The sequence below is a fragment of the Dama dama genome, chromosome X, assembly GCF_033118175.1.
Source record: "Dama dama isolate Ldn47 chromosome X, ASM3311817v1, whole genome shotgun sequence".
NCBI classification, from domain to species: domain Eukaryota; kingdom Metazoa; phylum Chordata; class Mammalia; order Artiodactyla; family Cervidae; genus Dama; species Dama dama.
The window spans coordinates 16,652,156-16,796,334 of record NC_083714.1 but is presented as its reverse complement, the minus strand read 5'-3'; the positions used below and the strand labels follow the sequence as shown (position 1 = coordinate 16,796,334).

General features: G+C 40.7%; 1 protein-coding gene and 1 pseudogene across 5 annotated transcripts; one reads left to right on the top strand and one right to left on the bottom strand.

Annotated features, from left to right (window-relative positions):
• Positions 1 to 7,029: 7,029 nt before the first annotated feature.
• LOC133053305 (U6 spliceosomal RNA) lies at positions 7,030 to 7,128 on the bottom strand (annotated as a pseudogene).
• A 64,031-nt stretch (positions 7,129 to 71,159) lies between these two features.
• On the top strand, positions 71,160 to 132,545 carry AMOT (angiomotin). Of its 5 annotated transcripts, none has more exons than XM_061136235.1 (14): positions 71,160 to 71,456; positions 79,294 to 79,368; positions 86,512 to 86,660; positions 88,284 to 89,217; positions 95,884 to 96,382; positions 101,416 to 101,560; positions 102,482 to 102,574; positions 105,222 to 105,367; positions 118,822 to 118,971; positions 119,728 to 119,918; positions 127,375 to 127,497; positions 128,413 to 128,645; positions 129,769 to 130,455; positions 131,048 to 132,545. In XM_061136235.1, exons 4-14 carry the CDS (start codon positions 88,346 to 88,348, stop codon positions 131,143 to 131,145), a joined length of 3,237 nt encoding a protein of 1,078 aa, XP_060992218.1. In that variant the 5' UTR covers positions 71,160 to 71,456; positions 79,294 to 79,368; positions 86,512 to 86,660; positions 88,284 to 88,345; the 3' UTR covers positions 131,146 to 132,545. The 5 variants fall into 5 exon arrangements, with proteins under 5 accessions (XP_060992218.1, XP_060992216.1, XP_060992219.1 ...); XM_061136233.1 differs by having other exon boundaries at positions 71,160 to 71,574; XM_061136236.1 differs by lacking the exon at positions 131,048 to 132,545 and adding an exon at positions 130,874 to 130,966 and having other exon boundaries at positions 71,160 to 71,574.
• Positions 132,546 to 144,179: the final 11,634 nt, after the last annotated feature.

The window sequence follows — 144,179 nt, the reverse complement described above, 5'->3', positions numbered from 1 at the left end:
AACCACTGCAGTCATCATTGTGACATCCTTAAGGGATTCCAGGACTCTTCACCCTACCCTTGGATAATGACATCTCCAAACCTAAGATCTCCTATAGTGAGTTAGCATTAATCCAGATTTTTCCCAAGTATCCTGACTTCCAAGCCTATGCAAAATTCCCAGCAGTACATCACCTGCCTAGTGTGGGCCTGTCAGTTTCCTTGAATGAGTACTTGGCATTGCCATTTCTATTCACTGAGGAGCTTTAGTGAATCAGAAACATTTTACTATAATGAAATATTTAAGAATATAGATTATACAGAAATGTGAGTGATGTTTATTTCTTTTTTAACTGTAGTATAGTTAATTTACAATGATGTGTGCTAGTACAGCGGAGTGATTCAGATATATATATATACACACACACACACACACACACACACGCATACATATATGTATGTATAGGTTTCCCTGGTGGCTCAGATGGTAAAGAATTCACCTGCAATGTGGGAGACCTGGGTTGGATCCTTGCATTGGGAAGATCCCCTGGAGGAGGGCATGGCAGTCCACTCCAGTATTTTTGCCTGGAGCATCCCCATGGACAGAGGAGCCTGGGGGGCTACAGCCCATGGAGTCACAAAGAGTCGGACTGGACTAAGCGACTAAGTATAGCGCAGCACAACATGTATATATATCGGGGCTTCCCTGGTAGCTCAACTGGTAAAGAATCCACCTGCAATGCAGGAGACCCCTGTTCAATTCCTGGGTCAAGTAGATCCCCTGGAGAAGGGATAGGCTACCCACTCCAGTATTCTTGGGCTTCCCTGGTGGCTCAGATAGTAGAAGAATCCGCCTGTAATGCGGGAGACCTGGGTTCCATTTGGGAGAAGGAAATGGCAACCCACTCCAGTATTCTTGCTTGGAGAATCCTGTGGACAGAGGAGCCTGGAGGGCTGCTGTCTATAGGGTTGCACAGAGTCGGGCGCAACTGAAGCGACTTAGCATGTATGCATACATGGGTTCCATCCATGGGTTGGGAAGATCCGCTGGAGGAAGGCATGGCAACCCACTCCAGTATTCTTGCCTGGAGAATCCCCATGGGCAGAGGAGCCTGGCAGGCTGCAGTCCATGGGGCTGCAAAGAGTCAGACACAACTGAGCGACTAAACACAACCCAAATATATTGCAGAAGGAAATGGCAACCCACTCCAGTATTCTTGCCTGGGAAATCCCATGGACAGAAGAGCCTGGAGGGCTACTGTTCATGGGGTCACAAAGAGTCAGAAATGACTGAATGACTGAGCACAGCACATATGTGTGTGTGTATATATGTGTGTGTGTGTTCTTTTTAGGACATTTTTTCATTATAGATTATTACAAGATATCAAGCATAGTGATATTTATTCAAAAAATGTGTTCACAGTGATAGAAGCCAACTATAGTGAGTGTTAAGTATAAGGCATTTGCTATAGTATTTGTTTTTAAATCCTGGCTAAATTGGCTACCTGATCCAATGCAAGTTCTCAAAAAAAAAAAAAATGTTTTTGCTTTTTCTGATTAGCATGTAAGTTGACATTCTGTGGCATTTTTAGAAATTATCCATGATGTGCAAACTGAAACATTGCTTTCTGGGGATGTGTATGAAATAAATGTTTTTTAGGAATTTAATTGTCTTCATAGGAAAAATTTTACCAAAATATTTGTTGCATATTTGGTCATACTAAGCTCTGAACCATGTAAAAATATAAGTGTGACTGTGAAATTTATAGGTTTTATTTACAGCAAACCCCAGAGTCTTGCATTTAAGTACCTTTGTTTCAAGAGAAAAAAGAATTAAATAGGGTTGCCTTAGGGCATCTTAATGACCAAAACAATCTCATTGTTTTATTTCAGACTCTGTTCATAAAAGGTGGCAATAGATCAAATCCAGAGAGATTTTTTTTCCCTTGCCATGACCATATAATAACAGTCTCTTAAGTCACAGAATCAATTTGACTGATTTTACCTTTGCCTCTACTCTCATGTGTTCTTTCTGAATGACACTTGTTTGGCCTGTGGACTGAAGTTTCACAGCCATAGGAATTCCTTTTTTCTGGAAGCTGACCTATCTTTTCTTGAGATCTGTTTTTTAAGCAGCCCAAGGGAAGTTTGTGTCCCTTCTGCTTTAGGTTCTTTTCTTTCATTTTTTGAAGCAGCCTTGATTTTCTGCTTTAGGTCTGTTTGCTTTTGAACCAAGATGACAAAATGATCCCAGAGTTGTCAGAGAGTTTTTGTTAGTTCTATGATCTCCATCTATGCCAGCTCCACTACTTCATTCTGGGTGGCTACTGCTACTTGTAAGGGCCATGGTGGGTGCTGAGTTCTCTTCCCATCTACCCTCCTGATGTCTGGAAAATCCTTTCACTTTGATTCAGTCAAGATAAGGTTGACTCATTGTAACCAGAGCCTTTATAGGGAAAACTAAAGGAAAATAGAGTAAGAAATTATATCTCAGAGCAAACTTGTTATTGTGACTTAAGTCCACTTCAGCTTAGTTTGGCTAGTACAATGACAAAAAAATAAAATCTCACTTTCTTTCACTCACACTGGGAAGAAAAGAGTCTGTTGGAATAACCTATTCAGACTTTTAATCTGGAGTAGAGTTGACACCACTGTCAGATGAGTAGGAGTCTTGGTTTCTCTTATAACTTATACCCCATTCCTTTCTGTACAGTGATTCTTCAAATCCACTCTGACCCTTGCTCATGCTAGACTTCCACTTGGCAGATGTCTGAACTCTCTTGAGACCTACCTCACTCAGGCCTTACTTAGTTCTTGGTGCTTTTCAAAGGAAAGTAAATTCACATTAGGTCTCAAAGATTTCTTCTTCAGCTGCACATTATCAATCACTGATCTTTCAGTGACCTCTTTCACAGATCTCCTTAGAGATCTCTCTGACTATAGTTTTCTGACTCATTTCTCTCATTGTTCACTTCATTTAAGACGGAGTCATCAACCACTTGACTTCCTCTCTTAATGATGTAGTTGTGGTACCTCCTTCAAATTATTGGAGACTATTTGCCCTCTTTGTTCTTTTTTTGGTGAAGCTCTGTGCTCTTTTCAGGAATACCCACCAAGTTCCATTTGTCTTCAACTCATTTGCAGAGTAGGGATCACTGGGATGCCCTTGGCACAGTGGATGGTCAGGACATGTCAGGTTACCTGGTTTCTCCATGTCACCAGGGGACAATTTTCCAGAAACTGTGACCACAATTTTATGACGCCAAAAATTCTTTACATACTCATTAAGTATCACAATTTCTAACAAAACTAATGTTTCTCCATGACCACTTTTTTCATTCTGCTGAAATTGTAAGAAGTTACCTAACCATTTGTTCATTCAAACTGTTTTGTTAACACATAAATGGCTGGGTTGCAAAAAGAAGCTGGTGGAGAAAATCCACCAAGAGAGAGTTGATTAGCATGATTGGGGATCACAGAAATTTCTTCTAAACTCTGATTCATCCTTTCCTTGAATAAGCTCTACAGAACTGAATCCAGAATCAACTGGTTAATAAAGAAAAAAAAGAAATTATTTGCAAATATGTAAAACGAAAATATTAATAATATGTGAATTTAGCCTTCAGAAGAGAAGTTATATAGTTAAGAAATACAACTTTCAGTAGAATATTATGTTTAACATATTTCATCAGCAAAAATAAGAAGCATGTTGTCACAGTTTATTAGCTTGGATAATACTATAAAAAACATATACACAAATCCTTTAAAGAGAACAACTGTGGCTATAGTGCAGATACAACAAAACAGGGTTTTTGAGTTTTTTGTTTTTTTGCCTTTCAAGGATTAATTTGGTTACTTGGGCACACCTCTCAGCGAGAAATTATCAGCCAACTTTTCTCAACTTCCATTTTTCCCTAAATCCATCCATTGTTCACACTAAAGTCAAAATGATCATTTAAAAATGTAAATCTAGGGGCTTCCCTGGTGGCTCAGTGGTAAAGTATCCACCTGCTAATGCAGGAGACACTGGTTTGACCCCTGGTCCAAGAAGATGCCATATGCTGTGGAGCAACTAAGCCTGTGCACCACAGCTATTGCACCACAGGAGCCTGTGTGGCTCTTGAGCCACGGGAACCACAACTACTGAGCTCATGTGCTGCAACTACTGAAATTCACTCGCCCTAGAAACCATGCTCTGCAACAGGAAAAGCCACTGCAGTAAGAAGCTTGCACACCACAACTAGAGAGTAGCCCCTGCTTGCTTCAACTAGAGAAAAGCCCGCACAGCAATGAAGACTCAGTACAGTCAAAAATAAATAAATAAAATTATTTAAAAAATTAAAATGTAAATCTGATCATATTACTTCTCTGAAAGCTTTCAATGGCTTTCCTTTGCATTTTCAATAAAATGCAAGCTTTTTGCTATAGCCCTACACAATCTGGTCCCTGCCTACCATTCCCACCTCATCTTGTGCTACTGTCCTGTTATCTCTCCAAGCTTCAGCCACAATGACCTTTCAGTTACTTCAGCATGCTTTACACTTTCAAAGAGATGTTCTTTCCTCATAGAGCACTTCCACCCACCTATTCCATGTCTGGGTCCTTCTCATTCTTCAGACATCAGCTTAAATATTGCCCTCCCCTTATGCTCAAACTAAATAACAGAATTAAAGTATGTAACTTCAACTATTTTCTCTCTTTGTATACTCTGTTTCTGTCATAGAAGTTATTAACATTTGTAATCATATATCTATATGGCCATTTAAATGTCTACTATCTGTCTTCCATAGACTTAAAACTTCATGGGGGCAGAGAATGGGTCTATTTTGTTGCAAAAATGTAATACCTTGTATAAAACCTGGCAAATGGTAGCAACCAGTAAATATTTTTCCATTAAATAATTGATAACAAGATAATTTGTTGCCAAGTTTACAGTTTTCTTTACATAGGGTAAACCAGACAAAATTATCCAGCATAAATTAAGGAACTGACCCATCCATAGTTATAAACTTGAATGTAGCTGTAGAATGTTTTTGAAAAAAACAAATATAATTTTAGATAGCATCAACTTCAAATATTTCTTGACACCTTAGATTTACAAGAGGAAATATAACGCAAGGCTTTTTAAAATGCTTTCTCTTCAATTTAATGCTTGTTGGTTGGGAATAATTGCCTTTTCTTATACAGACATAATTTCATGTAGTCTTAATTTTTTCAATGGCACATATTTGGTTCTATACACATTGCAGATTAAAGCAAGGTATTTGGAATTGTGATCCATTTGTGTACTTTACTTTTTAATTGAAGTGTAGCTGATTTACAGTGTTGTGAGTACTTTACCTTTAAAATGACGCCTACCAAAAGATGACTATGGTACTACATTGTGCTAATTGGTGTAACTAACCCAAGGAAATGGAATCTTAAAGTTACATTTTAAAAGATTACTTAGATCAGAGGATAGGAATGTGAATACTTTTTTTTAACCTGTAACATACAAAAAAGTCAAGAGGTAGTGCTAACCTTCTAAATATTTAAGGCTGTCTGCCAAAATAAGCAATTCAACCCTGGTTGCATATATATTCACTAAAGAAGGAGAAGGAAGCATTAGAAGAAATCCTTGACCATGAAAATTATGCCCACTAACTTTCCCTAAGAGTTTACAGGCTGTCAAGGACTCTGACTTTCTGGCAGTGTTCATTTCAAAATGAACCCATCATTTCAAAAGGAGCCCAGCATGAAAGCAACCACTGCCACAACACAAATCCTTTTATCACTGTGCTAACACAGGTCCAGAATGGCACATACCTGAACTTGTGGTGAAACATACTAAACTTTATTTCACTCTTTTGGGGGTCTATAGTCTGTTACATTTTTTGTTGTTTTTGTTTTGTTTTATTTTGAATCCATGTCCCAGGACCATACTGTTTTAGTTATTGTAGTTTTTGAACCAGTTTCTATTCTTTCTTAGAGCAAGTCCTCCTCATTAGACTTCTTTTTCAGACTATACAACTGACCCTTGAACAAGAGCGCATTGGGGACACCCATTCTCTCCACAGTCAAAACTCATGGATAATTTATAGTCACCCCTCTATATCCTGGGTTCCTCTGTATTCACTGTTTGGTCTCCTCATATTCAACCAACCATGGATCATGTAGTACTGAAGTATGTACTATTGAAAAATATTCACTTATGAGTTAATTTTTGTGGTTCAAACCTGTGTTGTTCAAGGGTCAAACTGTACATGATATTCTTGACTATATATATTCTTTAGGATGGAATTTAGAGGTCACTTCATCAAGACATGAAAATAATCTCTGGGATTTTTATCATAAATTTATCAAACCTATGCATTAATTTGAAGAACTTAACTTGAAAATTTCTGTATTCTCATCCATTTTCAAGTGGGTTTTTTTGGCTAAATTTTGTAATTTTTTCCATATAGTTGCTGTACAGTTATTGTTGAGATTCTACCTAGGTGTTTTCTGGTTCTGGTGTTATAGCAAAAGGACTCTCCACTGTTTTATAACTGGTTAATGAAATGTCTGGGCTTCCCTGGTAGCTCAGCTGGTAAAGAATCTGCCTGTAATTCAGGAGACCCCAGTTCAATTCCTGGGTCAGGAAGATCCCCTGGAGAAGGGAACGGCTACCCACTCCAGTATTCTGGCTTGGAGAATTCCATGGACTATTCCATGGGGTCACAAAGAGTTGGACATGAATGAAATGTTTAGGAAAACCAGTAAAAAAAAAAAACAGTTAAAACCAGTTAACTGTTAAACTATCATTCTAAACATATTTTATTTAGATTCTCTTTGGCTAGGGAGTCGTCTCATTCACAGATATGAATTATATCTCCTATTTCCATTATTGACATCTCTTATTTCTGTCTCCTGTTTTATTGAAATGGCCAGGAAATTAAAATTTTAAATCATAATGGTGATAGCAATTATTTTTATCCTATCTCTGATTTTAATAGAAGTATATTTATGGTTTTACTCTTGTATATGATACTAGCTGTCGATTTAGGATAGATATTTACTAACCCAGTAGGGAAAATATATGATATCCTTTGTGAATTGACATGTCATCCTTCCTCTTCTAATCTTCTCCATATTTTTCCAAATTTAGCACATGTGCTGCGGAAGAGAGAACTGTTTTACTCTTTAAATAAATCTGGCCTGTCATATTTAAATGTCTTTAAAAACATTTTGAGGGGAAAGGTCAAAGCATGATTTAAAAGCAGTCTGCATTAAATGTAAAGCTAGTGAAGGCCTATAGCAGATTGGGAAATATTAAACCTGAAGTATTATGATAACGAACGCTCTTTTTTATGGACATAAGTCATTCATCTAGAAGAAGGGGAAGTCAATTGAATGACTTAGTAACTTGGTTTCCACAAGGAGCTTTTCCCTGATTGGCAAAACATTTAGGAGGAAAATAAACACAAATGGGAGAGAACCAGAAAACCTTTGTTGCCGAGAATATTAAAGAAAAGAAGGCAAAGAACTGCCATTGCACTCCAAATCTAATTAGCAGCACTAAAAAAGTGAATTGTTTCCAGAAAGGATAAAAAAGAGAGTTGTTAGCTTTTGACACCTGTAAGAGAGTGAGGCAGAGCTTGGAGATTTGCCCATTGTTAGTTTGAAGATTGTTAGAATACTAGCCTCAGAAAACTGCCAGTCCATGTCAGGATGCTGTGAAAATACAGAGTGCTGGACCTTTTCAATGCCTGGAAGCACTGTAGCTGAGGATTGTGACTGTTTCCTTGAACGTGGACAGAAACACCAAGTTTTATTTAATAGCAGTCGAGCTTGGTGAAAAAAGAAGCCAGCCTAAGTAGTAGGAAAAAGATTTCTTTTTATTTCCTACTTATTATATTTTAAGTTTATACCTACTTGATATGAGTGTTGAATGTTTGCCCTGCTTTTTCTCCCCCTTCTTGTGTACATGATCTTTATTCATTCTAACTTAAGATACAATGTTTCCATAAAATATTGTGGTGTTTAGAAGCATTCTCTCACTCTATGTATAAACTGTTGTCACTTGTAAAAGAAATAGGCATTCAAAGGTATTTAACTTTAAAAGTTTAAGAACATTTATTAAACTTGCCTACACTTTTGTACTATTTGAATGATCAAGTGGATATTATTTTTCAATTAAAAATGGGCTTATTTTAAAATATATTTTAAATAATATATATTTATTGTGACAAATTCAAAAGTAGAAGTGTATAAAGTGAAATTTAAAAGCGGCTACCACTCCACCTAACTACCCCCAGGTAGCCGCTGTTAAGGGTTTGCTGTGAATTCTTTTTCCTATGCGTATGCAAACATACAAACGGAAGAATTTTTTATTTTTAATGTAACCATACTATACAGATTTTCTGCAATTTGCTTCCCCCCCACATAATTGGTATCTTTCCATATCTACACAATAATTTTAGAAATGTCCATGGTTTTATAGAAAAAGCAAAGGAACCTAAATTCCTTTCTTCCCCGCCCCCCCCCCCCCCCCGTTTTAATTCTTTCTGTATAAACTTCTGAACTGTACCAAACCTGTAAACCTAATCTACCATCATCACAGCTACTGGAATAATTAGCTAAAATCCTAAAGTAATGATTCTCAAATTTTAGCATGCATCAGGGGTGTACTACATAATTGTCTTCCCACTCAGTCCTGGGAGGAAAATTTATAAGTTTCTTTAGAGCAGGGCTGTGAAACTGAGAGAACAGACTCTTTCTCTGCTGAGGTTTGCTGTATCTCCGAATTACACACTATAAATTGTCTATTTGTTCACTAAAACAATATAGTTGTTCTCATAAGCAGACTAGGGAGAGAACACATAAACCCTGTCCCAAGGACATCTCACATCAGTGGTTCTTAAGCAGTAGTGAGCATCAAAAGTCACCTGGAGGGCTTATTAAAAGACTGTTGGACTCCACACCCAGAGTCTTTGATTCTCAGACTGAAGCCCAAGAATTTGCATACATACAAATTCCCAGATGATGCTGCCCTTCTTCATTCCAGGATCACATTTTGAGATCCACTGTCTCAAAGGAAATAATCAACTTCTGTAATGAGCATCCATTTCCCAGCATATTTAACTTAAGACAAACAGATTTCACAGGACAGAATTCATCCAAAATCAGAAAAGTAGACTCAAACTAGAATTTCCTTATAAAGTGCTCACAGTCTCCAGTTGTTAAAACCTAACTGCAAAAAAAAAAAAAAAAAAAAAAAACCTAACTGCAGTAAGAGATGATGAAGCCCTCATCTCTATTCACTGGGGTAGAAATACAGCCTTTTTTTTCTCCCCAGATCTTCTTACTTCCAACTTAGCTAGGTTCTGCAGTTAAGAATGAACATATTCCATCTGAGAGCCATCACTTTTTTGAAATCTATTGCAATCCTAGAGTGAACAATTTGAGCCTAAGAATGGTTGTGGGAAAAAAGTGAAAGTGTTAGTTGCTCAGTCGTGTCTGACTCTGCGACCCTATGGACTGTAGCCCGCCAGGCTCCTTTATCCACGGAATTCTCCAGGCAAGAATACTAGAGTGGGTAGTCATTCCCTTCTCCAGGGGATCTTCCTGACCCAGAGATCAAATCTGAGTTTCCTGTATTGCAGGTGGATGGTTATTAGCATATTTCTGTTCAAAGTAGAAGATCCTGGTAAGAAATTTGAGTCTTTCAAAGGAAGCCCTGCTTCACTGCCAACATTAACCCAGTTCTTCTTCTATCTAATTGCTGAACATTCACCTGAGGAAGTGTAATGAGTGAGGGGTAAAGAGTACTGGGCCCCAGTTTCAGCTTCATATGTCTTCCCTGTGTCATGTGACCTCTCTATCTTCAGTTTTCTCATCTATAAAATGGACATAATAACACCTACTTAAAAGATTGTAAGGATTCAATGAGACAATATATGTAAATCACTTAGCCTAGTACCCAGCACATAACAACTGTTCAATAAATAGATGTTACTATTAATACTGCTATTTCATAGTAAACAATTGGAATAGAGAATTGGGTTCCTGACTATATCTCTTTCTTTTAACACAAACATAGCTAACAATGTCCCATTAAAATTCCTCAGTTTCACAGCACTATTTATAATAGCCAAGACACCGAAACAACCTAAAAGCCCATCAACAGGTGAATGGATAAAGAAGATGTGGTGTATACACACACACACACACACACACACACACACACACACAATGGAATATTACTCAGCCATTAAAAAGAATGAAATAATGCCATTTGCAGCAACATGGATGAACCTAGGCATTATCATATTAAGCAGAGTAAATTAGAAGAGAAAAAGACAAATACCATTAGATATCACCCATATGTGGAATCTAAAACACGACACAAATGATCATATCTACTAAACAGAAACAGACTCACAGACATAGAGAACAGACTTGCCAAGGAGAAGTGGCTGAGAGGGACAGAAGTATTGGGAGTTTGGGATTAGCAGATGCAAGCTATTTTATATATAGGATGGATAAACAACAAGGTCCTACTATATAGCACAGAAAACTATATTCAATATCCTGTGATAAACCATAATGGAAAAGAATATGAAAAAGAATATATAGAAGTGAATCATTTTGCTATACAGTAAAAATTAATACAACATTGTAAATCAACTATACTTCAATAAAGTTTTTTTAAAAAGAAAATATTCTTTCAGCTTCAGTGTTACATGATCAAATATACTTGTTGAATGATCTAATACCATTGTATTCAGAACTAAGTTTCAACATTTGAATTTTGGGTGATAAAGTATTCAGTCTTTAGCCCCAGACATTCTGAATTTTTTTATCTTACTTGTAAATAGGCCTTAAAATAAATGATATTCCAATTTCTAGAGCACGCTATTCTTTATTCACACTACTACTGATAGAACAATAGTTTGGCCAAGGATGTGTCCACACAAGACATCAATATTCACAAGAAAACAGTGTCATCACCAATTTCAGCATTCAAGAAAGACAAAATGAAACATCACTTAAAAGTAAATATCCTAAACTTCCCTGTGGTCCAGCAGTTAAGATTCTGTGCTTCTACTGCAGGGGGCACAGGTTCAGTCCTTGGTCAGGGAATTAAGATCCCACATACCACACAACATAGCCAAAAAATAAAATAAGAAATAAGCAAAATAAATAATTATTGAAAAAAAAGTAAATATCCTACAATACCATGAAAAACTCAACATTCATCATGTGTAGTTTCCCCAACACTTGCTGAAGTAGAAGTACTTTTTGTTCATTTTTTGCTTTGCTTTGTTATTTTAATAGGTATCCAGTGGGTTGCCATTTCCTTTTCCAGGGGATCTTCCCAACCCAGGGATTGAACCCAGGTCTCCCACACTGCAGGCAGAATCTTTACTGACTGAGCCACCAGGGAAGACCTAATAGGTAACCTGCTAAAGTTTTTCACTGTTGGGCAGGTCATGTATGAAAAGTTTCAAACCCAGATTTCAGGTGCCTCGAAATAATGGGGACTATTGAGCAGGATCCCTTTGTAAACTGAAAATGACTACTTCTGAATGGCCCATTTGGACTGGTAGAAGACCCAACGACTTTTACATCTGAGTGCTTATAGAAACTTTCACTTTTGATTCTTTCAGGTGCTTAGTTTCCATTAAACCGGCGATGCCAAGTGAGGTGACTGCTTTAGAGGCAGTTCCAGAAAATAAGTAACCCTCCATGTCATTCTACCTTCATCCCCAGAACTGCTTCAGATGTATCGCAGCAGACATGTTTTTTCCCCCCAGCTAACTGATGGGAGCACTTCCTTTTGAGCCAGATGCTGTATTATTAATTTGTTGGAAGTAATAATAGTCTTACTATTATTAGCAAGACTGGCCTTACATACACAGAGATGGGGTAGGCAGACTCCTAATGTTATTTCAGGGACAACAGGAAGGTGTCCTTTGCCAAAAATATCTCTCCAGTCTGTTCTCTGAGGCTTAAAATCATTTAATGAGAACTTTGCATTCTCTTTCAGAATTAGAGATAAAGATGATAAATCAGATACTCTTGGGAAAGAGAACTGGGCTCCCACAGCATTTGGCTCATATCTTGGTAATAGCACTTAACTATGTTACTTTATAACTCATCTGTTTGTGTGTCTGTCTACGCCCACAGGCATTGTGAATTCCTTGAAGGCAGTGAATATGCCTCCCTCATCTCTGACCCCTCAGGGTTTTTACAGGGTCTGACAGAAAGCAAACACTCAGGAAGCAAAATGGCAAAGGAGTGAATTAATGAATGAGCAACTTTACATTTACCATTAAGTCTAAAGGATTGAAAAGAAATTGTTTCCTGAGAATAGGGATGGAGGAGAAAACAAAAACACAATCAGGGCCCCAAAAGAGGTGGAGGGAGAGAATAATGAGTCATGACTATAGAATGCCCATTGTTAAAAGAGACTCTTATCTTTTCCTAATTCAGGGTTGCTTCATCCATTTATTTTTCAAGGCTCCGCATCTGTGCTGTGCAAAAAAAAAAAAAATTTAAGTTAAACCATTGTCTGTTTCATTTCTGAAGAAGCCAGAAAGACCTAGCTGAGTTTGCCCCCAAGGACTGAGTTTTGCTGCTCCTACAGAAAATTAGCTCTCACTGCAGGAAGTGATTTGTGAGCAGTTTGAGAGAAGACTAATATTAACGTCAAACCCTGTATGAAATGAAAGCTTGTCCAAAGTACAGGCCTGTATCGGGAAAATTAAAAAAACCCAGCCTTGCTGGTTCATTTTTACATTCTGTCTTTAGAACAAGATGTATGCAGCTCAAATGATCCAAATGTAAAAATCAGGTAGGTTCGTGATATTTTTATAAACTAAAAATTAAAAAAGAATCCTAACCACTAAATATTCACCTCTCAAAAATTACCAAATTCATTCACTTTGCACGTATTTATTGAGGACCTACCACCTGATAGGTTTTGTTCTAAGAGTTGGATGGACATATACTAGTGAACAAGACTGATAAGCTGGGTCTGGCACCAGACCATCTTGGCACACTTCTGACTCCCAGTCCATGTGTAAGTTTGATCCCTCCTGAGCCTGGGTGAGAAATATGAGGTGGTGGATGGAATAAGTGCCAGGTGTGTCTGTGTCATCATTGCTTGCTAATAAAAAAACAAAACAGTGTTTTTAACCCTATTCCTTTGTCAAAATAGCTGCCACAAATTAGCTGTGTCATTAGGAATCAGCCTTGGTCAGGAAGAGCATATTGGTCTTTGAGAGACTCTTTAATCCAAGCAGAAGAACCTCTGGCTCTGTGCTGGAGGCCTAGGTTCCAGCCCTGGCTCTACCATGACCTTCCTGGCAGGCTTAAGGCCAACCAATTAAACTCAATGTACTCATTTCTTCAAGGCAGGGTAGGAATCATCTTCACTGCTATTTCTACACCATAAATAATTTTGATGATAATATTTACATTAATAAATGACAATAACAATAGTGAATGTTTGGGCCAACTTAGCATGTGCTAGATAAGTGCTAAATGCTTTGGTACAGTCTCATTTAATGCTTTAGATTCTATGAGATTTCTTGGTACTATTGGGTTGACCAAAAAGTTCGTTCAGGTATTTCACACTATCTGATGGAAAAATCTGAATGAACTTTTTGGCAAACCCAATATTTTCAATTAGTTTACAGGTGGATAACTGGCCCAAAGAGACTACAGAAGTTGGTAACAATCACACACTAAGTGAGAGATGGGATTCAAGTTCAAATCTGTCTGATTTCAGAGTCTGTCTAGATGGGAAAGTCTATATACATGACTATGCTATTTAACACAGTAAATTGGAGTTAGATATTAACATCTTAGTATGAACTAATTTATTATATCCTGAGCTCTGGAACCTGAAGGAAGAAACTGAGTTAATTATATTCTCTTTGGTGTTCTAGACCTATATCTCATCCTCCAGCTCACTCTAAGTTATCATGGGAAAAGATCTGATCACATAAATCACACTGAGATATGGCTATCTAATAGTTTCTAAGGATCACCTAATTATAACAGGAGAAATGAGCCACACAAATTGTGAAGAAGGTATTTTTAGTCTTGCGAGCTCCTTTCCAAACTCCATGTATTACAATCCTAAGTGATCATTTAGCCTATATATATAAACAACATTGCAAAGCTTCACTATAATTATGTCTATAAGCTGTGACAAAAACTACAGATCAGAATGTAGGAGCATGGTCATAGTCCTGCTCTTCTAGCCATGCCCGATCTGTTTATATAGGAAACATTTCTTAAGCATCTACTATGTGTGAGGCATTTTTTCCATCAGCATTTCATTTAATGCCCATAGTTATCCTGTGAGATAGGTATTACTATGCCCAATTTTGCAGATGCATTAACTGAGAATTAGAAAGGCTAGCTAATTTTTCCAAGGTTGTATAGCTAATAAATATACAAATCAAAATCATAAAAACTCTGCTATATGAAGTTGGTTGCCTAGCCAAGAGTAATTTCTCATTCTTTCTCTCCTAATAGATCCCCAGTATTGTTCTGGCAGCAATATGTCCAAATCTAGGGGCTGAGTTCTAAATGATCTAAGCCAATAATGGAAATTGCATTGCCCCTTGCCAGTGACAAAAAAATTATCTGGGGCTTCTGAAAAAGGCACAGAAGGAGGGGCCTCTTTTGGTGTCACTGTTCCCCTCTTGCATCCTGCTTTACACACTGTAATATAATGATGTAATGCTTGGAGCTACAGCTGCCATTTTTAAACCATGAGAGAAAACAGCACTGACTCCCTGAGGAAAGCAGAATAGAAGGATCAAAGCAGCTTGGCTCCTGAATAACAACATTGCTAAGATGCCAGATCAGCTCTAGGGCCACCTTCTTCCTGACTGCTTGTGGTTCAACTTCTAATAACTAGGCAATATTTGCAGCCCAAAGCATTTTTAACCATTACTACAGGGTATGTGATAAGAGTCAAATGAATGATGTATCAATTAAATGCTAATTGAGAGCAAGAAGAGGTCATGTGACTGAGTTTATCAGAGAGAGGTACATATAATAAGAGGACTTGGAGCTGGGTCTTGATGAATGGTGGATATTTTTAAAGATAAATAGGGGAAAAAAAGTATTTCAAGCCGGGATCATATTTGTCTTATTCACCACCAATTCCAATAATTGCAATTCCAATTCACCAATAATTCCAATTCCTAGTACAGTTCACAGCACATAGCAGGTGTTCAATAAATGTTTGTGAAATGACTTAATTAATGAGCAAAGACACAGGGGTAAGAAAACATGGAACGTTTACATAGATATGGGACAAAGAAGAGAATATGAGATGGAAATGATAAAAGTTAATGTGTTAATGTAGGTTCCAGGCAGAGGATGGAGGGTTGAGGCTGTGTCTTCAGAGATTTGGCTCTTCCCTTATCCATCCCTTATCTTCTCAATCCTACAATCATAACAAAATCAAGTAGGAAATTTGACATGGTGACCTACAGTATATCAAGTGTACACTTAGGTGACAAAACAAACAAATGTCATGGGTCAGAAGCATTGCTGGGTGGCCTGAGAAACCCAAATATCACAGACATCATTAAAATAATGTATCCAGCACCTGGAAAGGTGACAAATTCTGCCTCTCAGCCTAGATACCATGTCCTAAGGCTCCACCCCAACAACTTTTCCTGGAGACAAAATATGCCAGCCTTGAGAAAGTCTCTCTTTCTGTTGAGTGATTGCTTCTCTTCTGATAGCAATTTCTTGGAAAATGGAGCTCTGACACCCTTAAGAGTATCCTTTGGCAGTTGCCATATCAAGCGCTCTGTTCTAGGAGACAAAATAATTTTACTAGGAGCTGTTACTTACATAAATATTATAATTAGGATATTAAGAATATTTTCTTCTGCAGTTCAGTCAAGAACATTTTATAATGCAAAATGACATACAGATGTAGTATAATAAACATTGTTTGGAATGAGTTTGTCCAAACTATGGAAAAGGAAAAGTTAAGATTGAATTGGAATGCCATGAGACAGATCTAATCCTCAGAAAGTAAAATTTTGTCGCTCATCATTTTATTTTTTTTTTATTTTTTAAATTATGAAAGTATGATGACACATTTACAGGGGACTTGGTAAATACAGAACAAGGTTACATGTAGTTCCACTATATATTACAATTATTTTTGAAGTAAATAAATCAAGATTTTTCAGTTGGAGTTTCAGTATCAAACTCTCAAAAATTAATAGAATGAACTGACAGAAAATTAGAGGGATATAGTAGACCTGAAAAACACTATGAACCAATTCAACATAATTATGATTTATACAATTTTCACACAACAGCAGGGTACAAATTCTATTCAAGATCCCATAAACTATAATCCAGGAGACACTGGAACATGTCCCTCATCATTTTCTAAGCCCCAACTCTACTTCCCACCCTGCACTGTCCTACTCAATCCCTAGAATCCTACCTAAGGAAAGAGTGTGAAACCTGCCCATGGCAAGAAATCAATGACTGATAAAAATAACATTTATGAGTGATGTTCATGGGCTAGGAACTATTTTAAGTGCTTTGTACACATTATCTTATTTAATAGTCTATGAGATAGGTATAATTATAATCTCACATTCTACAGTTGAGAAAGATAGGCTGAGAGAGACAAAGCAATTTAACCAGTGCCAGTAAGTGGCAGGGATTATATTTGAACATAGGCATTCCCATTGGAGACCTATTAGCTCACCTACCATCCTATGCTACCTCACTTCTACGTTTGTTTTGTTTTATGTTTTAACCTCAGAAATAAAACTTTAGAATAAAGAAATAAAATCCTTTAGGTTGAATTTCCAGTATCAGGTGTTGGGGAGGGTATAATTGACTTGGTGTTCTAGCACCTTTTATCTCCTGCTGAGTATGCATTAACTTTAAATCAACCACATTAATTTGGTTGGTATTGCTGTGATCCATCTTCTCACACAAAATATCAAATCACACTTGTGTTGACTGGGTTTGAGGGTATACTGATTTAACGGGTGGTCTTCATTATCTGAGTCTCCTTTATCCATGTCTCCAAAGTTAAGAGGATACAAATGAAGGCAAAATGCAAATTATTCACTAATGAACTGACTTCCTATAAAAATAGTCTGTACTCAAGCATCTCTTCTTGTTTAGTATGAGCCTATGTTGATCTTTATGCGGCAGATTATCTGATATTGTCAGACAATACAATGGAAACCGATTTTAAAGTGAAATTGCAAATCTTGCAAAACGTTCAGGATTGCAAGCAGTTGACGAAAATGATGCTGAAGAACTACTCTGATCACATGCAGCACCACAACTGAACATCTGATAGAGTAAGACCAGTGAACAAATAAAACTGATGAGGATAATGCCAAGGTTTTAGCAAAAGAAAATGATTTGGATATTAAAGGTTTAAGAGAAGTCCTTGGAAAATTTGTCCTGGAAAATTTGCCTTTTAAGATTTTTGCTCTAAAAACAGTGCAAAATTACAAGATTTGCCCATATCAGTACATTTTGGTGAAAATAAACTACTTGCATATTTTTGTTTCCATTTCATGAAAATTGGAATATGCTGTCACTATTAAGGTTTGACTTGCATAGCCCTCATTACTAGTCAAACGGAATAGTCCTTTATTCTGCTTGGAAAACTAGCCAAACACATTGCATCTTCTGAGTCATTTCGGGAAAGAATGGTTGCACTTTGGAGGCTTCTCTGTATACTTCAGTTTGCAAATATTCTGGCCATTTGCAGGTGCCAAATAGCTGGACTCTAAATAAGCCGGGTTGCATTGTATTTCACTTATCTCCCTTTCCAGATGCAGTACCTGGCATAACACTGAACATTTAGTCAGCATTCAAAAAAAAAAAAAACCCAAAAAACAAAAAGATTAACTTAATTTGAGCACTTTCCCTGAAGATTCACAATCAAGAAAGTTTAGCCATTTTGATTTCCCAAGCTTGAAAAACAAGTCCCAAAGCACTTACAATTGGACACTTGTTCAATAAAGAATAGCTCTTCAATGTATGGCAAAAAACACTACAATATTGTAAAGTAATTAGCCTCCAACTAATAAAAATAAATGGAAAAAAAAAAAGAATAGCTAGGCTCTCTCTCAAGATGCAGTCTTTCTGAGTTTTGGTGGATGCTATAATCCGTAAAGATGAAATGAGTGATTCCTGAACAATATTAATGTTTGAGTATGTAAATAGGGTACCCTTTAATTTCCTCAGATAGATTCATCAAGGACAAAAGCATTTAATAAGATTGTTGTTGTTCAATCATTCAGTTGTGTCCATCTCTTTGCGACCCTATGGACTGCAGCATGCCAGGCTTCCCTGTCTTTCACCATCTTCTGGAGTTTGCTCAAACTCATGTCCATTGAGTCGATGATGCCATCCAACCATCTCATCCTCTGCCGCCCTCTACTCCTCCTGCCCTCAATCTTTCCCAGCATCAGGGCCTTTTTCCAATGAGTTGGCTCTTCAAAACAGGTGGCCAAACTATTGGAGCTTCATCTTCAGCATCAGTCCTTCTAATAGTCACGGTTAATTTCCTTTAGGATTGACTGGTTTGATCTCCTTGCTGTCGAAGGAACTCTCAAGAGTCTTCTCCAACACACCAGTTCAAAAGCATCAGTTCTTCAGTGCTTTCCGCTTTCTTTATCGTCCGACTCTCACATCCATACATGACTACTGGAAAAACCAAAGCTTGGACTATACGGACCTTTGTCAGCAAAGTGATGTCTCTGCTTTTTATGTCTAGGTTTGTCATAGCTTTTTTCCAAGGAGCAAGCATCTTTTAATTTCATAGCTGCAGTCACCATCTGTAGTGATTTTGGAGCCCCCCAAAAAAAGATTAATTAAGATTAACACTTTGCAAACATGATCTGAATTGAAAAGAACCAAAGGAAAGAACTTCCTTTCTATCTTTCCAGAACAGTCACCTTTTTACAGATACATGGTATTTAGATGTACCATTACTAAATTATTTCATTTCATTGGTTAAATACAAAAAAGCATTAATGTGGTTTTACAAATGAAACATGTCTAACAAATTTATTTTACTACTCTGGATGAAATATCTGAAAGGATTTTTTTTATCAGCAAATTTAGTACAAAGTTTTGTGATTATCATATTTACTTAAAAAATTCCCACTTTGAGGATACATCTTATACATGGTAGAGAAGACCATGAAGGAGATTGTGAAACCACTGCTACTCCTAGAAATATAATTTGCTCCATAGGTAAGTTTTTAGAAGCGTGATCAAGGCAATTAAAGAGGCTTAAACAATTATTATCTTGATTTTACATTCAGCGAAGTTGTTTATACCTTCTCAGCTGCTCTGACCAAACCTTCAATGGTACCTCCCCAGGAGGGAAACCAGACAAAATAATTCATATATTTTTACTCATCACTGAGGAAGAGAATTTATGAGGGAAGGGAATTTTATAAGAAAAGGAAATAGGATCAAAATTGCTTCTACCTTCAATAAACAATTGATGACCCCCTTAATTAAAGGTAAGGAGTATTCAGGGATGTCAACATGTATGACAGAAAGTTCTGTTAAATATTTTTGTTGTTGTTTGGTCTCTACATCATGTCCAACTCTTTTGTGACCCCATGGACTATAGCCCGCCAGGCTCCTCTGTCCATAGCATTTCCCAGGCAAGAATATTGGACTGGGTTGCCATTTCCTTCTCCAGGGGACCTTCCTGACCCAGGGATCAAACCTGCATCTCCTGCATTGGCAGGCAGATTCTTTACCACTGAGCCACCAGGGAAGCCTCAGTCAAATTTAGCAGTTCTCAAATTTTCTCATTTTCAAGAAAAAACAAGCAAAACAAAGCAAAACAATTCCTCAAGTGAAAACAAAGTCGCAGTATCCATACCCACACCATGTGCTTTTTGAATCTCCTTCAATACATCTACATATCCACTCATGCAGCCAGCACCATTTCACGAGCTGCTTACTATTAACCTGCCACTTTAAACTTGGATGTCAAGATAGCATAAAGTTAAGTCAATGTCCAAAATCTTTCATGTGGTCTAAGATATTCAAAGCTCTTCTGATATCCAGAAAGTTCTTAGAGGTATTTCTTTCACAGGAGTTTCCTGATGCCTGATACTTTAGTTCATGTTTTACTTACTCAGAAGCTTCCAAAGTAAATGATAATTGGGAAAAAAAAAAAAAAAAACATTAGACTCATATCTCTTTTTGGCTTTGCTGTAAAAATATAATCCTGAGAGGAATATGTACTCAGTGCACCACATGTTGAAGAAAAGGAAAATTCATCAAGTTGATTTCCTGCAGAGCAAATCCTCCCACACCATTCAGTCCAGCCACAACATCTGGATAATTGGCCCCAGGCTAGTGGGAGCCCCCAACACAGGATTTCTGGATAATTCTTAATCATTAGGCATGCAAACTCTTCTCAGTGCTTACCTTGAATGTCTTTTCTCCCTTCTGTCTCATCTACTGTCTGTAGTTTCAGCTGCTCACCAACTATCAAATCATCTGAAAAAATTTAGGATAGTGCTGCTTGACATAAGTTCTCTTTAAGAAAAATACAAAATCCAGAAGTGATATGAAAGTGTCTTTTCCTTATGGTGATGCAAATGATATTCTCTCTTCTTTCTAGGCATTACTCTTAAGGGTTTAGTTAAGTCTTTTTTGTATAGCTCTTTGGGACTCTAGAAAGGAGAAAAAAATCCTAAATTCTTCTCCTACTGATCTTGTTAAAAGGAAAATTTGATGCTTATTACTTTTATATTGTGCAAATCAGTAGGATTGGAATTCCCTATCAGCCCAGAGTATTTAACTCTCTAGATTTAAGAAGAAATTTAAGGTAGTTTCCAGCCCTGATATAATTACAGAACTAGCTTGTAAATGCCTTAGCTCACAGGTCTTATTATAACCAGTACTTTACACTGTGTGGCAATAGTAGGCTAGGAAAAAATATGTATTGAATGAATGACTTTAAGTTTGAAAAATTCTTTAGGATTCTTCTGATAGAAATGTTACATACAGCCAAAGCTGATATTTAGCTGATGTGCACAGTTACAACTTTAAAAGTTTTCAGGTCTTGCAGGGTCACCTTTGACTGTTGGTGCTCATTGTGTTCTGGTTGCTAAATATTTTGATTATCTTGCTTAGCAACAGAATGCCATAGCACAAAGAATTATATATATTTTTTTACCTCAAACATATTTTCATAGAGTGTTTAGGACCCAGGCCCTTACTTCTGAGTTACAGTGACTGGGTTTATTGGAGTTTGGAAATAGTCATGGATCTAGTGAAGAGATGAAACCAGGAAGGAAAAAAAATGGGCAGGCAGTGGGGGTGAAATTATTGTATCATGCCTGGGTGTTAAAAATGGAGATTAGAAGACAGAGTTATAGTTTTCCAGAGATGTAAGTATCAGGGACACAGGAACTCAGATTACTATTTATAGGTCATGAACAAGGGAGGGCAGGTATCTCTTTGAAATCTTGTTTTCATTTCCTTTGGGTATATACCCAGAAGCGGAATTGCTGGATCACATGGTCGATCTATTTTTAATTATTTGAGAAAACTCCATATTGTTTTCTATGGTGGTTGGGCCAAGTTACATTCCCACCAACAGTGTATAAGGGTCCCCTCTTCTCCACAGCCTCACCTGCACCTGTTATCTCCTGTCCTCTTGATGATAGCCATTCTGACAGGTGTGAGGTGATATCTCACGGTAGTTTTGAGTTTCATTTCCTGATAATTAGTGGTATTAGGCATCTTTTCAAGAACCTATTGGACATTTTGATGTCCTTTTTGGAAAAATATCTAATTTCTTCCCATTTAAAAAAAAAAAATCAAAAGAAACAAAGGACCTATACATAGAAAACTATAAAACACTGATGAAAGAAATCAAAGAGGACACAAACAGATGGAGAAACATACCGTGTTCATGGATTGGAAGAATTAATATTGTCAAAATGGCTATTCTACCCAAAGCAGTCTATAGATTCAATGCACTCCCTATCAAGCTACCAACGGTATTTTTCACAGAACTAGACCAAAGAATTTCACAATTTGTATGGAAATACAAAAAACCTCGAATAGCCAAAGTAATCTTGAGAAAGAAGAATGGAACTGGAGGAATCAACCTGCCTGACTTCAGACTCTACTACAAAGCCACAGTCATCAAGACAGTATGGTACTGGCACAAAGACAGAAATATAGACCAATGGAACAGAATAGAAAGCCCAGAGATAAATCCACGAACCTATGGACACCTTATCTTTGACAAAGGAGGCAAGGATATACAATGGAAAAAAGACAACCTCTTTAACAAGTGGTGCTGGGAAAACTGGTCAACCACCTGTAAAAGAATGAAACTAGAACACTTTCTAACACCATACACAAAAATAAACTCAAAATGGATTAAAGATCTAAATGTAAGACCAGAAACTATAAAACTCCTAGAGGAGAACATAGGCAAAACACTCTCCGACATAAATCACAGCAAGATCCTCTATGACCCACCTCCCAGAATATTGGAAATAAAAGCAAAACTAAACAAATGGGACCTAATGAAACTTAAAAGCTTTTGCACTACAAAGGAAACTATAAGTAAGGTGAAAAGACAGCCCTCAGATTGGGAGAAAATAATAGCAAATGAAGAAACAGACAAAGGATTAATCTCAAAAATATACAAGCAACTCCTGAAGCTCAATTCCAGAAAAATAAATGACCCAATCAAAAAATGGGCCAAAGAACTAAACAGACATTTCTCCAAAGAAGACATACAGATGGCTAACAAACACATGAAAAGATGCTCAACATCACTCATTATTAGAGAAATGCAAATCAAAACCACAATGAGGTACCATTACACGCCAGTCAGGATGGCTGCTATCCAAAAGTCTACAAGCAATAAATGCTGGAGAGGGTGTGGAGAAAAGGGAACCCTCTTACACTGTTGGTGGGAATGCAAACTAGTACAGCCGCTATGGAAAACAGTGTGGAGATTTCTTAAAAAACTGGACATAGAACTGCCATATGACCCAGCAATCCCACTTCTGGGCATACACACTGAGGAAACCAGAATCGAAAGAGACACGTGTACCCCAATGTTCATCGCAGCACTGTTTATAATAGCCAGGACATGGAAGCAACCTAGATGCCCATCAGCAGATGAATGGATAAGGAAGCTGTGGTACATATACACCATGGAATATTACTCAGCCATTAAAAAGAATTCATTTGAACCAGTCCTAATGAGATGGATGAAGCTGGAGCCCCTTATACAGAGTGAAGTAAGCCAGAAAGATAAAGAACATTACACCATACTGACACATGTATATGGAATTTAGAAAGGTGATAACGATAACCCTATATGCAGAACAGAAAAAGAGACACAGAAATACAGAACAGACTTTTAAACTTTGTGGGAGAATGTGAGGGTGGGATATTTCAAAAGAACAGCATGTATACTATCTATGGTGAAACAGATCACCAGCCCAGGTGGGATGCACGAGACAAGTGCTCCGGCCTGGTGCACTGGGAAGACCCAGAGGAATCGGGTGGAGAGGGAGGTGGGAGGGGGGATCGGGATTGGGAATACATGTAAATCCATGGCTGATTCATATCAATGTATGACAAAACCCACTGGAAAAAAAAAATAATAATAATAAAAAAAATAAAAAAAAAAAAAATCAAGTTATTGTATGTCCATCAACTGATGAGTGGATGAAAAAGATGTGAATATACACAGTGGCATATTATTAAGCCATAATAAAGGAGGATATCCTGCCATTTGTGACAACTGGATGAATCTTGAGCCCATTATACTAAGTGAGATGTCAGACACAGAAAGACAAGTGCTATATAATATCACTTACATGTGAAATCTAAAATTTAAACCTGTAAGAAACAGAATATAATGGTGGTTGCCAGGGAATGGAGAGTGGTTGGTGATAAGGTGATGTTGTTTAAGGGTAGACACTTGCAATGAGTAGTAAATAAGCCATAGACATCTAATGTGCAGCATAATGAATACAGACAATATTGAACTATAATTATGTAATGTAATATCACAATTGCAATCATATTATAATATATAAATGTATCAAAGTAACCTGTTTTACACTTTCGGTTTACACAGTTATATGTCAAACTTAACCAATAAAAAACTAGACAGGTCAGAAGTACAGGCTAAAACTGTCCCCAGTAGAAAGCTCAACTATGCCAATATCCAGGACCCACTCTTCATGAGCCTAAGTCAATTTAACTACTTGTTGGCCCATCAACCTAATTCTCCACTTGGGCCTTAATAGCATCTCAAATCTAGACTGCCAGATAAATAGAAAGTTTCAGCTTGTACCCTTCAAGGGCTACTAAATTTTCCTCTTTCAGGAAGCAAGTTGATGTCTCATAATGTGTATGTTGCAGGGAAGAGATGGCACTCTGGTTGGTATTGTTTCTTTTTACACTCAGTGAGGTCAAGTGTGTCAAGATATTCTATTTTACCATGAAGCAGAGTTTTGAAATGCCTGGTAGACTCATGCAGTGTCCTTGACCATTATTAGACTGCAAACATATGGCATTTTAATATCTTTCACCTTACTAACTTCACCTGAGATCAGTATATTGTGTAAAATTCTCAAAGTAATAAGAAAGCATATTTCCACCCTGAGTTCAGAAGTGTACAAATCAAAATCCTAATCAACAGCTCTCAGTATTTACAATTCCAAGTTGCACCATCAGATTCAATATTGCTTGGTGATTTCTTAAATGATATTCTGTGGAACCACCTTGTATATGGAGGACATGGTGAAACTTTTGACTGGATTCAATTTTACATTTGTAATGGCCCAGAAAAAGGATCAAGACAATGAAACAGCATTGCTAAGTGTCTTCTAAATCAAAAAGGCAGTTACCAATATTAATCCTGCTCAAAATATGCAGAGAGTTCTGACCAACTGAGTCAACAGAACACAAGTGGCAGCTGCTCCCAAAATCTACAAGTCATTTCAAATATACCAACCTTTGTTCTGTCTCTGGAGAATAATATTAATACTGTGTTCACTGACTCAAGGTTGTAGAGTGTAGATTCTCAAAGAGGATGTACCATTTTTGGAGTTTGCTATTCAAAATTCATTTTTAAAATGTCCTAGCAGGGACTTCCCTGGTGTTCCAGTGGTTAAGACTCCGTTCTCCCAATGCAGAGGGCATGGGTTTGATCCCTGGGTCAGGGAACTAAGATCGCATATGCCGCACGGTGTGGCTCATCCCTCCCTCAAAATAAAGATTTAAACTGTCCTGGCAGTATGGTAAGCATTTATGGTTCAAGGTGACAAAAGACAGAAGTTGAAGCAAATTCAGAGTTGACTGCAAGACACCTCTGAATACTATGATACTTGCAGCAGCCTTGAATGTAGGATGGTGTAGCCTTACCTTGTTAAGACACTTTCTACAACTTGGTTTCAAATGACCAGTCTTAAAGACTATTGTTGCTCAGGGGCAAAATAATAATAGAGTCAAAGTTCCTGGAAGTTCCTCCAGATATATGTAGTGTGGCTACTCCAGAGAGATGCTTGCACCTATAACAGTCAGGGAGTGAACTTCTTCATTTCAGTTCAGTTCAGTTCAGTCACTCAGTTATGTCCGACTCTTTGCGACCCCATGAACCGCAGCACACCAGGCCTCCCTGTCCATCGCCAACTCCCAGAGTTTACCCAAACTCATGTCCATTGAGTTGATGATGCCATCCAACCATCTCATCCTTTGTCATCCGCTTCTCCTCCTTTGTCATCCGCTTCTCCTCCTGCCTTCAATCTTTCCCAGCATCAGGATCTTTTCCAATGAGTCAGATCTCCGCATCAGGTGGCCAAAATATTGGAGTTTCAGCCTCCACATCAGTCCTTCCAATGAATACCCAGGACTGATCTCCTTTAGGATGGACTGGTTGGATCTCCTTGCAGTCTAAGGGACTCTCAAGAGTCTTCAACATCACATTTCAAAAGCATCAATTCTTCAGCATTCAGGTTTCTTTATAATCCAACTCTCACATCCATACATGATTACTGGAAAAACCATACCTTGACTAGATGGACCCTTGTTGGCACAGTAATGTCTCTGTTTTTTAATATGCTGTCTAGGTTGGTCATAACTTTCCTGCCAAGGAGTATGCGTCTTTTAATTTCATGGCTGCAGTCACCATCTGCAGTGATTTTGGAGCCCAGAAAAATTAAGTCTCTCACTGTTTCCACTATTTCCCCATCTATTTGCCATGAAGTGATTGGACCTGATGCCATGATCTTAGTTTTCTGAATGTTGAGCTTTAAGCCAACTTTTTCACTCTCCTCTTTCACTTTCATCAAGAGGCTCTTTAGATCTTCTTCACTTTCTTCCATAAGGGTGGTGTCATCTGCATATCTGAGGTTATTGATATTTCTCCCAGCAATCTTGATTCCAGCTTGTGCTTCATCCAGCTCAGCATTTTTCATGATGTACTCCGCATATAAGTTAAATAAGCAGGGTGACAATATACAGCCTTGATGTACTCCTTTTCCTATTTGGAACCAGTCTGTTGTTCCATATCCAGTTCTAACTGTTGCTTCCTGACCTGCTGCATACAGGTTTCTCAAGAGGCCGGTCAGGTGATCTGATATTCCCATCTCTTTCAGCATTTTCCACAGTTTATTGTAATCCACACAGTCAAAGGCTTTGGCTTAGTCAATAAAGCAGAAATAGATGTTTTTCTGGAACTCTTGCTTTTTCAAATCCAGCAGATGTTGGCAATTTGATCTCTGGTCCCTCTGCCCTTTCTAAAACCAGCTTGAACATCTGGAATTTAATGGTTCACATATTGCTGAAGCCTGGCTTGGAGAATTTTGAACACTACTTTACTAGTGTGTGAGATGAGTGCAATTGTGTGGTAGTTTGAGCCTTCTTTGGCATTGCCTTTCTTAGGGACTGGAATGAAAACTGACCTTTTCCAGTCCTGCGGCCACTACTGAGTTTTCCAAATTTGCTGGCATATTGAGTACAGCACTTTCACAGCATCATCTTTTAGGATTTGAAATAGCTCAACTGGAATGCCATCACCTCCACTAGCTTTGTTTGTAGTGATTCTTCTCAAGGCCCACTTGACTTCACATTCCAGGATGTCTGGCTCTAGGTGAGTGATCACACCATCGTGATTATCTGGTTCGTGAAGATCTTTTTTTGTACAGTTCTTCTGTGTATTTTTGCCACCTCTTTTTAATATCTTCTGCTTCTGTTAGGTCCATACAATTTCTGTCCTTTATTGAGCCCATCTTTGCATGAAATGTTCCCTTGGTATCTCTAATTTTCTTGAAGAGATCTCTAGTCTTTCCCATTCTATTGTTTTCCTCTATTTCCTTGCACTGATCACTGAGAAAGCTTTCTTCTCTCTCCTTGCTATTCTTTGGAACTCTGCATTCAAATGGGTATATCTTTCCTTTTCTCCTTTGCTTTTCGTTTCTCTTTTCTCAACTATTTGTAAGGCCTCCTCTGACAGCCATTTTGCTTTTTTGCACTTCTTTTTCTTGGGGATGGTCTTGATCCCTGTCTCCTTTACAGTATCATGAACCTCTGTCCATAGTTCAGAAACCTCTTAGGAAGTAAGAAAACATTCATACCCTTAGAAGTGTTGGTTATAGGAGATGATAACAAATTTCCTAAAGTGCCCTCCAGAAAACTGGAAGGTTACAGGAAATCTACGCTATAGAGACCATTTATATGTATTTACTTATCACTCACCTCCTTCTGCCAAGGATATGAAGTCATAAGCATGTATACAAGAAGGAGAAAAAAAACACAGAAAGTTTAAAGAAACAAGGAAAATTGAAGGGCCACCAGAAACATAGACCTATGGCCGTATGAAGTTACTGAAAATGAGTTTCAGGTTTGGTTTTAAGCTACCTACTGGCTAAAGTAAAGAAGGAAACTTGGTCAGTTATAAAACTCATAGGATATAACTATCAGATTGCAGTCTTTGCATCTATGTGACTGAAAGTTAAAATTGTATCTTTACACAAATAAAATGTGGTAGCATCCAAGCCTCAGAAATTCATACCCAAAGGGTTACAAAATAATGTCCATCCTACATGTACTAAAAACAAAGGACAAGTATGTTAAAAACTTAAAATCCATGAAAAATGAGCTTGATAGCTGATGAATGAATATTCAAAAATCGAAACATCTTGCCTTAAAAAAACAAAAAAGCAAATACCTTGAAAATTTCAGCAGTCGAAGTTCAGATTTTAAACCACACATTGAAGTTTTAAAGATTGCTACTGCTGCCAAAGAACAGAATGTAAGGGGAAAGTCACAAGGAACTCCATGGAAAATAATTAGCTTTTGTTATAAACTGACCAATACAAAAGCTACACACTAACCCAGAATGGAAAGAAGAACCAACTATTAAATTTGATCCACCTCCCTCTCTACCCGATCCTTCTGGGAGGAGGGATCAGGATGGGGAATACATTAAAAAAAAAAAAAAGTCAGTTAAATAAAATGAAGGCAGAAATTCATAATAAAAAAATAATAAAAATAAATAAATAAATAAATAAATTTGATCCAGACCTAAATGGCAGAACTGACAAAAATCTCTCCAATGGAAAGAGAAGCAAAAGGAAAGAGATCCTAAGGATGAAATCTAAATGTTAAAAGTCACTGACCTCTCTAGAACACTTCCTGAAAATCCTCTGAAGTCAAAAAGAAAACAAAGTCATATTTCTCATATCACTATACAGCTGCAGAAGTAAAAGCACATAGAGATTCTAAGCAACTCTGTAACAAACATCTCCATCCGTCCTTATACTCCTCCTCACCCCGCCCACACACACTCTTGCTGCTTATAATAGTGTTGTTGGGGTGGAATGAGTGTTGGATATTTTAGAAGCCTAAGTATAATTTCTTTGTGTGCTAGAGGAGATGGGGACTAGGTGATTGAAAGGTCCGTATCTGTAGTAGAGTTCAATTACTGAAATCAGCTCAGCTTCCTCCTATTATAAAAATCCCAAAACTCTAAGGAAAATGGACCAAATCAAGTTGAAATTTTTGGCTCAGATTCAATCCTGTTGCTCCCATGCAGGCATATAGTAAATCATCCTCTTCTGAAAAACAAATGGTGAGACAAAAAAGTGAAAGCACAAAAACAAAACAAAAACTTACCAAAAAAACTCTTTAACAAAGGCTGATTACATTTATCTCTGGACTACAGATGTGATAGTGACATTTGCAAGGTGTGTGACTGTAAAACAGTAATTTACATATTTGAATTACTGTCATGAAAACACTAAACCATCTCTTTGCTAGATTTAAAATTGTCTTATTGTCTTAGCACTGAGAGAGTACATAAAATAAAATTAATTACCCTCTGCCAAGTGGCTATTGATAATAACGGAATTTTTAGAACCTGACATGATGATATACCATTTTTTTAAAAAAAGTGTTACTTGGTTCTTAAAAGACTTATCTATATTTCCTCCAGCTTTAGCATTATTGACAAACTAAATTCTTAGAAGTATACAAAATTTCTTAGGAAATAGTGTTGGAACCCAAGGAATACATGAGACCAAAGGCTAAGTCAAATGGCCTATTCCTCCACCCCATAGATGAGCGATGGAATGTTCTGTAGAGTTGTTCTCAATCTTTCTTGTTCAAATCCCTAGCCCCACCCATCTTCTGGCACCAAGGATACTTAAACCACCTAAAGTGATCTCTCTCATGTCCCCTCTTTTCTGTCTTTAAACTTCATCTTTGCCACACTTCCCTTTCCTAAATAATAATATTTGTATATGGCCACTCATCCTCTCTCCCTCCCACTCAGAGGATAAGGTGTCTCACTCTCTTCTTTCATCTTATTTCTCCATCTATCTTTGTTCCATCATTCACCCGTTCTCCTCAGGCTGATTCAATCTCTTTCTCATTTCTCTGCCTAAAAACATTCCCTGTTCCCCCATCACCTCCACATTAAAAAAAACACAACAAACCCTTTTGTTTACCCTGTGACTTCTTTCAGTGACCATCCTAATCTCCCACCTGTGTTTTAACCATTTTCTCAATCGGCGCCTCTCATTTCCTCATCATTCAATTTACTCTCTACCTTTTGCAATCTGATTTCTGTCATGAAAACTCCATGGCAATTCCTTTTTTGGATGTCCCTTTTACTCACTCATTTAACAAGTATACACTGACCACCTACCATGAGCCAGGCAGTTTGCTGGGGAAATGGATAAATATTGACAAAATTCAATCCTTGCTATCAAAAAGCAATCTAACGAAAGTAAATAGAAGTCTCGACCTAATCATCCTTGATTTCTCTGCAAGGTATTTGAAACCCTTGACTATCCCTTCTAAACGGTATCTTTTCCCTTGAGTTTTGTGGAGGTATTCTAGCTCTGCTTTTATTGGCTTTGCTGTCTCCTTCTCTGACTCCATAAATGTGAATTTTCTCCAAAGCTAGGCCTGAGGAGGTCCTTTTCTCTCTCTGCACTTTCTCCCAAGGTATTCTCTCTCCTCTTTTAGCTTCAGTTCTTATGTCCGTACAGCTTTCTCCTTCGTCTGTTTCTCAACAATTCAATTACTATCCTAAGACACCACCGTCTGTCTAACAAATTACTAGATGGCATTACAGAGTATTTTAGCAGCACATTAAACTCAATCTGCCAAAAACAGACCCACATCTTTCCTGACAAATTGGCAGCTCTTCTTTGAGACATCCATCTATCTGCTGACAAAAATCTTTAAAATAATAATAACGGAAAAACAATAACAGAAAACATGTACTGAGCATTTTCTGTGTGCCAAGAACTGTTATAAAATCTTTTTACATTTAACATCAGAATACCTCATAATAACCCTACAGAATAGATACTGTTATCAGAATTTTACAGAGAGGGAAACTAAGAGATTAGAAATTAAATGACTTGTATAAAGTTAATAGAAAGCAATAGGGGAAGGCTGACTACCAGCTCAAACACAGGCTAAACGATTAAGGACCAGTAATCCAAGCGGCAGGAATTTGGATTTTTTTTTTTTAATTAATGCTCTGAAATGATTCATTTTTCAAACAGTCCATTTTACTGAATGCCAAGGACATCATGACCCAGCAGCTGGGGTTATAAGAAGTTGACTAGAGAAAGTAAGGTTATGATACTGTTTTCTTTCTTTAATGTGTACCAGTGAGACATTCAAACATCTCCTTTATTGTACAATATAATTGCCTCTGAGTTCATTTGTTCATTCATTTATTTACTACACATTCATTAAGTAGCTCAGGTGAGCCTAAAATAAGCTAGAATTTAAAGTTAATTTGCAATTTGCTGTGAAAACATGGAGAAACCAACAATTGAGGGGGTGGAAGACTTTTTATGAAGAGGGTGCTTTTGAATTTTCATGACCAATAAATACTTTGGCATGGTAACTCAGTGACTCTGCTTCTACCCTTTGATCATAAGAGCATTAAAGACTCCCTTTTTATGTCAATACAAGTAGTGACATATGAGCCTAAGAAGAAATGTCTTCATTTTAGCCCTTTTCATACAGGGAGGAGAAGAAATACGTTGAGATTTATTTATCCCACACCCATTCTGTACTCACAAAAGCCCCAAGGGAATGGATCAGAAAGAACAAACATATCTTGACTCAACTAAGGTGCACAATGATGATAATAATTCATATTTACATTGACACTCCAAACTTCAAAGTATGCTAACAAAGGGACATCATCTCATTTTATATAAAATAAAATACAAAGTTTGCCTTCAGCAAAATAACAAGCTCTACTCAGTCTATCTTTCAGGCATCTGTCCAGGCCTCCCAAGTTACACCCTCAAACTCTACCCCCATACCCTTCTGCCATGTTCTTCACATTCTACATATACTTTGGATTTGCTTTCTGTCCCGATGGAAATCATCCAATCCAGAAGAATAGGTTTTTAAGAGAGAGTACATTTCAATAATTCATTCCTTCAACAAACATTTATCAAATTCCTACTTTGTGCTGGGCACTATGCTAGACGTTAGAAATAAAACTGTTTGCAGAAACATACAGTGCCTTCCTTACTTGGGGCTTGCTCTGCCACCAACACAGAACACTATAAATTGGCAAGGCTCCACTTTATTGGTTCTTATCAGATTTGTCCCTTTCAACTCCAGGTCCTGTTTGCTTTTGTTCAGGCTTGGAAACCCAGTTTCTTGACATGGGTTATCAGAGTTTGGCTCATCAATAACTCTACTTTTGCACTACAGCCAGTCTTTGGTATCCTGTTGATAATATTCATGGACTCTGCCAGTCTGGCTTTGCTCTTTCTACCTGGCAGTAACAGTTCAACTGGTCTGCAAGTCAATTATTGAAACTAAGATACAGTCCATCCCGCCTTTCTTTGAATTCCTCCTCTTACATTTCTCTTTTATTTTTTATCCTGTCATCCATACTGGTTTTGTTTTCCCCTTCCATCCCTCTTGCCTCACCTTCTTTGTCCTTTAAAACCCTGGTAATCTCTCAAGTCACTCTATGAAAAGGCCTGGAAACCCATAACACATTTCTTAATGGGCTGTGTATATTTTTCAGACCTCCTGGATCCCAAGGCTAAGATAACTCTGATGGAGTCCAGCTTGCCCAACCAAAGAAACCTCCTTTAGAAAAGTTGTCAGAGTCTCTCAAAGCCAAGTGATCTTCTCTGGAATGTGGGGATCGTCTTCTGTAACCAGATTTTCTACAAACATCATCATTTGGGTCATTTGCTCTTCATGGTCACCACTATCATTGGGCAAATATCCAAGCATCCTGAATTGGTAGAAGTAAGGCTTTGGAATTTGGTCCTCTCCAAAAAGTTGTGAACAACCGCCTCTCAAACTTCATGGCATAAGAAGATGCCTTTATTGCCTCCATGAACATTTAGGGTCTCTAATACTTAAACATCCCCTGGGAACAATGTAATGTAGTGAAATGAATACAGATTGGATGGCAGGAAATCTGGGTTCTCCTCCCAGCTACACCACTGGTTTGCTTAGAGGCTTTGGACAAGTCCTTCGCTGCAGGCTTCTGGTAATTCACACACAGAATGTAGAGGCCATTTGAGGTCATATTATAGTTGTTTTCAGCTCATCATGTCCACAAATCTATTTCTGTAGTCTCTGTAAACAATAAGAAGAATTTCTATAGCCATTTTATTCTGTTCGAAAAGCCACACAATGGTTATGGGTTCCTAGACCATTGTGACTGTGCTGGGTAGAGATACATTAAAAACAAACAAATAAATAAAAACACAGGATAAAACACGGGCTGCAGGTGCTTCTGTTTTACTTTCAGACACAACTTAATTCCAGAATAGCAGAGTTCACAATGGTCAGTGTCATGGAAACCTCCACTTAGGAGTGTCAAAAAAAGCATCAGTAAACTGAAAGCATCTTTGCTGGTTGAGGAGCTAGAAGTGAAGAGGCCTCTGTGCAGATGACTTTCTTCTTTTAATTGACTCACCCCCACAGCTGTAGCAGGAACCAAAATGCAACTCCCTTAAACATTTAAATGACGTTCATATTTTAGCCCTTGAACATCAGCTCTGTGAATACCTAAAATGGGGCTAAATGAAAATTGGATAACCATTTGCCTGACATTGTCCTTGGCCTTTCTTTAATGTCAAAGATGGATTTGCATAATTATGCTGAAAGCTAGGAAACTGCACACAGCGGGAGGCTTCCTGGCTGGTGTTAGGTTTTAGTCATGCTCCAGCTGTGACTCTAAAGATGAAGAAAAGTCTCCTTTCAGAAATGAACAGACAGAGCGCACACTTTTAAGACAGTATAGTAACAGCTTAACGACAACTTAACTTGCATACTGATTTCTAAGGTATAGTTAAGATAGGCCTGATAAGCAACTGATCAACTGAACAAACTTTTCCTAATTAGCCTCCAATTAAAGTAAATAAATTTAAAAAAGTGGGGGGGGGTGCTTCAGAGAGGAGAGTCCACGCGATGTTACCTTGTAAACCTCGTCTTGATTGAAATTCTTTCAAGTTGGCCAGATGTCTGATAGAAGCAAACTTCTAAAGACTGTGCCATTGTAACAGGTGTGTGTAACTGTGCAATCCTGTCTTTCCAAGGTCACAGCAACCATAAAATGTCTCTTTTGAATATGTCTACAAGGGGAAAATATTGATGCTGAAATAGGTGAGGCTTCCCAAATTTCACCCCTTCCATGAGTGAACTTGCCTCAGGCTCTCTTTCCCCAAATGCTTTTTCATGATCCAACCTTGCTCTCATGAAAGGGCTTACAGCCCCTTAGACTAGAGGATCACTTCTCTTCATTTAAATTGTCAGGAGATCATCTTTTTTACTTTCAGTTGTAAATAACAGTTCCATTTTCTATAATATTGAATAAGACACAAGTACCTGGAATACATTAATAAGAAAAATTTATTGTGTGTATGTGTACTCAGTCGCTCAGTTGTGTTCAAGTCTTTGAGACCCCCATTGACTATAGCCCACCAGGCTCTTCTGTCTATGGAATTTCCCAGGCAAGAATACTGGAGTGGGTTGCCATTTCCTTCTTCAGGGGATCTTCCCGACCCAGAGATTGAAGAGTATTAATAAAATTCTTAAGATTCTAGAATGAAGCTTCAACTAAAAGGGAACATCCAGACTTTCTGCCAACTAGGGGACAGAAACATTTCTGAGGGCAGCAGGCTCACTTGGCAACCTGGGAAATCATAACATCTGTCTAAACAATAAGATCAGCTTGCCAAAGGAATAGTTTCATGCAGACCTAACAATATGTTGCAAGTTGAGATTTCATGGGTTGCAGAGTCTTAAGTGCTTTTTTGGGCTTCCTTTGTGGTTCAACTGGTAAAGAATCCGCCTGCAATGCGGGAGTCCTGGGTTCAATCCCTGGGTTGGGAAGATCCCCTGGAGAAGGTTTATAACACAATCTATATTTGTCATTATCCCATTGACTAACAGGATTTCTGTGATGTGGTTTTCATTATGGAACTGATAAATATCTAGGATTATTTCATGAGGAAAAGCAAAGGTGACAAGTAACCCTTTTTCATTCACTGGCACTACTTATTAGGCTCAAAACATGATTTGCTTCTTTGGTTATTCTGCTTATGTGGCACATTGAGTAGAATCTACATATGAAGTTCTGCTCTAACCACATTATCCTATCTTGTACAGAAAGAAATTTTACCAGACTTCAAATGCCACAGAGCACACCTTCCAGCTTATTTCTGGTTTGAACTGGTGGTTGCAGCTTATGCAATTTGCTAAATGGCAATTCACCTTGGAACAACCTCATAAACACAGAGTAGGCAGATAGATTGCTTCAGAATTTCTGATTTTTCAAAGGGCAAGAGGGCAAATGTCTAGCTTCTCTGAGGCAAAAAGGCCACAGCAGAAACAAAAGCCAGCACTATTTTTTAACAGATTATTATTATTAAAACATTGCACTTTTCCAACACTGTACAATTTGCAAAGCTTTTTTATGACCATTATCTCATTTGATAGGCACACCAACCCTGTGGAACAGGTGTTCATTAATACCGGCATTTGACAGAGGAAGAAATTCAGGCACACAGAGGTTAAGCGACTTACCCAACTAAGGTTGCACTGTGAGTTGGTATGCATAAGAATCAGTTGCCTTTTGTGCCAGGTAAATGAGGAATGGAGGTATGTGAAGAACTCACAGTTCTACCCCCTATGAGACTTGATTGTGAAGAAAATCTCACCGCAATGTGTGGCATGCTCATCTTTATTTCATCTAGGATTTTCAGTATGTTAAATGCTGTGCAGAAGCAGCAGACAGGCAGGTGGCTCAGTGAAATTGGCATGATGCAGGTGTGAGAGCTAATGCTCAGTAATGAACTGGGGCTCCACATTACGTGCCAAATAATCAATGTGCAGTGTGACCTAAACAGCACAAAATACCCTGATTAAGGTGGGACTTTGTTTGGATTTCACGATTGTTTAGTTCCTGATACTTGGTAAAGTAAAATCTACCCCTCAAGCAAGTCAGGGAGTAATTTTCTTTATGGCTTTAGTTTTATTAATTATCAGCCAACCCACCTAACAAATGTCAAACATTAGCCTGTTGTTGAATATTCAATGTGAGAGACTCATGTCACAACAGAGATAGTCTGTGAGCCCTTTGGCGATTAATGTCCAGCATCTAAAATAGTCACGTTCCCCAATCTCTCCGGAGTCTCACACCAAATGCCAATTAATGAAAATGTGAGGCTACTTCCTGCTCCTCATCCAGCTCAAGTTTTTTTCCAAAAAGAAAAAGAAAGGGAGATTCTAGCATATTCTATGAAGGCAGACTTTCAAAAAAATGGGAAGTTTGCCGTATTTGTAGCAAACCACTTTCCTTAGAGATGTTTCTAAGGTAACTCAATATTCTGTATTTTAAAGGCTATTTCTACAAAAGACAATCAGGTTTATTTACCAAATTTTAGTTTTGAAAAATAACTACTAAACCTGCCAGATGAAATGTGTTTATGTGAAAAGCTGCACTTGGAAGAAGGTAATTACTACTTTAATGTTTCCATTGCCACTGCTCAATTCTCATTTTCATAGATTATAAAGAAAACAGGTTTAAATAATGCAATGCTTATTAGCGTATGAATATGGGCCTAATTGTCCCTATTTGACTCTCAGAAGTAATTGGCAATGTCTTCTATGTAAGTGGGTTAAGGAATGTGCTACATACACAATTATAACTAAAAACTTTCATTTGGAAAATTGCAACCTTATCTTTATTGTCTTTTATTAATAGTAGCACAATAGCTGCCTGTCACTCTGCACCTTCCTTAGAAGATCTGTTATAAGAATATGTGCAGAACTGTAAAAATGAGTAGACCCAGTGTATTGAATTATAGCAGAATCAATCAGTGCCTGTGGCATGCTGTAATACCTCACATACTCAGGTTGCATCAAACAAAGCCAAAAGGATAGTTGAAAAATAAAAGCAAAATGGTTATTTGGCATGAAGTAGACCCTGAGATAACCCCCAGTTTTGTTTTGTTTCATTTCTTTTGGATTCAGTTTCCTTTTCAATTGGACATACCGATTCAGGAAGTGGCATAGCCTGAATGTTCTAGAAGTTTCTCAGAAATCTTTTCAGTAACCTTTTCTGAGACTCAACGAAAAACATTTCCGCCTAACCCTGCAAGTTTCTTTCCTACCAGGTTAGAAAATGCCTGTCATGTTTCAACACATGTGCTAGAGATTGATGAGATTTCAGTTAAATTTGCTTGAGGATTATAAACACACATTTTAAAAACATCAAGCTCATTTTCTATATATGATTGCTCAACGTGTAAAAGTGGGAAAGTCTCTCAACTAACTTTTTTTGGTTACATATTGCCAAATATTAGTTCAGCTAATTGAGTTTGGTTGGTTGGTTGGATTTTTATCCAGAATGACTAATCACAAGTGCAATTTTATAGACCCCATATACATGAATTTAAAAATATCTTTGCTATGCACACTTTATACTTCATGAACCACTTTTCAGTATATTTGTTTTATGTTATACTGACATCTATGGACTTCATAAAAGAAATTCAGCTTTTTAGAAAAATTCTGTTGGCTGCTTACAAGCAACTTAAAATGTGACTCAATTATGTAGAATAAGTGTCTTCACATCCACTGATAGTAAGCCATGGGTTGATCATTGTAACTCATCATTTAGATCAAAATCATTACAAGTTTCTACCTTTCTACAGTCAAAACTTAAGGGAGAAGCACTGAGTCTCTATTGGTCAAGAATTAGCAACTCCTCTTTCATTAAGAGTGCTTCTTATTAGTGAAACAATAAGGAGGAATGCTGTCAGTACATATACACTTGTTTATTACACTCTTATATTCTTACAATATACCCATTATTGTAATTATTAACCCGGAACTAAATACCGGGGATACAATAATGAATAAATAGACACCAGCCCTGACCTCAAGGAACTTATAGTCTTAATGGAGGAGAAAGAGAAATAAAACAGGCAATTTATAATAGTATATGATAAGTACAATGATAGGATGAATTTGTCAAGATAGGCTAAAAACTGTAACAAACCTCAAGATATCGATGGCTTAACTCAGTAAAGTTTTTTTTTCATTCAAGTCAAAATCCAATGTGACCAGGAGGAGGCAGATGAGCCTCTATTCTAACCAACCATTCAGTGACCCACACTCTTTCAATCTTACACCACCACCATCTTTAACACATGGTCTCTAAGATCATCATGGAGAAGAAAGAAAGAGTGTGGAGAAAACACATCCACTAGCTATCTGCTTCTTCTCAGAAGAAACACATCACTTCTGCTCACATTGCCTAGGGAATAACCAGTCAGGTGGCTCCACTTATACAAAAGAAGACTGGAAAAGATAGTTCTTGTCCTAAGAAAAGTAAACAAGCTTGGTGAGCAAATATTGATAAGTAGATACAGCCAGTGACAACTTGGTAGAGATAGAGGTGACTAGAGATAATCTCTAGTCAACTAGAGGTGACTAGAGATAATTAGATGAAGCCAACAAACTAAGGAGAAAAACCGTCTCAAATCTAATTTCTTATTTCTTGTTAGAATAAGTGAGAACTATTTAAAACTAGAAAAAAAGAGGAGAAAGTTAGCCGGTAACTAACTAGGTAACTAGAATAACTGGGAGTAATATAAGAGGCTCAGAATGATACTTTATTCTCTCAACTCTAAATTCTCATTCTCGCTGGAATAACTGTTGGTAACTAAATGTAACTAGTGTTCATTAGAAATAACTAGAGTAAACCAAGAAGCCAAAAAAAACTCATTCCTCTTCATTCTTTGTGTTTATTAGAACGAGTGAAAACTTTCAAAAACTAGAGACAGAAGCATTATATAATTAGTCAACGAGTAACAAGCTAACTAATAGCTATATACTACAGAAAACTAGAATAACTAGAGTGAGCCAGAGGATCAGAAATACACATTCCACTCAATTCTAATGTCACAGTTCTCATTTGAATAACTATGGGCTACTAGGTACAACTAGAGTAAGTAGGTAAATAGTTAAAGCTAGGATAACTAGAGGACATTAAAAAACCTGAAAATTATGTTTCTCTCAACATCAACTTCTTGTCTTTGTGTTTTGAGTATTGCCCATCTCTGAATTTCCTCATTCTTGTAATATGTTCCCTGTTAGGATGACCCATTGTTTCATCATAAACACTATTTGCTTCCATTTCACACTACCCTGATGTTAAAAAGCAATTTATTGACTAGATGGCTACTTCCAAAATGTCTGCTCAGTTACCAGTGGAGTCTAATACTGCTGGATTGGTACCCAGTGGCAGAGCCAGATGCAGTTTGGAATCCTGTTTACACAAAAGGAGAAGGAGTTGCTGGAACACAGAATATATCTGAAGTGTGGAGAGAGCCAGGCAATCAGATAGACAATGGAAGTTACCCGACATCAAAGTCACTTGAAGAGAAAAAGAAAATTATTGGCTCATATACTGGGAAATCTTAGGTAGATCTAGAATATCTGGACCATACACTCAAATGACAAATCAGGGCTATCTCTATCTTTTGCTTCTCTTTATTTGTTGGCCTCATTCTCTTCTAATGAGGAAGGTTTTTAACCTCATGACAAGGATGATAATGGCTTATAGCTTCCTTTCTTCTTCTAGATATATGACCTAAAAAGCAAAACCATTTTTTCTCTAGCTCAAAACTGAAAACCTCAAGGAAAGACTTAAATTGGCTAAGCTTGGTCACATGCTCAACTCAAAACAGTTGGTGTGGTGAGAGGAATGGAGCTTTTTTGGAAGGGCCTGGATCAGAAGCCAAACTTGGGGCCAGTGAGATAGGGCACTAGCCTACCTAGCAACTCCTTCACAAGAAGCACATAATCACATAATTGAAGAGCAAGAGGAGCAATTTCTCAAAGGAAGTGTGAGTGCCAGATATAAAAACCAAGATGTAACCATTACTGTGTCCAATCACGTATAATCTAATTTTCTGAGTCCAAATTCAGACCTCTGTTTACATGCTCTTCAGGAATTTGACACAAATTGGAACTGTTTATTCTAGAATGTTGCTTGCTGAAGAATATTTGTGTTGTTACAATATTTGTCTGGTAGTCATGTCTAATGAAGACAGCAGTGGGCATAGTTGGAATTGAAAGATACAAAGGTGAAAACCAATCTGGTGCAGAATGTAATATTCTTGATAGAGATGTAACTGTGAAATATATATATCTCATGAGAAGTCCAATGAAGATAGTAAGGCAACCTTATTACCTAGTATATTTTGCTACAATAGGATTTGAAATGGAATCATTTCTCAAAGATCTGGTGATAATGAACAGAAGTGTGATGTCATGAGTAAGGTGTCAAAGATGAGCCCTTCAGATCCAGGAGATGAACTTGGGTTGCAACTGGAGATTTAATAGTCAAGGAAAGATAGGGAGTAGGAAATTTGCCTAAGGGTACATATATATGTGTATATTTTTGAGAGAATCCAGTTTCAAGACAATAAATGGCATCACAACTCCAAAGTTGTGATACATCCATGTTCACACCCAGAATTATGACAGATCATGAACAAAATGGTATTAGATATATTAATTTATATAATGCATGTAAAGTACTTAGTACAATAAGCCCATATGAAGTGTTCAGTTAATGGTTCTAGTATTATTATTATTACTATGCACATGGTATTATGTCAGGTATTTTTATATACATTATGTGACAATAACCCTATTGAGATAGGTATTGCTACTCTATTTACAATAATTGGCTAAGATATCAGAAGCATTCATTTTCAGAGTTGGAATTTAAATCTAGTTTATCCAGCTCCAAGGTTTGTGTTCTTACCATTATGCCACAGACTTCCCAAGGAATGCTGGTGATATACCATGAAACCTGAAAAGAACAGGCAATTTGTGGTATATTTTTGATGCTTAGAGTATAATATAGACCTTGGTAATTAATATCTTCATTCATTATAGGATGATAAACCTGACGTTAGAAGGTTGAATTGACATTTTCAGAGTTTTTTTTTTTTTTAATAGAACTGATGCTGTCATTAAGTCTATCCAGAATGAGGTGTTCCAGTCACTCAAGCAAGAGTATTGGGGTACATCACATTTTTGCTAAAGGAGACTGATAATCCCATGCTATTCCAGTCCCTGATTAAATACAATATTCACAGATCTCTGGGAAACCTCAGGGCTATTTCAAGGAGAAAAGTGAAATTGTATTCACATTGACTGTATTCAGTTCAAAGGTGGTTTTCTCATCTTCCTTCAAAATTCGTATCAATTTGTATGCTTTTCAAAGATCTAAGTAAAAGAAAATGTAGCCTAGGAAGCTGTGGTTTATTGAAGCTTCAACAATAGTTATGGAACTGGAGTGGGAAGTAGGAAGTGGTAAGCTGGCTCTATGTAAGCAGTTTAAAGAACTTATGGATTTGCAATCAATGTGATACACCACATTAACAAATTGAAAGATAAAAACCATATGATTATCTCAATAGATGCAGAGAAAGCCTTTGACAAAATTCAACATCCATTTATGACAAAAGCCCTCCAGAAAGCAGGCATAGAAGGAACATACTTCAACATAATAAAAGCCATATATGATAAACCAACAGCCTACAGTATCCTCAATGGTGAAAAATTGAAAGCATTTCCCCTAAAGTCAGGAACAAGACAAGGGTGCCTACTCTCACCACTACTATTCAACATAGTTTTGGAAATTTTAGCCACAGAAATCAGAGAAGAAAAATAAATAAAAGGAATCCAGATTGGAAAAGAAGAAGTAAAACTCTCACTGTTTGCAGATGACATGATCCTCTACATAGAAAACCCTAAAGACTCCACCAGAAAATTACTAGAGCTAATCAATGAATATAGCAAAGTTGCAGGATATAAAATTAACACACAGAAATCCCTTGCATTCCTATACACTAACAATGAGAAAACAGAAAGAGAAATTAAGGAAACAATTTCACTCATCATTGCAACAAAAAGAATAAAATACTTAGGAATAAATCTACCTAAAGAAACAAAAGACCTATATATAGAAAACTATAAAACACTGATGAAAGAAATCAAAGATGACACAAACAGATGGAGAAATATACCATGTTCATGGATTGGAAGAATCAATATAGTGAAAATGAGTATACGACCCCCAAAGCAATCTATAGATTCAATGCAATCCCTATCAAGCTATCAACAGTATTTTTCAGGGAACTAGAACAAATAATTTCACAGTTTGTATGGAAATACAAAAAACCCTCAAATAGCCAAAGCAATTTTGAGAAAGAAGAATGGAACTGTAGGAATCAACCTGCCTGAATTCAGACTATACTACAAAGTTACAGTCATCAAGACAGTATGGTACAGGCACAAAGACAGGAATATAGATCAGTGGAACAAAATAGAAAGACCCAGAGACAAATCCACACACCTATGGACACCTTATCTTTAACAAAGGAGGCAAGAATATACAGTGGAGAAAAGACAATCTCTTTAACAAGTGGTGCTGGGAAAACTGGTCAACCACTTCTTAAAGAATGAAACTAGAACACTTTCTAACACCATACACAAAAATAAACTGAAAATGGATTAACGATCTAAATGTAAGACCAGAAACTATAAAAACTCCTAGAGGATAACATAGGCAAAACACTCTCTGACATAAATCATAGCAGGATCCTCTATGACTCACCTCCCAGAATATTGAAAATAAAAGCAAAAATAAACAAATGGGACCTAATGAAACTTAAAAGCTTTTGCACAACAAAGGAAAATATAAGCAAGATGAAAAGACAGCCTTCAGAATGGGAGAAAATGATAGCAAATGAAGCAACTGACAAAGAGTTAATCTGAAAAATATACAAGCACCTCATGCAACTCAATACCAGAAAAATAAAAAACCCAATCAAAAAATGGGCCAAAGAACTTAACAGGCACTTCTCCAAAGAAGACATACAGATGGCTAACAAACACATGAAAAGATGCTCAACATCACTCATTATCAGAGAAATGCAAATCAAAACCACAATGAGGTACCATCTCATGCCATTCAGAATGGCTGCTATCCAAAAGTCTACAAACAATAAATGTTGGAGAAGGTGTGGAGAAAAGGGAATCCTCTTACACTATTGGTAGGAATGCAAACTAGTATAGCCACTATGGAGAACAGTGTGGAGATTCCTTAAAAAACTGGAAATAGAACTGCCATACCATCTAGCAATCCCACTGCTCAGCATACATGTTGAGGAAACCAGAATTGAAAGAGATACGTGTACCCCACTGTTCATCACAGCACTGTTTACAATAGCTGGGACCTTGAAGGAACCTAGATGTCCATCAGCAGATGAATGGATAAGAAAGTTGTGGTACATATACACAATGGAATATTACTCAGCCATTAAAAAGAAAGCATCTGAATCAGTTCTAATGAGGTGGATGAAACTGGAGCCTATTATACAGAGTGAAGTAAGTCAGAAAGAAAAACACCAATACAGTATATTGACACATATATATGGAATTTAGAAAGATGATAACGATGACCTATATGTGAGACAGCAAAAGAGATACAGATATAAAGAACAGACTTTTGGGCTCTGTGGGAGAAGGCGAGGGTAGGATGATTTGAGAGAATAGCATTGAAACATGTATATTACCATATGTGAAATAGATCACCAGTCCAAGTTTGATGCATGAAACAGGGCACTCAAGGCCGGTGCACTGGGGCAACCCTGAGGGATGGGATGGGGAGGGAGGTGGGAGGAGGGTTCAGGACAGGGAGACACATGTACACCTATGGCTGATTCATGTCAATGTATGGCAAAAACCACTACAATATTGTAATTAGCCTCCAATTAAAATAAATAAATTAATTTTTAAAAAAGAACTTATGGATTTGATATTTAGTTAAACCTTTTAGAAGAAGCCATCGCTCCATCATTTTGGAGACAGTCTAATCACACTTGAAGTTGAGGACATCTCCTTTACATTTTGCTTACTGAGCCTAATTCAGAATCCTGTATATCTGAGTGCTGCCTCAGGGCAGCCTTTGTCAATTCCTGGATGGTTGATATAGCCTGCCCAAGATGCTGCCTAATTACTGTGCTTCTGGGTTCCATAGAATACTAGGGTCACACCCACATATATATTCATGTTGCTAAAGAGAAAAGAAAACAAAGTATGGTGATCAAAATGTTTGGGAAATTGTGGTTTAAAAGTTTAACAGGTTTATTATTTGTTACAGGACTTCCCAGAGGTCTTAATAAGCTGACATAACCTATGACTCTTTAGAAGAAGCAACTAGTGAACTGTTTTCCAAGTGTATTTGACTAGGGTTTTTTGTTTGTTTTGTTTTTGATAACTACATATTAACATCCCAGAGAAAACCAGTATGTTTCCATGAATTACAGTTAAGAATGCCAGTTTAGGCTAGTGTTAAGTAACAGGTATGACATATATTAATTGATGTCTATACTGGAGGACCAAGACACTGTCAGAAGTTTCTGGCAGCCAACATAAAAGTTCTTAAATCAACCCAGAGAAAGCTCGAATAAGAACATCAATCCCGGACTTCACTGGTGGTCCAGTAATAAAGACTGTGCTTATATAGTGTGTGTGTGTGTGGGGGGGGGGGGGGGGGCTCAGTTTCCATCCCTGGAAGTTCCACATTGCCTCACCGCAGTACAAACAAATAAAAACAAATGAAAAACCATCAACCTCACCATGGATCATGTCTGACCTGATAAGTCTTTAAAACTCAAGAATCATTGTGTCTGAGAAGGATCCTGTGAACTCCAGGCCCACCTAGGCAAACAATTCTCCCCCTGCCTTGCTCTGCCATATTCAGTGTTGAAGGCTGGGCTTCCTTGGTTCCCAGAGTGTATTCCAGTGCTCTCACCAGCATAGAAGTTCTTCTCTACATGCTAGTCCCTATGGCACTCACCCTGACTGCTTGCCTAGTTCTTGTCAGACCCCTCTCCCTAGGGACTGAAGATGTTGAAATGATAAAGTATGATTAGTAAATGAAATCACATATGTTTTAAGAAGCAACTTACATTACACATGTAAATCATTCAACACAGTGTCATATGGCATACACTTAGCGAATGTTAGTTCCCAAATGGGCATTGAAAATCTCCTTAACAAAATCTACCAGCCATTTTGTCCTTTTACTTTGCATTTTGCAGATTTTTATATTATTTGGAATTTTTTTAAAACCGCAGACAAGCATTTCCTTTACTTTAAAATGAAAATAACTAAATAAGCCAGTCACGAAAGGACCAGTATTCTATTATTCCACTTAGGTGAGGTCCCTAAAGTAGTCAAATTCATGGACAGAAAGTAGAATGGTGATTGTCAGGGGATAGGGAAAGAAGGTGAATGAGGAGTTGTTATTTAATGGGCAAGGAGTTTCAGTTTGGGAAGATAAAAATTTCTAGAAATCAATGGTGTTGACAGTTGCACGACCATGTAAATGTACTTAATGTCATTGAATTGTACACTTAAAAATGGTTAAGAGAGTCGATTTTATATTAGATGTATTTTACCACAGTTCAAAAAATTTTTAATTAAAATGTGAAAGATTAGAAATAAGTAAATGAGGGACTTTCCTGTTGGTCTAGTGATGAAGACTCCATGCTTCCAATACAGGGGGAGTGGGTTCGATCCCTGGTTGGGGAACTAACATCCCGCAAGCCCCAAGGAGCAGCCACAAATTTTTAAAATAAAAAATAACTAAACTAAAATGTTTCTCCCCCTTCTTCTTGTCCTTCTTAAAAGGCCTCTGCCTCCCTTTATCTCCCATTCAATCTGTTTTTCACATTGTCACTCGAATGGTGCATCTGATCACAACACCCCCCATTAACCACTATAGGATAAAATGCAGTTTTCAGTCTGACATGCAAGGCTCTTCACCTAAAGCTCTTGTCTAGTCCCATCTCCAAACACTGCCCTATGTTGTATCTCTGGCCAAATCATACCAAGTTGCTCTTACTTTTTCAAACATGGGGTATTTCATGACTTGTCTCTGCCTAAAATGCCTTCTCAGAGTCTCTTATCTCCCTGACCAACACCTCATCCTTCAAGACTAGCCTCAGTGTCTGCCCTGTGGAGTCTTCTTTGACAACCTCTCCTGCCCTCAAACCAAGCAGAACACTGCCCCTTTTGTCCCACCACTTTACCTCGTCTAGCCCTCTATTGCTGCAGGTAGCACGCTGCATGGCAATAGTTTGTTTGTGTCTCTGTATTCCTCGTTAGACTGGGGTGGGGGCTCAAGGGCTCATTCATGTTTGTATCCCAGGGTTTAGACTGAACTGGAATGCTACTTAGGAACTGATTAATGCATTGTTGAGTGAGTGAATGAATGTAGAGAAAGAGAAGAACAGATTTGTTCATTTGTATCCCTGTTGCCACCACTACTATCAGTAAAAGTCCTAAAAGAAAAAATTCTTAAAGAGACTGTGTTGTCAGGGCAGTAGGCAATCCAATACCTGATGATAGAGAAGAAAAGGGGCAGTGAGCCTCTGTTGCCTGCTCATTCCTTCTTTCCTGCCCCTAAGGAAATCATATCAGTCTTGGAGCCAACTGCCCTGACTGATTAGGGATTCGGAATTGGGATGGGTGTAGCACTAGAGGGAGGGTCACTGAAGAAATGGGAAATATGCTCTGGTCTTCTCATGTTGGAACTGGACTTTTTTTTCATTGACATGTGATACACATACTACTTTACTACAAGCACATTATGGGTTAAATAGCCTTGGGTAGACTAGTTTGGGAATATGCCCATAATTTATAAGATTGTTTATATGGAAAAATTGTCTCTGAGTCTAAAAAAACAAACTTTTGGAACTTAACTTGGGGACTTCCTGAATTCTTTTTGGAAGTACAGTGAGTGTATCAATGGGAAATTAGAGATGTATGAAAATGAAGAGTTTTAATCAGGGAGAGAGGAGTGATCATGGCTATATTTAACTGTAACATTATAGGTATTATATTATACCAATCCTGTACTGTAGTTCTCAAATGACCCATTACTGCAACTAGTATTATATTCTATAACAAAGCAATTGAAATAAAGCTGAAAAATGCAAGTTCCCATTTTAACCCGGTCTCATAAAGGTCCTCCATCCTATATAAACTATGTGTGTCATACACAATGCCTGAAACTTTGCTTCAGGACACAAGCAAGCCTATAAAAGTAATGTACCCTCTCTCAAGCACTTTTACAGCAAAATGTCAGACCATGAAAATGACTCACTGACTTACAGTTTGTCATCCGGGTAAAATATCCCCTGAAATAAAACAGTCTTCTGTAGGGACCCTCTGTGCATAAACAGATGCATTTGAAAGCCCATATGACCTAAATGGTTATTTCTGGTCATTCCCCTGCCCACATCCAAATGTTTGTGATATATTACCAAGCAGTTGAAGGCTGCAAGGCAATATGCATGATTTGAGAGGAAACAGTTCATTTACTGACACTACACAGAAAAGTTGAAGAAAGAGGCTTTCTTCTTAAAAAAAAAAAAAAAGAAGAAGAAGAAGGAATCTAAAACTGCTTTTAAAAATCACCATTTTCCTGTTAGAAAAAACAATCATGGATATCTGTCAAATATTAATGACAGTCTGTCAATCACACCCCAAGCCCACCCCTCCCTGTTTTCAAGAACTTGTCTTCTTATTGTAAAACTAGCTTTTAACTCTTTCCAAAGCAACAGAATTATATTGCTGTTATGTGTGACTGAAATGTGTGACAGGTTGTTTGGATTGCAATTCCAAGGCCCCAGTTATGACCCTACCAGTGAACACACTTTCCTCATTCAATAGAGCCTTGTGTCTACATAATGTCAAACAAATGGTAGGGCACTAAACAAATAATGAGCTGATTCAGTAACCTGGGGAGCGTCTCAGGTCGTGCCTACACTGTAGGCAACTTGAAATTATTCTGAGAGGCACAGTCAAGCCTGCCCCACGGCAACACTGTGAAGTAGAGGAATTGTCTGGGCCACCCTCCCACGTCTTGTCTTGATACACCATCCTGAACACGTAGAACACATTCATGCACTAAATACTTAACGAATGAACCTTAAGGAAAAATTCAGGTCGTTCTGAAATGGACTAAAGTTGCCCCTGCAGTATTTTAAGTATTTCCCCCAAGGACATCTTAAGCTAAGGCAAATTAAGCAGACTGCTCTGGTTGTCTACTGACTCAGGACACAGTGGAATTGAGAGGAAGCGATATATTAAGGGTGGGGCCTATGGAGGATAGAAGATGTAGGCAATGGGCTGAAGTGTTCAGGTAAGGTGACAGAGAAGATATTGAGCCTTGGACCCTGCTTTTTAAGAGGTAAACTTCTCCTGTCTACCTTTACTTTTATGAATTCACCTTTTCATCCTTCCTGCCAATCTCAAAAATCCCACTACTGGGCATATACCCCAAGAAAACCATAATTCAAAAAGACATACACACCCCAGTGTACACTGCAGCACTATTTACAATAGCCACCACATGGAAGCAACCTGCCAAAATGTCCATCCTCAGATGAATAGATAAAGAAGATGTGGTACATACATACAATGGAATATTAGCCATAAAAAGGAACATAATTGGGTCATTTATGGAGATGTGGGTGGACCGAGTCTGTCACACAGAGTGAAGTAAGTCAGAAAGAGAAAAACAAATATTGTACATTAATGCATATATGTGGAATCTAGAAAAATGATATAGATGATCTTATTTGTTGGGCAGGAACAGAGATGCAGATGTAGAGAATGAATGTGTGGACATGAGGAGGGAAGAGGAGGGTGGGACGAATTGGGAGACTGAGATTGACATATATACACTACGTTTGTAAAATAGGTAGCTAGTGGGAAGACTGTATAGCACAGGGAGCTCAGTTCAGTGCTCTGTGATGAGTTAGATGGGTGGAATGGGGGGTAGGGTGGGAGGAAGGTCCAAGAGGGAGGGCATATATGTATACATATAGCTGATTCACTTCGTTGTACAACAGAAACAAACACATCATTGTAAAGCAAATATACCTCTCCCCCCAGAAAAAGATGTGCACCCAGTCATTGTTCAAGCTCCATCTTCCTGCCTTTCGTGTGATCATTTCAATCACATTTGGTAAAGGCAGCTCTACTGACTATACAACCAGTACTATGGCTTGTCTGTACAATTAGATTATTACCTACCTGAAGACAGGGACCTTGACTTCTACTTCTCAGGATAGCTATAGAATGCTGGGCATCTCTTCTCTCCCTACTTCAGTTAGATGTTTTAACTTGCTCTTCTCCACTTACATGCACAGGACCTTCTAACTGGTAAAAGCAATAATAAAAACTTGATTCTGCCTTCCCTAAGCTTTTATAACCAAACTGTTTCTCTTCTTACTTGATTTTTTCCCCTAGGTGATATCATCTCTCAGGATTTCAACTATCAGTTATGAAGCTGGCTTCTAAGTGGTGGTCTCCAGCTCTGATTTTGCCTCAGAATCCTAGACCCACCTCTCAAAAGTGACTGATGACTCATTGCCATCTCATACTTGGCTAAGGAACAAAATCCCCTCCATCCTTCCAAACTGACTTTTTCCTCCCTGATTTCTGATAAGGGAGCACAACTCTCCAAATTCTTCTATTAAGTTCAGTTTATTTCAACAAATAGTAATGGGATGGTGACCAGGAAGAAGATATTGAGCCAAGAAATCATGCTGGCATCTTTAAATCTTCTCTCTCATTCTGTCTTCAGTCTATCCCAAAGCTCAGTAAGTTCTTCCTTTGAAATGTCAGCCATATCCAAACCTCCCTCTCTAGTCTCTTTTTCAAGGATTCCCAGAATTCCCAGCAGTCCCAGAACTCATGGTCTTAAGCTTGCATTTTGGGCTTCTCTTGTGGCTCAGCTGGTAAAGAATCCCTGGGTTAGGAAGATCCCCTGGAGAAGGGAACAGCTACCCACTCCAGTATTCTGGCCTGGAGAGTAGGACATGACCAAGCAACTTTCACATAATAGCCTTCTAACTGATGTCCATGCCTGTATCTCTTCTTCCTCCATTACTGTGCTCTCAAACTTTGTTGCCTATTAGGAATACTTGGAGATCTTTTTAAAATCCTAAGGCCCAGGCTACATCATACACCATTAAATCAGAATCTTGGGGTTAGCAACAAGGACGTGCTATATAGCACATGGAACTCTGCTCAATGTTAACAGGCAGCCTGGATGGGAGGGGGGCTTGGGGGAGATACATCTATATGTATGGTTGAGTCCATTTGCTGTTCACCTGAAACTATCACAACATTGTTTGTTAACTGACTATACCCCTACACAAAATAGAAAGTTTAAAAAAAAAGGTTAGTTTAAAAAAAAAAAAAACAGAATCTTGGGGTTAGGATCGAGGCATCCAACACTGCGAACCAATGCTTATTCCATTCTACTCACTACTGCCAGGACTTCTACAAGGACTGCTCTCATTAGGTAACTTTCTGGCTCAAAACCTTTAATAAGCCTCCATTGGGCAACTTCAAGGCTCCTTAAAATCTGATTCAATTCTATCTCATGTAACCTAGGCCCTCATACCCTCATGACTACATGCTGGAATGCCTTTATTCTGTCTATCCAAATCTTTCTCATTCTTCAAAGTCCAGTTCATCTAAGAAGCATCTCCTAAGGAATTCAGACCATAGTGATTATTTACCTTCGGGGCACCTGTAGAACTTTTGGCCTATGTAGTCATAACCCAAGCATTGGCTTGTATTATAGTAATATTTTCTGTTTCCATGTCTCATTTTCCTATTTAGTTTAAGCCCTGGGGACCTAGTCTATGTCTACCATACATCCCCACTGTACTGAGTTCAGTGCTATAAATATTGTAGGCATTCAATAAATATGTTGATTGGTTTATGTCCCTCCCATCATCAAGTATCCTTGTCTGGAAAATCTCATGGACAGAGGAGCCTGATGGGTTGCAGTCCATGGGGTCTCAGAGAGTCAGGAATGATTGAGCAACTAACACTTACTTACTTACATCATCAAGGATGTTTCAATCAACCTGTAACTGACTTTGTATGTTTGTGCTGTGTGTAATATTGAAAATTAAGCAGTATGTTTAATCTCTACTCTTGTCAGTACACAGACTTACAGAAAAGAGGACAGCATTACTTTCAGGTGGGAGTACTTGTCTTGACTACCTCCTGGGTATGCTAAGGCATGTAGATATTATATATATACATATACACATACATACATACATATATATATATAATAAACCCAAGGGAGGCTATTAACAATTCAACATTTCCTGTTCTTGTGGGAATGCTAATTCCATTTATCAAACCAGGACAGAAACATTGTTCCTTTAGACTGATCCTCCCTTTTTGGCTCCTGGGGCTCAAGACTATAATCACTAGCAGTCAGAGAAGGGAGAAAACCCTCCCACTGACCTTCTGACCACTGGATCTGAAAGTCAGGCTGATAACAGTTAAAGATGCCTATGTTCGGAAAAGTTGAAATGGGCCATATGTAATTGGAGGTAGCTGTAGCATAGTGTAAAAAGACAGTCTTGGGGTCAGAGAAGCCGAATTCACATCCCAGCTCTGTCACACAATTGTCCTGAACTTTAAGCAAATCACCAGGCCTCTATTGATATTAGTTTCTTCATCAGTAAAATAGGATTAGAAATAAATAGCATAGTGTTTGGGGGAATTATTAAATAATTTTTGTAACTCTTTGTAGTACATAATAGGCACTCAATAAATGTTAGCATCTTTGAATAATGTTAGTCGATCAGTCATGTCTGACTCTTTGCGAGGCTCCTTTGTCCATGGGATTCTCCAGCCAAGAATGTTGTAGTGAGTACCATTCCCTTCTCCAGGAGATCTTCCTGACCAAGGGATCAAACCTGTGTCTCCTGCATTGCAGGCAGATTCTCTACTGTTTGAGCCACCAGGGAATATGTTACTTGCTTATTTAGCATAAAATGCAAATATTTTAACAAAGGGGAGTCATCCAGTTCCCCTGCAAATGTTCTATACATTAAAAAAAATGTATTTGGAGATAATTTCAAGCTTAGAAAAGTTGCCAGAATAAAATGGCACAGAGAATTCCCTGGTGGTCCAGTGGTTAGGACTCAGCACTTTCTCTGCCATGACCAAGGTCTGATCCTTGGCTAGGAAACTAAGATCCTACAAACTGTGCAGCGCAGCCAAAAAAAAAAAAAAAAGAGAGAGAGAGAGAGAAAAGGCAAGAAGAATACCCACATACCCTTTATCCAGATGCACTTTTTGTTAGCATTTTACCCTATCTACTTATCTCTTTAATCTAAGTACATTCCTGAATCATTTGAGAGTAAGCTGCATGCGTCATGACCCTCTGGCCCCAAATGCTTTGGTGTATGTTTCCTAGGTATAAGAATATTCTCTTACACACCACAGTACAGGTAATAACTTCAGTGATATTAACATTGATACAACATTTTATCCAATCTACCATCTGTTTTCTAGTTTTGTCAAGTGGCCCAATAATGTCCTCTCTAGCATACTGTCCCAATCCCAAATACAGGACCTAGTCTAAGATGGGGTATTTAAACTAGAAGTAATTTTTTTTAGCCTCATTTAACCTGGAATATTTCCACAGCTGTTCTTTATCTTTTATGATGTTGGATGCTCCACTTAGAATAGCACTGAGTACATGGTAAGTGCTCAATAATGTTAGATATATCAGTATTTCTAAAATTCCAATGTCAAATCAAATGTACAAAATTTTACTGAGTACTTCTTACAAGCAAGGTATTTTACTAAGGCCAAGTAACATTTTACCTTACCAGTTACAGAACCACAGAATGCTGGACTTCAAAAAGTTTTAAGCATCATTGGTTCTTAAGCTTTCTCTATATCACAGATATTTGAGAATCTGGTAAGCTAAAAAAAAAAAAGAAAGAGAGAGGAAGAATCTGATAAACTCTTTGGAACTGTCCCAAGAAACAAAAACAACACTTTAGTGGGTTGATGGCGGCTCCCTAAAAGATATGATCATGTTCTAATCTCTAGAACCTGTGAAGGTGACCTTATTTTGAAAAAGTGTCTTTGTAGATACAATTAAGGATTTTGAGATGAAGAAACTGTCCTGGATTAAACACGTGAGCCCTAAACCCAGTGACAAGTGTTCTTATAAGAAAGGCACAGAGGGGACTGCCCTGGTGGTCCAGTGGTTAAGAATCTGCCTGTCAGTGAAGGGGACACGGGTTTGATATCTGTCCCAGGAAGATCCTATGTGCCACAGAGCGACTAAGACCACAAGCCACAGCTACCCAAGCCCATGCACTCAAGAGCCTGCACTCCTCAACAAGAGAAGCCACAGCAATGAGAAGCTCGAAACTAGAGAAAGCCCTCGTGCAGCAGTAAAGACCCAGAACAGACACAAACAAATAAATAAAATAATCTTTAAAAAACAGAAACCCACACAAGAGACAGAAGATGGGAAGTGATGTGAAGATGGAGGCAGAAATGTGGCCAAAAGTCAGGGAAAGCTGGAAGTCAGCAGAAACTGAAAGAGGCAAGTCACAGAATCTCACCCAGAGCCTTTGGAGGAAGCAATGCAGGAGCATAAGAGATGCTGGTTCAATACCTGGGGAGGGGGGGAAGATCCCCAGGTGGAGGGCATGGCAACCCACTCCAGCGTTCTTGCCTGGAAAATCCCATGGACAGAGAAGCCTGGAGGGCTATAGTCTCTAGGGTTGCAAAGAGTCAGACACAACTGAGCATGCACACGCACATGCATGCATGCACACAAGTGTGGTTTTCCAGACACAGTTATTTTGGATTTCTGACCTCCAGAACTGCAAGAGAATGAACTTCTGTTGTTTTTAAGTAACCAAGTTTGTGGAAATTTGTTACATTAGCCACAGGAAACTAATAGAAACATACATCTTTGCTCACAATGTTGCAGATTTCAGTTAGTCTGTGAAACTTGAATTGAGAAACCCTGCTCTTATCCTATTTTCTCATTTACTGATCAGGAATCAGGGACTCAGGCAGGCCCCAAAGCTAAATATTCAAGTAGGAGGAGGGAGGACTGATTACAGAAACCCAAGGGTCGTGATATAGGATACAGAATATGGGCTTCCCTGGTGGCTCAGTGGTAAAGAATCCGCCTGCCAATGCAGGAGATGCGGGTTCCATCCCTGCATCTGGATGATCCCCTGGAGGAGGGAATAGCAACCCCCTCCAGTATTCTTGCCTGGAGAATTCCATGAAGAGAGGAGCCTGGCGGGCTACAGTCCATGAGGTCACAAAAGAGTCTGACACGGCTTAGTGACTAAACAACATTCTTGCTTTAAGGCAAACTTGTTTTCTGTGATGGATTAGGACATTTCCAGGGCCACACAGATGCCTTTCCCTACCCTGTGACCTGACAAACACATTTTTGGTCTTATTTGCTCATATACAGAGAGTATATAGGTGCTCTAAAGATTAGATTTCTCCTAGCATTTCTGACTATTACATTTATCCAATGACACAGTCACATAGCTCTCCGTCCCTCTGAGGAGGCCATGGAAGGAGAGTGGGGAAGGGGAAAAGGGAAGGTTCCAGGACAGCTTTACATTTGGTTTCCTGCCCATATCTTTCCCAGTGAATCCATATTCCCAATGATATATCTCCTACTCAAAAAAGAGGAGTTCCTCACACATTTTATGAAACACTATGCAAGGACCACATCATGGCACTGTTTCATTCCCCAAATTTAATAAAATACACAGTTCATTTCATGTCATACTATAAACCTTCACCCCATGTTTTATGGTGTGGTGGAAGGAAGGGTGCAAATCTAAGGCCAACTAGATGTCACCCTCAGTAACAGAGCCCAGGCCAGACCCTGCTGCCACCATGGCAAGGCTTTGTCAAATTGAAGTCGGCAGTGTTTGTGTTTATTTCAGTCCCATATTCAAAGACCCTCATTAAAAAATATTTATTTTATTCTTCATTGCTGTGCAGGCTTTTCTCTAGTTGTGATGAGCAGGGGTTACTCTTTAGTTGTGGTGCATGGGCTTCTCATTGTGGTGGCTTCTCTTGTTGTGGAGCACGGCCTCTAGAATGTTCAGACTTCACTAGTTGTGGCATGCAGGTTCAGTAATCTCATCTTGAGGGCTCTGGAGTGCAGGCTCAGTAGCTGAGGCTCACAGGCTTGGTTGCCCCACGGCATGTGGAATCTTTCTGAACCAGGTGTCTTCTGCATTGGCAGGTGTGTTCTTTACCACTGAGCTACCAGGGAAGCCCCCCATTTTTTGTCATGTTCCACCCTCTCCCTTCTGCCTACCCCTAGGAAGGTGGCCTTACTTGTGTCCTTATCACAATCTGGCTTATCACTGCTTTTTCTGGCTGTGGTAATTTTGCCCATGAAGGTACTAACTGATAACAAGGTGTAAGGTTGAAGTATGATCCCTTCAGAGAAATATTTTATGTTTAAATAGGTCTGTCTTGGAGACCAAAGAGCACTCAGAACCAAAAAGAATAAAGCTCTAATGATGGACTGACATGTGGTGGATGAATCCTTTGGGATAAGAGGTCTGTAACCTCTCATGTTCATGTATTCAGTTCCAGCTGGCATGTATCGAACATGTGTTCTTTCTCTGATCAGACCAGGCATTTTATTTCACTCAGCTCATTGTCTTCTTCACAACAACCTTATGAAGTAGATATTTTGTTGTTGTTGTTTAGTCACAAAGTCATGTCCGACTCTTTTGTGACCACATAGACTGTAGCCCACCAGGCTCCTTTATCCATGGGATTTCCCAGGCAAGAATACTGGAGTGAGTTGTCAGTAGATAACAACATCTCAATTTTAAAGAAAAAGAAACTGAGGGACAGAGGGTTGAAGTGACTTTCGTGGTCAGATAGCAAGAATGTGTAAAAGTTAATACTTCCCAATATCTGTCTGACTCCCAGTCCAATGCTCTTTCTTCTATACCCCCACTGTCTCATTAAACAAAATTTGAAAGAATACCTCCTTAGGTTCAAGACTCTGTCTTGAGCCTTATAGGATGACACAGAAATGAGCATGCCCATGTCCTCTAAGAACTTAAAATCTATTTCCTTCAAAGCATGTTATGGAGTTAGTACCTCAAGTACAGTCCCACATCCCTTGAATATCTTTTCTGGATTGTCTTACACAGGTCTAAGGAACTCTCATTTCAGAGAGTCACTCAGGGATTGGGGGAAAGCGGGAGGTAGCTGATGATGCATTCATTCAGATGCTTTCTTATAACTAAAAATCTGAAAGTCTTCTTCTTTCTATAAGCACTGTCTATTTCTGCCTCAGTCAGTAGTAGTCTCCTGTTTATCTCCAGCATCCTGCTGACCTCCTACCTCCCAGGAAGTTAGCTGGCTCTGCTAACTAGGCTGCACTCTTTTTCTGTTGTCACAGAAATTCCTAGATTGCCAAGGCTTGTCCTCTCCAATGATGGGCAGTTTCTATGGAACATTCAGTATGATTTTTTCCCTCTGCTCATAGCATCCCCTAATACTCCATATATCAACATTCCTCTTATATTTTCAATCATCATGATTTCCCTGCTCTGTACCTCTCAAACCTGTTCTCCAGAGGGATCAGGTATTGAACCTTTACATATCACCATGAATACATTCAAATTCATTTGTTCATCCATTCCAGTAACAAATACTTTGAAGGGTGTACTATTCAAAGACATTACCAATAGAAAAAAAAATTCATGGACACTTTCCTTCAAGAAACTCATTTTCTGGTGGGAAAGTCAGACTACTACAATAGAGTCAAATGTCATTATTTTATATTCAAAGTAAAACCATAGTACTGCAGAGGAACATTTAACCTACACTAAGAGAATTGAGGGAGGCCTTCTCAAGGAGGTAAGAATTTCTGGAGAGAGAGATTTTTGAGGTCTTTGGTGATTCTGGCTTGGGTAATTAGGCAATAAGGTAGATGGTGGTGTATTCATGGAGATGGTAATATAGGAAGAGGCAAATGAGAATTATGGGTTAGGATGGAAGCAGATGATATGTTTGGCTTTATACATGTTAACTTTGAGATACCTATGAAACATTCAGGGGATTCCAGCACACAGTTTGATACCTAGATCTTATAAGAAATATGACAGGTGTATTGATTTTGGAATCACTCATCATGTCCCCTTGTTGTTCTGTGAGATCATGAAGTCTTTGGCTTCTGACTCGTCAATAGCAGGTGAAAGAGACATTGTTAAGGCAGGAGAAACTTCCAGGTATCTTCGAAATATCTTCACCACTGGTTGGCCTTGTGTACTCCCCAACCCCCAACTCAATCTAGCTGCTCTTGACCCAGAATAGAAGGACAGGTTTGTGGACTTTAGCTGTGAAATGTGATTAGCACAGTAGTTAATGTACTCTGCAAGGGGTGGAAAATGACCCAAGAAAATCAAACATGGTATCTGCTGGTCTTGGTCCTTCACTAAATAGCATTTAAGCATCAAAGAGAATTGGACAGAATAAACAAGAGGTTGTATGCTCCTGAATTGGGGCTTTTTTGTTCTTAATGCTTTGCAAAGTCTTCTTCACCCCAGTTTATAGACCTTCTAAACCATTCTGTACCACCACCAAGTTACTCTTCATAAAACACCACTTTCATCAGTCTCCCAAATCTCCGAAAGAGCAAGGCCCAGTTGTCATTCAAGTTCCTGAAAAATCTAAACCAATCTTACATATCTGAAGTTTTCTTAGCCTCTACCAAACTATCACTCACATGTACTGAAAACAAACCAGAGTTTTTCAGATTGTTAACTCTTGCTAATGCAAGAGTTGAAGAGTTGTTCCATGAGCTTGAAATGTCGGGTACTAACTCCTTTACCTACAGTCATTCAAGGAATCTTTATTGAACAGATACCTGAGCATGCACACACATTCAAGGAATCTTTATTGAACACATACTATGTACTTTCTTTGCCAATCAAAGTTCATACAGCCCTCACCCTTCTCTTCCATATTATATCGCAATCATGGTTACAGTAACCATATATTCAGGATTAAATGAGAATTTGATAAATATATATGTGTTATGGGACAATCAGGAGAGATTATTTTAAACTGAGGCTATTCATACTCATCTGGATTATATCAGAGAACTCCTTAAAGACTTATTTAGCATTTTGTCTTTATAGTTACACTGGAGATTTTGGAGGCTCAGTCCAAGTTTAGACTTCTTTGTACCCCACATGGCACCAACTACATGCTAGGTATCTAGTAGTTATTCAGTAAGAATTTGTGTTTGGACTAACTACTAATGTTCTTTGTTTGAGTCTGGCAACATTCTTTAGGTGTGACCCACCCTCAGTAACTAGGAAGGTAGTGCACAAGGAAAACCAATGAGAAGAAGATTAACTTTGGCAGAAAATACAGTTTAACAGAGATTAGCCCTTCTGCTGAGTAAGCTGAGCCTTAGTAAACTGAGCCTGTCTTCTTCCTAAGAGCAATGAAAATAAATCACCTTGTGGGTGAAACAGAGTTAGTATCCATTTGCAGGGGGATTTTAAGTGTCTCCATGGTTTAGTCCCCCTCAAAAATCTCCCCATATTTAACATCTGCTCTGTCTTCAAATTACCTTGGGCATTTTTCTGAGACCCTGTGAAAATGAGCAAGGAGCTCTCACTTTCCAAAATGTCCACCAAAGCCAAAGGAATATTAATTAGAGGTAGGAGGGGAGGGAAGAGGGAGCTAGTCTCACCAAAGGAAGTTCATTTATTCCCTGCGGAAAAAAATGAAATGTGAGTTCAGGAGGTAGAGGAGAAACCTTTTAAACTTTGCAGGACCAGACTAGAAATTGAATGACAGAGAGAGATGAGATGGTAAAATGTGGCAAAAAAATAAGACAGAAATTTCCTGTAGCCTTGGAAGACAAGGTGATGGGGTCAAAACTGCTTCAAACTCTGTTTTTGGATATTGAGGAAAACTCTAACAGTCAGCAAGCTTTTTTGTAAAGAGTCAGCTAGTAAACATTTTAGGCTCTTCAATCTACAGAGCTCTAGTCTTGATTGTACATTCTTCTTTGTTTCTTTTAACAACTCTTTAAAGACTTTTTAAAAGAATTGTTAGTAGCAGTTTGTCTGCCCTTGCTCTGGAAGCTGGTGTGTGTGTGTAAATTTCATGTCCCTTTCAACTTGAAAAACACTTAATGATGAAGAGGATTTTCAAGGAGGAAAAGACTAAACTCCAGGCTAAATAACCAGTGATTCTCAGCCTGAAAACAGGACAACACTCCCAGCACCAAGAATTAACTGGAGGAGAGAGCCAGATTTGAGTGAATCTAACAGTCTGTGCAAAAGCTACTCAAAGTGGAAAAAATTTGTGAGTGTGATTTGAGCAGGACACTGAGCATCTGGCCAAATTAAAGCTGGGGAACTCTCCCAGGAGCTTTCAGAGCAGACCCAAAGGCAGTCTGGAAGCTGGGGTCAAGGAGAGGCAAACACTCAGGGTGTTTTTTTGATCACAAAGGCAGGGGAAGTCCTGGGCTTTGTAATTACCAAGCAGCTGGGACTGCACTTTGGGAATAAGTAAAATCTCTGCAAAATGTAACTTACCTGCCTGGGATCAGTCTAAAATACCTTATAGGGTAGATCCTGATGAATGTAAAGAAATTAGGCCTGAGAAATTGGAGTCTGGGGACCCTGGGAGTTCAGGTGCAGGAGAGGGGGAGGTTAGAAATATTCCCTCCCCCTTCCCCTACTGGAACCACTTTTCACTAGGGAGGACAAAGCGGGCCTGAAGGTAGAAAGTACCCAGTATCTAAAGAACACCTGACAAACAGCTTTTTAGAAACCAAGGGAGGGGCTACCCCCCAGATGTTGACTGAAAAGACCTGAGGGCAACAAGTCTTAAGCTGAGATCAACTTGTCAAGAAGATAGGAAGAACAATGCTTCCCCCACCCAAATGTAGCCTGGGGCTGGAGCATTTAAGACTAAATAAAAGCCTGGTGCCTAATTGGGAGGAGGAAGGGTTAGTGTGGGTTAGTGTGGGTGGTAACCACACTAACCACAGGTGTCCTGAAAATAACCATATATTTCAGCCTCCAAGGTGTTTTCACCACCCTTGTTTGATCTGAAGCTTACAACAAGCCAGTGTGGTCCTAAAACATGACAGAGATTATTCTCCCAATTTTTATAGATGAGGAAATTGAAGCTCAAAAAGGTTGAGCTACTTGCCCAAGTTCTCACAGCTTGTAAATAGCAGTTACACACTCAAATCTCTCAAGAGTTCATACCTAATGCTACTTTTACACTACTGCTGGTGTTCTTAGTGACAAAACACCAAGGTGGGAAATGGCTGGCAAAGAAGTACATCCATGGGGAGGGGTGACCCACTGGGGAGCTGGAGAGGTGAAAATAGAAATGAAAAATGAGAAGTGAGGATGGTAAAGCTGTGGGAAAAAGTTCAGGCTTTCAGAAGGCTAGGAATCAAAAAGACTTTTACATTAAAATAGTTGGGAATCCAGAGTCTCTGTTCCAAGAAAATGGGGAGATGAGTTTTGAAGCATGAGTATTGAGAGCGTCCTGGGAAAGCCACCAAGATGGGGTTGGAATGGCTTCGGGGGTTTTTTACCTGGGGCAGAGGGGTACACCGGAGCAATGACTTTGCCTGCTCAGTTGTCACAGGTGCTGAGAAAAATAGTTTTTATTTTGGTTTTAAACACAAAGTAAGATGGGGAATTGTTATGAAATATGTTTCCTTCACCCAACGAATATTTCCTAGATACCCACTATGGGCCAGATACAGTGTGTGCTAGGTTTGGGGGATATAGCACTGAATAAGAGACTGTCCGTGACGACGGGTGAACCTGAAGTCTAGCTGGGCATCCAGAGTATAAGTAGCTACAAGACAATGTGAAAAGTAATCTAATAAAGAGAGGAACTAGAAAGAGACCTGGAGAAGGCAATGGCAACCCACTCTAGTACTCTTGCCTGGAAAATCCCATGGACGGAGGAGCCTGGTAGGCTGTAGTCCATGGGGTCGCTAAGAGTTGGACACAACTGAGCGACTTCACTTTCATTTTTCACTTTCATGCATTGGAGAATGAAATGGCAACCCACTCCAGTGTTCTTGCCTGGAGAATCCCAGGGACAGAGGAGCCTAGTGGGCTGTCATCTGTGGGGTCGCACAGAGTCAGACATGACTGAAGCGACTTAGCAGCAGCAGCAGGAAGAGACCTGGAGCCTAGAGAAAGAGGGAGGGATCTAGGGAGGAGGTGCTGCTTGCCCACAGCATACCCTGACTGGATGCCTGCCCCACTCCCAAGGAGAGTGTTATTGAAATGCTGGAAATGGGATAATACATGAAACATGACACCCTGTGAAATGAACTACATACATTGTAAACATAAGTTGCAGTTCTGTTGCTCTGTAATGAGGCAAAAAATGCAATTTCTTCTTTTCAAGCTAGAAACCATGAACCATGAAAAACTATGAACAGCCTTCCCTTCTTTCCCCTCTCTGACACTATGCTTCTAGAAAGGGGGCTATGGGACTAGAGGGATGGGACATCAGACCTCTGCTAAAAAGTTCGGTTGGTTAATGTCACCTGAGGAGGAGCATGACCAGAGTGGTTGGAGGGGAATGTCATCATCCCAGATTTATGCTCTTTGATCGCCTGGAGATAATGAATGAGGAAAGTTTATCCAAATGGAGGTTAAACCTATGGCTTAGGGCCACCCTGGGTGAAATTTTGCCACAGAGGGAACTGCTACTAAATAGTTGTTTAGTCACTAAGTTGTATCCAACTCTTTGCAACACCATGGACTGCAGCATGCCAGGCTTCCCAGTCTTTCACCATCTCCTAGAGTTTGCTCAAACTCATGTAGGAAACTCAAATAGGAAGAAAATATTGCCACTTAGCATAAACTCAGGCAATGGCACCCCACTCCAGTACTCTTGCCTGGAGAATCCCAGGGACGGCAGAGCCTGGTGGGCTGCCATCTATTGGGTCGCACAGAGATGGACACGACTGAAGCGACTTAGCAGCAGCAGCATAAACTCATACAAGTCTCCTGTTACTACAAATTGCATGGATCTTAAGCACTTTGTTCAAGCCATCTATAATCTCTTATGTAGAAATTACCTGACTTCATCTGAGTTTTCTTTCATTTTAACAATCCTTTGTACAGACATTTTAATTTGTATAGAAACTACCTGCCTTCACAGATGTTGATTGCTTTGCTAAAAATATAATAATAATAATATAATAACTACTATTTAGTATTATTATTTACTGATACTATCATGTTTCAGGACTATTCGGACAACATCATGAATCTTCACAGATCTTTAAATATCTACTTACCATTCCCACATCCCTCCAAAATGTAAGCTCCATAAGGGCAAGGATATTGCCTGTTTTTTTCACCAAATCATCCCAAGTGGTTAGAACAGTGCTGAACACATAGTCGATACTCAATACATATCTGTCCAACCAACAAATTATAATTCAGACTTGTGAGGTTAAGTGATTTTTCCAAGGTCACATAACTACTTGAATGTGGGGATCTTAACCTAGTTGGGTCTGGATGAAAAACTGCTTTGTTTCTTCCACTATACTAGGCTGCCTTTGGGTGAAACTTTTCCTGGTTTGCAGTTCTCATGGGAATACAGGAAGCGACACCATTCATAAACCCATCAGGAACCATCTTCTTGCCATCAAAAGCCTTCAGCCAGTCAGTCACACTCTAATGAATCGACTTCCTATCTTTCATGCCTGTACTGTCTTCCCTCTGATCTCATAGCACTCATTTACTAGCCACCAAATAAATAAACCACCTTATGTTTAATCAGTTCACACCCACATTTCCTTACCATACTTCAGAACTCCCCGTTATACACCAAGATCAAGAAATTGGGAGGCAGGAGGATATGGATGACACTTCTGACATAGCTTCCCATGCCAGCATTAGGTAAACTTGTCAGCATCTGACAACCGTCAGCAGTCAAGAGTTGCAAGGAACCCTGAAGATCATCTAGTTCAATGCACCTGCCTAACACAGGAAGCACTCTAAAACAATGACTAACTCAGGTCAGTCCATGGGTATTCCTAAGGAAGTAAGCAAAAGGGTGTCAGGCCGTACACAAAGCTATCTGATAAGCCTGAAGCTTCTTCCTGAACCAATGATTTTCTAGATTGGAAGACAAAATTAAATAATTTACCTATGAAATAATTTAAATATTATTTGTATACTAAAACCACTTGTGATATAGTTTATCACATAGAATATGCAATTCTCATGAATGTTTAAAGAAAAACAGGAGACTAGGGTAGATGTGTTCTTGCCTGGAGAATCCCAGGGACGACGGAGCCTGGTAGGCTGCTGTCTATGTGGTTGCACAGAGTTGGATATGACTGACGTGACTTAGCAGCAGCAGCAGCAGTGGCAGGGTAGAGGTTACTGTTTAGGGAATTTTTCCATGAAGAAGTGACATTTAAGTTGAGGCCTGAGAAATAAGATTGAGTCCATGAGGTGAAGAGTGGAGCGAAGGGAGGTGTGTGTTTGTGTCCTTGGCAGAAAGAGTAGTATGGGCAAGAAATCTAAGGCAGGGACATATGGGATTCAAAGAGCTGGAGGCCTTAATGACCTCAGCCCACACTCCACAACAAGAATAGTCTATTATCTCAGGATCTCCTGAAACACCTCCTAGGAATTCTTCCTCTTTTGCTCATACCCTGTGAAAACACTGTGAAAATCTTTGTGGGGGTGTGGGGGTGGGGAGAAGTTCCAATTGCCTGGAACTGAGATATCTGCAGCTACTCCAAAAGCACCCCAAATTCCTTAGCCAAAACTCAGAAGCCAGGAACACATCACTGTCATTGCTTAAGGGTTTTCAACACTCTTGCTAAAACCATTCACTAGTTTAGATTAGAACTGCTTGGTATAAAAGTAAACTCTAGTCAGCCCATGGCACAGAATATTGTAAATAACCATCTCAGCTGTTAGTAATATCTGCATATGGCTGTCATTTCATCCTTATCATCCCTCCCCTCTCCCAATGAAATAAGTGCTATTATTATTATTATTATTAGTGAAGGACAGGGAAGCCTGGTGTGCTGCAGTTCATGATGTCACAAGGAGTCAGACATGACTTAACAACTGAACAACAGCAATTGCTCTTTCTACAAATGAGGAAAACAGGCTCCAAATGGGCCCAAAGTCACATAGCTAGTGAGTGACAGAACAAAGACTCTGATACTCGGTCTTTGGTGCTGAAGCCCATATGTACCACACTGGGCCACACTGCCCAGTGTGTATGTGTGTATGTACCACCCAGTAAGTGTGGTATTAAGTATGTACCACACTTAGTACCACACTGCCTGGCTGAGCAGAGTTAGGAGGAAAGAGTGATAACTAGAGTCTTAATCCCAGCAGGCCCCTGAGCAAACCCATTGTCCTAACCTCTGGAATTCCCTAAGAACACTGAACAGAGGGGCATAAAGAAAGAAACGGTGTTAAGTGACTACTAAAAGCCAGGCATGGTGACAAGGCCTCTCAATGAGTTATTTCATGGAATACCAACAGCAACCCCCTCATGGTGGAGAAATTATTACCGTCCCCCCGACTTCACAGATGAGGGAGCTGTGGCCCAGCATGGTTAAATAATTACCTCATTGGTAAGTATTTGAGCTGGGACCGAAATCCAGGCTTGAGTGACTCCAAAAGTCTACACCCTTTCCATCACAGTACACCAAAGATGGCTTAATGTTTAACCCTTCACAGGTTACATATTTGCACTTTAACAAGGGTCTTTCCTGTGTGAATCTCACAGGACCATGGCGAACGTGAAGAGAAGGCTAATTGGGGGCTGCAAGGTGAGCATGCCTTAAATCACACTGGAATGGCATTGACCTGCCCTCTCCCTGTAGTTCCTGAAGTAGGGCAGCGTGCCAACAAAGATAAATCTCTATTCCAGTCGCAGCCTTCTCCAACTGGGATAACAACTCTCAGAAACTCTAGCAACTACAGGAACAGAGAAAGCTCCGAATCAACCAAGAGTTTATTTGCAAAGTGTAATGTCAGAGGATGAGCTTCCTTTAAATCCTGCTAACTTCATACAGTTCAACAGCTCACTGGCTTAGGAATGTGATTTCTCTCTGACTTGCTTTCAGCAATTTGTTCTTTATCATTGACTAAATCGTCTTCTTCCTGTCATCCCACCACCTTTCAGAAGTGCAGACTTTGATGTGTGCCTCTTGGTCTCCCTACATTCCTCTTGCACCATCTAACACAGGACTTTGCAAACAAACCCTACTGAGAAGTATGGACAGTCTGGGCCTTTCCAGAAACTCAAGCTGCTGAGGGAGCTATGATATTTAGTTAAGCTGAAGTGAAGCCCTGCATAAATCATAAAGAGGTGAACCCAGGTTACTCAAACAGGACCCTAGGAGGTGCTTGGGGAATAGACTTGCAGGCAGCTTTATTTTTCTACAGTTGTTTGACTTCCAAAATGCTGGGGCCCACAAGTACCCCAGGAGTAACTTGGCTCCCAAATGCTGGAGCAGGTCTTGGCCTTGGAGCACAGTTCTTGTGTTGTTTCCTGAATTCCCACATTGCTGACTTCCACGCATGGATCAGGCTTCAAACTTCCTGTGTCTGGACTGTGTGTGTGTGTGTGTGTGTGTGTGTGTGTGTGTGTGTGTGTGCACGCGCACATGCGTTTGTGTATGTGTGTGTGTGTTTATATGCTTGGGCAGGGCGGATGGGGGGAAGGAGGGGAACCTAAAAGGAAGAGAATTTAGCTCAATGCTTGTACTGCACATATATTCCTTTGATCCTTTCCTGTTCAGATAAAGCAGCTATTATCTATTCAGCTGGCTTCTGTATGTGCAAGGGATAGTATCCTTGGGAATAAATGAGTGACTTTAAGAGGTGTCCTGGAGAAGGCTGTTTCTCAGTGTTTGTCAAATATATCTGAAGAGCGTTTTTTTTTTTTCTGGAGTTGGGGGAAGAGCGAGAGTCATGTGGAGCCATAAATCCTTAGGATTTACTTTCCCTGGTGTATGTGCTTGCCCCTACTTTTGTTTCTAAATACATTTAAATGATTGAGTTGTTCACCAGGCAATTAGAGGAAGACATGCTCATTTCACACTCCCAGTTGACTTGATGGGTGGGGAGAATGTCATTCAATACAAGGCACTATGGTTTTGTGGTCTTTCCTTCTAGAAGAACCTAGCCAGGGATCTAGGAATACACTATAAACCACATTCTCCTTCCGACTTTTCCCATACATTGGGGAAAGGCCAGACTTTTTTTTTTTTTCCATTTATTTTTATTAGTTGGAGGCTAATTACTTTACAATATTGTAGTGGTTTTTGCCATACATTGACATGAATCAGCCATGGATTTACATGTATTCCCATCCCGATCCCCCCTCCCACCTCCCTCTCCACCCGATCCCTCTGGGTCTTCCCATTTTTTTTTTTTTTAATTAAAATATTTGGTAGTTGCCAAAATTAAAAACCAGGAGGTTTTACACTGAAACTTTTGACTTTTGCTTTCTCTTGAAAAATCAGAAGTCCTGGCCAAATTGGGCCTGCTTTCCCCCTGGTGATGACCAAGCTGCCCCCTTTAGAGGGGTCCTGCCTTCTTCTTGGCAACCTCCATCATTGGCTTTGTCTCCTGACACTGAGCCTGAGGGTTGGTATCTTAATTGTTTTTATCTTGGTAAAATATATATAACATAAAATTTACCATATTAACTATTTTTTAAGTAAGTAGCATTAAATACATCCACAATGTTGTACAACCATCACCACTATCTTGTTCCAGAAATTTTTTTATCATTCCAAAGAGAAACTGTGCTCATTAAGCAATAACTCTCCATTTCTCCCTCCCCTCGGTCCCTGATAGCCACTCTGCTATTTTCTGTGAGCAGTGCCTATCCTAGGTACCTCAGATGAGCAGAATCACACAATATTTGTCCTTTTGTATCTGGCCTCTTTGGCTTAGCATAATATTTTAAAGGGAGACCTTGATTTTTTAATTGCTTTTTTCTTGTACATGTGGCTGTTGCTCAGTTGCCAAGTCATGTCTCACTCTTTGCAACCCCATGGACTGCAGCATGCCAGGCTTCCCTATCCTTCACTATCTCCCGGAGTTTGCTCAAAACTCATGTCCATTGAGTCAGTGATGCTATCTAACCATCTCATCCTCTGCCGCCCCCTTCTCCTTTTGCCTTCAATCTTTCCCAGGATCAGGGTCTTTTCTAATGTGTTGTCTCTTCACATCAGGTGGCCAAAGTAGCACATTGACATTGATTTTTACTGTGTTTGGGGGGGGCGCTGCACCCCATGGCTTGCAGGATCTTAGTTCTGTGACCAGGGACTGAACCCAGGCCATGGCGAGTCCTAATCACTAGACCACCAGGAAACTCCTGATTTTTATTGCATTTTAAAGTAAGAGTTGCATTTTATTGGGAAAAAAAAGTGTCAAATAGGACAGGTAGTTTGGATGGAGATTCTTAACTTCTAAGCTTAAAATGTTCGTTACATCTATTATCAATACGTGGAGATTGTTCATGTACTCAGGCAAGCCTGTGTCTTTACACAGGTGTTCTACAGTTAGTGGTTAATTCTTGTGGTATCCCCCAGAGGCTTCTCTATATAGTCAGGATATGAAGACACAGGGATGCTCCAGGGATTAGTTAAATGTGTGTGGCAAACTTGGCTGTATAAACTCGCTCTCTAGAACTAGTTTTCACTCCCTGCTCTCAACTCTACAGCTTTTACTGTCAATCCCACTCATTTAGCACTTAGCATATGCTTGTTAGTTGTCTTTTTCTGTATATACCCTTGAAGACAAGAGCCAAGTCTCATCCCTCTTTGTTTTTTCAGTCTTGTCCATAATAGCGGCTCCATCAGTGTTTGTTGATGTTTGCCCCCCTCCCCTCTTCCTTTTAAGTAGAGCAGGCAAAGCATAGCTTTATACTGAAGCTCAGTTTAAACAAACTGAAGGGTTTTCAGGGTAAAAACAGAAGGAAGTCTTGCGTGGCAGGACAGAAGGAACACCTAAGACGCTTAGAAGACTTGGGTGAAGACGAGGTAGTGAAAAACCTGTCACTAGCCACAGGCTAAGAAAGTGACTCACACAGGGCCTGATCCACCATGAGATTCAGAGCTGTGCTCTATTCTACCCCATCAAAATTCAAAATTGGAGATCAGTAATGCCCAAGGTAGGATTTGAGAGGGGGGAGTGTTAAAGGAATTAAGTGTTTGAGGAGTTTCCACTGTACGAAGGCCCCAGTAGCTGTGAGGAAGGCAGGTTTGGAAAAGTCTTTGAAGGACAACTTCAAGCTTGGGGTCAGGCACTCTGCAGTCACCAGGTCTTTGCTACCAGGATTTGTTTTCCAGTATTTTCCATAATGGCCTAAACCACCTCTCAAGAGGGCCATGAGTAAAAGAATTTTGGCACATCTATGCAATGGAACACTGAACAGTCATGAAAAAGAATGAGGTAAAGGAAGTTACCCTGATACGGAAGAATATTTAAGAGACGTTACTGAGTAAAGAAATGCAAAATGTGTGTGTGTGCAAATAACATATTTTGAAGATTATACCTAGGTATGGAGAAAAAGGGACTAAGGAGAACAGAGCTAGAGAGGAACCCTTTATGATCCTGCTTTCAGCATCGTTTTCATTTTACCATGTGCATATTTTACTTTTCCCACTTTAACAGCATTGTTAATTTTAGCAAGTATCCCATTACCGTTATGATCAGTAGTCGTCTGCAGCATATACCCACCCTATCCAGTTCTGTTGTCCACCCCTCCAAACAAGGCTGGGATAATCTTCCTTTGCTTCACAAATCAGGTGTCTCCACGTCCTTGAACACTCAAAATCTCACCTTTCCCAGGAAAAAATCAGCTAAATAACTTCACCACACACATAAACTGAATCATATCAAGAAACCATTGTTGCCCCTGTGCTTGCTTCTGAATCTTTCAGCAGCTCTAGCAGAGCCCTCTGCACATTGAGGGTACCCCACTACTTTTTCTGCACCTGGTTACAGCCTGGGACCCTGTTCATGGTGAGATGGTATTTCCTTGGAGCACACTTTCTCTTGCATGTTGGTCCATGGCACCTCAGAAGGTTCCCATTAGGCAGGCTTGAATTGGGTGTCATTTTCTCATTGGCATGAGTTCTTTGTAATAACTCTGCATTGTCAAGGCCTTACATTTAGACTAACTTCCTCCTTGTAGTATTTTCTAGGAAATATAGATCTGTAGAGAATGGTGGTTTCCATGGTAAATGTTCCCTCACATTTGTTTTCTTAAGTTCTCTTCAGAGATACACAGTATGATTTCCTCTTTTGCTACCAGCATCACAATAGACTTTAGGTGGTGGCGCCACTGCAGAACTGTTTAAAAAAAAAAGCTCACCTACCTTGGTTAGACTAAGTAGCGATTTATTATGCTAACTGCAGGGAGCCACTTTCATATCCACCCTGAAAACTGTAGGAAAAGAGCTGACTTTCAAAAAATAAAGCCACAGGGAGGTGATATATGTATACTTATGGCTGAGCTGCATTGTTGTATGGCAGAAACCAACAAAACATTGTAAAGCAATTTTCCCATTAAAAATAAATTTAAAAGAAGAAAAAAAATAAAGCCACAAAAACCTACACACCTTGGCTATAAATGCTTAGAACATACGAGCTGAATATTTGATTCCCAAACACATGTGGAGAATTTCCACGTGTGACAGAAACAAGTAGGAACATATACACGTGTGGAGTGCCTTGTAATTTACAGAGTTTTCACACACAATTCGTTTTATTTTTCATATACCAGTGCCATTAGGTTAACAGGACATGTCTCATAGCCTTTATTTACAGATAGGAAAATAAAGGCTCAGAGAAATTAAGGAACTTAACCGAAGTCGTCGCACAACTAGCTAATGAGTGTTTGAGTCTGAAGGAGTTCTTCCTTTAGTTCCGAATTCCATCTTTCCTGCTATTTCTTTGTGCTTTCGTTTCCCGGCTGTAAAATGGTTGATTTTCAGTGTCCCAGGAGGCTGTTCTCAACCAGGCTGTGTTTTTCAAGCAATACCAATTTTTTCGCAGCCAGAAAATGTGACGACCACATTGACACTTCTCATACTTTTTTTCCCCCTCTGGGCCTAATGAATTAAGGGGGAAGAAAAGTTACCTATTCCCGGAGGGCCGGGAAGGTGTACCGGACCCAGACGACACACTGTCGTACTCTCTTAGGAGACGGAAAAACCAAGCGTCTCATCTTTCTTTTCTCGGCAGTAGCTGCGAGAGAACCGAGAGCAAGACAATAGCCTCTTGTTTAGTTTTATTAATTTTGAGGGCGGGTGGGACCAAAGAATCCGAGCGACGACGCCAGTGACCAATCATAAGAGAACCTTGGGCCAGGATTCGCCAACCGGTAGCCGTCAAAGACTGGTGGGCGGGATTTATTCCTCTAGGCCGGCCCCGCCCAGACCGGCCCTTTCAGCCCGCCCAAGAGGCGGAGACTCGGCAGAGCCCCGCCCACGCAACCCCCGTTGCCAGCGCGGCCCGCCGCCGCGAGGGGGGGCGGGAACGCAGGGTGGTGCGGGGGAGGAAAGGGGTGGCTAGGGGGAGTGGAGGAAGAAAGGAGGGTGTCTCGCGGAGTTGTGACCTGGGTGGGGGCCTCCTGGTCATAGGAAGCAAGAGGGGAAGGAAAATGAAGGATCGCTGCTTCTTCCTGAATTATTTTAAGCAAGCTTCTCGAGAAGCTGCTTTTCAGCATTTCTGTTATTTGTTTTTCTTCCTCCCGCTATGGGGCGGGGAGCGGCACTAGCTCTCCCACGCGACTCCGCTCCGCTGTTGCCGCACACTATTTTTGGAGTGTTTGCACAAGCCTTTCCTTCCTCCCAGCCAATCCTTGCGTAGACTCGGGGCTAGTATAACCGAATCGTGCCACGTTCGTGGGCTACCAGAGTGAGCGTCCCCGCTTTCGTAGGAGCTATCGGACCCCGGCGTTCAATTGTTTGAACTTCCCCGCCCCCTAGCCCCGCCTCTCTTCCGCCCCCCCACCCCGCCCGGGGTCCAGGCCGACTCCCTCCCTTCTTTCCCCGCCCTCTTCTCCGCCCCACTGCCTAGTCCACCCCCCCACCCCAGCTCCTGGGCGGTCCTAGCCGCTCACCGCAAGAAGAAAAGCCACCCGTTCGTCCCCCTCCCCTATCTCCAAGCCTTTGCCCAGGAGCTGCCTTCATCGCAGTCACGCCCCTTCCTTCCGAGGAGCTTTCTAGCTGCCTAAGCTGGTAGACCCTCTGATTTATTCCTCCATCTCCGCTCCCTTTCGCCTCATCTTCTCTTAGTTCTCACCGCCCCCTCCACCCCCACCTCCAGTGTGTCTCGCCTCCGACCATCCGCTGCTCCACCCTCCGGCCCGGTATCCTGCCTGTCCACTGCCACCAAGGAGAGTCCGGACGGAGCGGTGAGGAGGGGAGCAGCCGGGAGCTGGGGCTTCCCTCCTGCCTACCCCTGGCCTCTGGCCCGGGACCGAAGCCACTTGCGCGAGCAGAGTCGTCACCTTGTCTTCGTTGCCTTCTGGGGTAGGATACGCGTGGTTACTTTTCGCGGGGAATTGGGGCAGGAATCCATGGTGGCATGAACTTGATCATAACCTCAGCGTGAGTGAGTCGATCTAGATTTGCGTGGGGATGCCTGTGTTCTACTTTCTTTGCAGCTGGCCACAAGTTTTCCGGGATGTGCAGTAAGTTAAATAGGTTAAAGAGTGTGCGCTCATTTCCCCGTCCTACGGAGATGCGAATGGGTACCACTGCTTGATGGTACTTTTACTTTCTTGCGTCCTGGGGTCCTTGTAGGTCTCTAGGTAATTAAGCACAAAAGGAACTAAAGAGCAGAGGGAACTTGAAGTCTACGTTTAGCTCATCTGGAATGTCTGGGTTTATCTCAGATTGTTAGATGCATTTTTCCTAAATGCTTGGGGTTGGGGTGGGAGCTCACACTCCTCTTCCCCGGGGCTGTGAATTCTTGAAATCTTAGCCTGGAGGAGTAATCTACAGTGCTATACTCTTTTAGGTATAGGTTCTTTTAGGTATAGGTGTGTGTGTGGTCATGAGGAAAGGGTTGCCCCTTATTTGCGTTATGGATGTTAGTAACTAGTTTTGCCTGATCATGCAGGTGTCTTGAGGGTCCCAAGGCTGGGTCGCTGTACGCAGATGCTTCAGCAGCAGGACGGCTTTATCAGGGTAAGCCAGTGAAGAGAAGAAAAGTGAGAGACAAAATGACAGTCTTTGTAGACTCAGCAATCCCTGGTTAATTGCTGCTAGTAATAATATAATAGTAATTTGCAGCAAAGGACTAAATAGGATTAAATGAGAGAGGAAAGAACAGTTTGTGAGAAATGGCATTTCCAATCTCTAACATGTCAGGAAGTATCTGATTTAGTTTTCCTTCCTCCTCCCTGTCCTCCCCTACCCCTATGAAGAGTGGAAGTTGGAGGCAGTTTAAAGCTTTAAAAAATATAACCCTCTTCTCCCATTCAGAGAGGAAGATAATTAGTCACCATAATCTTCCATAATGTGGGGCTAAGGGTATTTAAGTCTCCTTGAACTAGGCTTTGTGAAAAGTCTTTTTTCAGGACAGCCTTTGTGAAGCTTTTTGAGTTAGACCTTTCGGCACCCTCATTTAGTAGCTAAGAATAGTTTGAAATACCATTTTGGATGCTAGATAAACCTTCACCCATCTCCCACCTAACCTCCAATCTAGCAAGCCTGGCAAACTTACAAGAATGGTGGTGTTCAAAGACCAACTACCAAGATGTCTGCAACACATTGCTTATTGGGGAGCAAATTATTTACTTATATTTTTACCTGATTTCATTAGTTGATTTTAATGGGGGGAAGAAAGCAGGAAGGAGAGAAGGAATGCTACAGGGTGACAATTTTAAAGGCTATCATATTTCAGATCAACTGGGAAGGAAAAGTTGGCCTGACGAAACTACATTTTATAACTGGCCTGGGACATTTTAATAGCCAGGTGGTTGTAGAGTAGTTGCATCTATTTACAGATGATAACTCAGGTTCCAGCTATTCTGTATGGGTTTATCCAGTGTCATTTACAGACAGTTTCTGGCACTACATCATACTTCATTTTAAGATACTACTTTCTTTGGAAAAGTCTGTGGCTCCGTAAAATTGAAAGCGCTTTTTCTTACTTCATAGTCTAGATAGGAAGTAAATCTCTAACCATGCTTATATGTAAAGTAACTTTTATGTGAAAGTTGCAGATCTGTTTACCTATGTAAAAGATTTTAGAAGGGAATTTTAAAATTCACATTCAATACTGTTTTGGATTTGGAAATTGAAATCTCATTTCTGGTTTATGAAGTTGGATTTATTAGACTAATGTATTACCAAGGCGTTTTGTGGAGTTGCTTTTTATGAAGTTTTGTAAAGACCAAATCAGTCTCTTTCTAGAATGCCTTAGGAACAGTCTATTCAGAAAGCAGAGGGATGGATGCTATGACCTTGAGGTTCCATTGAGTGCCAGAATTCTAAGTGGGTACATCTGCTTCTGTGCTTCTCCTAAGAGCCCTCTCCCAGGGCCTGCGCCTTCTTTAAAAGGGTGTCTTTGTAATTAAGCAGCCCTTCTCCCCCATCCCCCTTTTCTTCCTTTGATCCAGCTTTTTTAAGGCCTTTTTTCCATTTTGAAGACAAGAGTTGTTTCTCACACTCTCCTACACCCCTCTTAAGATTTCTTTTCCTTTCTCCCCACCAAAGTGCCCCAAAGTTCTCAGGATGGCTAGAAATTGTTTTGTTTTGTTGGGGTGGGGGTGTCACCAATAAGGAGGAGTTGACGATATAGTCCCTCTTGAGAAATGTTTGTGACCAGGTAGCCTCTTCCATGGAGACTGAGCATTTGGAATGCATGAGAACAGTTTATTCTTAGGGGCTGTCTGGAAGAAATTGTCCTTTGCACCCGTTAAGCCCAGCTTAAACCCACTGAAAGGAGTGGAGAGAGGTGTGTGTGGTCATAGCTGAGCCTTTTAGGATGGTAAATGGGTAAATGTTCCCAAATCTCCTATTACATCACCTCTTTCCCCCATGGATTCAGGGGGTTTGGAGATCTGCTTGACAAGTTAATTAGCTTGGGACTAAACCAATTTGTTTAGAATTGTGCTCCATTGATTTCCTGTCCCCAGGAATTTTTGTTGCTGGTTTACGTGTTGTCTTTAGTCTTGCTTACTTCTTCGTTCTTTGCTTCCTTTTGTGGACTTTGGTCCAAAATCTAGGGTCCCACCCCTAAGTCAAAGGTTAGAATTTGGTCCCAGGAACTAAGGGGGGCATTAAACAAGCTGCCCATATGGCATTACTCCTCTCCATGGTGGGCTTCTGACCCCTTTTAAAACAAAGAAAGGAGGACCATCTCCCCTTCCATACACGAAATCTGAACTAGGAAAGAAAAAAGGAAAAAGAAGGAAAATAGGAGGTCATTTGTTTTATAAAAGAATCCACTACAGCTTTCTTTGAAAGAACTAGCTTTCCTAGTTAGTGCCTTTGAACTATGACTTGATATATAAAAATTCACTCTAACCGAGACTGCTCAGAAGCATATTTATTGCATAAAGGTTTTAGAATTTTGTTGTAATGATTATTGCTTGAATAAGCAAGGCCATTATTTGGTCTTGGAAATCTTTTTGTTACATGGCATGGAGTTAATTGTCTAAATTATTCTGGCTTGTAATAATGCTGGCCACGTTTAGCCTCAGCATACATCCGCTCATAAAAGAAAGCTAGTATGATTTTCTGAAACAATATCAGACTTTGTGGATTTTGAGAAGTCCAAGGATGGGCCTCTATCCCATGTAGGTAGAAGATTTAAATTCCAGTTGTTGTATTTTAATAACCCAAGGATTTGGAAATTTTTTTTCTGGTAGTCTGTTCATGTATCTAGTAAGGCTGTCAAAAATAATAGCAACTGATGCCATTTTAAATTAAAAAAAATGCACAATAAGCTTTCCTTGTGAGCCTGTTGGTGAGTGGGACTTGGTTCTGAGCAGAACTCTATGTTTGCCACCCTTAGCAAGTTTCCTCCTCTGTAAATTGTGGGGGATCAGACAGGGTGATTTTGATAACCAGTTATCAAAAGTTTAGGGTTCTCTACTTAGGCCTCGATTTCTGATGTGAATGTGAATGATTCCTACTATATGAGGTGCAGCAGTTGTTAGAAATACAATCATGTAGTCACCTGGATATATTAAGAAAAACCCTCTAAGGATATATCAATAATCAATATATCGATACAAATGCATTGTGTTTTGTATTTTAGCAACATACCAAATTAAAAAGCTAAGACCCAGCCCAAAACTTCATCAAGAATCCTATCATCCTAACAGATCACCTGCTTTCACTTTTTGTAGTTCCTTTCAAGTCCTTGTTTCTGTACTAATACGAATTTTACAGAGTGAGAGTCCTAGAAATGTACACTGTTGCTTTTAAATTTTGAAAAAGAGCCCACCTAAGACTTAGCTTTGTAAACCCATGCGGAGGAATGAAGTCAGAATCTGAGTATATGTGAGGAATCACATATGTTTGTTCCTCCAGTGCTAGGAGAAACTAACAGATTTAATAAGTAATCCCTAATCCATTTCTGTAATTTAGGGTGTTCATGTATCTAGAAAGGCTTTTAAGTGTACTCCCTCGACCTCCTGTTACCCTTCTCCCATTCTTTTTAAGCAAAAGGAAAACTAGCGTTCACTGTTTACTTTGTCTAAATCATTAGCAATGATTCTTAAATCACTGTATCATGATATCCCTTCAGGAGAGTACAAATATGGGTACACTATGAAGTCTCCCAAACAAGAAAGGAAAAGCAAGAGAAGACAAATTTTTTAATAGCTTTGAAAACAATATTAAACTAGGATAAATAATAGTAAGGAAACTAAGGGCTTTAGATAATTAAATAAAAGATATAGGTAGTAAGCAGGATGACCCACACATAAGAGGTTCTTCGTTTGAGGCTTTACCATACAGTGACAGTTCAGTTACACGGTCCTTTAATTTTCCTTCAATAGGTTCTTCATAAATTAGATTAAATTTCATCTAACCAGAATAGGAAAGTGAAGTATGGGTTTTTAGTACTCAGAAATTACCAAGTCAAATATAGGAACTTTTTTAATGATATGTGTTCATGGGGAAAATGCAGATAGATATATCTGCTAACATCTCCTAAGGTGATTTTTGAAAATCTACTTAAACAAAAAACTCTGTAGGCTGCCCTTGACATTTGTTAAGTCACTTTCACTATTGCCCCAACTCATGAAATATCATTAGACGGCGTGACTAGAAGCCAGGCTCTGGGTTTCTCTGCCCAACCCTTTGACTTGCCATGTGACCAAGGGTAAATGAATTAGCTGCTCTGAGCTTCATTTACCCTTCTGGGAAGCAAGGATATTAATATTTCACAGAGGTGTTTAGGCATGCTTCATATTGGGCATTTGCTTTGAGGCCATTGGATGAAAGGTGTCTGCATGATGGCCGAGCAGGCTTATTATAGGGTCCTGAGCAGGTGTTCACTTTTAATGAGCTTTTTGTCTTTTATAACATCCAGAGCCCTTTGGTGCCTCAATTGCTGTACTGACCATAATTGATTGTCCCAACATTTGTATTATTGGTCCTCTTGACTTCTATAAAATTAAAACATTGTCTTTTATATGATAAGTTGAGGTTCTAATCAGAGGACTCCAGCATTTGCTGGGGTGGTGAAAAATAGCTTCAAAAAGAGACATTAGTTGGAATGTGCTATGGAGATCATTGAGTTCTTCAAAGTTCTTACAAAAAGTTAAAAAGAGTAAAGAAAATTTCTGCATGTATCTCTGTCTGTGTATGGATGTGTGTGTGTGTTTTAAGGGAGAAAGTTTTGAGTAATATTTGCTTGTGACACATACTGATGATAGCCAGTAACTGAAACCGAGCCATTGTAGTGTTTTATACACAGCTGGTTTTTATTAATGATGGAATATTTATGCTTGCTGTACAATTCGTGGCTCATTTCCATGTGTATGTCAGAACTTAAATACCCCTCAAAGCAACATTAAGATAACATTAAATATAAATGTGGCCAAGCTAGAAAGAATGGATTGGGGGAGTCCTCTTTATCCTTAGTGATGTTGCTTCAGATCACAATAACTGCCTCCCAACTTTAGGCATTGATGCTGATCTTTATTTTTTCCCTTTATATATCCTGTAGCATGCTTCAAATTTTGATCCTTTTGATATGGACAAATGATTGCCCCCCCTCCCCCCCCCCCCCCCCCCGCTTCATAATGCAGATGAAACTGATGTATGTGTTTTTTAAGAGCATATTTTCCCTGCACATGCTTCTCATTATCCTAGAGGCCTGGACTCAATCAGTAAAGGAGCAGAGAAACCACATAATTGAAAGGAGAATGACGGTGGTGCATACTTGGAATATTTGTGGGAAGGAGATTGCTGACATCAGAAAATGTAGTGGCCTGAGTGTTAACAGCATTGAAGAGAAATAAGCTTTCTGTGTTTCTGTGCATTGAGAATTTATTTTTAAGGGGATAAAAATATGGGCCAGGTTTGACATCCTTTTATGAAGTTGCCCTGGAAACTTTGATGAAGGTTGTTATAGAATGGTTCAATTAAAACCTTCCCCATTAGGAAGCTAATTAGTACATCACTTACTCATTTCGGTTGTTTTCAAGGGGCATGGATTTGCATTGAATTAATGACATTCTTTTCCATGTGATAGCAAAGTAAGATAAAAATCACAGATGGGGAAAATTATTTAGATTGCCTATTTTGAAGAAATCTAATTTCCTTTTTATTACATTTAGGTTTTCAGTTCAGATTTTTCTTTCACTCTGTTTATATACAGTGATCACATTTTAGTTTAGTAGCCAGTTTTACTTTCTGGATCATGGGCTGTAAACCAAAGCTTATTAATTTGAGTTTCCCATATGAATTGGGGAAATACGACAAATGACAGTGAACCATTTTATTAAGGTAACAATTGTGTTCTTTTCTCCTACAATTAGTTTCTCTTTGCTGTGTGTGTGTGTGTGTGTGTGTGTGTGTGTGTGTGTGTGTGTGTGTGTGTGTGTGTTTGGTGGAGGTAAATTGCTTTCTTAGAAAAAAAAAATTGGAGCTAAGAAAAATTTGATGACTGCCCCCCTTACTCCCTAGAACATTTTGTCTGCCTCAGGCTCTCAGCTTGGCTTCCATTAGGACACTGTGATGACTTTTCCGACCTGGTACTTTTTGTGAGTATGCTAAGTGGTTCTCCTATGGCAGCCTGAAGGAGAGCGGTTATGATGGGAATTGGAGTGCAGAATTTCTAGCATGTTCTTTCTACTGTACTCCATCTTATTTAGAGAAATGAATCCTTGCTTCTGAGGGTTGAAGGCCATTTGCAATAGAATAAGTGTCCTGTAGTTAAATAAATATGTAATATGGGTCTGCTGTGGTCCTCCTTTCCCTCGTAACTAGTAGGCGACAGTCATTCTGTACATATACTCCCTGATGCTATATGCCTGTGACCTGTGCCTGCACCAGTTTCGGAGAGTAAGTGGGGATATTGGCTGGGTTATCTGATTTGTAATTTAATTGATTCCACCCTAGCCCTTCCTGAGAAATCAGGGTCTAGATTTTGTTTTTCAGTAGCAACTCAGTGAAGACAGGTTCCTGGGGCTTGCAAGTCAGAGGGAGGAGAAGCGACTGCCTTTGGGGAGTGACTCAGGCCCTTTGGTATGAAGATACGAAATGCTGGCTTCTGTCCATGCACCTGCTGGATGCCACACCTGTAGTCAGCACCTGAGCCCCACTCAGACAGAAAAACCAGACTGAAGGCAAATGGAGCTCCCTTCAAAAGGGGTTCAACAAAACGGAGAGCTCCTGATTATGTTAGCAGAGCACCACTGTGAATGATTACATTGAGCCATTCCAGTGTTGGTATGGGGAAACGTCTTAGATATTTTCTTATAGGTGCAGTGCACTGGCTTGCTCAAGAGACTGTTGAAGTCCCAGAGGAATTTGCTTTCCTGATGAATTTCTCCTGGGAACTGTCATCTTAATAATCGGAAAGTCAGTTCTGTAGAAGTTTGTGTCTAGTCACACAGCACAGGGCAGGAAGTCACAAGACCTGGGTTCTGATCCTGGCCCCACGAGTAAGTCAGAATGAAACCTTGGGTCAAATTAATTATCAAAAACTATCTGTCCTGGACTTAAGCTTCTCCTGTTAATAAAATGGAATTAATTACATCAGGCTTTATTTTCTCACAGAGCTGTGGAGAAGGACAAATAAGATAACAGAAGTGAAAGCTTCTGTCTCCTTAGAAGAAAGGCTGAGAACTTAAGGTAAGAGTATTATTGTTATTGCTATTCTGTGTCTTTCATTCATTTTCTTCTCTTTCTGTTGCCTCTAGCAGAGTCTTTGGAAAGTTATTTACTCAATAGGCAGTTATTAAGCACCTAATGTTTTAGGTGTTGGGAAGTGTACAGAGGAAATCATGCACTCAACCCATGCCCTCTAAGATCACAATTTCCATTTCTGGCTCAGCCTATTATCATGATTTCTACTGGGGCTTCCCTGATGGCTCAGGCGATAAAGAATCTGTCTGCGATGCAGGTGACCCGGGTTCCATCCCTGGGTTGGGAAGATCCTTGGAGAAGGGAGTGGCTACTCACTCTAGTATTCTTGCCTGGAGAATTCCATGGACAGAGGAGCCTGGTGGGATACAGTCCATGGGGTCACAAAGAGTCAGACATGACTAAGAGTAACATTTTCACTTCACTTCAACCTGGATACTTAGAAGCATAAAAGAATAAGAATGAACTTACTTCTCTCTGCATTGCAAATGGGGACTTCTGACCCTGGAGCAGTGTACTACAAAGTCTTGATTAAAGGTATATGGGGGAAAAGCCATTCAGTAGATAAGGGAATTTCTCTCTCACTCCCACATTTGCAAAGCACCTGACTCTATAATGATCACTTTTTTGAGGAGTCTATCCTTAGCTTCATCCTTGTTCTGTTCTGTTCCTTTTCTATATGATCTAGCCCACTCTTTGACCTTAGCTTTTACCATATGCTAATGACTCTGGAAGATATATATCAACCTTTGACTCCTCCCTTTTCAATTTCCCCAACATTGGTTACCAGATTCCACGTCTCCTGCTCAGCTCATGGGATTTTTCCCTGTAGGAAGTTTTGCTTAGGTGGCCCAGAGTTTTGTTTTGTTTTTTTGTTTGTTTGGTTTTTTTTTGCAGCATCTTCTGCTTTCCTGAGCTATCTGCTCATACCTCTGGTTTCCCATTGAATTGTACCCTCTCTGCTTGACTGGGAACTCCTTGAGGACTAGACTCTGTATTACTTTCATTTTTTTTTTTTAAATCCATTCTAAGGCCTATTCAGTGTCTGGCTATAGTACAGTGAAAGAAAGTGAAAGTTGCTTAGTCATATCCGACTCTTTGCGACTCCATGGACTATACAGTCCATGGAATTCCCCAGGCCATAATACTGGAGTGGGTAACCCTTCCCTTCTCCAAGGGATGTTCCCAACCCAGGGATCGAACCCAGGTCTCTTTACCAGCTGAGCCAAGAGGGAAGCTGGCTATAGTAAGTGCTCAATAAATGTTTGTGGAAAATATGGTGCAATAAGTGTTGTAATAGAGATGTGTCCAAAGTCCAGCGGGGAGACTGAGAAGAGAGAATTAATTTTCCACATTGAGCAGAGTTGGATGGAGATGGATTGGGAAAATTTTTCAAGCAGAAGATGGAGAGAGGAACTGCCATCTTCTGAAAGCTCTGACTGAGCAGCCCAGAAAGAAATGCTTGTTGTGTCTGCTTTTGCTAAGCCAGGGGCATCTCTGCCCTGTTGCCTCCTCTGCCTTAAGACTGGATGACTTTTATGGTTGGATCTGCAAATAAACCTCTGTCTATAACACATTGACCATGTAAGACAGGTGCCACTTAGTCATATAGTATTAAACAAGGCTGACCTTAAATGTGCCTCCTTAACTGTGGTTGAAAATAGAGGTACACACACAGGCTCATTGGTCATGTACGCTTATTTCTATATAGCAAAATAGCCTTTAAAATACATTGAAGATTGGTTCTGAAAATTAACAGATTTATTTCCCAGAATGTACCATGTTGGGTCACTGAAACTGAATGTTTTTGAGCTGACTGTCAGATCTTTCCAAGGGCAAAAATGAAACATGATATAAGCCATTACAGGCCATGAACCTGTTCTCACCCACCTGATGCTTTTACTAATTAGCTTCTTGGCTGAGTGGCAATTTGGGGCAAGTGCATGCAAGCTGGATTCACAGGGGAGCCCACATTCCACTCTGCCATTTCGCAAGCCACTAGGATACTACACTGGCTTCTTTCCCTCCCAGGAGTCCTGCTCTGCCCTGGTGGAAAAATGGGAGCAGAAGAACTTTTCATTAAATGAAGGCGAGATTTCATGGGGCTTTGGTGTTTTGTTAGTTTTATTTATTTTTTTAGTGAGTTGTCTGAAAACATTCATGTTCCTTGACCCATTAATTTCACTTCTGGGACTCTATTAGGAAACAACCCAAAATATTGAAAAAAGGCTAAATCACAAAGATGATTTTGTCGCATTATTTAGATTAGCAGAAAGTAAAAAAGCAATTTAAATCTCTTAATAATTGGAGAATGGATTAGGGAATCTTGATGCACTCATTTAATGGACATTGCATTGTTTGTTAAGAAGTTTATGCCACAACATAGAGAAAGTGCTTATGATTAAGTGAAATGGAGGAGCCAAAATGATATGTGTGTTAAAATTTCATTGCTTTGTGAAAAATACAAAAACACATAGAAAAAAACTACAGATACTATTTTATAATGCTAACAATGCTTGGGCTGAGGTGCTGGGATTATGAGTGGTTTTTTTTCTCTTTGTTATCAGTATTTTCATATTGTGCTTATATTATTATACTAGTAAAATAAAAGTGGGTAGTATGCCACTGAAAACAGGATATTGGTAAAGCTGGCAAGTTTCAGGTATATTCTTAAACTTTTCTCAGTTTATGCTCCATCTGATTCCATGGACTGCTTATACTTTTTCTGAGGCAAGAAGAAATGGGATGTGATGGTGTGATCTATTCCTCCCTTGGGATGGGTGTATGTGGAGGGAAGTGGAGGGTGGTAGCATCAGGATTCTCCTTGTTAGTGTTTCACTGCTCATGTACTCTTTAGGGTTAATCACCTTTGTTGACTATTACCTTGTTCAAGTCGATTGTTTTAGAATCCGGAAGGGTAAAACTGCTACCAAATTGACCATGCCTTGAGTTACCATTTGAGAAACAGATAACTGACACTGATCCTAAGATTTGGAAATGCCAAGGACTTACTGTGATTCTTAAAATAATTTTCCAACCTAATCTAGATAGAAGTAGAGATAGGAGCAAAGAGGTGGGGGCCAACTCATAACCTGTTCTTAAACTAGTGCTAGACTTAAACCACAGTAAGTGCCAAGTTGGTACAATGTTGACAAGACCTGGAACAGAGGCCTGGAAATATTGATCAATGGAGGTTCTATTACTCTCCAACCTACCTGCATATCATGGCCTAAAGAGGAGAGATTTTGCAGGGTCCTTCTGCCATACCTCTGGCTAAAAACATATCCCTCTTATATCTTTGAATTTTCCCTCCTCCCATTAACATTTTACTTCCAGTGGACTTGGAAAATTGATGGTAGCATTAAGCCAGATTTATAATCTCTTAAAACCAGAGTCAATTCAATTTAATGAATATTTATTAAGCATCTTCAATGTACAAGCTAATATACTACATAATATATTGTAGTGCGAATGTGCATGCTAAGTTGCTTCAGTCATATCTAACTCTTTGCAACCCTGTGGACTGTAGCCTGCCAGGCTCCTCTGTCCATGGGATTCTCTGGGCAAGAATCCTGGAGTGGGTTGCCATTTCCTTCTCCCTGGGATCTTCCTGACCCAGGGATCAACCCTCTCTTATGTCTCCTGCATTGGCAGGCGGGTTCTTTACCACTAGCGCCACTTGGGAAGCCCATATATTGTAGTGGAAGTGCTATTACCCTAGGAATAATAAAACCTGCATTCTGGCCCTGGCTCTGATCACTTTTAAACTCTGACATATTCATCTTTAGAAAGAGAGGGTTAGACTACCAGATGGTCTCCCAAGAGTCTTTCTAGTTCTGGCCTTCACTTATTTAAGGATGTGGGCATAGAAGATTTGAGTTGCAGATAAAAGGTTTAAAAAAAAAACTTACTTCATAAAATAACTGTACTCTTCTAGAAAAAGACCACTTTGAAATAGTAATAGTAATAGCTAACTTTTATTGAGCCTTTACTATGTACTGGCCTCCAAGGTTAGCACTTTACATAGACTACTTCCCTTAATCTTCGTAACAACCATATGAGGTATGAGCACCGTTAGCCCTATTTTGCAGATGATGAAATTGAGACTTGGGGAGATTGAGAGACATGGGCGAGGTCAGTTAGTAAACCATAGATCCAGGATTTGGATTTGGGCAGTGTGGTTCTGGACCCAGGCTCTTAATCATGATATTTATACTGCCTGCCCATTACCCATGGAAAGTTTTAGGGATAACCTGCAAAGGGACCATTGTTTCTTACCTCCCAAAGGAAGTAAATTAGTAGCTTGCATTTCAAGACTCTTGGGAAAGGTGTTCTCTAGAACACTTCAGGCCACAATATGGACCAATGTGAGAGGACATGAGAGAATTCAATGGCCTGTTTGGCATCTTTGTGTGGGAGGTTGTGTGTTTGTGTGTGTGTCTTATGCACAAATACATGCACACAGATATAGGGGAAACTTTGAACTGGCTTCTTTCCATTTAGCTGGAAGTAAAATGGTATGAAACAAGTTGACCAAGATTTAGCAGAGAAACAGGTTCCCTAGACTCAGATTCTTCATCCTGGTTGGTAGAGTGAGGGGTGAGGGCAGAATCGGTGGAGGAGGTAGAAGGGATAGAAAGAAGATCTTATAGGCAGATTTCAAAATTTATGTGAAGGGTGGGAATTTGGTGTGTCCTGGCCATGTTGTAAGGCTGCTTTTCTGGGACTTAGCTTGGGAAACACCTTGGTTGTCACAAACGTGTTTCATTTCGGCTCACCCTCTCAGGTACACTGGGAGTGGCCGATGACTGCAAATGCAGTGAGAACTTATCTTGGCCCTGCTACCCTGTTATTGTTACAAGAGAGTTGAATATATAGATTCAAATTGCATTTTTAAAGAGAGAACCACGGAAATCCTTTCTTCTCTTATCAAATATCCTCAGGGAAAGTCTGTTTGTATAGGAGAAACAAAGTTATTTTATTGATTGAAGATGATGTCAGACCCCTGGCAGTGGCATGATTAAAGCTGTGGGCAGATGAAAGGTTGCAGAGTTCATACTATTTTAGTTCTTGCGCATGAGACAAGGAATCTTCCTATCTTTTCTCTAATAAAAAAATGGAGTAGTGTTTCCTTCTTATGTGACTCTGAACATGTAGATGAACATAAGTTTTGTAGGGGAAAAAAATCGGTAAACTGGAAAGGAATCAGCAAAGCTTTTCTCTTAAACAAAAAGGCCAGGGGGCGGGGTGCTGGGAAGGGACAGTCTGTCTGGTTGACACAAACTGATTTGGGTTTTGAAAAGGATATGGAGGAGAGGGGACAAAATTGAAGGAAGAGAGCAAGATGTTGGATAAGTTTTCTTGGTGAGGAACTGGGTGTCAGGAGCAAGCCAGTCAAAATCAGTATGAAGAATCTAAATAGTCCTGGAAAAGAGTCGTGGTGGTTTCTTACCAGGAGCTCAAGTTTAAAAGCCTGTTTTCTGTGTGTTTCGTTTGGAAAAAAAAAAAAGACAACTGTTTTGTTCAAAATTGGACAATAGAAACACAGCAGTTATTTACCATAGCTCTGTTAACAGCCCAGCTTTGATTCCAATTAGAAGTTGTTTCTCTGCTTTTGAAATTAGGGGAGACACCCTAAAACAATTACCTTGCATACTGGAGATGACTTTGCTTTTTGATTGTCATTATATATTGGACCGAGACAAGATGGAAAGACAAATATCCGTGTTTGTTCATTCTATATCTGTTCACTTTATTTTTGGCAACATTGCAAGGAAATAATGTTAAATTAATCATCGTGCGGTTTTGTAGATTTTTTTTTCAACTTGGATGTTTTGGATATGCTCCCAAAGCATGGGGACGCGGGTGTGCTTCCTTTGCATTGCTTTGCTCCTCAAATGGCGTCCCTGGTGCAGATTAAAGGCTTTCCTTTAAGTGATATGAGTGAGTCATGGCTAGTCCAGGGCAGAAAATAGGAATGTAGATCATGTGCCTCTCACCTCAACCCCTCAGTTTCATAACCATTTTGGTTGGACCTGCAGGGCTTATTGCTGAGGGTCAGAGGAGTCATTCGAAGTGAGGACTATCTCAAATCCATATCTGGTGGGCATTTGCATCTAGTCTCTATAATGTGAGTCTAGTAGTTTCCTTTCGTGGAGATACTGGGGCAGTGGAAGCACTGAGAAAGCAAGTGGAGCCATCTTCTCAGAGAAGAGTTGCTGCTGAAGAAGGGCTGTCACTTGCTACGCCAGTAAGAATGGGTGGACTGTTGAACAGATTGTAAGCTCTATGAGGGCAGGAACTATATATTGTGTGTCCTTTCTATCCCTCATTGTGTCTAGCGCGAGGCTGGCAAATATCTGGAATAGCCGGGATGCAACAAATACTCAATGACTTGGTTGACAAGAAGTTGGGATTTTCTTCTGGCCCTCTGAGACTGTAGCCATTAATCGGGAGCTTCACCGGGTGTTCTTTTTTGACTAAAATCTACCTTTTGATGACTGTTTTCCCTTCTGGGATGTGGGCCAGTGAGCCCAACTCATCTCCCCTGCTATTGATAGCAGTTTAAAGGTCGCATTCTCAAGGTGATGATAGGTACAGCTTTTGTCATCACCTACCATTCCAACTCCATGGTAGCTCAATCGGTAAAGAATCTGCCTGCAGTGCAGGAGACCTGGCTTCGATCCCTGGGTTGGGAAGATCCCCTGGAGAAGGAAATGGCAACCCACTCCAGTATTCTTGCCTGGAAAATCCTATGGACAGAGAAGCCTGGTGGGCTACAGTCCATGGTGTCACAAGAGTCAGACACGACTTAGTGACTAAACCACCATTCCAACTCAGAATGGAAGCAGCAGCTCCTGACGGCTGTGAGGCTATGACAGAGCCATCTTACACATTTCCATCTCCAGGAGACTGGCTGACCTCCTGAATACAGCCACCAGAGTGAGATTGCCTTTTGTCCTTGTGGAAATGGACTCTGCCACTCACATAAAAGGCAAAACAACAACAACAAAACAAAACGGGAGGAGAAGTCATCCCCTTGGAAGAACTGGTTTGGTTAACTGTTGGCCATTGGTGGCAAAATAGAAACGACATTTTTGTTTCTCCCCCTCCCCCTCCTGACCATTTCAGAGTGACCAGTGGTTGGACTCTTGGCGACGCTTACCCTGAACCTGAGTGTTAGGGCAGAGGGAATCTACTGTTGCGGTTTCTGGAGCTGCTCATAAGCAAGAATTCCCTATCCTGAGCAAGGCTTTAAGCCTAAAAGAAAGCAGAAATAGGTATGGACCATCAGTGTGTGTGGGTGCTGGTGTGTGTGTGTGAGCCTGTGTGTGTGTGGGGTGGGGTGGGTGTGGGGTGGGAGGGGGTGGTGTGCTCTTTAGAGTCTGGGGCAGCTCACTGTCTGGATCTCCCTGCCTTGCAGGAGGGGTTTCTGAGTGGTGTTGTTTTAACCATACACACTCCCATTTCTATTTTTCTTTTGACAGAGGAGAAGTAATTTGGTAATCATCTTTCCAGTTTAAGGCACCAAGAGAGATTTGTGTTATACTTGTCAGCCTAATAGAAAATCTCGGTCTGACAGTTGAAACACAGGAGTCCCTGAGGGTCATTGGCAGGGAGGGAAAGGGGACTTAAGGGCAGGTTGCTCAGCCCCTTGGTATATGCTTCCCCCAAGAATCTGATAAATGGGATTTAAAGGGGGCCTCTGGAAGGTTAACTGTGGAGTCAAACTGCTCAATAGAACAATTAGAAACCAGGTAGCAGTAATCAGAAAAGTAGAAAAGGAAGGGGGATGACCTTTCTCCAGCTACCACACACATCTTCTGGGTCAGTCCCTGTAAGACTGAAGGCAAAGGGGATCATGTTTCCAGAGACACTGGAAACTATTTCATATCATAGAAATCAGGACCTGGAAGCCAGGAGTCCAAAGTTCTCCTCTAGGAACCTGAGGCTGATTAGGTTGACCTAATTGTGACTTGGTGTGACATCATGTCCATTCTCCAACACTACTTAAGATCCTTGGGGTGAAAGTTTTCACTACTGAAGCTTAGTATCAAATTGCAGGACTTAACATGACAGACAGATTCTGTCCAAAGATTTAATGAGCTTCTAATGAATTTGTGGATACTATACTACTGTCAGAGGCACACTTCAAATGAAAGAGGGCTTCCCCTTTTAACTCCTGGTACACAACAACAACAACAACAACAAATGCTCAATGACTATTCCTGGATGGCTGAAAGAGAAACTTTGTCAATAACAATTATCCCAAGCTCTTCTCTTATTAAGCCAAGGAGCATCCAAAATGGACAATACAAAAAGGATTTTTTTAAAAAAGATATGTTTCAGAGTTTTATGAGATCAGAGAAAAAGATTTGCATCAAGCAGAGATCATTTTTATCTGGTACAACCAAGCTCTCTCATCACTTTTTATTTATCTTAGTTATCATTTGACATTTTGTAGCTCCCTCCACATGCTGAACTGTTTTACAGATCCTGCCTATGGGGTAATTTCCTGCCCCCACTACCACAACCTTAAGAGTTGAATTTTTCATTTCAATAGAATACAGAGAGATGAACTTGATAAGGGCCTAGGAAAATTGCACTCTCTGACCACCTCACTTGACTGCTTCAGGTTTCCCCAGTCCTTTTAGGAGTTAAGAGTGAATACTTAACCCAGGCTAAAAGTAAAAGAGGAAACAGAGGACTCGTATGCCTCCAAGTTCCTCCTCATGTCAATGCTAGAGCCAGAAGTGGCCAACAATTAACTGATTAATTCTAGATTCAGTTCTCTACTTGATCTCTGCAGAAAAATCCTCACCCCCAAATACTCATTTTCTCCCCCTTTAGAGGACTGATTTATCCATCAACTGGGTGTTAAGCTTCCTGTTTCCCCTTCCCAGGTCAAGGGCAGCCCAGGTGCCCAATTTCTCTCTCTCTTCACAAGGCACCACCAGCAATAGAGATGAGAAATTCTGATGAACAGCCAAGTGGAGGAACTACGGTGTTGCAGCGTCTGCTACAAGAGCAGCTTCGCTATGGCAATCCCAGTGAGAATCGCAACCTGCTTGCCATACACCAGCAAGCCACAGGGAACGGCCCTCCTTTCCCCAGTGGCAGTGGGAACCCAGGCCCTCAGAATGATGTGTTGAGTCCCCAAGATCACCACCAACAGCTTGTGGCTCATGCTGCCCGGCAGGAACCTCAGGGGCAGGAAATCCAGTCAGAAAACATCATCATGGAGAAACAGCTGTCTCCTCGGATGCAGAATAATGAAGAACTCCCGACCTATGAGGAAGCCAAGGTCCAGTCCCAGTATTTTCGGGGCCAACAGCATGCCAGTGTCGGAGCTGCCTTCTATGTCACTGGAGTGACCAACCAGAAGATGAGGACTGAGGGACGCCCATCAGTTCAGCGGCTCAATCCTGGAAAGATGCACCAGGATGAAGGACTCAGAGATCTTAAGCAAGGACACGTTCGCTCCCTGAGTGAACGACTCATGCAGATGTCACTGGCTACCAGCGGAGTTAAGGCCCATCCGCCTGTTACCAGCGCTCCCCTCTCCCCACCACAACCCAATGACATGTACAAGAATCCCACAAGTTCCAGTGATTTCTACAAGGCCCAAGGGCCACCTCCCAGCCAGCATAGCCTGAAGGGCATGGAACACCGAGGCCCCCCACCAGAGTATCCCTTCAAGGGCATGCCACCCCAATCTGTAGTGTGCAAGCCCCAAGAGCCAGGGCACTACTATAGTGAGCATCGTCTGAACCAGCCAGGGAGAACAGAGGGGCAACTGATGAGGTATCAGCATCCCCCTGAGTATGGAGCAGCCAGGTAAGACAGTTCCCTTTCTGTCATTCCCTGACCTCATCCCCAACCAGCTTCTGCTGTGTGTTGGGAACCTTAAGGGAAGTAATGGGCAGGCATTTGGTGTAACAAACTCTGCAATGCATGGCCGGTCCTTGGCTTAGTAAATGTCCTGCCAGCCTGAAAGTGTAGCCTTCTTCAGCCATCGTTAGTCGTGTAATTAACATACCCTTGACTTTATAGGTTGAGCATGGCCTCAACTGCCTAGTGGCTGAACGGGAGCATAAGTCTTGATTTCAGTAGCATTTCACTGTCCGGTCTCCTGGGAGATTGAAGGAAGAGTCAGTGTTCTTCTTCTTGTGCGTTATTAAGCCCTCCTTTGAGGGGAGGTAAATTATCTTGCACTTGAGTCTGGAATATCCTATCACTTTCATTTATTCTCTTCCACAATATTCTTTTCACTAATTTCTGCAAACAAATCTTTCTGCAGAATTACCATGATTCGCTCAGACACTATAAACAAACATCTGGATATTATTGTTGGGAAAACTGTATATGTGCAGGTTCAGCATGTGACTAGCCACGTACTTCCTTGCAGTTCCTGAAGTCTGGGCTGCTTAAGCTTTCTTCTGTAGTGAGTTTAGTAGTTGCCGGTGACTTAACATCTAAGTTAAATTCACCTCATATTGTACAGAAGTTTTGGTCAAATGCTAAAATGCAGAAGAAAAAAATATTCCCATGGCTTCTGTACAACTTGCCATTAGTTCAGGAGGACTGTTTTGAGTAGTCACTAATCCCTAAATATAGTTCTGAATTATTCAGGGGCCTGTTGACTTATTGCTGTATCAACTAGACCTTATGATTCCTTGATTCTGTTCATTGTTCCTATTGGGGCCATGTCTCCAGTCAGGAGTATTTCAGCGTATGGGACAGAGGGAAGGTTTCAGTGTTGGGCAAAAATGATGACAGTTATATGTGGTATTCCTGCCTGATTACCATGGGTAATTATGGGTGGCTTTCTTCTATAGGCAGCCCCCAGACGAGGCCTGTGATCTCTTTGATGTCTAACTTTTTGTCTCCTGTCCCCTCTTACTCATTTGGGAAAGAGTCTCTTGGCTTGAAGTATAGTGGGTGACTCAGGAGAGAAAGAAGGCAGTCAAGGGGTGGAGTAGGGTGTAGGTAAGAGAATGCACCTGGCATTTCCTGGTATTTTACTTTTTTCACCTTCAGGTCCTGTTTTTTAGCCAGAGGCAATTCACTTTGTGCTCCACCCCTAACTTTGCTAGTTTAGGATTTTTTTTCCCTTAACTCAGGTTGATTTCCTAACCCTTTTCAACCTCTGCTGTGCAGCTTTCAAAGGGCAGGAGCCTAACTTCTGATAAGTGGCTTGGAACAGGAAATGGGGCAAGGGACAGGGCCCTTCCGGTTTAAATGAGCAAGAATCCGATTCCCATCTGCCCAGTGAAAGACCCGGGGAGGGGTTGGTCCATTGGGCTGCTTAGCTTAGTGGAGACCCATGCAAGCCAGCAACATGTCAGTGAAGCTGGAGGGTTTTGTTTTCTTCTTCTCATCAGCATGGAAGAGTCTGGGGGGACTCCCTCCTGTATGTGGATGGGATGTGTGTGTATTGCCTTGTGGGAGGGGAACGTGTTGGCTGGGGTGTGGAGCAGAATCCAAGCCCCGCTCAGCACATGGCCTGCCTTCCCAGGAAAGCTATTTTCAGAACTCATTCAGGAGTATTGTTTGCAATCTGAAATGACTCCCACAGTGTTTGAAGCTAGATGGAAAAGCCCTTTGATCTGCCTAAATAAATACTAAGGAGCCCAAAGAGGGTTTTTTTTTTTTCCCTTTCCATACTGATTAAACCACCAGAGAAACTTAGCTGCATATATTTAACTGGAAGAGATTTGTATTTTCTCCTCCCTCCTATGTTATCTATGGATCTCTTGCTCTGCTCCCCAAAGCAGTAGAGCCCACGCTGATTATCTTCTCTTGAGCAGTATTTTAACACACAGGTTTGCGGAAATAGTTTGTGTGTTTTTTTTTTTCTCTATGGGAGAGAAATGGTGTTTTTTTTTTTTCCCCCTCTATGGGAGAGAAATAGGGTGCTTGATATGCTCAATGAATGTGCCTGCATGCTCAGTTGTGTCTCTTTGCAATCCCATGGACTGTAGCCTGCCAGGCTCCTCTGTCCATGGAATTCTCCAGGCAAGAATACTGGGGGGTTGCCATTCCCTTCTCCAGAGGATCTCCCTTACCCAGGGATCAAACCTGTACCTCCTGAATTGCAGGCAGATTCCTTACCACTGAGGTACCTGGAAAGTCCACGCTCAATGAAAAGTCAAGCCTAAAACAATCATAATCAGAAGATGCTCTTTGTGAGTTTTGGGTCTGCAGCAGACAAACTGGCAATAAAATTTTTTTGCAGAGCTTGGGGTGAGGGTGTGGCATGTGTTGACGAATGCCTGCCAAGGGGAGGACCTTGAATGGCATTCCATAAGTGTACCATTTTAGGTGGAGGCACGTTTTTCCTTCTTTATTTCCTTTAAACCAACTAGCTAGACAGTTTGTGAATACCTTTCCAAGTAACTGCTGCTAGTACCAAACAATTAGAAGACAAAATACTTAGTTCTTAATCCACAAATTACAGATCAAGATTCAGAGCAAGCTCTTTGAGCAAATTGTCATCCAAAAAAACCTTTGTTGACCTTCAGAAGTGAAGTGAAGACGCTCAGTTGTGTCCACCTCTTTGCGACCCCATGAACTGTAGCCCACCAGGCTCCTCCATCCATGGGATTTTCCAGGCAAGAGTACTGGAGTGGGTTGCCATTTTCTTCTTCAGAGGTGCTGTGAAATTCTAGATATTTGCTGTTAAGATGAACACAATATTATAAACAGTCTTTTTTATTACTTCATTTTCCCTATGCCCTCCTCCCCACTTAAAAAATAAATATCCTGAATGCCCTGAACTCCAGATGGGAAACAAGGCCAAGCCATCTGAAGAATTAAAACTTTGTTGAATCTTTGTCTAAGTGCTGAGCCTTTTCTGCAGCCGGGGTTTATACATTTATCAACTGCTTTTAAAAATCAAATCCTTTCTGTTTGTAAAGCAGCCACCTCCTTTCAGTTGTTGACATCGTGCCCAGATCTGAGGTTTCTTGAAATCCTTGTTTAGTGGAATCTAAGGGTGACCTAACTCTGTAGCTCAGAGCAGAGTTGGTTGTGCAAGAGAAACAATCAGGAATTTGCAGCTCTCTCCAGGCTTCAGAGAGTGACCATCATAGAGCCTGGGAAAGGCAGTTTCTGTGGGGAGAATAAATTGGGTTCCAGGCTGTTGGCACCTGATCTGGTGAGAGGGTGTATAGGGGAGCTTGCATACGTGTAGGTCAGGACTGTCTTGCGTGCATTGGGGGTTGGGGTGGGGGGTTGGGGTGACATGTGTCTGGGAAGAGTGGGGGCTCCGGTCAGCGAGGGGGCAGGATAGAAGTTGCAGTGTCAGCTCGATTGCTTTCCATTTGTGTCCTCACAAGCTGTCTCTGGGTGGGGATCTTCCCCAGCTTTGGGGAGACGCTGATTTTGGTCCCTGGCCTCTGTCCCGCGTGTCTGTCAGGTCTCCTATTCCACAGAACCCCGGAGGCCCAGGTTGTCTTAGGAAGGAGAAGGACAAAGGGAGGGAAGGGGCAGGGAGGCAGGTCAGGGCGTCCATGGGATCATGTGATTCTGTTGTCTGCACGCGCCTTGTTCCTGGTTAATATGTCAGTGGAAGGAGCTGGGGATAGTGTCTCTCACCCAGCTGACACCCTTATTACCATTATTATAGTTACTCTGTCTTGAGTGTAGGTTTGCTTCCTCTGACATTCCCCCAGCTCTATCCTATACCCGTCGTTCTTCAGTCCCCTACTCTCGGGGAAATTCACACAAGCATTAATACTGTCCTGCTTTTTCATGGTGGGCGGATGCTGAGATCCAGATGGAGTTCGTTGGCTGGAGGGCTTTCTCTTCTTTTACGACTGCCCAAGCCTTGCTTTGTGTTTGCAAACCTGCCAGGGTCGGACTGCCTTGGTTTTACCAACATCACGGTGCACGGAAATCTGCTTCCTTTTCCAGCCTGGGGAATGTGAAGGGCAGCTGCCTCTTCTCCATTTATCTCTAGGCGGAGCCCACAGTCGTGGCCATGGCCACTGCCATCCTGGGCTTATCCAACTCTGGAGCCTTCTTCCAGGCACCTCGTGGTCACCCCTTCTGCGAGCCCCCTGGGAGGCCATGTTCTGTCCAGGGCATGGGGAGGCCTTTCAGTCTACAGGTGGAAGAGAGGTCAGTGGCTGGTTTGTTTGAGAGAGAGGTCTAGGTTGCTGGTGGGACCCAGGGGAGCTGGGGGGAGGAAGCCCAGTTCACAGCTGGGCATTCAGTCTTTAAAAGAGAGCACCTCCCAGGCCTTGGGTTTACACGTCCTGGCAATGAGGATGAACATTAATATGGTCATTTTCCCCTTAAAATTTGAGGACTGGATTAGACAACATGAAATTTCAGCTCCTCTTTTCTGCCTGAGACATCAGCCCTAACAGATCCCAGGATGCCATATTTTAACTCCTAATGATATATATATATATAAGATTGGTCAAAAAGTTCGTTCAGGCTTTTCTGTAAGATGTTTTGAAAAACTCAAATGAATTTATTGGCCAACCCAATTTATAATAGCTCTTATTCAAAGTAGAAGGAGAGTACATAGTCCATTTAACCTCTGAGGAAATTAAAGATCCACAGTATGAAAAATGGAGAAAGACTGCCCCCTCATAAGTTTATAAACAGCTCCCATGCTTCGGATTGCATGAGTGCCTTGAACTCTCAGACATAAGGGTTATGTAGGGTAGCAACTTTCCAGTTGTCATCATGAAAACCATGTAAATTCTTCTGTCCACAAGTAGTTTGCCCACTTCAGTATTTAGCAATTATTTATAGTGACAGATATGTGAAATTGGAAGAATGTGGGTACACCAGAGGCACTGATGGGATTGAGTGACAACCTTCGACTTGAATAGGTTTGAGGGCTCTGCTGAACATCTGGGTTATTGGGTATGTGTGAGCAAGTGTTTGGAATGGTTTTATAGCTGTAAAAATCTGTCATAGTGAGGATCTCTTGTAGTGATAGACAAATGAACAGTAATGATAACTGGAGTATGTGTGAGAGGGAATGTGCTTTAGCATCAGGAATGCCAGTTAAAAGTTAATTGCTCCTGGTGATTTGTCCCAGTTTCACCACAACTTTTATGCAATTTAGTGCAAAGATTAAGTGGATATCCCATAAGTAAAATCACTAACAGGGTCAACCATTCTCTTTGGGAGGTAGATATGAGACTGTTTGTAATTCCTATGGAGCTCAACACTGAGAAGAGCCCAGTATTTTAGTAATTCATTTGTGACCTCGGGAACAAAATAGGCTCATGCAGATGAAGTAACTTGAGCAAGGTTACACAGCTAGTAAGCAGTAGGAAAAGTCTCCAAACTCTGTTGGGATCCAAATCCTGTGCTCTTAGCCATCTGTCTTCCCTGGATTGAGAAATACCAACTGTAGGACAGGCATCCACTGGATGTGGGAGTATATTAGGTTAACTGGGCAGGGGCAGGGAGGTGAACAATTATTTGTGTGTTTTCGGTGTATACTGACAGATATTCTTCCTAGTTGTGGCAATGGTGGAAATGATCCATTTGCATACGCTGTTTCCATTAATGGCTCATAGTCCAGTATTAGGTACCAAAATGGAAAAGTCATATTAAACCATGTGCTAAAGTTATCTTTCGGGAACTTTCTATAAGTAATAGGTTGGGAATCTGAACATCACTACAAATCAGTGCATTATATTTAATAGTAGTGGAAAGAACCTGAAAATGGCACTTAGATTCTACCCTGGCACTGCTTTTAACTCACTCTGTAATATTTGGCAGAATACTTCTCCTCTCTGGACCTCAGCTTCCCCCTCTGTTCACTGACAGAGTTGGACTAAATAATTTATTTAAGGTCTTTCCAGCCCTTACATTTTGTGATTCAGTACATCACAAATTGTATGATAGTGTTACTTGTAATCCCTTCCAACTCTTGGAATTATTGCTGCTAAAAAGCATCATTCAGTTATTAACAACTATCATCAGCAATAATTATTTGGTATCTGTAATGTAGTAAGTACCTGTATATCCTCAGGTAGCTTTTTCTGACTGTATGAATTATCCAAGAGAGTTGCAGATAACAAGATGAGGGGTGAATTTGATGACGGTTTGCTCTTTCCTTCTGGGCAAGTGGAATGAACTTTCTGTGACTATTTCTGTGTGCTGGGCTACATACAGTATGCCAGAAAAAGCTTAGTTTAAAATCATGAGGTGACAATTACATTGTCAAAGTTGCATTTGAAATGCTTAGACTTGAGAAACAAGTGTATAAGGATGCATTACTTTGATTTTCACAAAGCAACCTTTGAGATCATCTGATCTATCCTCCATAGGATCACACCTCTGTGGGTCAGGTATTGAGAGGAGGCCAGGCGTGGAAGGGACTGGAGAGGTCTAAGCAGAGACCTTGTAGTCCAACCCTGCCTGCTCCTCATTTTGCACCTGTTCTGGGGAGCCTGGGAGCCTCCACATCTCCCATTCTTGTGCCTTTAAGTGGGAGCTTAACCTGAGTACACCCTCCATGTTTTCCAGGCCAACACAGGACATCTCATTGCCTTTGTCAGCCCGGAACTCTCAGCCTCACAGCCCTACTTCTTCCCTCACGTCTGGGGGTTCCTTGCCCTTGCTGCAGTCTCCACCATCCACTAGATTGTCTCCTGCCCAACACCCCTTGGTCCCCAACCAAGGAGACCACTCGGCCCACCTGCCTAGGCCACAGCAGCATTTCCTTCCTAACCAGGCTCACCAGGGGGATCATTACCGTCTCCCCCAGCCTGGCCTGAGTCCACAGCAGCCACAGCAGCCGCAGCCACACCATCACCACCATCACCAGCAGCAGCAGCAGCCAGGAGAAGGCTATTCCGCTATGCCACGAGCTCAGCAGTCGTCTGCTTCATATCAGCCAATGCCAGCCGACCCTTTTGCCATTGTTTCCAGAGCCCAGCAGATGGTTGAGATTCTCTCAGATGAGAACCGGAACTTGCGGCAGGAGTTGGAAGGATGCTATGAGAAGGTGGCGAGACTACAGAAGGTGAGACCTCTGCATAGGGCTATTTGAGTCTTTTTTTAATCTTATTTGTTTAATATTGATATAAAAGTGTCCACTTGTGGGTCCCTGTATGACTTATGGGTGGGTCTTCAGGATTCCTTTTTTTTTTTTTTTCAGGATTCTTATATCTGAAGGCTAGATGGAGCAAACGTTAGAAAAACTTTCTTCCTCTCTTTCTAGAAGTAACATTTCACAGAAACCACAGCCCCCAAGAAAGCTTAACTGAGTGTTTGAGAATTATGAAAGGCAGGGAAACTGCTTCAGAAGGTCAAGAATACTGGAGAGGTCTGTGTAGAAGTACCTGCCAGCATAAAGACTTTTCCTTTTGATTATATTTTCCCAAATACAAAATACTGAATTTGAATCTTAACTATAAATCCATAGTTCCCAGAAAAATCTCATCATTGAAGTTAGATCCTGCCCTACCTTGTTCTGGAAAGGGCCTAGAGTACTTTTCCAAGTGGTAGGTCTCAATGTAACTCATTTTCAATGCCCTTTCCTTTCCCCGCTTCTTGCTTTGGTCCTTCCCTGCAGCTCAGATGAAACATCTGCTCTCCTCTGGTGTGTGTGTGGGGGCAGGAGGGGTTTAGCACACCACAGATGGGTGACAGGTGACAGCCCGAGGCTAAGGAAGTGGCAAACGGAGTGTCTGTCCCAAGTTCACATTCTTCCCTGGGCCCCTCCTGAGTCTCTTGCAGCTGGGACTTTAGGTCTTGAGTTCCCTAAGCTAGGAACCTTAGTTCTTGGCTTCCTGTGGCTGGTGGTGAATAGGGTTCGCCTTTGGCAGCCTCTTTACGACTTCTGTCATTGTGGAGCTCCTTTGGTTTGATCTCCCAGACAATTACCAAAGGAGCTCCACAATGACAGGAGAAGGCAATGGCAACCCACTCCAGTACTCTTGCCTGGGAAATCCCATGGACAGAGGAGCCTGGTGGGCTGCAGTCCATGGTGTCGCGAAGAGTCAGACACGACTGAGTGACTTCACTTTTACTTTTCACTTTCATGCACTAGAGAAGGAAATGGCAACCCACTCCAATATTCTTGTCTGGAGAATCCCAGGGATGGGAGCCTGGTGGGCTGCCGTCTATGGGGTCACACAGAGTCAGACACAAGTGACGTGACTTAGCAGCAGCAGCAGGGATGTGAGGATGAAGGTAGAGGAGGGAAGAGAGGTTGCCTGGTATTGTTGAGTAACTCCGTCCTCAGGAGACACCCAGCAGTGGAAATTTCAGGGGCCTGAATGAAGCTAACACTATGTAAACACCAGATCTGAGTCCTAAAGGAGAGGACGGCTTATTATCAGCTAAGTATTTTTACGGAACAAAAAAATGCCTTTACCGCACCTAATGTTCCCAAGTCTGGATGGATGGGGGTTGTTGAGTGAGAAATGTTTCTTCCTGGCTTTGCCCCCAATTTGAAATTTTCCCTCTTCTCTCACACCTGCCCCTGTCCACTCACATTGGTACTCACACACTATAAGCAGACTGGTCCAGTTTGGCTGATTAGGTTTAACAGTTGACACTGCTCCCTAAACTCTCTATTCATGGTGGCCCTGGCCTCATCTTTGATGTAGTAAATGAAGGGTGAACCCAGATCTTCTACAGACTCTCTTTTCTAGAGGATAGTGATTTTTTTTTTTTGAGGGGGAAGATGGGTGGCAGGGAAGTGGAGCAGAACAGAGTCTGGGTGGTTGTTTTGTTCTCTGATATGGGGAAAGATGCCTCAACCAAGTGCAATTGGGACAGCTTGAGTGCTGGGAGAAGTGAAAGCTGACTCAGTGCTGCAGTGGGTTAGAGGCACAGGTGTGTTAAGAAGAGGACAAATGAGGGGAATAAGGTAGATGTCAGCTGGTGCTGGAAAAAAATAAGAAGGCCTGAGGCTCATGAGGGGGATAAGTAGATAGAATCAACCTGGAAACCCACACCATCCTCTCTCTCCCCTCACCTCCCACCACAGACCAAACCAATGGATATGCCCTTCTGTGACTTCTTTTCCTGTTGACAGATATACAACTTGCACTTTTGGTGGGGGCAGTATCTACAAACGGTGTAGGGAAAGGATTGGTACAATGTCTTGAAATAGTACTCTGAACAACTTGAGTAAAGGGACTGCCTTCCATGAGGATGCGGAATAAAAGGAACCCTATACACTGCCAGTAGGAAGGTAAATTGATGTAGCCACTATGGAAAACAGTATGGAGGTTTCCCAAAAAACTAAAAATAGAACTATCATATGACTCAGCAGTTCCACTCCTGGGTGTATATCTGGGAAAAAAAAAAAAAAACAAAACAAACACTAATTCAAGAAGATGCATGCACCCCAGTGTTCATAGCAGCATTGTGTATGATAGCCAAGATATGGAAGCAACCTAAGTGTCCATCAACAGATGAATGAAGAAGATGTGGTGTGTATATATATATACACACACACACAACGGAATACTGCTCAGGCAGAAAAAGAATGAAATTCTGCCATTTGCAACAACATGGATGGACCTGGAGGGTATTATGATAAGTGAAATAAGTCAGAAAAAAAATACTGTATGATATCACTTATATGAGAAATCTAAAAAATACATCAAACTAGTGAATATAACAAAAAAGAAGCAGACTCAGAGATACAGAGAACAAACTAGTGATAACCAGTGGGAAGAGGGAAAGAGGGAGGAGCAACATAGGGGGAGGGGAGTAAGAGGCACAAACTATTGGGTATCAAATAAGCTACAAGGATATATTACACAACACCAATTTCCCTGGTAGCTCAGCTGGTAAAGAATCCACCTGCAATGCAGGAGACCCTGTTTGATTCCTGGGTTGGGAAGATCCACTGGAGAAGGGTTAGGCTACCCACTCTAGTATTCTTGGGCTTCCCTGATGGCTCAGATGGTTAATAATCTGCCTGCAATGTGGGAGATCTGGGTTTGATCCCTGGGTTGGGAAGATTCCCTGGAGGAGGGAACTGCTACCCACTCCAGTATTCTGGCCTAAGAATTCCATGGACTGTATAGTCCAGGGGGGTCACAAAGAATCAGACACAACTGAGTGACTTTCACTTCATGAGGAATATAGCCCATATTTTATATAACTATAAATGGAGTATAACCTTTAAAAATAGGGAATCACTATATTGTACACCTATAACGTCTACAATATTGTACGTCAAATATACTTCCATAAAAACATAAACAAAGGGGACTGCCTTCCAGGTGTGGCATTCTGTGAGGCACTAGAAAACCTTGTACTCTGAAGACGGCCCAAAGCAGACCAGCACCAAGCCTGCTCTTTCAAATAGAAATGTTTATTTTCTCTTCCAAGCACTTGAATTTCATGCAGAAGCTTTATTGGGCTCAGGCCTTGCAGATCTTGTCTCTAAATGCCATTCACCAGTTTTCACCTTCTGTGCTGCTATCTTGGTACCATCTGCAAGGAAAAAAACACTCTCAAGTCTGCTCTTTTCTGTGGTGTAAACTTCATTTGTTTGCAGGCAGTCCTGCCTCAGGCATCACGCTGGAGCTAGGGCAGGTGCAATCAGAGTTGTTTGGTAACCCCACCTTTCCCTGAGTCTCCCACGGGGCCGGGGGCGGGGGGGCGGGTCTCTGATATTTCTCCCCCTAAAGTAGCCTGAGCTTTGTTAAGGAGGATAGTGGAAAGCTGAGAAGGAATACAGAATGGTTGCAGGAGTCAGATTTTACTTGAAAATTACTCAATAGGCAATGGGGTTTACTTGTCTTATACAAATCATATGCAAATATCTCTGTGGTTCTGATATGTACAATGAAGTTCTACTGGTTCCAGAGAGATTCTGGAGTCAGATTTCTTATTTTCTTCCCAATTCAGGCTGATTCAGGGCGGGATCCTTTGTTTTTGAGGTTGTGTGTGTATGTATACATTGTGTGTATATGTGTGTGTGTTTACCTTTTACAAGATTTGCTGGAGTGTCATAAAACACAACTCTAATCATGAATTTCTGTTAAAAAGCTGTTATGGTGTCCCACTGACTACGGGATAAAGTCCACATGCCTGGCATTAAAGCCCTTTTATGATCTTACTCCAATCTATCTTTGCAGCCAGATCTTACCAGCTTCTCCCTGTGTACCCCACAGTGTCCAGCCAAATGAGACTACTGGTCATTCTGGGAATGCATTCGCTCACTTAGAATAGAATACCCTTCCCCTCACCTCTGCTCATTGAAATTTAACCCAGCTTTTAGGATCTGACTGTAAATGCCACCTCCTCCCTGAAATTCTTCTCCTCTCCCTTCACCCCCAAACAGGAAAAACCTCTTTCTCCTCTACAATTTATAACACTACTCCAACTTTTCTTAATAACATATCTTTCCCAGTATTCTTTTACTTGATTAGATTGAAAGCCTCTTGAGGGCAATTGTAATGTCCTTATTCATATTTACACACCCCACAGTGCTTTAAAGAGTTCTTGTAATATTTGGCCCCTGGTAAATGTTTGTTAAATTGAACTGAACTAGCTAATGAGGCTGAGGCTTAGGGTTTTTAGGTTTCATCTTTGCCTCTGCCTTCTAGTAAAAGGCCATCTCAGTCTTCTCTTTCCTAAAATGGGGGAGAGGTACGTACTCTTGTGTAGGCCAATATCAGCCCGGTTCGAAATAAACATATAAGAACCCTTTGAATGCTTTGCAGTAACTATATACATTATTATTATTTTCTAAATTAAGAAAATTCTTACTCAGAAAGGAAAATCATTTGTAACTATATTTATGAAATTTATCCTCTCCTACAACCTTCTCTGAAGACAGATAAACATATTTGTTTTTAACCTAAGGAAATCTTGGGGACTGGTGAGTTAATTACTGAGCTTGAGGTTGAACTTAGAAATTTTTCCAGGAAACTTTTCTTATCTGACTGTGTTATGCTTGTCTCCTGTCCATCCATAAATCCCTGGGAAAAGTTGTCATTAAGGATTTGCATATATGTTTTCAGATCTTCTTCCCCCATCCACTTCCTACCATCATCACTGTCTTTCATTTTTGTTGCTGTTCAGGTGGAGACAGAAATCCAGCGAGTCTCAGAGGCATATGAGAACCTTGTCAAGTCATCCTCCAAAAGAGAGGCCCTGGAGAAAGCTATGAGAAACAAGCTTGAGGGCGAGATTCGGAGAATGCATGACTTCAACAGGGATCTGAGAGGTGAGAGAATCACTGAGGGTATCAGTCAAGACGTTGAAGGGAACAACAAGGTCCTACTACAAACAACAAGGTCCTACTGTATAGCACAGAGAACTATATTCAATATCCTATGATAGAAAGGGAGGTCAGAGCCCAACAGTACCTCTAGCAGTCAATTAAAAAAAATTCCCTTTGATAAACTTCAGTGAAAAGAATATAAAAAAGAATATGTATATATATAGATATAGACATATCTCAGAATCACTATGCTGTATAGCAGAAATTAACACAACATTGTAAATCAACTATACTTCAATTTTAAAAAAGGGTGGTGAAGGGAAGGGCTAAGCTAAGGAATACATGGTGAGGCTTCTAGGTCTTGTCCAGCCCACTGGGATGGTCAGCAAATTGCAGAGCATAGACAGGCTAGGTTTTTGTGATTACAGTCGTGTCTGGTCCTAAGCTTTCTTAATCAAAGTGGGATGAACTGATGTGTAAATCAGATGGTACTCCTCTCAGGTCCCCTGGACCCAGTTGGCCTGCCCCCATAGTCTATGCTACTTGTCTTCCTTTCCTTTCCAGCTTTAAAGATTTTATAAAGATTTAAATTTAAACATTTTATAATAACTCTGGTGCTCTTTTTTTCCCAGTGAATGAAAAATATCATATATTCAGGGACAGATTCCTTGGATGGAATCTAGAAATTTGCACTTAGGTTTTGTCAGTGAGGAGTGAAAGTGTTAAAGTACTTGCCTCCTACTTTCCTGTCATGGTCTAGTGTCGTTTTGGGATCCACGTTTGCAAACCTTTGTCTGTGTCACCCCTTCTTGTGTAATAAGAAGAGACAGGCTTGTTTTGCTCAAGATCAGTATTTAGAGGGCAAATAGCTTGTGCTTGGAAGTTTGTCCTCAGGGCCCTGTTGATTGTCTCCAAATTCCACAGAGCGTCTGGAGACGGCCAACAAGCAGCTTGCAGAGAAGGAATATGAGGGGTCAGAAGATACCAGAAAAACCATCTCTCAGCTCTTTGCAAAAAGTAAGTCTGAAAGCTTCAGCAGCAGGTATTCATGTACAAGTGGGAATGAGGTGTATGAAAAGGTTATGCAGTTCTATATAGCCTCCTAAAACAGCCAGGAAAGAGTGAATGTCATCTAAGGATTCTTTTTCCTGTTCAAGCATCAAGTTGGGAGATTGTGTTCTTTTCCTTCTGGCCACGAAGGCTGCTTGCCACAACACCGAGTCACATCAACATAACTCCTTCTGTATTAAAACAGAGACGCCCCTTGGAATTCCGGCTTTTTGTCACAGCTAGCTGAAAAGGACCTTGGTAAACTTGGGGTCCCTTATTATTGAAGGGACTTATCATTGAAGGCTGCATCTGCTGGTTCTGGAAGAGATGAGATTACCATGTAGGACTGAGACTAGTGCTTAGAATACCTAACCTGTACCTGGGGCTCTCGTCAACACCTTTTTTATATCATATGATTCCATATTGGAGGATTGCAAGGAGAACTAGAGAGAGACCACAGCTAAGGCCTCAGCTAGTGACTCTAGTGTGGAGTTGGAGGTTGTACGGGAGGGCAGAGCTATGTCTTCCTCCTAATAGTGTTTCCTTTGTCTGGAAATACTCCTAGGACCGGGACAATGAATTAATCTTTTTCTTTATCGGGTCCCTAGTGGACTCCACCCAGCTAGACAATGCTTCATTCTTTCCAACTGCCACAGTAAAAGCAGCAGTAAAAAACTACACAGTCCATAGGGAGAGACAAGTCCGGAGGAAATAGATGATCTCCTCTGACTTCTGCAGATGCCCAAGGCTTGGTGGCCGCTACCCTCGGCCTCCACCAGTGTGGTTCTCAGCTGGAGAAGTGCTTTGTGGGGATCCGTCGGGCCGCATCTTTGCTGGGCCTCCACATGACCCTTTCAAGTCATTCCATGCGACTTCCAGTCAGCTTTTACAAGTTTGTTTGATCTTCACTTACAATATTCCCCCTCCCTTCCTGGGTTGCTCTCTTGTGCTTTGGCTTCAGAACTGGGGCTTTTTTATTTTCCCTTCCTCATTTCCCTGAGCTTCCTGTTCTTTTGTCAGTTTGCCTTAGAGGAAGGAATGTCGCATTTCTGGTGTCATCAGTGCTTAGTGTAAGTTGTTGTGAAGTTGCTTTTGTGGTGTTCCTTGGAAGCTACTTTGCTGGTGGAGATAGTGGTGGCCTCCCAGTTTAAAACAAACCAGAGAATGTATGGGTTCTTGGCCCTGGATCTGCAACTTCACACTTCTCCCTGTGTGGAGATGGTATTTCAGGTGTCCTGAGAGTTCTGCTGCTGGTTTCTCAAATGTGGTCATTTAGTAGATCAAACTTTATTAGCAGCAGCATCTAAGACTGTCAAACGGTTCTAGAAGGAGCCTAGTAGGTAGGGAAGAGGGCATGACTTGTGTGGCTCTGTCATTTCTTTTGCCTTTGGGCATCCACAGGGTGCTACATGGTTGGAAGTGTGGCAGGAGCCAAGAAAACACTCTTGAAAAGGCCCCCTAGACAGGCCAGACCAACCTAACCCTAGGAGAAGGCAGTCTGGTACAGTACAAAGAGCTCAGAACAACCTGGCCTTAAGGGTGTGGGACATGGTACAGGTTACTCAAGCTCTCAGAGGCTCTGTTTTCTCATATGCACAATGGAGAAGAGAATAATACAACACCTGCCATGTATGGTTGTTCTGAGGATTAAGTTAGTACAATACTTGGTATGCAATAAGTATTCAACAAATATTTATTTCTTCCCAAGGTACATTTGAATAGGTATGTAAAGTCAAGATGGGAAGGAAGGTAGGCTGCCCTATTAAAGTCTCTCCTACAGGAACTTTCCTGGCAGTCCGGTGGTTAAGACTCTAAGCTTCCAAGGCAGGGAAGCTTTGATCCCTGGTCAGGGAACTAAGAGCCCACATGCCATGCCTTGTGGTGTAGCCAAATAAAGTCTCTCCTAAAGACTTAAGTATCCATGTCTTGAGAGGAAGGGCAGTCCTCCTGCACTGAGAATCAAAACTGCTCATTTGAGTTTTTATGTGAGGTCTGTCAGAGTTAAAAGTGGAGGGACCTAGAAAGGCATGGGGCATAACTACGTGTGTCATGGTCATCTGTACCTACAGTGTGATCTCAGATTGACCTTAGTTTGAAAATTATGTTAGTGAGTAAAGGGTGACATTGCCAGTTTTATGCATTTTTATGAAATACCATTTTTTTCTGATCAGTTTAATATCGATTTTTTTTATTGATTTAATAGACTGTCTATTGAGGAAATGATGGGGAAAATTTGTGGAGGCTCAATGGCTCATTGGCCAATACAAGACTGTTTGAAGAAATAAAATGGAGGAGACAAGCCTACCTGTTCTTCTGACATATGTGTGTCTGTATGTGTTTTTGTGTTCACCTTTGTATAATATTTTTCACAATACTTTTGACATCTGTTTTCTCATTGCTTCTGCACAAACCACCATTTTTAAGTGACTTCTAAATTGACACAGCAATTTAGTGGTAGAACCAGTGGTAAGAGTCCCTATCTTGGCGTCCTGCTTCTTGTCGCTGGGTGTTAGAACATTAAAATGTCCAGGAATGGGTATGACTATCAGTTTTGCTCAGGTAAGGTTTTGAGCCAGCTCTGGAATGGCAGTATTGATATTTCATGTCCTGATAGATAAGGAGAGCCAGCGTGAGAAGGAGAAACTGGAAGCGGAGCTGGCCACTGCCCGTTCTACCAATGAGGACCAAAGGCGACACATCGAAATCCGAGACCAGGCCCTGAGCAATGCCCAGGCCAAGGTGGTAAAGCTGGAAGAAGAGGTATGTGTAGTTTCCTCAAGTGGTGTGTGAGCCTGAGGGTAGAAGAGCTAGAAACTGATGGCACTGGGTTGAGGGGGGGGGGTCCCATTTTGGCAAACTGGCAGCTGCATCATCCCCTGACAGGAAGGTGCCATCTGCTACTTCTAGTTATAACTGTACTGATGTGACTGGACTTGAATTTTTTGTCTCTTCTCTTCAAGTTCCTTCCTTTTGCTCCAGAATTGAAAGTTACCAAGGTCAAGGAGTGATTTTCATTTGCTCATTTATATAATAAGCCAACTACCCTCCCTCTCCAAATTCTATGTATTGATAGCTAACCTTGCCTTAAATTAAGCTAATGACAGATTTTGTGTATATATCTGTATCTATAGGTGTAGATAGATAGATATATATCTATATCTATATGTGTGTATATATATGTTTACATATTTGTATTTTGTGTATATATACACATGTGTATACACATATCTCACTGATTGTTTATTCTGAAATTGGAATTAGTAGGAAAAAAATAGCCACCGTTATAAGAAGTTTGAATCTTTACAAACTTGAGATTAAAAAAGAAAGTGTTCAGTTACAAAGCCTTACGCATTCTGGCTATTATAGGTGAGGTGCCTCTCCTACTTTCATTCATTGCCTGCTTCCTCTCCCTCAGTAAGAATGTTCTAGTTCTTAAAGATCTTCTGACTTACAAATACCCTTTGAATTCTTTTGTGGGTGTTAACATGCTTGTTGGAGCTGCATTGTGGGCTCATGCTTTTCTAATAGATGGTGCCATCTAACCTATGATGTCCTTTAACCTGAATTGTTTAATCATTAAACTTCAGGTTGCATCAAGTCAGGCTAACGTTCTGCTTCATCAGTTGTCTAGATCAGAAATACTGCCAAGTTTCTTTATTGAAAATGAAGGATACTTGTACATGCCCGGTGTCCAGGTCTTAGGAGCTTAGCACTCCCTCTAGCTAGCCCTTCACCACACCTCATATATTCCCTTCCTTTCCCTTTTTGCAAGGAGATCACAGAATAAATTACAGGACAGGGTTAAGACTGTATTCTTTTAGAGAAGGGAAAACTGAGAGACCCACTGAGAAGTAGCTTGCTGGTAGTCACATGGCAACTCTTGACAGAGCCAGGAATAAAACTGGGATCTCATGACTCTTCATTCCCTAGACCCTGCTGCCTGTCTCCCCATCTGAATCATCCCTTGGTTCCACTCCCAAAAAGAAAATGTGGGCGCTTGTTCAGATTTAGTAAACCTCTGCATCTTTTAATTTAAAAAAAAATAATTGCTTTACTCATTGGGCCACTCTTTTTCAACAGACTATGGGAAGCTTGTCCAGACTGCTTTGAGACTGGGGTATATATACAGCCCACTGCTTCTCCAGAAAGGATGCCCATCCAGTTAGAGATAAACTGGGGATAAAGACTCTGCAGCCATCTTGGTTTGCAGTGTCTGAGGGCTCAGTGGCTGTTAATCATGGAAATAACATACATGTATGGAGACAATGTTATTCTGTAGTTCTCACTAGGCAGCCCTCACTGAAACAGTTGCCTGAAATATATTTCTGGCTTCAGACTTCTGAGGCTTTTCTGGGCATTTGTTCCAGAGATTTTTTGTCATTTTCCAGGGCCCCGCTCCAAAACATGTAGATTTACAATTTAAAGAAGCAGCTCTGAATATTGGGCTAGAATTGAATGATGGCATCTAGTGGTCAGAGATATCTCACATGAGCTCATCAATTATAGTTAAGTTTTTAGTCTTCATCCAACTGGTTGTCTCACAGAGTCTAGTTATTGGGAAATTCTGAGTTGCTGTGGCTAAAGGAGGCAGGACATGTGACAGTGAGCGTAACCTGGGAGCCTTGTACCTGGAGGAATTGCAGAGGTAGAGGCCATGTAATGTCTTCCAGAATCTCAGGCTAGATCACCTCTAGCACATGTCAGGGCTTAAAACCACATCTCAGGGAAAAAATCCATGGATTCCTGTTTACCTTTTCATTTAAGTAGCCCATAAGGGCTAAGTTTGCTCCTGGCTGATGTTTGACGTATCTCCTCCACTGTATTCAAAGGAAAACATTCCTTTTCCTTATCTTCAAAGACAGGAATTGATAACTGAAGTTTTGCTTGTTTTTGCTGTGACTCAGCCCCCACGAGGTCTCATTTTTCCTGGGGTAAAAATTTTAAGTAGAACATTAGGGAGGTATTTAAGATGTAAGTAGCCTTGAAACTAAGGATTAACTAAGGATTAACTTGGAACTAGTAAGGATTCTTCATTGTGATTTCTTCACAAAAATGGTGGACATTTCTAAATGAAGTATTCCCAAACAGAAAATATATATCTATCTGTTGGAGGTGGCTGAAGTCAGGTCATGTTGGAAGGCAGAGGGATATGGCAGATGCCTATCTATGGCTCATAGAAACAGATAATTTAGTCATGGCTTACAAATGGCACCATAAATTTTCCTTAGAAGTTCTTCCAGAGAAAACCTCTCTGGTCTACTTTAATGAGAATTAGGGAAATTTTCCCAAATTAAGTTTTTTTTTCCCCCCTAGGGAATATTTTCTTAGCCTACTAAGTGCAAGGTCACTCAAGTTTACCTATTTAGCATTGCATCAAGATGGTCAGGTTGACACATATTATATATTGAATCATAATGCTGTATACCTGAAATGCATGTAATGTTACAAATCAATTATATCTCAGTGATATCACCTGCTTTACAGATGCAAAAATTGAAGTGTAGATAAGTGAAGTGACAGGAAGCCCTGTGAGCCTACTGACAGGCAGCTCAGTGGTAAAGAACCCGCCTGCCAGTGCAGGAGAAATGGGTTTGATCCATGATCCAGGAAGATCCCCTGGAGAAGGAAATGGTAACCCACTCCAGTATTCTTGCCTGGAGAACCCCATGGAGAGAGCAGCCTGGCGGGGTCGCAAAGAAACGGACATGACTTATCACCTCAACAACAACAAATAAAAATAAAGATGGTTAGGGAACGATGATGACTACTTTGATGGTCTGAAGACCCTTGCATCTATTTACATCTTTCTGTTTTACAACATCCTCATTTAGGTATTTTCCTTAAAATCCATTCCATCTTTCTAATCCTATTAAGTCTCTTGCCCACGACACTCAGCATTCACTGTGCTCTAAGCTTTATACAGAAAGGGTGCTTTGGCCTTACAGAGAACTTTCTCCTGCAATCACAACCTCCTTCCTCTTCCAAGTTCAGCACAGATTTTCTCACAAACCCTGCTCTGCTGACATCAAGGGATATGGTATCTTGCTAGGAAGGGGACATCATTCTAAACAGCAGACCTATTTTTTAGTGGTTGACTATAATCCTGCTTGCTTACGCAACATGCAGCTGGCAGAGGTAAATGGGGTCTTTCCATCCCTGCCCTTATCTTTCAGGACACATAGGTCCTATTGAAGTGGAGCCTTATTAAGCTCCAAGTCAAAATAACTCTGTGTCCTACAGCAGCCATGGTATTCTCACATTCAAAGAGACTTCCCTCTGCCCCCCACTAATTTGACCTCACTGGAGAGTTTCGTCAGATGCCTGGCATATCCACTCACAAGGCTCAAGGCAGCCCAGGCTTCTGGCTGGCTGCTGTCTTATGATGATCCAGAGTGGAGCCACTGCTTGGGTAATTGTTTCAGGGATGGTGGGAAAAAGGCCCTGGCAAGATGAAAGAGGGAAGATGCTGCGGGTGGGCTGCTTACTGAGCAGAATGCACAGGAAGGGATAGAGTGGAATGTGGGAGGGCTGGCAGAAAGAGCCAGTGAGACTTGTTCTTTGGCTTTAGGCTAGATTGACAGCCACAGAGATTCAGGGGCAAAAAGGGCCCAAGCGTTAACCTTTTCTCAGCTGCAATGTCTGGTACAGATATTTAGACAGTGCAGTGAAAACCCTTAGCGGTGGTGTGTTTTCCAGAGTCCTTTTGCCACTCCTCTCAGTTCTCCAAAACTAAATCCATGTTGTTTCATTTCATTTCCACCACCATTCTTCATGGCTCATATTTTCTCATTTCTCGATTCCCTGCCACTTACTTGACTTGTCTTTGGCTTTAGAGAGACATAATTTTCTCTTATCACACATATCCACAGGGCACCTTAATAGTCTTCTTCTTGCCCAATATTAGAGGAAGATGTCCTAGGGTTAGACATTTATATGTCTCATCCAAAATAATCCTCAAACAATAGGATTTTGCTGTGATAGGTAAAATTCATACAGTGGTTATAATGGATTATAAATCTAAGGGTATGAATTATGTGTGCATTGAAAGTATAGATAGGAATTCAGATAAAATATGTATATAGCAAGAAATCTTCTTGAGTGCTCTGCTGATGAATTGTTGACTCATTTGAAGGGTGTTTCATTTAAAAAGGACTGTTTTCCATGTTTACGGGCAACATATTTTCTTTAAAGTAGGTATAGCTCCACTCAATACGAGAAATTATGTCCCCAGTCCCAACATAGGTCAAGTTACTTCTCATAGTTTGATATTCTGTTTTTCTCCTGATTTTGGCATTTGAAATACCCAAACTAAAAGCCTTGTGTATTTTTCTTTAGTCTCCTTAACAGAATGAACTCCATTCCCTTGGTAGCAAGTTTCTAGACGTGGTTTTATTTTTTACTCTGCAGTTCTTTTAATATCTACCAGTGGACCACAGCTTCTTGGCAGTGGACACAGGCAACTTGCTAATACCAGGGTAATGTTACCAAATTGCTTCAGAGGAAACTCTTACTTGGAGCCATGTGCTCCTGGGTAAGACTAAATCAGATCAAATGGAAATCACTGGAGGCTCATGGAGCAACATGCAACATATAACTTAGTTGTATGAAGGAGAGGAGCAAAGAAAGTACATTTCAGTTGTGACATTTGTGATACTGTGAGTGTTTGGAGTTCTGGGAGATAGAAGGGAAGATGAAAATCAGACATAATAAAGGATGACCTCTGTGACACTGGACTTAGTGCTGTATTATTCGTCTGAATGTTCTTTAGTCATTGGGTGTGTGTATATGTTGGTGTTCATCTAGCTCATAATAATCTACCCCCTCTACCTATCCATATTATATGTTTTTTATTATTTATTAAGACTTTACTTTTTTTAGGGCAGTTTTATGTTCATAGCAAAATTGAAGGACAGGTAAAGAGATTTCATCATATACTCACTGGTCACACACAGGCACAGCCGGTGGCCACCCCCCCCACCCTCCCCGCCCCCCGCCATTATCAACATTTCCCACCAGAGTGGTACATTTGTCACAACTGATGAATCTACATTGACACATCATAATCACCCAAAGTCCATAGTTTACATTAGGGTTCACTCTTGGTAGTGTATATTCTGTGGGTTTGGTAAACATATGTAATTACACATATCCATCATTATGGTATCATATAGAATATTTTCACTGCCTTAAAAATCCCGTGTTCTGCCTGTTCACCCCCACCCCCATGTATTTTTTTAACCCTTGAAAATATTTCCAAATACTTAATATATCCCCACCGTGAACCTTGAAAATTTCCATAGATTAGGAAATTAAAGTGCGGACAGATTATATAGTTGGTAATACATCTAAAAGAAAACCTAGATCTCTTAACTCCAAAATATCCCATGTTATGCCTTGTCTACCAGTGAATAAATGGAGAAGGCTGATGATGAAATCATTTTCTTACAAATGACTGAGACAAATGGGTAGCTTTCAGGGCCCTAGAAGTAATTTTGTAATTAGCCATCCTTGAAAAAATAAATTTGAAAGACATCTGCAGTTGTTGGAAGGAGGGAAGAGATGCCATCACGTGGTATTCATTTGCAGGGATCAGATTTTCCTGAGTCAGAAGGGGGTTAAGAGATCTGCCAAATGCTTGGGAATGGGTTCAAATTATTGTAGAAATGCGATGAAAAAACATGATTGATTGAGCTTAAGAGTATTTGCCCTATTCTTCAATAGGTTGCCTTCCTGCAATTCTTACCCCCAATTATATGATTCTCCTCTAAAAACTTAACTCTTAATAGAAATGATTTGAAGCCCTTATCTTGACTTACCAAGCAAACACATTTATGAATGTGTTTATTGTTTTTATATCTTAGCATTATAGCTAAGCTATGCTATGTTCATTTTTGTTCCTGTATTTGACAGTTATTTAATATTAACTGGTCACCAAGAGTATAGTGAAAAATGAACTAGAATTAGAACCTAAGAGAGATATGAAGGAAATCTCCAGTAGTGCTGGAGAGCAAGGTTTCTCAACTTCAGCATTATTAGACATTTGGGGCCAGATCATTCTTTGGTGATTGTGATGGAGGAGGCTATCCTGTGCACTGTGGGGTGTTGAACAGTATCCCTGGATTCCACTCACAAATTGCCAGTAGCAACCTACCTCCAGATCTAACAATCAAAAATGTCTCCACACTTAATGTTCCCTGGGGACAAAATCATCCCGTTAAGAATCATTAGTATAGAGGTAAAAGAGTAAACTACCATAGATTGGACCTTTGAGGTACAGCAGGAGGTGACAAATTAGAAGAGAAGGTGGGTCTAAAAGATCAAGGCAGAAAGTAAGAATGATTTGAGGAACCACATGAGGAGATCATAGGATTAGGAAAAGAAAGGGAAGGGGGGACTTTGACAGGTTTTTGAAAACTTGATTGAATGCAATGAGTTCCCCCATTCACTGAATATCCAGAGGGAATTTGGTTTATGGTTTAAATGATGGATTTACCTGGCTTCTTCTAGGGGTCTATGGGTACTCGTCTCTAGACCTGAGCCACTTCTTGGCTTTAGAAACTTTTCACATGAACTTTCACTTCCTCGAACACTGAAGACATAGGAAAATAAGTCATCTAGGATCCTGTGGAGCGTACACACCTTATATGTTCTGTCTCTTACATGTATTATATACATATAAAATAAGGCGGGACCTTTATTTTGTTTTTACTCCAAGAATATGCCTATACAGAATTCTAGGATACCATTTTGTCTAGTCCTCTTAGTTACCAGTCAGTAATGAAGGTGAAAAAGGGAAGCTTAGATTCATAAAAGGTTTGTGAGTTGAAAGAGTTTGAGAGATCATTCATCTATCCTAGTGTTGCTTTTTTTTTTTTTTTAACTTGTTAAAACCTAGTGGGCAAGGTGTTCCTAAGGGAGAGAATTTCATATCCAAAGGCAGTGAGGGCTGAAGTACCAGGGGCTCCTCAGGAACTTGAAGTTATTATATTTAACCATGTTAAAGTGTCAAGTGTGAATAGATGATGAAGTGACATAAGATGAGAAGCCCATTCTTTAGGGCAAACAAAGCACAAGAATATATATATACAGTGGACCTTTGCACAACACTGATTTGAACTGTGTAGATCCATTTATATGCAGACTTTTTCAGTAGTAAATGCTGTAGTAGTATATGATCCTCCAGTTGGTTGAATCCATGGATATGGAATTTTGGGTATAGGGGAACCATATATATGGAAGGCTGACTATAAAGTTATACATAGATTTTTGACTGCAGGGAGGGTCAGCACCCCTAACCCCTGTGCTGTTCAGGGGTCAACTGGATATTATATATATCTTCAAAGATGTAACAGTCTCTCTTTTGAAATGAAGTTTTATATAGAACTGTCATTATGAAACACATAAAAGAGGGGACTTCCCTGGTGGTCCAGTGGTTTACAATCCACCTGCCTATGCAGGGGACACGGGTTGGACCCCTGGTCCAGGAAGATCCCACATCCCGCTGAACAACTGAGCCCATGCTCCACAACTACTGAAGCCCATGCTCTAGAGCCTGTGAGCTACAACTACTGAGCCCATGCCCTGCAATGACTAAAGCCCTTTCGCCCTAGAGTTCGAACATTGCAACTACTGAGCCCTCATGCTACAACTACTGAAACCTGCGTGCCTAGAGACTGTACTCCACAACAAGAGAAGCCACCACAATGAAAAACCCATGCAACACAGCTAGCGAGTAGCCCCCCCCCCCCCACCTTGCCACAACTAGAGAAAGCCCATGCATAGCAACAAAAACCCAGGACAGCCAAAAATAAATAAAAGAGGAGTCACTTGCTACAACTCAGTAATCGCAGGTGGCTTCTAAAGCACTCCTTAGAATGCTAGGACTCTGGAACAGTTTGAAAATCACTCTGGGGGCAGGTACCTTATCTGTAAAGGACCAGAAAGTATATATTTTCAGTTTTGTGGACCATATAGTTTCTTTTGCAATTGCAGCTGCTCAACTGTGCCATTACAGCAGGAAGACAGCCCTAGCCAATATGTAAATGAGTGAGCATGGCTGAATTTGGCCCACTTCTGACCATTTTGGTTTGCTGGCCCCCAAAACCTCTGGAGAAATATCAATAACCTCAGATATGCAGATGACACCACTCTTATGGCAGAAAGTGAAGAAGAACTAAAGAGCCTCTTGGTGAAAGTGAAAGAGGAGGGTGAAAAAGTAGGCTTAAAGCTCAACATTCAGAAAACTAAGGTCATGGCATCAGGTCCAATCACTTCATGGCAAATAGATGGGGAAACAGTGGAAACAGTGGCTGACTTTATTTTTGGGGGCTCCAAAATCACTACAGATGGTGACTGCAGCCATGAAATTAAAAGACGCTTACTCCTTGGAAGGAAAGTTATGACCAACCTAGATAGCATATTAAAAAGCAGAGACATTACTTTGCCAACAAAGGTCTGTCTAGTCAAGGCTATGGTTTTTCCAGTAGTCATATATGGATGTGAGAGTTGGACTATAAAGAAAGATGAGCACCAAAGAATTGAGGCTTTTGAAGTGTGGTGTTGGAAAAGACTCTTGAGAGTCCCTTGGACAGCAAGGAGATCCAACCAGTCCATCCTAAAGGAAATCAATCCTGAATGTTCATTGGAAGGACTGATGTTGAAGCTGAAACTCCAATACTTTGGCCACCTAATGCGAAGAGCTGACTCATTTGAAAAGACCCTGATGCTGGGAAAGATTGAAGGCAGGAGGAGAAGGGGACGACAGAGGATGAGATGGTTGGATGGTATCACTGACTCAATGGACATGAGTTTGGGTAAACTCCGAGAGTTGGTGATGGATGGGGAGGCCTGGCATGCTGCAGTCCATTGGGTCGCAAAGAGTTGGAAATGACTGAGCGACTGAACTGAACTGATAACCTCTTTCATTTTTTACAAATGGGAGAACAGGGAAGGAAATTACCATTAAGAGCGGAGGTGGGACTAGAACCCAAGTCTCCTGATTGCCACCTTGCTCCTTTACCTTTACTGTCAAATGGAAATTTCTGATGTGTGTGTACAAATGTGTGCGGTGGGGCAGGAAATGACGTCTGCCTAAGTGTCTTTATTTAAATAGTACCTTTGACTCTAGGTAAAGTATTTCTCGGACTTTCCTGGTGGCACAGTGGTAAAGAATTCGCCTGCCAATGTAGGAAACTCAGGTTCAATCCCTGGGTTAGGAAGATCCCCTGGAGAAGGAAATGGCAACCCATTCCAGTATTCTTGTCTGGAGAATCCCATGGACAGAGGAGCCTGGTGGGCTATAGTCCATAGGGTCACAAAGAGTCAGACACGACTTAGCGACTAAGCAACAACAAAAATATTTCTCATAAAGCAGAAGTGCCCTCCAAATTGTATCATTTTGAGAGAATATGGTGTCCTTACAGCTTCTAATTGTATCTCCAGTGAAAGGCCTTGCCCTCTGAAGATACGTGAAGCTCTGTTCCACAAGGGGTTTGAGGTCTCCTTGTTATATGCCTTCCTGGGGCAAAATGGCTATGTTTTTAATGCCTTAATTGATGTGATAATTAGAGTTATTGAGATAATGAGAACCATGTCAAGGCTATCTGGAGTGAATGTTCCAAGTTGAGAGGACTAGAGCATGTGCGACTTGGCATTAACTTTTTCTTTAAAACAGAAAAACAACTCTGACTACTTTTTGTACCAGACACTCTACTAAGCACTTCATTTTTATCTCATTTGTTCCTTCTAGAGGTATATTGAATTATCATCATCTCTATGCTACTGATGAATGAGTAAATGGAAGTTCAGGGACATTAAGTAGCTTTCTTCAGATTTCATACAATTAGTAAGTGGGAGAGCCAAGATTTGGACTTGGGTAGCCTGAGGCCAGAGCCCATGACCTTAACCACTTTCCTGTATGGCCTCTCTATTTACCTGGAAGGAACCACTGACGTTTCTGATGGCATTGAAATGTGAAGTTGGGGACTTAGGATGTCCTAATTACTGAGCTAACATTTGAGGAGCTTAGCATATGAGATAGGTTTACAGAAGAGAGGCAGAAAATAAAAGGGGATTTACCATGATGAAGGAAAAAATAAAGCATATAAAGTCTCGGATAATAGAGGAGTTAATCAGCCTAATAGACCTCTGTTATTTTCTGTATATAGATGAGACCTAGAAAACATAGAATGTGTAACCTTGAAGATTGCTGACTTCATTGAGTGCATCTTTATAGGGTCTTACACTGGTAGTATCCACTGGTAGTATCTAACAGTTGTCCTTTTGTATCCTAAATTATCTAGGGGTTAAGCATTTACTAGGTGATCTTGGTGTTTATAGGGCTTCCCTGATGGCTCAGATGGCTGAAATGCGGGCAACATGGGTTCAATTCCCGGGTCAGGAAGATCCCCTGGAGAAGGGAATGGCAACCCACTCCAGTGTTCTTGCCTGGAGAATTCCATGGACAGAGGAGCCTGGCGGGCTACAGTCCATAGAGTTGCAAAGAGTGGGACAGGACTGGGCAACTAACACTTTGACTTTCTTGGTGTTTATGTTTGAGCTGCACTGTTTCTTCTTTTAAGGAAAGTAGAAGAGTTATGCCAACAATAGAGGTCCTGGTACCTTGTGGAAAACCATCCCAGTGACAAAGCATAATGGGATTTTTCTTAGCCTGCTTGTGGAAGTTGTCTGACTTGTATAACTGTCTTCAGCCAACTCAGAAAACTCTAGGCCTTTATTGCTTTTCCCTTCCAGATGGTTGGCTCAGTGACTTCTACTGCTGGGGATTCCTTAGCTAAGACATTGAGGGTACCTTTCTGAAGAAAGACAGGGCATGGAGAAAGACACCTAGCCCTGGACTGCTTATTTTTCAGTTCTCTGAGCTTACATTGCAGTACTTTACCATCAAGGCAAGAACTGCATGCTATCTAACTTTAATTGCCTTTAAGTATAACTGCTGTAAGCCTCAGTAATTATAGTTAACATTCTCTGCGTTAACATTGCACGGCTCCCCTAGGGTTTTCAGAGTGATTCACAAATAAATGCATTCAGCTTTAAATAGCTCATCAGGACTATGGAACCCAAAAGGTGAAGGATAGAGGATATTTTCTGCTCTCCAATTACTCAAAGCTTAGCAAAAAGGCAGGGGTGTCCATGGCCTAACGGTCTCGATTGCCCTAGTCCTTGTTATTACAAATAGTCACATATCCTAGGAAGGAAAGGCTTAAGCTTATTAAGGGAAAGAGAATGGCATTTTTTGTCTCTTTTATATCCTAGGCAAATGTCTAATGCATTTAGACTTAAAACTCGCCTCAAATGGTTTACAAGGCTAGATTGAACTAGGCTTTGGATGAAAGGAAATGTCAAGAAGTGTAGTGCAAATTTTTTAGGTTTTCCCAGTCACCTAGGCAAAGCATAACACAAGTCTGGTAGGAAAATAGAAGTTTTCTTCTACCTAGAGAAAGTTCAGTGATTCTAATTTGGAGAGAGAGCAGGTATAAGACAAGAGGTTCCCAATTGGCATGTGCCATCATTGTCTAACTGGACATTCTAGAGAGCAGTGATTTGGACACATTGCCTTGAAGCTGTTGCCTGGTTTCTGCAATGAGGGAGTCAGGTTGGTTCTTCTGGCTTGGCTCCAGCTAACTGGATGGGGGCAATGCTGGTAAAGTGGGTAACCTTTTAACATTGAAACTCTAGGTATCTCAAGGGCTTGGGAATTTGTTGGAAAGTTAGAGTTGAGCTGAATTCTTGAATTTCCTTTGGACCATGCTATCAATAATATCTTCACATTTAAATCTTTGTAGTGAGATTTCAGGAAAATAATAATAACAGATGTGACCAGCTGGGAAGAATTTCTGCTATAGAGTCCATGAGTTGATTTTATTAGCAAGAGAGGCATTCCCACAAGCATTTTAAGTATTAAGGAGCATCATCTGCTCATTCCTAACAATTTGGGAAGGTTGTACTTTCCCCTATCTTCTTAGATGTTGAGAGTTTGTATGTTGGTGGTGGTGGTAGTGTAGTTGCTCAGTCATGCCTGACTCTTCTGTGACCCCATGGACTGCAGCCCACCAGGCTCCTCTGTCTATGGGATTTCCCAGGCAAGAATACTGGAGTGGGTAGCCATTCCCTTCTCCAGGGGATCTCCCTGACCCGGGGATCAAACCCGCATCTCCTGCATTGGCAGGCAGATTCTTTACCACTGAGCCCCCAGGGTCTATATGCCTTCTTTTAAAAGCTCTGAAATTCTCTTCATTCCTTCCTCCCAATGGAATCAGGGATTTTCCATGATGGAATTTGCCTTGGAAGTTACAAGGATACAAAGAATTCAAACTCTTAGTCCCAGCTCGCTTCAGCTTTTGTTTTTGGTTATGGTTCATAGACTTACAAAGAGGAAGAATTATATGTGATCTCATTTAGTCTTAGCTTTGATTCATTATTTGGCATCTTTAGATATCTTTAAAGGTCCCAGAGTGAAAGTTAAGAGATTACAGTCCAATGTTGTCAACTCAGGCTCATGAGTGAGGCAGAAATCGCAAATGACCTGTGTTCTTTTAATATAGAACTGGTGGTACAGTGCTGGTCAATGAAGAGACTAAAGACTTTTGAACCATTGCATGGCACCTTCACTTTTGAGGGGCAGAAATGTTCCAGGAGCACAGTAGTGATGACATTGGGTAATTACTAGGACTGTAGAGTTCAGAAAGACAATTCTGGCCTCCTTGTTGACCACCCTTTTTCTCTCACTTGAAGGGGAGACTGCTATATAAAGGGGCTTCCTTTCCATTCCAAATTAAACTTGTCTCCCTGGGGAGCCCCCTTTCATTCTTCAGCATTCCCCCAATATAATGACCAAAATAAGATATTCCTCCCCCAGAATATTACAGTTTCAAGAAGGGAAGAGGTGAGGACATCTATAGATGGGAATCTTAGGAGCTTGCTAGCAAAGACTCTCTTGATAGAAATAGACTTGGGGGAAACATAGATAGAGGGAGAGATGAAAAAGGAGCTCCTAATTCCTATCTGCTGAGACATTCTCTGTATGGTCAACACAAGGCAGCCTGCTACTCACGAAGGATCTTCTTGCCATTCATTCTTTCCTGGAGCTGGACAGGAAGAGATGTAAACATAGGGCTGGATTTGGGGGGCTCTGTATAACTGACCCTGTTGTTCTTTTCCTTCCATCTTGCATTTCTCCCAATCTGGATTTTCAGCTAAAGAAGAAGCAAGTGTATGTAGATAAGGTGGAAAAGATGCAGCAGGCTCTTGTACAGCTCCAGGCAGCATGTGAAAAGCGAGAGCAGCTAGAGCACCGTCTCCGGACACGACTGGAAAGAGAACTGGAATCCCTCCGAATCCAGCAGGTACGGACAATTTCCAGAAAGTGAGATGGCTCCTGATTGCCCATTTGTCAGATAGTGTCTGACATGAGAACCAAAAATACACTCTTACCCCACCTGGTCTTACCTCAGAGTGGCTCCCAATTGTAAAGACATAGTCGGCTTCCTTAGCTTCCTAGCGCAGCACAATCCTTAATGCCTTATAAGAGGTAAAGATGCTATACAAACAGACTTTGGGACATTTTAGGATTGGAAATGGTCTTTAGAGTCATTTAGCCATACATCTTCTCACTTTTTTTTTTTTTTTTGGCCCCATGGTTGGCATCTTAGAACTTAGTTCCCTGACCAGGGATTGAACCCATACCTCCTGTAGTGGAAAGCGTGGAGTCTTAACCACTGGACCACCAGAGAAGTCCCCCTATCTCCTCAATTTCAGATGAGAGAAAATCAAGACCCAGGAAACGTGGCATGATTCACTTAAGATCACACAAGTTTAGGGGAAAGGTAGAGATCAAATCCCAGATTTTTAATTTCTGTTTCTATGATCCACTTTCTGAGCAGCATGACAATTTGATACAGCAGGCTCCTTTTATGATCCAGAGTCACATACTCAAGCCTAAGGTAGAAAGTCCTAGGAATTTCCCTAGCTTCTAAATTGGAGTCCAAACTGCAGTGGCTTGGGCAGTAATCATGTCCAAAAATAAGGGCTCTTCAAATGGGACTCAGTCCACCACGGTCCTAACTCACTAATGTCAGAGGTCTCGGCATCTCCCCCAACAGCGCCAGGGCAGCTCTCAGCCCACCAACGTTTCAGAATACAATGCCGCTGCACTGATGGAACTCCTTCGTGAGAAGGAAGAGAGGATCCTGGCCCTGGAAGCTGACATGACTAAGTGGGAGCAGAAGTACTTGGAGGAGAATGTGATGAGACATTTTGCTCTGGATGCTGCAGCCACTGTAGCTGCTCAGAGGTAAGTAGTTGGCTGGTAAAATCTCGGCATGAAGGGCAGGGGTGGTGGGGAGAACAGAAAAGTAACCGAGTGATAGTTTTTCCAGTGTTTTTTTCCCCCTCATCATGTTGTGTTCTTTTTTCTCGGTTTCTGCCTAAGTGTGTTTTTTTTAGTTTTTTTTTTTTAATCTGGTTCTACAGAGACTGGGCCTTCCCTGGTAGCTCAGCTGGTAAAGAATCCACCTACAATGCAGGAGACACTGGTTTGATTCCTGGGTTGGGAAGATCCCCTGAAGAAGGGATAGACTACCCACTCCAGTATTCTGGGTCTTCCCTGGTGGCTCAGATGGTGAATCCACCTGCAATGCGGGAGACCTGGGTTCGATCCCTGGGTTAGGAAGATCCCCTGGAGGAGGGCATGGCAACCCACTCCAGTATTCTTGCCTGGAGAATCCCGATGGACAAAGGAGTCTAGTGGGCTACAGTTCATGGGGTCACAAAGAATCAGACACGACTGGGCGACTAGCACCGCACAGCACATGCAGAGACTGAATAACTGTAGGGTCTGCGGGTACGGGATTTGAAAATTCAAGTTACTGATGAACTTTCTAGACTCATAGTTCAGCTTTTCTCAGGAGCCCAAACAATTGCAGACAGGATCAAGTTGTGTACATCTCTTTCCCCAGGGCCTCAGGTTTTTTGAGCCACATGTGTAGGTTTCTTTGTTTAGCCCCAGGACTGGAATGAAAGCTTCTCAAGAGAAATGCCACTCCAAAACTAAATGTCACTCAGGAGTGGCTACTGCCATTTGATAGCTCTGGCTCCTCCAAGGTATGCCGAAGGTTGTACTGAACCCGAATCTGTCTGTGCCCTTTGAGAAGGTCTATATTTGAAGCCCACATTCTCAGTGTCCCTGAGTTCATCACATGTAAGCAGTCACATTCCATTTGGTAAGGGAGAGAAAGTGGCAGGAGGCTTTTTCATTTTTTTTTTTTTGCCTTTTATGTGTTTCCCCTCTTCTCGTTATAAATGTTTATTATTGGTCTTTGGAGGACACTGTGCTCTTATCCAGTTTGTCTGTCTTGCTGCTGTTTGTAATCATCTGTTGGGAAAGAAACAAAAACTAAATTTGAATCAGGAGATGGTGTGTGTTGGAGATACAGGGAGAGCCATGGTCTGGAGTTGGGTAGCTAAGGCAGGCTATAGCATATTGCACCCAGATAGGTCTCTACACAGAAAGTTATTAAAAATCCTGGTGTTGTTTTAGCATTCTCCTAAATGCGGTAAGCCAGCAGAGCCTGGCAGTGCTTGCCAGACTTGGGCTGGAATATGTGTAGAGGGGGCGGTGGATACATTTATTTTTGAGTCCTTCTCTTGCCAAATCAGAGGGAGGTCAATGCTTAAAAGCTGGACTGGTGGTTTGTAAATCTATTCCCAGTGCTTCAGGAAGATGGCTTACATTTCTCTAATGTGATCTGTCTGTTTTCACATACCCCCCTATAAACCTTAAACAAATTGCCTGTGTCTTGATTTTGAGGTCTTCATGGGCTTAAGCTTACCTGTCTTTTTTTCTTTCTTCTTCTGAGAACAGTATGCTCAGTATATGCCGGTGTAGTAATAGAGTGCATAGAAGCCGCAGCTATGCTGGAGGATGGTTAAGAAGTTTGTAGGCAGCTTAGAAGCAGAATGAAGCATAATTTTAGCTGCTGGTTCCCAAGAAAACACCTGTGCCCACTATTTGTTCAGAGGTTGTTCAGGAAACCCTAATGATGAAAGGGAGATGAGGGCATTTTTGTCATCTTTGGGCAGAAACTTAGAAAGCTAGAGCTCATGAAGGTGTGCTGTGTGAGAAAATGTTGGTGCTGGGACGTTTGCTATTGAAACTGACTTCAGAATAGACTCCAGGTCAAAATTCAGAAAAGGTAGGAGGTTGTCATTTGGGGGCCTTATATAAAGAAACTACCCCATTCCTGCCTGCTTGGAAAGTTTAGAATATGCGGAGAATCCCCTTTCAGATGGATTTCTTTCCAGAGTCTGTTGGCTCCCGTAAAAGAGATTTAATTTAAATTGAATTCCTTTAAATCACCAGGTAGAAAGTTTCCATGTAATCACTATTTTCAGTAAAATGTGCATGCTTATCATTTAATGATAAAAAGCAGCCAGTTCCCACCTAGTAGGAACACTTTGTAATAGTTCCCTGGACAAACATTCCATATCTGGACTGTGTACCTTTTGCATGCCTATTAATACAACCCACAGGAGAGATTGAGAGATTGTATTTGAATTCCTGTAAAATGAATTGGACTAGGTGATTCCTCCAGACCCTTCTATTGCTAAGATTATACTATTTTCCAAATATTTGCATCTTATGCTCTGCCATGGAGATTGGTCTCCTTTTCCTCCTTTCTTTCTTTATGAGATTTCAGATTTGGAAACTGGCATTCAGAAAACTTTATTTCAGAACCTGTGTGCTTTTCTTGCCTTCCCTTCCAACTTCTCTTGCCATTTATTTTCTCTCCAATGATTTCACTTTCCCTCCTCCCAATCCTTAATGTATTGACCAAGGTTCTGCTCTTTGTCCCTTTCTGTAGTAAAGCCTTTATATCTTGTTTTCTTTCAGAATAATTTTTAAGTGCCTAGGCTATTGGCTGCAGATGGAAAGTGCTCAACATATTTTTTAGTAATAAAGGAAGGAGAGAAAGGACAAAAAATGAAAGAAGGAGAAAAGAAATGAAAGAAGGACAGAAATGATTTCTCAGTCTACAACTTAAATCCTTAAGTCTAGTGTCACATTGTAATGGCCTGCTTGGTTTCTTCTGTGTATTCTGCTAGTATCCCAAACTTAATATATTCCTAATATAATAGCTCATAGGTAAATAACAGGTTTCATGATTAGGAAATGTTGCTTTGGTGGTGTCAATGGTAGTTTCAGAATTTTTTTCAATTGAAGTATTAGCTACATATTTAAAAACTACTCATTTTAAGTGTCTGGTTTGGTGAATGTTGGTAATGATATACAATAATGTAAGATCTTATTGTATATGTATCCACCATCAAAATAGAGGACACATTCTAAAGTGTCCTTATGCCCCTTTAACTCGATCCCTTCTTCCCATGCCTGACCCCAGACAACATCTGTTCTTTGTCATTGTAAGTTTACCTTTTCCGTTGGGCAAACTTGCAACATTGCCCAACATTGGGTTGACCAAAAAGTTTGTTTGTTTTTGCAGAAAATCCTGAATGTCATATTTTAAAAAAGGCCATATAGTATGTACTCTTTTTTTAATTTCTTTCACTCAGCACGATTACTCTGAGCTTCCTCTAAGTTAATGTGTGTATTAATAGTCTGTTGCTTTTTTATTGCTGAGTAGTGTTCCATCACATGGATGTACCACACTTTATGCATTCATTTGATGATGGATTTTGAGACTGTTTCCAGTGTTTGGCCACAGTGAATAATAAAATACAGATTTTTAATACAAAAATAGACATCTGTCTTTCCTCAGGTGATTAGGTTTTCTGTTTATACCCATTCTGGCACTTTGATTCTATGAAACATCTCTTGTCAAAGGGAAAGCTGTCAATGCAAGAAATCACATGTAGTGTTTACTATAAAATATTCTTTAAGTGCTTTATAATTATTGCTTATCTTAATGATAATTCTTTGAACGAAGTACTAGTTTTCATTCTGTAGACAAGGAACTGAAGCACAGACAGATGAAAGACTACCCCCAAGATCATACAGCTACTAAAAAGCAGAAGAACTGGGACTTAAATCTACATTTTTGACATCTTAACTGCTATACTCTGCTGTACCCCATATAGGATGATTTCAAAGGTGGTGAAATAGGGATTATCCCCTTTCGAGAGTTACTATTTGAGGTTTGTTTAGTTTCTTAGACTATTATAAATAATCTCAATAACATAGCCTACATTATAACTTCATATTATTGTGTTCCTAAAGATTCCTCTCTAGATGCCTAATGTAGATGAGGGAAATTACTAGCAAGTAGGAGTTCATCTAAGAAGAACCAATTTGGCAGTGCAGATTTTTAGTTTCAGCTCACAAATGGTGATCTATTTCTGAATAGCAGCAAAAAGATAAAAAGATAACACACCTGATCAACCATGTAACTTATTTCTTTGCACTTACTAAATCAGGTTGTTACTGTTCTCCAAATGTGCAGTGTTTCACTTTTATTTGGGACTAAGTACATCTGGGAAAGAGGGAAGTAAAGAAATGGATAACAGAGGGTAGAACTGGTCACACTCGTTATGCATGTCTACCTAATCTTGCATTGTGGAGACCTTTCTCCAGTTCCTTTCTCGGTTTTTCCTCTCATTCTACCTTCTGTCTTAGTTATCTTGCTCTCTACTCTAGCTTCAAATAGTAACTCTGACATCTCTAAGATTAAAGTTAGAATTTTCAACAACTTGTTGTATATTGTCATGGCTATTCAATAAGATACTTTAACTCCACTGTAACTAAAATCAAAACTCAATGTTTTCCAAAAAAGAGAGAGAGAAAAGTTCTTCTTGGTTTCCTATCACAGAAATAGAGCAGTATGCCATCCTTTCTAGTCATTTGAATTAGAAACAACAAAGTCCTCATTCATTCTTCCGTCTCCCTAACACCCACATTTAAATAGTCTCCAAGTTCTAGCAATTCTGCCTCCTGTAGCCTGTTTCCATTTCCTGTGCACTTCACTGGGTCCCATTTTCAAAATCTGTTGCTGGGATTATAACCTTTCTGACTGGCCTGCCTGATTCTGGTGTTATGGTTCCTTTCATCTCTTCATCACATTTCAGCAGAGATAAAGCTATCTTCCTAAAATACAGCCTGGATTATTTCATTCCCTTTGAAAAGCTCTAATAATCTTCGGTGCCTATTGGAATAAAGTCCAAACTCATTTATGAAGTAATTAATTCTTTACTTTTTTCCCCCCTCTCCTTGCAAGTTCCCTGCACTCAGATACTAGTCTTATCCATGTCCATTCACTCTCCAGCCTCCCAGGAACTTCAAACACAGTGCTCCACTCATGGCTGAGTTCCCATGTTAAATAAACAAAAGGCTACTACCGATAGGAAAAGATGGCCTTGAAGTTTAAAAGGCTACTAGATGTTTTAATTAGGAGGTCATGGGTGACATTCTAGAAAGCAATGTAAGTAATGTGACAGGGATAACTTTGTCAGACAGAGGAAGGAGAGAGAAGATGATTGGAAGGATAGATGCCAGAAACAGTTTACTTAAGAATTTGAGACAGTATAGTAAATTCAGATATCTGGGTTTGGGGTCTGTAGGTTGTCATTTCAAGTCCAGTATCTCTCTACTGGGTACGGTCAGAGTATTGGAAGTTAGCAGGTCAAGTTGCTCCCTCCAGCGCAGTGCCTGCTTGCTTTGGCTTAAGCCATTGGCCTGGTAGCCCTGGTCTAGAAGGAAGATTGATGTTGAAGGCCATCCTGGCAGCTCTGTAGGAATTCACTAAGTGCCCCACATTTTCAGGCTCCATTCCTGAGGAGTTCACAGTGTCCATATCAATTAGCTGGCAGAGCTCTGTGTCCCCAAAATGGTCTTTTATGCAATGAAAGTGGCAGGAAGCCAGCACTGGCTCCCCCAGTGACAGACCGCAAACTCAAGTCCCCAGTGTCAGAGCCAGGCCATCACATGGGAACTCTGCACTGCGGGGAACTCCTCCAGGGTCATACCTAGAGCAGGAATTCATTCACTCATACTCTCTTGTAGGCAATTCTCTTTCTACCTATACTTTTCTCTCTTAATAATGGATAGTTTTGTTGAGGGATTTTCCTGTGCCTGGCACTGCATGTCTTATAGGCATACTTTCATTTTATCCCTCCCCTCCCCCATCCCGTGAAATATGGGTATAATTATTATCTCAGTTTTGCATACAAGGAGACTGAAGCTTAGGGCATTTAACCAATTCCTGAGCTCTTAGTGTTTGTTAGTGGCAGAGGACTTGGGAAAGTGGAACTTGACCCTGACAGGGTCTACAGTCAGGGTCTGTGTCCTCAACACTACACAACGCTGCTTTCTCTTGCGTACTTCGGGACACAGGGGCCATTCCCAGTAGGATTACAAGCAAGTGAACTGCACTAGGGCAAATGTAGAATTCTGAGATGCTAAAATATTTTGAATTTAGCAAATGATGAAAGCCAATGTGGTCCTTTCCCTTCTTGTTCTCTAATTACTTCACAATTCAGGTACATTGTTTCCACCTCACGTATAAGGGGCAAGCATTTGGGGGAACTGTAATTTTGCAGAAGCTCTACAAAGTATCCCAACTTTAATACCAACTTTCTGCCTCTTCATTCCCCTGCCCCTTCACTGCCATCTGCACTGGTCACAGTCTCTAAGCTCTCAGGACATAACTAGCTGCCAGCACAAAAGATGCCTGGAGTTCTCATGCAGATCCTCATTCTCAGAGGAAGTATCACACAGCAGAGCCGGTCATTGTTTTCTCAGCCCATTGTCTGGTTTTCTTTAAAACCAATGTGATTACATCAACATTCTTTCTAATCCCTTTTTCTTTCCCTCCAAGTTACTCAAGTAAGATCCAGTTTTCCTCCTCCTCTTCTCTATCACTAGTTCTAAATGAACTAAAGAAAGATGCATGATATCACTCATCAGGAGGATATAGGATTCCCATGTGTCTTTGACTTGCGCTGTTTATACATCAGCATTATCTATGGGTTACATCCTTTCCCTTCCTCTCCGTGTCTCCCCCCCACCCCTTACCTCTCTCACATACACATACACACACATACTTTTCTCCTTGTTAGTTACTCTTTGAGTTAATGGCCTGAGACACTTTCAGATGGAACATGATGGTCCCTCAGGCAGTTGGGACTCTGGCAGGAGACTAGTCAGTTGAGGGGGACTCACTGATTTGGCACTAGAATGTTTCAGATGTAGCTTCGATAGGAATCAAGTGGCATTGACTCAAAGGCCCTGCGTCTCACTCAATTCCCATGCCCTACCTGAACTGGTCTGTTGACATGTCTAGAGTTCGTTTTTAGCAACACTCAGGTAGAGTTACTGCTGTTGAATGTAGCAACAGCAATTTGGTACATTCTCTGACTTCCTTCAGAGTTTTCAGAAAAAATGTCTAGTTTTTTCCCCTCCATGAGTGTCATGAGAATAAAGTGGGCATTTCTCATATGTAATATAAATACTATAAAGTCAAAATATAAGTGTCTTCCTACTGCCCAGCCATGATCTAAAAACTTGAAGGGACTTTCTGCCAGAGGTTTTGGGAGAGTGTCTATGTAGTTCTGAAGGCAAGCCTGTGCACCTCTCATAGAATCCATCACTGATTCAGTAAGTCACCCAGAAAGCCACCATTCCTGATAAATTTGATTTCAGTTTAGGACTTTCTGACAATACGTTTGACTTAGGAGGGAGATAGGATTCATCGATTTTGTTGCCCTCACATCATCATCACTGCCATTTTCCTTCCCAGGGACACAACAGTCATCAGCCACTCTCCTAATACCAGCTATGATACGGCTCTAGAAGCTCGCATCCAGAAGGAGGAAGAAGAAATCTTGATGGCTAACAAGCGTTGCCTTGACATGGAGGGCAGGTAAAATGCTGATCTGGACTCTGGTGAATCTGCGAGTTGGTGCAGAGATACCAGATAGGTCAGTAGGGAAGAGCAAGCATCTTCATTCACTGCAGGGACACCTGATTAGGCAACCTCCTCCACCCCTTCCCCGCTCCCAGCCTGTTATTTAGGATTTGAGATGGAATGACCTTTACCTCGATTATTCTAACTCTGGAATTCCAAGTAATATTGCTTTCCTCATTGTCCTTGGTAATTGCTTTCCATAGGCCCTCTGCCAGAATTTAATTGTTAGTATTTGCACTCTGGGGTATTCTTTCTAGGACTGCACCTTAACTCTGTGGTGCAGTAAAGTGCCTGGCAAAAGAGCATCCACTCAAACTGGGAGATAGGGTATCTGATGTCTCTCATAAGCTCATGGTCACTTACTTGTTAGCCCAAGTTGTAGCCCATTCTTAGAAGTTCTCATCAACTGACTCATCATTTCCATTGACTCAGATTCTTATCTGTGGTACCCACTGCATCAGTTTACTCTCTCATATACAGCCTTTCTTTTCACAGATGCTTTTTCTTTGGCTTCCTAAGGTTTAAGCAATAACTCCTGGATGTTCTGCTGTGCCCATTTGGGTGTGCGTTAAAAATTGTTGCAAGACACTGTCTCTTGTCTTACAACTCAGAAATAAGTAGACCACCCCTTAGTTGAAAAGATAATGGGGAACCTCCCTGGCGGTCCAGTGGTTAAAACTGCACTTCCACTGCAGGGGCCACAGATTCAATCCCTGGTTGGGGAACTAAGATCCCCATACCATGGCAGCATGGCCAGCCAAAAAGATTTTTTAGAAAAAGAAAACAGAAGCTCAAGTCCATGCAGGTAGTAAGATCAGAACCTAGAGGTGGCAACAATGTTCTACACATTTTTTTGTCTTTGTTTCTTAGGATTAAGACCCTCCATGCCCAGATTATTGAGAAGGATGCCATGATCAAAGTACTCCAGCAGCGTTCCCGGAAGGAGCCAAGTAAGACAGAGCAGCTGTCATCCATGCGGCCAGCAAAGTCTCTGATGTCCATTTCCAATGCTGGATCAGGCTTGCTCTCCCATTCTTCAACCCTGACTGGCACCCCCATCATGGAAGAGAAGCGGGATGACAAGAGCTGGAAGGGGAGCCTAGGTAATGACAGTAAACACAGCAGATTAAAGTGACATGTTTAGAGAGAACCCTGACTTAGATACATGCCCACATGGCAATGAGAAGGAGTGATGGTCTTGATTCTAGAGAGGAAGATACACCAGGTTCAGTTTTGTCATCCTGAGAGGCTGACTGTATCTTTAGTAGACATTGTGAAGTGTCACTGAGAGAACACTGGCTAAAGCCACAGGCTGATAAGAATCCCAAGTTCTCTTTGGTAATGAAGATAACGTCAATTTCCTCTTAAAAATTCTCAGCTTTGGCTTTTGCCACGTGGAACCTTTTGGCTTTGTGCAAAACCCATGTGGCTTTTGTGTCATTTAACATTTCAAAATTCCAGCTTTTTCTGTGTTCTTTCCTCCCATAATAGGTGGACGCAGAGTTCTAGTTAACCTAAGTGGAGCTGGGTAGCAGGTTTTTGTTACCAGAATGTTCTGAGAACAGAATGTACTTTTTCATTCCATTCCTGTCCATTCCTTCCTCTCTATTGAAAACCCCAGAACTTTTGTGGATACCACGAGGCACATTTTTTAGAGCCTGAGGAAACGAGCTCTTTGTATTTTTTTATTTTAGCTCTTTTTGTTGCTTTTAATACCTCTCTTGGTCCTCTGACACTTGCAGTGTCCTTTGGTTAGAGTAGGTATCTGGGGGACCATGGTCAGGATGAGAGCCTTAGATCATGCGATTACTATCACACCCATCTGCGACCACAGAATCCTTGCCTCAGTCCTTTTCAGCTGTCTGCTAATGGCTAGTGTCAGTTAAAAGTGGAACCAAGCAGAAGCATTCTGACAGCTTGTTGGAAATCAATCACCATTGGAAAAATAAATCAAAACAGATATCCAGGACACACAAAGGTTTAATATGTTGTGCTGGGAGTTAGAGAACGAAAACCAGAAGGGATCTGCCCAGTCTGAAAGAAACTTTGAGCCAGCTCTGGTGGGAGGTGCCTGATAAACTGATTCCTGGGTTCACTGGAGGCACAAGGAAAGAATTTGGAGCTGTTCCTATTTCCTCCTGAACCTCCTGCAAGGAAGAAGAGGTTATCAGGTATCTATTGGAATAGCCTATAGTTTTCTAAGTTCTCTCCTCCTTTCCTTGGTAGGTATCCTCCTGGGTGGAGACTACCGTGTGGAGTCAGTTCCTTCCACCCCTTCGCCTGTGCCGCCCTCGACTCCCCTGCTGTCGGCTCACTCCAAGACAGGCAGCCGGGACTGCAGCACCCAAACGGAACGAGGAGTAGAATCCAACAAAACCAACGCCGTAGCTCCCATCTCTGTTCCTGCTCCAGTTGCTGCTGCCGCAGCCGCTGCCACCACTGCCACCAACACCACCGCCATGGTAGCTGCTGCTCCAGTGGCTGTCGCGGCTGCCGCTGCTCCAGCCGCTGCTGCCGCCACCGCCCCGTCTCCAGCAACTGCTGCTGCCGTTTCTCCGGCTGCCGCCGCAGCTCCGATTCCAGCTACTGCCTCTGCTGTCACGGCTACTGTTGTTGCTCCTGCCGCCGCCACCGCCGCCGCCACCGCCACCGCCACCACCATTCAGGTTGCTCCAGCTGCTCCGGCCCCGGTTCCGGCTCCAGCTCCAGCTCCGGTTCCGGCTCCGGCAGCGGCTCAGGCTTCTGCTCCGGCTCAGACTCAGGCACCAACTCCAGCTCCGGCTGCGGCTGCTCCTCCAGCTCCAGCTCCAGCTCCAGCTTTGGCTCAGGCCGAGGCTCCTGCAAGTCCAGCCGCTGGTTCTGGACCACGCCGTTTGTCTACACCAAGCCTGAGCTGCAATCCCGATAAGCCAGGTAAGGATTCTCTGGGTCAGGTAGCTCGGGGTTTTGCCCTCAGTTATGGATTGGTGGGTTGGCCTGATGTGTAGGCACAGTTGGTCATGTGGGCTGGGCTTTTCAAGTGCTAAAGCGGATTCATCAGAAGAGATGAGGGCAGAGAGTCTGTCAAGGGCCTCTCCAGGACAGGAATGGGGATGAGGCAAGGTCATTCTCCAAGTAACAGTAAATGCTCAGGTGAACAAGATGTTGAGGGTAGTGGGCCAGTCTTACTTTGCCATAGGCTTTAATCTGGGCTCTAAAGCCATTTCTCAAATTTTGAGTGTTTCTGAGCTGCCAACGCAGGGGGTGTGAGTTTGATCCCTGGTAGAGGAATTAAGATCCCACATACTACACAGTGTGGCTAAAACCTTTTTTTTTTTTTTTTTTTTTTAAGAAATGAGGATGTATACCTATGGCTGATGCATGTTGATGGATGGCCAAAACCAATACAATATTGTGAAGCAATTACCCTTCAATTGAAAATAAATAAAATAATTTTTTAAATGAGGATAAAATGTGAGTTTTCACCTTGTCCCTAAGTGTTTTCTAAACCTTTATTTCCATTTAGATGGCTCTGTTTTTCACTCCAACACTCTGGAAAGAAAAACTCCTGTTCAGATCCTGGGACAAGAGCCTGATACAGAGATGGTGGAATATCTCATCTAAACAGTCGAATCAAGAGCTGCAGTGTATCAGCAAGAATGCTTTTAATCATTCTTCCCTTTTGTTTGTTCTTATTTTGAGGGTGAGGACAAGGGTTGGGGGAGGGGATTTTTTTAAAGGAACTTTTTATTGAATCAACATAGTACTTAGGTGATACCATACGAACTCCAGTCTGTTCTGGTACCCTTAGGGAGTACCTCTAAAGCCAGATCCATTCGAATGTGCTCTAAAGTTTATTGTTTGGGTTTATACAACTACTAGGACTGTTAATAGCTGGATATACATCAATGTTCTCAACGTGCTGAAATTTGTTTCTCATTTCCATATTCCAGATCATTCTTTTATAGAAGAGCACAGTATGTTTGGAAGACAGTGTGTAACATGTAGTTCAGAAGTGGGAAGCCAGAGAGGATTGAGGTGTGTGCTGTTTTGTATGGTTACCACCTAGGCAGCATCCAGAGAGAGCTCTTGCTTTGGGCTCATGAAAGGGAATAGTTTTAGAAGCTGTGTAAACTGGAGAAAAGGTAGGGAGTATTGGGGTGCGGAAGGGTGCTGGAGTTAATTTCCCCCTCCCAATTTCCCAGCTACCCTGGGCCAGGAGATTGTGTTTATCTTTTATTTCAGTGGTGCTTTGGAAGTGGGTTCTTTTGGTTCCCCTCGTGGAGGTTCAAACATTCATATATATACTCTGGAGTAATTTATGCATTTGGATAATTAATATATTGCTTTCAGATGCTAGGAGAGTAAATTAGCTGAGTGATGCACAACTTCTGTCTTAGGGAGTTAGACCATCTGAGGCCTTGACGGACAGTTGTATGAGGTGCTGTATGCAGACTTGTGTAGTCTGTGTGGAGCCAGGAACACAGCTTGCTTGCCTTTCCTGAGACCAAGCTGCTTAGTGTTTATTTCTTCTCCAGCACAAATTCACTGGCTGTGTCACCAGTCTCAAATTGCTATTCATTGGCAAAATGAGGAAGCATTTTTGTTGACAGGTTGAAGGCTTTGAAGTTCTGGTGACTGCGTTGAAATAACTCGTGTTGTTTTCCCAAATTCTTCACATACGTCTTAAAAGACAAATTTGGCTCTCACCTCCAGTGGAATAGCATCAGAAGCCCAAAGTACTGTGCTGCAGTCGGGGGAGAGGGGGCTGCAGCACTGTTCTCAGCTACCTCTTCTCACTGCCAGTGACTCCATCTTGGAACACCTTTGGAGAGCAGCAGGAAACACACATGTGGGCAGGGACCAACGAGGCCATAGCCCAAGCTTTGCCTTTGGGCTGCCTCTAGGGACACAGAAGGGCTGTCTGTTGCCACAGGTCTCTGCTCTGTGTCACTTCTCTGCCCTTCATTAAGGTGACAGATCCACAGACAATGTCATTAAGATCAGTTTTCAGGGGTATTGGGTGGGGGGTGAGGGAAGGAAGGGAGGTGTTAGATAAGGGTGGGGGGGATAGGGGTTTGGGGATGTGTTAGCTAGAAACCAGATTAATAGAAGAGTAGGCCTGATATATTACATTGTGAGGCATAGTGGCTGGAAGGAACTTTAGCGATATAGCCCTACCCCCTCATTTTAGTAATGAGGAATCTGAGACCTGGAGAAGTTAAGTGACTTTTTCAAGACCACACACTATAGCTTTCCAGTCTGCCAGTTACCATCCTTATTTTGGGAAACATTTTTTCTATACAAAATGGCCCAGTTTAAGAAGAAACACCAACATGGTCCAGGGCACATGCGTTTTGGACAATGTCCCTGGCTCGAGTAATTTGTCCAACGTTTTGAATTCCTTGCTTCTCCTGCAGTGACTTTTGCAAGGTTTTTGCTTTCCTGATCCTTATTTCAACAGAGTCACGTGAAACATCCCCCTAAGAAATCAACCTCACTTCTCTTGCTATGGGTTTGGGTATCAGATCATTTTACAGGGTTCCTCTGTGAATGTAGGAATGGCATATTTAACAACATTTTTGTATTGTTCCTCAAAGGAATTATTTTGTCTATAGTGAGGGAGAGACAGGAGGGAAGGTGATGTGACTTTTCAGCCAGTCTTGACTGAAATTTTCAAAAATGAAGTGATCATCCTACACAAGTCCTCAGTCATCAACTGAATCCCAAATAGAAATTAAAAGTGCAGTTGTGTTAATACTCACTCATACTACCATTTAGTCATGGGGGGAAACCCTCACATAATAGAAGCAACAAGTAGCAAACCTCAGGACTGCTACTTTCTATTCAAATAAATAGAAAAGAAAAAGAAGAAACCAACATTTCATCTACTCCTTTTATGATAATGACACATTGCCAAGTTTTTGCTAGCTCTGGGAGCCATCGTTTTAATCACATTTTGTAAGGTGACAAATGTCATACATTCCACACTGTGTGGCAGCCATCTCTTTAGACTCCTATATTTTGAGGAAAAGAGGAAGTTCTTGGCCAACTACTATTTTGAACTTTTCACAACTTCTCTGCCCCCTCACACCAGAGGGAGTCCCTTTTGGCTCAGTTTTTAATCCCAGGTAATTTGCTAAAGTAATACGGAACATCTAAGAGATGGAAGAAGTCCATGTCAGTGTTTTCTGTTTACTGGGAGGATAGATCCAGCCTTTTCAGAAAATCTCTAATAGGTGTAATTTTAAAAATTCAGGTTTATGGGAGAAATCTCAAGTTAGCCACCTTTTCATGATTGTGTGGAAGTAATAACATTTGGGGGATTCTTCTGGACTCCCACTTATCTATGCATTTTACTGGCACCTCAGGACAGGAGGGTGACCTTGTTGTCTTAACTTGTACTGCCTGGTGGTCTCTGGGGACCTTCTGAGTCAGTTGTATACCAATGTCCCATGTACAGAAAAACTTCATTAGAATAAACATTACTTGATATAAAATTCCTATTAACAATTTTTTATTAAATAAAACTAGCTTGAGCTGTCTTTTAAGACCATGTATCTGATTATTGTTTTAATGAAGGATTTATTCTCAATGCTGCTTTTGAGCTTCAGGACGACAGGATAGTGGGAATCTAAAATATCTGATGTCATCTGCCATAGGAAACACACCAAGAGCCCAGTCATGCATTCTTTTTCTTTTTACAGAGTGGGTGGGGATACCAGTTGGGAAACGAACAAACTGACTGTGCAGACTACTTTTTTATCAAGAGCCTAACCACTCATAATTCGGCAGCTTCAAGTGTATACATATGCACTAACTTTTATAAATGATATTCTCTTGTCTGTTAGCCATGCAATCTCATTACCTCAATTGCTCATTCACATTTGGAATGTGTTACTTAAAATGTGTACAGTCTTGCTGAACATGTTTTCAAAGGAAGGCATCAGCTATGGGCTAATTGCCACCAATTTCGGCCCGCCATGATCCTTGGAATTATATCTTCCAAGTACCATCCATCATCAGTTAGACAAGTGTTGGGAGTTTGTTTATTTTTCTCTGGTAGCAACAATGGGTTACGTGGAGCCATCAAACCTCCTTCTGGACTCCCTTGTGATTGATGGCATATGTTTGCAGAATGGATAGCTGAGGTTGGCAGATGGCTGGACAGGAATCACCTTTGATTTAAAATGTATGTGGCCCCATAATGATGGAGACCCTGTTCTGTAATCAACTGAGCTAGTTCCAATAAAGTTAAGCAGGTTTGAATCCACTTTGTGCCTATCTTTTCACTGATAATAAAGTTAGCTATTTTAAAATGCAATACTGTGTGGAAAATGCTTTGGTGTTTACCCAGAAGGGGCTTTATTTATGCTGTATCAGTGATTACTTTCAATTCAGTGTCCAGTGAAATTACCTTTGAAGGGCAGCATGTGGCAGACTTTGCATTTGTTTAAAGTATGGAATATGATTATAAAGTATTAAAACAACATCACCATGGGCCACATGGTCTAACCAGTTCCTTTATATATTCAGGCAGCATATATTAAAAGCTTTGCATCTTTTTATCTCCTGGTTCCAAGGGATAAAATGATGGCCACCCAAAGCAGAGAATTCATCCTTGGGTTAGCATTTTGGAAGGCCCCTTGATGTTCCTTTTGTACCCTTGTTCTTATGCCAATTCATCAGTTTTGGTTGAGGGAGCTTGTTATTAAAAGCAAATCAAACCCACAAACAAGTTGGCTCTTTTCACTGAAAATGTTAAAGCTGCCTTTACACTGCCCTCTCTGTGCCTCCTGTTTACCGTCGAGTCCCAGCCTGACCTGGGAGGATAAGATCCCCACAGGCTTTGAAATGGCAGTTTTCACAGTGACATTGGGCATGTTGAGTGGTGCAGAATGGATAGGGAGAAGATAGAGAGTTCATTCCATTCTAAATTTTATTTTTTTATTAAATTGGGCTGAATTCCCTCTATATTTATGATGAGTGCTTTAAAAACTGTATATGTGAAAACCCACTCCTCTTTTTCAGGACAAAGAAGATTAAAGTTAACCACACCTTCTTCAAAGTTTTGTGAAGCATTCCTTTCAGAAATATGTCTAGTTCTTAATGAGCAGTCATTTGTGGACAGAAAAAGAAGGCGTTCCTTCAAAAGTGACTAAGATCACATTGTAGGAGCATGTATACATATTATTAGTATTTTTTTAATTGGAGAATAATTGCTTTACAATGTTGTGTTAGTTTCTGCTGTACAAAAATGTGAAGCAGCTATAAGTATACATATATCCCCTCCCTCTTGAGCCTCCCTCCTGACCCTCGCATCCCACCCATCTAGGTCATCACAGAGTACCGAGCTGAGTTACCTGGGCTATACAGCAGCTTTAATATCCAGTATTATAAACAGTCTTCTTATCTGTGTGGTACTTGCACCTTCCATCCTGTGGGCCTCCTCCACCATGATAAGCAATCTGCTCTATCTATATGAATTACACACTGCAGGAAGTTACACACTGTAACTGTATGTGTTACACACCTCCTGCTTCTCACCTTCACTACCTCCATCTGATCCTACAGGTTGGCTTTTATTGGGGAAAAAAAAAGTGTAAGTGACTGGATCTTGGGATAGTTTCTACATGGATTGGCAATCACTCTGGTATTTAAATGAAGATCCCTGAATAACAGGACTTGGTTTCTAAAGAGAAAAATGCTCCCCACAGCACCACCATTTCATACCACATCCAAGTACTCACCCCTCAGATGCACAAACTGGCCAAGCCCAGGGTATTTATTTTGGCTCCCGTGTATCATTCATTTGTCTATTGCTTCTACCATTGGTTTTAGCCATGTGGGAGTTGCTGAATAACTACATATTCAGTTCAGTTCAGTCACTCAGTTATGTCTGACTCTTTGTGACCCCATGGACCGCAGCACGCCAGGCCTCCCTGTCCATCACCAAGTCCCGGAGTCTACCCAAACCCACATCCATTGAGTTGGTGATGCCATCCAACCATCTCATCATCTGTCATCCCCTCCTCCTCCTGCCTTCAATCTTTCCCAGCATCAGGGTCTTTTCGAATGAGTCTTTTAGAATGAGCTCTTCGCATCAGGTGGCCAAAGTATTGGAATTTCAGCTTTAACATCAGTCCTTCCAATGAACACTCAGGACTGATCTTCGGGATGAATTGGTTGGATCTTCTTGCAGTCCAAGGGACTCTCAAGAGTCTTCTCCAACACCACAGTTCAAAAGCATCAATTCTTCAGCGCTCAGCTTTCTTTATAGTCCAACTCTCATACCCATACATGACTACTGGAAAAACCATAGCCTTGACCAGACAGACCTTTGTTGGCAAAGTAATGTCTCTGCTTTTTAATATGCTGTCTAGGTTGGTCATAACTTTCCTTCCAAGGAGTAAGCCTCTTTTAATTTCATGGCTGCAGTCACCATCTGCAGTGATTTTGAGCCCCCCAAAATAAAGTTTCTCACTGTTTCCATTGTTACCCCATCTATTTGCCATGAAGTGATGGGACTGGATGCCATGATCTTAGTTTTCTGAATGTTGAGCTTTAAGACAACTTTTTCATTCTACTCTTTCATGTTCATCAAGAGGCTCTTTAGTTCTTCACTTTCTGCCATAAGGGTGGTGTCATCTACATATCTGAGGTTATTGATATTTCTCCCAGCAATCTTGATTCCAGCTTGTGCTTCTTCCAGCCCAGCATTTCTCATGGTGTATTCTACATATAAGTTAAATAAGCAGGGTGACAATATACAGCCTTGATGTACTCCTTTTCCTATTTGGAACCAGTCTGTTGTTCATGTCCCATTCTACTTTGCTTCCTGACCTGCATACAGATTTCTCAAGTGGTGGTCTGGTATTCCCATCTCTTTCAGAATTTTCCAATTTATTGTGATCCGCACAGTCAAAGGCTTTGGCATAATGAATAAAGCAAAAGTAGATGTTTTTCTGGAACTCTTGCTTTTTCGATGATCCAGCAGATGTTGACAATTTGATCTCTGGTTCCTCTGCCTTTTCTAAAACCAGCTTGAAGATCTGGAAGTTCATGGTTCACGTATTCCTGAAGCCTGGCTTGGAGAATTTTGAGCATTACTTTACTAGCATGTGAGATGAGTTAGATGTTGCCATTATGTACAAGGCCCCAAAGTTTCATAAAACACAGTTCGTGATTCTAGTTTATTAGAGAAAACCACACACACACACATTTACAATTCATTGTGATATATGAAATACAAAAACTGAATAAGATACAAAATTGGTGCAAAGGAGGGAATGATTGTTGGAATGGAACAAAGTATATGTGTGGGGGAAGAAGTAAGTTGAGCTTTGAAGGATGTGCAGGTGTCAACCTGGTGAGCTAGAGGGTGGGAACAAACATTAAGCACAAAAGAAATAGCATGTACAAAGGCAATCTCACTTTGTCAGACCTGCAACCAAGTGAAGACTATGTTTCCAAGATCCAAGTCCCTAGAGAACTCCTCTGAATTTTAACAATCTCTTAATGGAAATTTAAAAACTCACTTAATTAGGTGGTAGAACATACTAGTTCAGAAGTCAAAAGAACATGGAGTTCTAGTCCTAAATCTGCTGCCAAACAGATGTTTACCTTTGGATAAATCCATTAACAGGATCAGAGAAGTTAAATGCAATAGTTTATCAGTAAAATGCAGATGAATATTTGTCCCTGTGGGTCTCGTAGAGAGGGGATAAAACCTTCACAAAATGAGACAAGGCAAAAGGATAAGCTGAATCTATAAAGATGAGGCAGCTTATTTAACTTTTATCAAAGAAAAATTCAAACTCACACAGAAACAGAATAGTGGAAGGCACTTCCACATCACCATTAGTGGATTTCAGCAATTATCAACATGTGGCAAATCTTACTTCATTTTTAACTCCCACCCATCCACCCTATAGACTTCCCTGGTGGCTCAGACGGTAAAACGTATGCCTACAATACGGGAGACCCAGGTTTGATCCCTGGGTGGGGAAGATCCTCTGGAGAAGGAAATGGCAACCCACTCCAGTACTCTTGCCTGGAAAATGCCATGGGAGGAGCCTGGTAAGCTACAGTCCGTGGGGTCACAAAGAGTCAGACACGACTGAGAGACTTCACTTAATCCACCCTATATAATTTTGAAGCACATCCCAGACATCATAGCATTTCATCCAAAAATATTTTCATATACATAAGATGAAAATTTTAATAATGAAAAATTTAAAGTGCTACTCCTGGAACCAAAGTGTATAACCCACCAAACAAACAAAATGATACCACATTTGTGCTTCTTTGCTTTACAAACCTTGTCTGTTTGATCCCATAACTCCTGCTTCAAACTGACACTTAAAAGTCTCAAAAGTAGAGGGGTTCATTCTCCCACAACTCACATATCAAATGGGAGAGGGTTTTTTTTGTTGTTGTTGTTCTTTTTAAACTTTTTATTTTGTATTGGAGTATAGCTGATTAACAATGTTGTGATAGTTTCAAGTGCACAGGGAAGAGAATTTCTTTAAAGGCTGCCCAATGCAGGGTCTAAGCTATTAGTCTTCCTTCACTCATATAAAAATCTCCAGCTCCTTTAAAGTCCTTGTCATCCAGCTATTCCTCGTTTACTCTCATTTACCAATTTGGTCACTATCCTAAGTGTGATGATGACTTTGGTCCCTGGATCACAGTTGTCCTCTCCAGCTCCACAGACCCCCACATCCATTCCACTCGAGTCCGCTGTGCCTACTGCTAACCCAGACCTTGGCATCCTGCAGAACTCCTCCACTGTGGAAATCACATACACCAGGACCCCACTCTCTGGCCACAGTCTCCCATCCTCCCAGTTCCCCTGCTCCCACTCTATCTGCCCTTTGACTTCCAAGAAACCATAAAGTCCTTTGATGTCCCCATTTCCTCCTAGGCTTTTAGCCTTGACCTACTTTGACCTATCTGAACCTCATGCTCAATCACCTGAATCCTCAAATCATTCATAACCCCTTAAAATATCGATCATTCATCACAAGCCTGGAACTCACAAGTCATCCTTGAGCCTCTCTTTCCCTCATAGTGCTAAGTCACTTCAGTCGTGTCCAACTCTGCGACCCCATGGACCGTAGCCCTCCAGGCTCCTCTGTACATGGGATTCTCCAGGGAAGAATACTGGAGTGGGTTGCCATGCCCTCCTCCAAGGGATCTTCCTGACCCAGGGATCGAACCCATTTCTTTTAACTCTCCTATATTGGCAGGTGGGTTCTTTACCACTAGTGCCACGTGGGAAGCCCCTCTCCGTCACAGCTGATACCCAGTTCATCACTGATCCTCACAAATAACAAAACTCATTCACTATGCTCCACTCTATTGTCAGCAACCTATTTCAAGCTACCATTATCCTTCATTATCATGCTATTTCAATAGCATAATTTATATATTTATTTTTTAAATTATGAAAGTATGATAACACATTTACAGGAGACTTGGAAAATACAGAACAAAGTCACATATAGTTCCTCTATATATTATGATTTTTTTTTTAAGTAAAGTAAGATTTTTAGTTGGGGTTTCAATATCAAACTCTCAAAAATTAATAGAAGGAATGGACAGAAAAGTAGGATATAGTAGACCTAAAAAGCACTATGACTCAATTCAACATAATTAAGATTTATACAATTTTCACACAACAGCAGGATACAAATTCTACTAAAGTTCCCATAGACTATAACCAGGAGACACTGGAATATATCAAAGAATGTAAAACAAGGTACAAACAGTTTTATGGTCTAAAAGCATAATTTTTGTGTGTTTTTAAAAAGTTTATTTTTCATGCTTATTTTAGGGAATTATTTAAATTTCTTAATACAATCTGTTATTATTTTAATAGAGTGTAAATATCTCCTTAAAGTATATACTTCATTTTATTTTTTTATTAATTTTTGTTGGAGTATACTTGCTTTATAATGTTAACTGATCTGTCATGCTCATTCTTGTTTTACCCCTTTATTATATCTATTTAGCATGCATATTTATATTTATTCAGCAACAAATATAACTTATGTCATATCATTCCCCTACTAAAAATCTTTCAAAAACTTCCCTTTGCAAAGTGAATAAAATGAGATGGTGAGAATTAAACAACTAACCCCAAATTTTATTGTTGATGAATATGAAACTAAAACTCAGATATCTTGGACATTTATTCCAGTAGAATTATTATCATGCCTTATTCTGAGTGTTTTCTTTTTCTTATAGGACACTACTGCTATCACATCATTATTTACTTTGATATTAATCTAGAAGAGTACTTCTTGAAATCCTATCCAAACCATCTGTATCAGAATCAGCTCAGGCAGGCGTTTATTCAATACACTCTCCCTGGCTTTGCCCCAGAGAACTTCTCTTGTAGTTCTAGGATAAGACCCAGGAATTTGCAATTTAACAAGCTTCCCAGGAGACTTTGATGTAGTTTGTTCTGAGACTACATACTTTGAGAAACATTGGCTGAGGATTTCCTGGCATTTATCTTACTTCCCTTCCCCTCTTCAGTTCCTCTGCTACATAATAGACTCTCAACTGCACACAGTTAAATAAGTCCAATTTGAACATGAGCTATCACACACACCCCTACTTCAGTAGGCAGTCATTTTCTTTTCTTAAACTTTTTATTTTGTATTGGAGTATAGCCAATTCACAATGTTGTGATATTTTCAGGTGAACAGCAAAGGGACTCAGCCATACATATATACATGTATCCATTCTCCCTCAAACTCTCCTCCTAGCCAAGCAGCCACATAACATTGAGCAGAGTTCCATGTGCTATTCAGTAGGTCCTTGTTGGTTATCCATTTTAAATACAGCAGATTGTACATGTCCATCCCAAACTCCCTAAATTTTCCTTCCCCTCATCCTTCCCCCTTGACAACCATAAATTCCTTCTCTAAGTCTGTGAGTCTGTTTCTGTTTTGTAAGTAAGTTCATTTGTATCATTTCTTATTTTCTGCATGTAAGGGATGTCATGTGATTTTTCTCCTTCTCTGACTTACTTCACTCAGCATGGCAATCTCTAGGTCCATCCATGTTGCTGATAATAGCATTTTGTTCTTTTAAAGGCATTTTATTTTCTTAATTCACGTTTAGCACCTATGGTGAAATAGCTGCCCATTCTCCCCAAATAAAACTCTTAAGTGGTTGGAGTCATTGCTCTGATCAAACGAGACATGTTGGTTACTTTTGTTATTGGTTTACATGGTTTATGATCCTTGAGGCCGCCACCACCATATTTATGACCTTGGTCAGTTCCTTTAGCCTCAATGACTTCTATAATATGAAGTCACTGAATTTTGATCTCTGATGTCCCTTTTGATTCTTCTATTCCTTGATTCTATGAGACTAAATACTATCTTCCAGGTCATAAATTCTTTCACATGGATCCAAAATTGGCTATGTGGCATAGATAAAAGACTTTAAATTCTAAATATATTGAAAATATGCTACAGGCCTAAGAATCTATTCATCAGACTTCAATAATTCCCACCTTGTTCTGCCTACACTTGACATTTTATTCCCCCATTTTACCTATACTTACTTCATTCTCTTACTACACATACCATTTTCCAAAGAAGACATATCCACAAAAATAAATTTCCCAGAAAAACCTGAGATCAAAACAGAGGGAAGGTAGGATTGTTTACATTACTTTCAAACTATGCATCTAGGTAATTTGTATTTATCCAGTTGTGGGGGCGAAGTCGCACAAACAAGGGAGAGTAAAAGAGGAAGTAATCAAGGCATATGTCATGTTGCAGAAGACGGCCAAGAGAAGGATGGTATTAGCTAAGCCACCGTGATACACCCATGGGACAAACTAGAGCTAGGAAAAGAGGAAAGGGAAATAAATTTCTTGTAACTTGTTGTTGTTTAGTTGCTAAGTTGTGTCTGACTCTTTGTGACCACAAGGACTGTAGACCTCTAGGCTCCTCTGTTTATGGCATTCTCCAGGCAAGAATATTGGAGTGTGTTGCCATTTCCTTCTCCAGGGAATCTTCCTGACCCAGGGATAAAACTTGTGTCTCCTGCCTGGCAGGCAGGTTCTTTACTGCTGAGCCACCAGGGCTTGGTGTTAAAAACTAGTTGTGTGACAAACACGTAACATATGTATTCTTCCCAACAACCAAAGCTAAAAGATCCAAAAAACAAAAAGTAATGTATCTTTTAGGACTTCCCTGGTGGTCCAGTGGTTTAGAGTCTGCCTGCCAATGCAGGAAACATGGGTTCGATCCCTGGTCAGGAAAGATTCCACATGCTGCAGAGAAACTATGCCTGTGTGCCACAACTACTGGGCCCTGTGCACTCTAGAGTCTGTGCTCTTCAATAAGAGAAGCCTTTGCAACAAAAACCCCCCACACCACAACTAGAGAAAGTCCACAGGCAGCGCAGTCAATAAATAAATAAATTATATATAAAAAGAAGTTTAAATTAAAAAAAGAATGTATCTTTTAGAACTCTTCTTTCACACCCAGAGGCAAATCCACATCATGTGCATTTTGAAACTTAAGACAATTTGGAAGGCCCTCTTGATGTTTTTTTTTTTTAATTGGAGGATAATTACAATATTGTGATGGTTTTTGCTATACATCAATATGAATCGGCCATAGGCATACATGTGTCCCCTCCATCCTGAACCCCCCTCCCACCTCCCTCCTCACCCCATCCCTGCAGGTTGTCACAGAGCACCGGCTTTGGGTGCATGCCTGCATCATACATCAAACTCCCACTGGCTATTTATTTTATATATGGTAATGTATATGTTTCAATGCTATTCTTCATTGGCAGATGAATGGATAAGGAAGTTGTGCTACATATGCACAATGGAACGTTATTCAGCTATAAAAGGGAACTCATTTGAATCAGTTCTAATGAGGTGGATGAACCGAGAGCCTATTATATAGAGTGAAGTCAGAAAGAGAAAGGCCCTCTTTATGAAAGAGATTTTTTTTTAATTATAAATGTACCAGCAGATATTAATATACTTATTTAGAATGAGAAATCACAACTAACTATTAAGTTTTACAATCTGACAAATACCATATACATAACAATAGAAAAGAAAAACAATACAGTATATTATTTGTATGAATTAACAGTCTGACACGTCTATAATATTTTTTTCCCTACACTTTTGGTTTTATATTTTTGTTGGCTTCTTCATATGACAGTGGTTTTGTAATAACATTTCTTATCTAGAGAATAGGAAGATAATCTACTCTTTCTACTAGCATGGTTGATCAATATGTATCATTATGATTGATAGTTGGAATGCTAAAGCACACAACTTCACACACTTGAAGCAGAACTGATGCTTGTAGAACTGATTCAGGTTTGTGTGCTATACACATAAGAATTCTGATAATTGGATTTTATGCAAATCCCATCACAGAATAAATAAAACTAGTGTGCATACTTGTATACACTGTATTACTGAATATATTTTTAACAGAACAAAACTTCCTTTGTTCTCAGGCATTAGTGAGAACTGAATGCCCTGCTTACCATTTTGCACATCAGGGGACTGAAGAAAATTTCCTCAGATTAGCTTGTGAATCCATACATTGCAAACCTTCAGTACCCACACACTTTCAGTGCCGAGTATCATAAGACAC

Coding starts and splice junctions, on each gene's coding strand:
- AMOT (XM_061136235.1), top strand. CDS start 88,346: ATGAGAAATTCTGATGAACAGCCAAGTGGAGGAACTACGGTGTTGCAG. Junction 96,383..101,415: donor AGGTGGCGAGACTACAGAAG/GTGAGACCTCTG, acceptor GTTGCTGTTCAG/GTGGAGACAGAAATCCAGCG. Junction 127,498..128,412: donor TGCCTTGACATGGAGGGCAG/GTAAAATGCTGA, acceptor TTTGTTTCTTAG/GATTAAGACCCTCCATGCCC.